This window comes from Diospyros lotus, chromosome 5, assembly GCF_014633365.1.
Source record: "Diospyros lotus cultivar Yz01 chromosome 5, ASM1463336v1, whole genome shotgun sequence".
NCBI classification, from domain to species: domain Eukaryota; kingdom Viridiplantae; phylum Streptophyta; class Magnoliopsida; order Ericales; family Ebenaceae; genus Diospyros; species Diospyros lotus.
Genome location: NC_068342.1, coordinates 42,642,904 through 42,767,125, shown reverse-complemented (window position 1 = coordinate 42,767,125; position 124,222 = coordinate 42,642,904). Strand labels below are relative to the sequence as shown.

The following is a 124,222-nucleotide window of genomic DNA, read 5'->3' as shown; positions in this document are numbered from 1 at the left end:
GAAGCAATACATAAATTTAGAAAATTACCTAACAAACTAGTCATTTTGCTCCGAAAGATTATCTCTGCAAAAAAGAGCGGTGGCAGATGTAATGGGCAGTGGTTGGGTGTAGTGGCTGGCCAGCGACGAGGTGACAAAAATCTAATAACACTATGTTGTTTTGGGCGCGAGAAAGGGAGAGAGGGGTGGTGGCCGACAGCGTTCGAAGAGGGAGAAGCAGGTGGGGGCGACTGTGTTTTGGGCGAGAGAGAGAGCGAGAGCGAGAGCAATCAGCATAACATAAAGAGACTGATATTGGAACTATAGCATAATTCAGTGAGACTGATGTTGGGTCGACAGTGATTAGCGGAACGTAAAAAGAGAGAATATGGTTTTGGGCGGTTAGCAGAGAGAGAGAATGGGTGGATACATTTCTTGGGTCAAGAAAAATAATTTAAAAATCATTTGACAGCCCATGCTGTAGCCTATGCTGGAACTTTAGCATAATCCTTGCCAAAATACTTAACTAAAAACCTTGACAGCTGAAAAGCTACAATAATAATTTATAAGCGGTCAAACCGCTACGCTGAGTGGTGCAGAAAAAAGCGTTGGCGCATATATATATATATATATATATTAATATTATTATCCGCTTCAACTTACGCATTTTGGCCGTACTGGTTGCCGGACTACTGGAAGATAGATAGGGGAGCTGGGGGAAGAGGGGGTTCCCATCCGATGGCGTGTGTCTGCGAACTAGTTTTGCAGCTTCCCAGTCCCAACCCGCTGCATTGTCGCTCGCTTCCGCTTATCCTGGGACCGTGCTTCAATAAATCATCAATATCTTCCTCCTCCTTGGGATGCTCGTCCCCTCTCCATTTTGGCGACCTTGTATATCGTGGATTTGGCAGGAAATTTTCCCGTCCCTCAAATTCTAGGCACGGGATCCGTCCTTCGTGTGACCTATCTGCTGAGCCTAGACGGCCTGAAAAAGTGCATCACAATGTTGAAGCGGAGGAGGAGGCCGCTGGTAAACAAGAAGAAGGACCAAATGGGGTTAAGAGGAGACTCGGTAGGAGTGGAGTGGCAGCTGTGATGGAAGAAGCTTTTCCCCAGGGTAATTCGGCTATAGTCTCCGCCTGCTTTATTGGTCTTCTCACCGGCATCGGTGTTGTACTCTTCAACAACGCGGTGAGTCCGGTTTATCATTTTTCAAATTTTATTTGCAACCCATGAATGAAATAGGCGTTGATAAATGATAACAAGTTTTTACCTTTCACGCTAGCTAAGCACGGTTGACCACTTCACTTCATGGAGAACTAGGGCCAAGTTAGGAATGTTCTGTGGGAGATTCTCTACGGTATGCATGTGGAGTGTTGTCCTCCCATGTGTCTGCCACAAGAGCAAGAAGGGGCACAACATGGTTCACTAGTCGGACACAAACCGAGCAGAAAAGTGACTAAGAAAAAAAAAGAAAAAAGAAAAACTAGTTATATAAAATCTACAACCGGAAAGGTTGGAAAGATTACAGGAGTTCCCATGAGCCAGAACGGAAAGCATAAAGCATGTCCAACTTTAAGTTCTTTTTTCTTTTACCTTTTTAAAAATGAAAAACCACTCCAGTTGAGCCAAAAGCAGCAGTTTTGGAACATATTCGAAGCCCAATGACTTTGGTAAACCCATGGTTTCTATTCACAAGTCTCATTGGCCGCATCAGTAAAACTAACTTCATCCCCAAAAGTACTCTGGCGATTGGAAAAATCCTTTGCACTGCTTTCTGCTTGCTTATGGCCATACCATCATTTAGAAGTCTCTCCAATTTATAGATTTATCTACGAAACGAATACAATTCAAGTCCTTTCTCTCTTTACCAGCTCTGATTTTACTTGCTATAGCTATAAAATGAATACTGAGGTACTTCTCAAATGATCCGAACCCATGAAAATGACAAATCATAGCCATAATTTCCTCCCTAACAGCATTCTAGCGTACTGAGGAAAAGCTGCTTTGAACTTTACATGGAAATCCTCTGGCAGTAAACAACATCTTCTATATAAATGCCTCTTAATCCCTCTCTATCCTCCCATGAAATAAAAGAAAATTCTAGTCTGGCAGGTTAGGTCTGCCCTGTATTGTCTTTAATGTAACACCTCATAGCACAAGTACTAAAATTGGGCCAGTCATTGAACTGGGTGGAGTATCAGTTTGTTGGTTCAATCAATGGTTTACTGGTCAAATCATTGGCTCAGAAATTTATTTAGAAAATAATAATGTCACTGTTTAGGTTATATGAATATATTATTGGCAATTATTAACATTTGGAAAATATTAAAATAAAATAAAAGCATGAATCACTAATTAAATGTTTAATTACTAAATAATTATAAACACAAAAAGCTAACTAAGTTGTTCAAATTTGATCATCATAATACATGCAAATAGAGTTCGATATAACTCAATGGTGATGGAGGCAAAGCTACGGCTGGATAGAGATGGCGTTTAGCAAGAAAGAGATAAGAGATTTGAAGCGCACCAAGTAGAGATTGGGGATTTTGAGAAAATGAAAGACTTGAGTTGTTTCAATTTTCACCTTTTGTTTTTTTAGTGTTCTAAAACGTAGCCTAGGTGGCTGCCAAGGCATTAGGTGGCCCCTAGTCGCCACGAATATAGGGAAGTCGGTCTCCTAGGCACTTGGCTCGATTAATTGGACCTAATCCGCACCTAGGCGGCCCAAACAACGTCTAGCCGCTTGGGTCGCCTAACTTTTTTGCAGGTGCAACACCAATCCCCACAAAAATCCCCCCCTTTCCCTACTTCACGTGATAGTTCAACCTTCTCCTCAAAGAAATCCCTAATCCTCCTCACTCTTCCCCCTTTGTCGTTGTCGCTACAACCTACATCCGTCGTCTCTTTCCCCTGTCACCACGCCACCGCCGCATCATTCTCTTCTCCCTTCACCGCTATGTAAGTCTCCTCCGACCTGTTGTCGTTCTCCTCTCCGAATTGGTCATGCCGTCGTTCTCTTCTTCGAACCCAAACCAACCCATCCTCGTCGCTATTCTGTTTGCACTTTGCAAGTACATATATTGTAAAACTTAGGAAAGAATCAATAATCTCATTCATGCAAACTATGAACACAATCAACTCTCTTATAGAGAGGGAATACAACAACAAAGGAAACATAATCAACAATAAGAAACATGAAAGATATATACAACCCTTTAAGAAAGATCCTAATTCTAGCTTAGGAATTAATCCTAACCAGATTCGAATATCCCTAGAAGGAAGGTTCTATATTAGACTAAATCTCCACCGCCTTAGTCTTGGATATCCTCATGATCCAACACTCCTCCTTAAGCTGGAGAGTATATGTCAATTATTCCCAACTTGCATATTAAATCCTCGAACCTCTTAACTGCAAGCCCTTTAGTTAATACATCATTCACTTGTTCCTTAGATGAAACATAGGGTATTTTGATCAGGTCTGCATCCAACTCCTCTTTAATGAAGTGTCAGTCTATTTCAACATGCTTTGTTCTATCACGTTAGACAGGATCATGGGCAATGCTAATAGCTAATTGGTTGTCACAGAACACCTTGATTCAGCCTTGAACCCTAATTTTCAAATCTTTTAGGATGATTCTTAGCCACAACACCTTACATAGGCCAAGTGCCATTGCTCTGAATTCAGCCTTCGCACTTGATCTTGCCACAACACTTTGCTTCTTGCTCCTCCATGACACAAGGTTTCCACCAAGAAATACACAATACCCACTAGTTGATCTTCTGCAATAAGAGATCCTGCATAGTCTGCATCTGTAAATCCCTTAATATCCAGTTCTTCCCCTGATTTAAACAAGATCCCCTTACCTGAGGTAGCCTTCAAATAGTTTAAGATCTTCCTTACTGCTTGCATATGTTCTTCTGTTGGGTTGTTCATGAATTAACTCACTAGGCTAACACCAAAGGCAATATCAGTCCTAGTGTGAGACAGGTATATTAAACGGCTTACCAGCCTTTGGTATCTGCTTTTATCTACTAGTTGACTATTAGGATTAACTCCCAACTTGCAGTTAGGCTCTACCGGCACATTAGATCCTCTTCCTCCTGATACCCCTGTTTCAGCTAACAAGTCTAGTACATATTTCCTTTGGAAGAGAAATATTCCAACCTTAGAATGGGCAACTTCAATCCCTAAAAAATACTTGAGGGGACCAAGGTCTTTAATCTCGAATTCCTTGGCTAACTTGTCCTTGAGAATCTTTTGTTCCTCTGCATCATTCCCTGTGACTATTATGTCATCTACATATACCAATAGAGCAGTAACCTTCTCTTTGTCTGAATGCTTGAAGAAGAGTGTATGATCACCCCTGCTTTGGTTAGATCCCATACCTGTCATGGCCCTGGAAAACCTACCAAACCATGCTCTTGGGGACTGTTTGAGCCCATAGAGTGCCTTCCTTAGTCTGCACACTTGCCCTGCTTCCCCTTCCTGAAATCTAGGGGGCAACTCCATAAAAACTTCTTCTTCCAAATCTCCATGTAGAAATGCATTTTTGACATCCAACTGTTGTAGGGTCCATCCAAAATAAATTGTTAAGGATAAAAGAACTCTCACAGTTGCCATCTTTGCCACGGGAGCAAATGTCTCGAGATAGTCTATGCCATATGATTGAGTGTAGCCCTTGGCAACCAATCTAGCTTTGTATCTCCCTAGGGTTCCATCAACATTGTATTTGATATTTAAAATCCACGTGTAGTCAACTGGTGTAACACCCCGTGGTTGAGACACTAAGTCCCATGTATGATTCTTCTCCAAAGCTTTCATCTCCTCCAACATGGCTTACCTCCACTTCAGATCTTTTAGAGCCTCATCAATTGACTTAGGGATTTCAATGGAGTCCAAGGATACTAAGAAAGCCCTGTGATTTTGGGAAAGACGATGGTAGGACAAGAAGTTGGTTAATGGGTGCTGAGTGCAGCTTCTTTTCCCTTTTTGAATGGCTATAGGTAGGTCTAGGTCATCAGATTGGACTAAGGGTGAAGGTTGAATGGGATTCATATCTTGACTAGGAGCTGATGATGGTGTATGCTGGGGTTGTCTACATTTGAATACATAAAGAGATCCCTTGTACCTGATAAAGGGTGACGGCTCTTGAGTATCTGATTGCCCCTGCTCCTGCTCAGTCATACCTTGATTGAGGTTTGATTCATGACTGCCTTTTGGAGATTGAGGAGAGATGATAGGATGGCTAGGGGGCTGAGAAGATGTAGGAGGCTGAGAAGCTGATGAAATAAGCTGAACAAAAGGAAAGAAGATGTCACTATCACTAGAAGGGTTGTCACTAGGGATGAGCCAAAAAAAGGTGTAGATTCCACAAATGTGACATCCTCCTTGGAGACATAAAATTTCTAAGTGAGAGGATGGTAACACTTGTATCTCTTTTGAGTGGGTTAGTACCCAAGAAAAACACATTTGATTACTCGAGAATCAAGTTTATCACGGTGTTGTTTGGGGATGTGAACAAAGGATACACAACCAAACACCCGAAGGGGAAGAGAGGAATGCAAGAACTGATCGGGAAAGGAAGAGGATAGACAGTGAAAAGTACTTTGATTTTGTAGTAACTTGGTAGGGACTCAGTTAATGAGATAGGGTGCTGTAAGGACTGCTTCCCTCTAGAAGGATTTAGGAACATTGTGGTGATGAAGAAGAGATTGAGCCACATTAAGGAGGTGCCTCATCTTCCTTTCAGTTACCCCATTTTGTTGGGGAGTATCAACACATGAAGATTCATGGATTATTCCTTCTTGCTGGAAGAATTGGTGCAAGAGATGATTAAAATAGTCCTTTGCATTATCAGTTCTTAATTTTTTGATAGGAGAACCAAACTGAGTTGCAATCATTTTATAGAAAGTAGGAAGAACTAAACTAATGGCGGCCTTATATTTTAATAGAAAAACCCAAGTCATACGAGTACAATCATCAATGAAAGAGATAAACCAACGGGGGCTAGAACAATTAGGGATTTTAGATGGTCCCCACACATCTGAGTGGATCAAAGTAAATGGTGTAGAAGAGATTTTATTGCTAGGAAGATAGGACACACGAAGATGCTTAAACAGAACACAAACATCACAATGAAAAAGACTAGGATTTAAAGATCCAAACATTGTAGGAAACATGGATTTTAATAGAGTGAAAGGAGGGTGACCAAATCGGTAGTGTTGCAGCTGTATATCCCTATAATTTGAGGTTGTATGAGATGAACAGGTAGCTGGAAGCTGTTCCTTTATAGGATAAGTGTCTTCCCTCATCAGGCAGTACAGCCCATTGCATTCTCTAGCAGCACCAATCATCTTCCATGTTGTCCTGGCCTGAAATTCACACAAATGAGAGGAAAAAATAGCCCAACAATTCAAATCTTTGGTTAGTTGGTGAATAGAGACAAGATTGGCTGATTAACTAGGTACATGAAGAACCTATTTGATGGAAAATTGAGGGTTTAGAGTGACTGTACCCTGGCCTTGAATTGGAACAGATGTTTGATTGGCTATTGTGATTTGTTTAGAGGTGGAAAGAGATTGGTAGGTGTCATAAACATGGGAATGGGGTGTCATGTGATCATTGGCCCCAGTATCTAGAATCCATACATCATGTTTAACAGTCTTAAAGGCTGAAAAAAATGCTGAATGAAGGTACCTGAGGAGTCTTGGTGTGCAAGAGAGCATGCACCGTTTTTTAGGGTCTTGAGGAACAACTTAAACTTATAGATCTCATCAGTGTTTAAAAAATCAGCACCTGGAACATACCCGATTTGGTTAGTTAATCCTTCTTCTTCTTGACACTTGCTACATACATATGCTTGATTCTTGGTTGCCAGACTTTTAAAACTTCCCAATCGATTCAAAACCACTTCCTTTCCATGGAGCTTGAAACAAGTCTCTCTAGTATGCTTCGGTTTATTACAAAAGGTGGACCATAGCGCCTCTCTATTTGCAGCCCAAGATTGAAATTCTCCCCTTCCTGCTTTCATCCTCAGTCCACCTCCTTTGTTAGACGCCATGGCTGATTTTTCTGGACCAATTTTAGTCACTACAACAGCCCTTCGATTGGAGATCATGGCTGATCTTTCTAATGAAGCATTGTTGTCCTTCGATTCTACTCACTTCTAACCATAGCAAAGACCTCATGGAGTGCTAGAAGCTTTTCTCTCCCTAAGATTTGCACCCAAACCTGATCAAACTCTGAGTTGAGGCTTGCTAGGAACTCAACCACTCTATCTCTTTCAAATATTTGACTAAGAGTTGCAGCTTCATCACTGCATACTGAAACAAGCTTGAGATAGCTGAAAAAGCTTGAATAATTATCCTATAGGCATGAATGAAATATATACACCCTAGCTGCTAATAATTCTCCGACAATTTAGGAGAAGATATAAACTATCTACTTCCTAGAAACTAGGAAATTTTATCTCCTAAAACTTAGGAAATAAATTCAAACTTATATAACAATATCTACAATTTAAAATACAATATTTAAACTCTTGGAATTATCTATTTTTAAACTGGAGTAGCTTCTAGATGATCTCTCGATTCTTCTTTTCACTTTTTCCGAGTTTCTCCAACACTCCCCCTCAAGCTGAGGAATAGATATAAGTCATTCCCAGCTTGCCAATTAATAACTCGAACCTTGGCCTTGCAACAGTTTTTGTGAAAATATCAGCTACTTGATTTGTAGTTGGAATATAGGATAAGCTGATTTCTCCTTCTTCAGTTTCCCTCTTTATAAAACTTTTGTCAATTCTTACATGTTTCATTCGGTCATGTTGAACCGAATTCTTCACAATACTGATAGCAAACTTGCTATCACTATAAACTTCTGTTGGTTGAGATAAGGATATCCCCAAGTCTTCCATCATCCTTTCCAGCCAAATTACTTCACATATCCCTTGAGCAATAGCATGAAATTCAGCCTCGACACTGCTTCGAGACGCTATGGATTGCTTTTTGCTTCTCCAAGTTATCACATTACCCCATAACTTGGTGCAATAACCTAAAGTTGACCTGTTATCCTCACATGAACCAGCCCAATTAGCATCCACAAAACATTCAATTTTTCTTTTAATAGTTTGCCTGAACATCAGCCCCTTTCCCAGCCATTCCCTTGAGATATCTTAGAACATGGAACACTGCATTCATATGCTTTTGAGTAGGGGAATGCATGTATTAACTTATGACACTTACTGCATAAGCTATGTCTAGTCTCGTAAGTGATAAATAAATTAGTCTACAAACTAACCTTTGGTACCTTTATTTTCCAACAAGAGTGTTTTCTTTTTCTTCAACATTCCAACCCTTTTCTAGAGGAGTACCAGTCAGTCTGCATGCTAACATCCCACTCCTAGGTTTTTCACTTCAAATTCAGTTTTTAATTGCTTCTTTAAATTTTTAATTTCCTGTAAGTCATCACCTGTCACAATAATGTCATCAATATAAACAATTAATATAGCCTGTTTACCTTCTACTGTAGACTTTATAAACAGGGTATGGTCAACTTGCCCTTGCTTATATCCCAAGCGATTGAGAGTCATGTTAAATTTCTTGAACCAAGCCCTTGGAGACTGCTTTAATCCATATAGGGATTTCTTTAACTTGCACACATTTTCACTGCCAATTTCCTGTTCAAATCTTGGGGGTATTCTCATATATATCTCGTCATCCAAGTCACCATTCAAAAAAGCATTTTTAATATCAAATTGAAGTAGAGGCCAATCAAGATTAACAGCAAGGGAAATTAATACCCGAATTGAGTTGAGTTTGGCCACAGGAGGAAAAGTTTCCTCATAGTTGATCCCATATGTTTGAGTAAACCCTTGTGCAACCAATCTTGCCTTGTATCTTTCATCACCTGTCACAATAATGTCATCAATATAAACAATTAATATGGCCTGTTTACCTTCTACTGTAGACTTTATAAACATAGTATGGTCAACTTGCCCTTGCTTATATCCCAAGCGATTGAGAGTCATGTTAAATTTCTTAAACCAAGCCCTTGGAGACTGCTTTAATCCATATAGGGATTTCTTTAACTTGCACACATTTCCACAGCCAATTTCCTGTTCAAATCCTAGGGGTATTCTCATATATATCTCCTCATCCAAGTCATTATTCAAAAAAGCATTTTTAATATCAAATTGAAGTAGAGGCCAATCAAGATTAACAGTAAGGGAAATTAATACCTGAATTGAGTTGAGTTTGGCCACAGAAGGAAAAGTTTCTTCATAGTCGATCCTATATGTTTGAGTAAACCCTTGTGCAACCAATCTTGCCTTGTATCTTTCAACACTTCCATCTGCATTATGCTTTACTGTGAAAACCCATCTACAACCAACCACCATTTTGTTTGAAGGTAGTTTAACAATCTCCCATGTGTTATTTTTCACCAAGGCACTCATCTCCTCCATAACTGCAGCTTTCCACTTAAGATCACTCATAGCCTCTTGATTATTCCTTGGAACGACAATACTTGTCAATACTTGCAACAAATCCCTTGTATTGAGGAGATAATTTAGCATAAGTCAAGTGATTAAACATAGGATACTTGACACAAGATCTTACCCCTTTCCTTAGAGCAATAGGCATAGCCCAATCCAAATTATCATTGCTAGTAGACTTATTTTCAGCGTTGTTTTCTGATAGACTAGCATCTGGAAGTGATGATTGGTTTTGTTGTCCCTCAGGATGGGCCTTTGAACGTCTAGAATACACTTGTAGAGAATGTTTAGCTGCTAAATATGGCGTTGGAACATGAGGTGTAGCTGCAGTTTCTAACTGAGAGGATGGTTGAGAAGATGGATTAGGAGAAATAGGAGAAGAGCCTGAAAGATTTGCCCTTATGCTATCAAAACTTGAAGGCCTAACAGGCGGAGAGACCAGAAATTCTCCCCCTTGAGAGCATAGGGGTAGAGGAGCATCAAGGGAAGGAAATTGGAGTAGGATCCGAGAGGGATGGAGATGTAGCAACTAGAATTGGTGAGGGGTAAAATGATTGGTCTTCATACAATGTGTCATCTGTGGAGACCAAGACTTGTCTTTTGAGAGGGTTATAGCATTTGTAACTGTTCCTTCCTGACCAAAGGAAGCGACCGGAGACGGAATCGCAACGGCAAGGAGCGGGCTCCGATGACGGGTCTGTCCGGGGGGCGGTTGGCACTTGCAAGCACTCCGACGCTTGAGTGAGGAAGAAAGTAAAGAAATGGTGGTGTATCAGTAGATCAGAGGGCAGAACATATCTTGGATCTAAAGAAAGCTGGCTCATATAGGAGGAGATGTCCTCTTGCATGCATGCATTGTGCATTTGTAGGTGATGGGACTGAGTATCTGGCGCCAGTGGAGGTTTCTAGGTGGTAGCATGGTGTCGACTGGACCCTCAATTAATGTGGATGGGATCCGGGGCGGGCACGCGGATACCCAGTAGAGGCTACAATGATGTTGCTGCAGACTGGCGCAGGGCCAGGATGGGGCCGAGATTGTGCCATGAGGGATGGGCCAGACTGGGCCGAGAGGGAGGGGCTAGATTGGGCCCGGACGGTCCACAGCCCCCTAGGTCAGATACTCGAGAAGTAAACGTTCGAGCTAGAAAAGGGAAGCCAGGATGATTTGTTGCATACGCTAGTTTTGGAGAGTTGGATTGTCATTAGGACCTAGCCGAGATGGATGGTTGAGTTGACACATAACCTCGTTCGAACAGATGCTAGTTCTAAAGGCATCTGGAATCCGCTTGGCTTTTTGCAGTGAAGCATTTTTCTTTAGGCTTTGATTTGTGGTGCGCGTGGCATGCGTGGTTTCGAGATTCGAGGCGTTATGCCCGAGCCCGAGGTGATATCTGGGTGTGGTGGCTGGCTTATCTTGAATGTGCACTGGTGGAGTTTTGAGCCGTTGTTGGGACGTACTCGAGGCATGGTCGAGCTCGTGCTCGATTTTTGCTACCCAAACTCTGCAGGCAGAGGAAAAGATCAAGCTACCCTCGTCAAGGATTGAATATGCTTCTGGGAGTGGGGCTCTAGTTATGGTCGGCCTCTTAACCCTCGCAAGATTGGGACCGGATCTGGTGGCGAGGGAAGTCCCCCTATGTTCAGACATACAATGCGTGGAATTTCAGGATATGGGGCATCATGCTTGGGAGATGCAATGCCATAGGTACGAGCGGCGGCTCACGATTTCCTTCGAGAGATTGAATGCGCGATAGGTGGCTACCCCTAACAGTTGCTAAGTGTCTGATGACGTTTTGCTTTCTTTTAGACGCGCAATATGAGAACAGTATAAAGGGTGCGTCCCCTCTGGGTTTTCCATCGCTACTTCTTCCTTCTTGCTTCCAGGGCGCGTTGCTTTCCTAAGTCTTTTCTTTTAATTGTTACTTGAGGCGAAATGGCTCCCCAGCTTAGCAAAGAAATGCTGAAGGTTGTCCTTGAGGGAAAGAGAGAGGCCTTTAGTGACTCCGGCGGGAGAGGCGCCTCTTCCCCAGCTGGGGATCCTACGTCTTCTGTTGTGTCTGTCCTCCCACCTACTTCTGGTGCCGCCTCGGTGTTGCATTCTGAGGGACCTGTTAATGATGAGAGGCAGTTGTCGGTTAGGAAACGCCCATGGGACGCCGGAGGGGTTGGGCCATCTGCTAGTACGCCTTCTGTGGGTGTGTCTGACCCTCCTACTTCTGAGGATCGACAGGAGGCGTATCATCGGGTGGAGGATTGGGCTTTGGGGGTGGTGGCAGAATGCCGTGCGCTGGAGTTCGGGTTCCAAACAGAGATGGCTGACCTCAAACGATTGCATCGAGAGGAGATAAGATGGGTCCAGGAGGCGGCAGAAGGCAAGTTGGGGGATGAAGTGGCTAGGGTGACGACCAACTTGAGCCAGCGGCTAGAGGAGGCGGCGACATTGCTGGTTTGCTACCATGAGGTCACAGGTCAAATTGGCCACCAGCGTGATGACGCTAGGACGGAGCTTCACCATTCAAGGGCAAAGGTTACCCATTTGCAAGTGGCACTCGGGGTCACTTAAATGGAGGCGGAGGTGGAGGTCGGCAGGGCTTAGATGGTGGAGGCTGCAGATGGGTATTTGGGGGGTTATGAGGAAGCCTTACTCCACGTTAGGGCTTTATTTCCAAGTTTGGACTTGTAGACTTGTAAGCCCTTTATGAGGGTCGAGGATGGCCGACTTGTTGATCCGACCGAAGAGGAGCGTACTGCTGGGGCTTCAAGGGGAATTCCGGGAGCCGAGGTGGACTGGGTTGAGGAAGGTGCTGCCGATGTCGTTGAGCCTCGGGCTGAGTCGGGTTGACTTTTTCTTTTTTCCTTCTATGTAGTAGTGTAGGCTTTCTAGTGCTTTTGGCGGCTAGGTTTTACTAGGTCTTGTAATATTATCGCCTGTTGACTTTGCCAATGAAATAAAAGGCTTTTTTTTGTTGTTCGGGATACTCTCCTTTACTCCGGCTTGGTTTATTATGCTTTTTCCTGGCTAGGTTAGGGCCCTTAAGGGCTACTGTGGCGATCCCAGCATTGGGGTCAGTGCCTAGTCTTAGGGCTTGGAGAAGAAGCATTTGTTGACTCAGCTCTATGGTTTTGCAGGAGTGGGAGGGAATTGTGCGCGTGGCACAGGATTTAAGGTTATAAATGAGGTAGCGTTTTGGTGGCAGCGTCGGGTTCGTTGCTTTTTGTGAGATGTTTCATCAGGGTTTCCTTTTTAGCGCATGGAGAAGGTTGATTGGCTATAGTGGGGGCGTCCTTTCAGTTTTCAAGGCGAGGGTATGATCGTATTAATGGCACGATTTTTTAAGTTTGATCATATTGATTTTTAGGAAACAATGAAGGCCTTTTGACTGTTTGGGTGACCATGCCTATAAAAGAAGGGAAGGAAGCCCTTGGTTTCTTCCAGCGTTATCACTCGTTTTGTGCCCTGGCCCTGGGAAGTTGGGGAAATAAGGATGATGGTCTATAGTGGGGGTTCTTTATTTAAAAGGGGCGCTTTCGTTGGTGACGTTACGGGTGGGGCTGAAATTGGCACAGCGGGGCCGAGAGGTCCGAAGTTGAGCGTGCTTGGGCGAGAGCAGTAATAGGATGGGTGAGGCACGGTGTGTCTAGAATGGGTGATGTGGCTTTCTTAGAGTTTGCCTCCAGGGGGGAGCACCGTACTCCTGCATTTGACTATTTCGATGTTTATCGCTGGCGTCGTCAAGATGGACATTGGGGGTCGCTCGACCGCTCCTAGGTTGAAAGTGGGAGATCTTCACCTCGCGCGGGTGCTAAGCCTCCTTGGATTTTCTTTGGGAACGACTGTCGGACCGATGGAATCCGACCTCTTTGTCGAGGACAGGATGTCTGGCAGTACAAAAAGAGTTTCTGCCCTTGCCAAGCGGCCTGTGGGGAAAGTTGTTACTGATGATTATAGGGAGAGCGCGTCCCGTAGCGACTGCTGCTTGGCCTTGCTTTTACTTCAGGTGCGCTTTTAGGAGTTTGTGCCTTGTAGTGGTTGTAGCGTGGTAGGCGAGTATAACATAAAATTACTACAGATATGAATCTTGTAATCAAATGTAAGTTTTGTAATGAAATGTAGGTGTCTTCTGGGTACCTTGTTTTTTGTCTTGTATGCTCTTTTTGGCGATAACGTCTCTTAGTATTCCTGACCCTATATCTGATATAAGGCACGACATGCCTATCTGATACAAGGCACGACTTTAATGTTAGACTGAGGCTAGCTTGAGGTCCTGTACGCCTGTCTGATACAAGGCGTGGCTCGATAGGGCCGAGGTAGGCTCAAGGCCCTAGAGCAAATGACGGAGCTAGCCCTGAGGTCCACGCGGGGCGGACTGACCATGTCGGTCTGGGTCCCGAGTACAGTTTAAAGGAGGACCGAGTTTGACTCAAGGTCCTAGAGCAACGACGGGGCTGGCCCGAGGTCCGAGCGGGGCGAACTGACCATGTCGGTCTAGGTCTCGAGCACGGTTTAAAGGAGGACCGAGTCTAGCTCGAGGTCCTGTGCGCTTGTCTGATACAAGGTGTGGCTCAATAGGGTCGAGGCAGGCTCGAGGCCCTAGAGCAATGACAGGGCTAGCCTGAGGTCCGCTTGGGGCGGACTGACCATGTCGGTCTGGGTCCCGAGCACGGTTTAAAGGAGAACCGAGTCTGGCTTAAGGTCCTGTGCGCCTGTCTGATACAAGGCATGGCTCGATAGGGTCGAGGTTGGCTCGAGGCCCTAGAGCAATGACAGGGTTGGCCCGAGGTCCGTGCGAGGCGGACTGACCATGTTGGTCTGGGTCCTGAGCACAGTTTAAAGAAGGACCAAGTCTGGCTCAAGGTCCTGTCTTGATGATACTCGCGTTGAATTTAACTAAGGGTAGTAAAAATGAGGGATTTCCGAGTACCTTGTGGCTTCTGCTAATTTTGCCAGTGTCACATTTGGATATTTATCCTCGTCGGTGTAAGTGCTAGGTGAGATGAGGTTACTGGGTCTGCCCATTCTGAGGCGCGGCTTTGGCTAGGCCGAGGTAGCTCTTGGTCTATTTAACACTGGGATAAGGTATTGAGTGATAAAATGAGGAATTCTTGGGTACCTTGTATTGAGTCAGTCGAGCGAGACTTAGGTGATCCAAGGTCTGTTTATGTTTTGTGCCTGTTTGATACAAGGCAAGTTGAAGTCAGGGCTATACCAAGGGAGTCTAAGGTCTGTCATGTGAGGACATAATAAGTGGAAACAAGTGTTTTGGTTAAATAAAGCGTATTTTTAATGGAATGATACAGGAAAGTAGTTGCTTAGCTACAGTATTTTTCGCAGGTTGTTCGCATTCTATGATCTGGGGTGGGGGTTCTTTCTGAAGGCTCGACCACGTGGTAAGCTTTGCCAACGAGGTTGCAAGTGGCTTGGTGAGATGGAGTCAGCACGGATGACCTATTCTGGGGGACTGCTATCTGACTATTTGCTTTGTGGGTCTATTTCCGCCATGTGTATGCTGGAGAGGGGAGCTTGGTTGCTGGTACCCGCTGCTTGGCTGCCGTCTCCATAGGCCTCATTTCCTTTGTCGTTTTTGCCAGGTTCGAGGCTTTGGGCCTTGAAGCTATCGTGGTAACACTGTCGAGTCTCCTTTTGGTCGACATGAACAACCCCAACCTTGGTGTCTGACACCAAGAACTTCATGGCCAGGTGGGGGTTGGATACTATTGCGCCCAAGATGTTGAGAGAGGGTCGGTCGAGAAGCGCGTTGTATGGTGTCTAGCAATCCACGACCAGGTACCGGATGGTGATTGCTTTGATAGGGGGAGAGTCCCAAACGAAGTTAGCAGGTCGATGTAACCCTTAATACCTATCTGCTCTCCAGAAAAGCCAATCAGGTTCCCATGGAATGGCCTCAACTGCTTTTCGAGGATATCCATCTTTCTTAAGAGTCGAGAGGTATAATAGGTCGGCCAAGCTGCCATGATCCATGGGGACTTTCTTTATAAGAAAGTTTACAGCAATGACTGAGATTACCATGAGGTCATCGAGGTTTTTATCAATGCCCTCGAAGTCCTCATCAGTGAAGGAGATCACGGGATGTTGGGCCATCCTTTTTGGCTTTTTCTCGACATTATCTATCGACATTATGGTCTAGAGGTGTCGTTTCCTTGCCGAGCTTGACTCACCTCCACCCGCAAAGCCTCAGAAGATGGTGTTAATGACCTCGACTATTTGATTGGTTGAGGGTGGAGCAGCGTTTTGCCTATCATCGACTCTTGGTCGTCTTTGAGGGTTGCGGCTCCTTCGCCTGTCTGGATCGCCTTGTGGGGACCATCTTCTGTCTATTTTGAAAACATACTGGCGAAGATAGCCTTCTCTGACCAGTCTCTCTATCTGGTCCTTCAGGGCGGCGCATTCTTCAGTCGTGTGTCCAAACATGCGGTGGTAATCGCACTGCCTGCTAATGTCGGTGTTATCGGGGGGTGGGGGGGGGTCATTGAAATCCGAGAGGGGGATAACCCTTGCGTTGTAGACTTCCCGAAAGATCTGATCTCGCCTGGCAGTAAGGGGGGTGTATGCGTTGTAGCGTAACTAAGGCGACTCAAGGGCCCGGGTCGGCTCCCTCCACCCTTTGTTGTGGTCTCAATTTTCCTGTCTTCGGCCAGAGTCCCTCTCAGGGTTGTGTTGTCGTTTGGAGGGAGGTTCTGGCTGGGGGACCGGTTGTGGCTGTACTTGTAGTTCGACTTCATTATGTCGGGCGGCTGATGCCTCCTCCATGTTTATGTATCCCGCCATGCGTGTCCTGAGATCGTCCAGGACGGCGGGAGGCTTTTGGGCCAACGAGTCGTCGAAGGGACTTGCTCTCAGCTCGGCCATGATAGCGTGTAAGGAGACTGCCGGGTTGAGGTCTCTAATCTGAAGGGCCTCCTGAAAAAACCTTTTCATGAATGCCCGAAGTGGTTCATGTTCTCCTTACTTCAACTTGATGAGACTGGCTGACGTCTTATGGTGAGCTCAGCTGGTGGAGAAATGAGTGAGAAAGTGAGTGGCTAGATCGGGGAAGTCATGGATGGAGTTCGACTCCAGGGATGAGAACCACAACATAGCCGATTTCCTCAACGTGCTAGGAAAGGACCAGCACATGATCGAGTCCGAGCTTCTGCTTAGTAGCATTGTGGCGTTGAATATGGTGAGATGCTCCTGAGGGTCGATGGTGCCGTCGTAAGGCTCCAAAGTGTTAGGGAGCCGGAAACCATCGAGTAAAGGGACGACCATGATGAACTCTGAGAAATGATGACTTTGGGAATACAAGGACGCGAAAGGCAGAGGAACAGGGGTGTGGGTGGCTTGATGGTGTTGGTGGCGACTACCTTCTGCATCGTAGTCAACCCGCTCATTGGGTTGGTCGCGCTGCTGGTTTCAGGTCAACTCAACAACTTGGTTTTGGAGTTGTTGGATAGTCTAGAGGAGGACTTCTATGACAGCTGGGTTTTGTGGGAGACGGCTGGTGTCGTTTGGCTCCTGGGCATGAGCGCTTCTAGTTCGCACCATGATAAGTTGATGGGGTTGGCTTGATGAGCGTTAGATGTTCCGTCTTGACCAAAGGGAGCGGCAAGAGACTGGATCGCAACGGTAGGGAGCGGGCTCCGACGACTGGTCCGTCCAGGGGGCAACTGGCACCTGCAAGCACTCCGACTCTTGAGTGCGTAAGAGAGTAAAGAAATGGCGATGTATCAGTAGGTCAGAGGGCAAAACATACATTGGCTCTGAAGAGAGTTAACTCATATAAGAGGAGAAAATGCCCTCCTACATGCATGCGTCTTGCGTTTGCAGGTGAAGGGACTGAGTATTTGGCGCTGATAGAGGTTCCCAGGTGGTAGCATGGTGTCGATGGGACCCTCATTAATGTGGATGAGATCCGTCATTAATGAGGATGGGATCTGGGATGGGCACGCAGATACCCAGTAGAGGCTGCAATGATGTTGCTGCAGGCTGGCGCAGGACTAGGATGGGGCCGAGATTGGGTTATGAGGGAGGAGCTAGATTGGGCCATGAGGGATGGGGCCAGGACGGTCCAGTAACCTTTTTGCGAGAGAGACTACCCAATAAAGATACATTTAAGGGCCTTGGGGTCCAACTTGGTACGGTTGAGTTGATTATTGTGAACATACACAGTGTAGCCAAAAATTTTTGGAGGAAGAGAATGTAAGTGGCTCAAAGTTGGGTAAAGAGAACAAAGAACAGCAAGAGGGGTCTGAAATTTTAGGGTCTTTAAGGAAAGTCTATTGATCAAATATGTGGCTGTAAGGACTGCTTCCCCCCCCCCAATAGAAATGTGGGACATGGGTGGTGAACATCATAGCTCGAGCCATTTCTAGAAGATGCTGGTTTTTTCTTTCTACGACACCATTTTACTGTGGTGTGTATGAACAAGAGTTTTGATGTAGAATGCCATGTTCGGATAGATAATTGGTAAGGTCGTGATAGAAATATTCTTGACCATTATCAATACGAAGAATTTGGATGGAAGTTTGAAACATATTTAAGATGAGTTTGTGAAATTTCTTTAAAATGTTGCAAGCTTCAGATTTTTCCCTCATAAGGTACACCCAACATGCCCTAGAATGATCATCAATAAAGGTTATAAATCACTTAGAACCAGAAATATTAGGGGTTTTAGATGGTCCCCAAATATTTCTATGAACTAAATGGAATGGTTTGAATGGCTTATAGGATTGAATTGGATGAGAAGAACGAGACTGTTTGGCAATGGTACACTGTTCACACGAGAAAATTTGATTTTTATTGATGAAAAAATGCGGATACAAGAATTTAAGATAAGGAAGACTTGGGTGACCTAAACGATTATGTCACAACAAAACCTTGGCATCAGTTGTGGCTGTCAAAACAACCTTATTTGTAGAAGAAAAAATCCTATCCTTTGTCAAATAATAAAGCCCATCCTTAGCTTTAGCATTGCCAATCATCCTCCCCGATACTTCGTCCTAAAATAAGCAATATGAAGGAAAGAAGGTCACACAGCAATTCATATCTTGAGTAATCTTATGGACTGACAATAAATTGTATCTTAAACCAGGAACATGTAAAACTGATTTAAGTGTTAAACCAGAAATACAAACTGTTCCATGTCCTTTGGTTGGAGAAGTGGTACTATCAGCCATTGAAATATTTATAGGGTTGTCACAAGGGGTGTATTCTGTCATTGAACAGGTTAAACATGCCATATGGTCGGAAGCACCTGTATCTACTATCCATGTATTCTTAGAGAGTTTGCTGGAATTTAGAGAGTAATGGGGATTACCTTGTAAAGCAGTAGCTTCCATAGGAGGACTTGGAGAGGATGTACCTTGATTCAACAACTTATACAAGGTCTAAATCTGCTCCTCTGATAGGTTAAGGCTGGTACTGTTTCCTTTTTCCTTTGGTGCATCAGCTATGTAGGCAGTCCTTCTACTCTCCATTTTTCCTCTTAGCTTCCAGTTAGTCGGTTTCCTATGAATTTTCCAACATGTTTCTTTGGTATGATATGGCCTTTTACAGTGGTCACACCACTGCTTCTCTCATCCTAGATTCCTTGATTGACTCTCTTCTTGTTTAAAACTTGCTAAAGCAGAATTTTTGTGAGTTAAAGAGGACTCACCTTGCTGATTTAGCATTACCTTTCTTCGGCTTTCCTCTCTCCGTACCTCAACAAAAACTTCTCGAAGTGAAGGCAGAGGTTTTGTACCCAAGATTCTACCTCTTACTTCATCCAAATCATGGTTAAGACCATGTAGGAAATCAAATACTCGATCTTTCTCAATCATCTTACTATACTTTGTACTATCCGCAGAACATTCCCAATTAATAGTGTAAAACAGATCCATCTCATGCCAAAGTTCAACCAAAACATTAAAGTAATCAATAACATTTAGATTACCTTGTCGTGTGATCCTAATGACAGATCTGATCTCAAAGCATTGAGATGAGTTCTCCAAATTTAAGTACATGTCTTGGACCGAATCTCATGTCTCCTTTGTGGTTTTATAGAATAGGTAAGTTCTTCCTATTCTAGGCTCCATCGAATTGATCAGCTAGGCCATTATGGTGGAATTCTCGGCTTCCCAGGTACCATATGTGGCTGTTGTGCTCGATGGAGGAGGAGTAGAGCTGGTTAAGTAACCAGCCTTGCCTTTTCCCTTGATTACCAGCATAATCGACTGAAATCATTCCCTAAAGTTACTTCCATTCAACTTATGGTGAGTAATCTATATAGGAAGATGATCAATTGAGTTGCTGGAAAGATTTGTTGCAAAACTTGAAGATGGAACAGGCAGATTTATCGGAGAACTTGTGACAGAAGCCTCGGTTAGAGTGGGATTAGGTTGAGTATCAGCCATTGACGAAACAGGGTGCAAACAGAAGAAACAAATAAAACTGCTTGATGAAGCAAGGTATGGATGAAAAAATATAATAGAGGCTGCTTTAGGATCGAAGAGTAGGCTCTAATACCATGAAACATGCTTGAGATAGCTGAAAAAGCTTGAATAATTATCCTATAGGCACGAATGAAATATATACACCCTAGCTGCTAATAATTCTCCTACAATTTAGGAGAAGATATAAACTATCTACTTCCTAGAAATTAGGAAATTTTATCTCCTAAAACTTAGGAAATAAATTCAAACTTATACAACAATATCTACAATTTCAAAATACAACATTTAAACTCTTGGAATTATCTATTTTTAAACTGGAGCAACTTCTAGATGATCTCCTGATTCTTCTTATCACTTTTTCCGAGTTTCTCCAACACATGCCATTTTAATATTCAGATAATGATCTAACTCTAGCCATAACCCATGCATCCTATTATATTATTCGGTAACACTCATGCCCCCTTGTTTAGTGCTACTAAGTTTTGTTTTAACCTCAAATATAACTAATGCATCATGGATTTTGGAGTAAGTTTGCCTTACGGTTTCCCAAATCTCTCTAGCCGAACCCAAAAACATGTAGTTTTTACTTACCTCGGATTGCATGGCATTCCAAAACCATGACATGATTTGAGCATCTTCTATCTCCCATGCTAGAAGTACAGGATCTTTCGGTTTTGGAGGAGCCGAAGTCAGATGGCTGATTTTTCCCTTACCCTTGAGGAATGTTTGTACTAGTTGGGCCCATTGTAAATAAATTCCTATCATCTAATCGGTAGGATTGGTGGATTCCGGGTGGCTCTCCAATCCCTGATCCAATTCCGGCTTCCATTGATTGAGCCATTGAAGTCGATTTTACAGTTTCCAGATCTGGAGTCACTACTAAATTTCCCAACATGATTGTTTCAGTTTGTGAGAAAGAGATCTAATGCAATGAAGGCACGTTGAACACAAGGATTTCGACACCAAGGATGGGCCAAAAAAATGTCGAAGGGCTAATATGGAGCAACTGGAGGCAAGAGGGTGGCGAACGAGCCAGCGAGTGGGGTCGGAGACGAACTGGACGGCAACGCGTGGGGGCACGTGAAGGCTCCGGCGGCGACGGGTCTCCGGTGGTCGACCGATCTGATGGCGGCGAACCGAATGGCTGTGGCGGTGCTGGTAGGTAGACAGTGCAATGAAGGCACTCAAACATACTAAAACGGCGGTGAAAGAACCCGATGAAAAAGGGGGCGGCTGGTGCAATGAAGGCACTAGGGGTTTAGTGTATCAGCCTATTAACGAGGTTCTGATACCATGTAAAACTTAGGAGAGAATCAATAATCTCATTCATGCAAACTATGTACACAATTAGCTCTTTTATAGAGAGGAAATACCACAACAAAGGAAACATAATCAACAACAAGAAAGGAAAGATATATACAGCCCTTTAAGAAAGATCCTAATTTTAGTTTAGGAATTAATCCTAACTAGAGTCGATATCCCTAGAAGGAAGGTTCTATATTATACTAAATCTCCACTGCCTTAGTCTCGGATATCCTCATGATCCAACATATATATATAGGTATTTGTTTATATATATTTAGGTATCCGTTTATATATATATATATATAAATAGAGGAAAATTTATATATATATATATAGATATCTGAATGTGCATTTGAGATAATATGAATTTTAATTTATAAAACAGTAATTTTCCGAGGCACCACCTAGGCACTAGGCCTCAATCTGGCGCCTGACTAGCGACTAGCGCGTTTTAGAATACTGGTTTTTTTTTTTTTTCCTTTTTTCTTATAAAAATTAATTGCCTTTTATTAAAGAAAACTCATATTTGAAATTTGTAAGCTATTCAGTACTTTGGAGTTTGAATAAAAGTTGACATCAGCTTGTTTATTTGGTTTTGCCAATTCACAAAAAACTGGCTGCTTTTGATTGATTTGTAAACATTTCCCGTCTTTTTCCCAAACTAGGCCAGCTTGCTGACTTGTCTGTTTCAGTTTTAATAACTATGCCTCATAAATAAAAACAAACACTAAACGAAACAAAACAGAGACACTAAGGACCAACTTAAACAAAAATGGTTTTAGGAACTGTTTAAAACAGAGACACTAAATGAAAGTTTAAATACTTTTGCCATTTAACTGTGCCCAAATCTCCAAAGCCTCTTTCTTCCTACTGCTATTGCACTGAATGCATTTTAGGAACCGTTTAAAAGAAAAGTGAGAGTAAGGGTGATTTGTTGTGGAGTTATCTAACAAAATTGGTTTGGGATGGAAAAGACTATTTGTTTAGAGTTATTTAAAAAGAAAGGGATTGTTTTAACATTTATGTGTAATATAGTAAGAAAGTTTATGTTTTTTTTTTTTGCACCTTTTTAAGAGAGTATAATATTCTATGTTGTATTTTAAAATTTTTTGGTGAATCTTCACTTTCTATGTCTTTGTTATCTGTGGAAATTTGTTTTTTTTTTGCATAAATTTATCTTTGGACTTTCGAAGTGATAATTATTCATACCAGGTTTTGATTTTGGTTTTAATTTTATTTCTATAAAATTGTGCTCCGATTTTAATTTTATCGTTTTAATGTGATTGTTAAAATACATATATTCTAAACATTGGGGGGGGGGGGGGGGGGTGAGACGACAATGGGGGGGGGAGGGGGCGACGGCGGATGGGGGTGAGGCATTGCGAGGGCTAGCAGGGGGGCCCTTGAAGCCCCCGACGGTCGAGAGCTCCAAGGGTCTTCGTCGGCGGCTGGTATGTATTGTTTGATATTTAATTTTTAATTTAATTAGTTCAGATTGTAGAGCATTTACTGATGTGTTTTATTATATAAATGTAGTATTTTTTTTTCTTTTTATTATAAAACGTTAAAAAGTATATAATAACTTTAATTTCTGTTTTTTGTTCAGTGTTTACCATTTTTGTTTTTGCAATATTAGGGAACATTATTGCATTTTAATCTTATATTATTTTCATTGTGCCTTTAGGCATGTTTATATTTATTTTTTGATAATTTTGTGTTTAAGAACTATATACATTGCCTTCAGATACATGATATAAACGAGTTTAGGCTTTCAGTTTAGTACGTGTCCAAGTTCAATGCTTCATTATTTCGCGTTCAAATTTAATGTTCAATTTTTTTTAGTTGTATCGTGCCTTCAGGCACAGGTTATCCCTAGTATATATATATATATATAAATAGAGGAAAATTTATATATATATAGATATATGTATGTGCATTTGGGATAATATGCATTTCAATTTATAAAACAGTAATTTGGTCTCAGTTTGGCGCCTGACTAGCGCCTAGCGCGTTTTAGAACACTGGTTTTTTTTCTTTTTTTTCTTATAAAAATTAATTGCCATTTATTAAAGAAACCTCATATTTGAAATTTGTAAGCTATTCAGTACTTTGGAGTTTGGATAAAAGTTGACATCAGCCTGTTTATTTGGTTTTCCAATTCACAAAATACTGGCTGCTTTTGATTGATTTGTAAACATTTCCCGTCTTTTTCCCAAACTGGGCCAGCTTGCTGACTTGTCTGTTTCAGTTTTAATAACTATGCCTCATAAATAAAAACAAACACTAAACGAAACAAAACAGAGACACTAAGGACCAACTTGAACAAAAATGGATTGAAACAAAATAATGACTAATACTGGAGATTGGTTTCGAACATAATCAGCCTTATGTTTGAGAAAACATGAGACTCACAGATCAACAAGGCTCTGATACCATGTTAAAGTAAGAGAATATTGTATTCTTGTTATTGTAATGTAGAAGTTATACAATGGGTATATATAGGTCTTTGACTAACTTAAAAGGGTAATAAACAATAATCTAAGATGGTAATACACAACTATGGAAATATTACAAAAAATATAAAGGTCTATAAAATATTCTAGCAATATTCTGAAGATATTATAACAATGACATTATGAAGATTTTAAGGCAAAACATTGGATTTGGGTTATGCATCAAGTAATGAGACTCGTTCTTCCTTATTCCTGATATGCTCAGCCAAACATGTCCAAGGAGATTTTATCATGGTTTAAATTGAGTTGAGTTGTTTGGTCAATAAAGAGATGGTATCTCTCTCTCCCCCCTAAATTTTGCAGAAGGATCCAAATTTAATTCTTTAAATTTGAAAAAATAGCGCCTACTTTCTGATAAAGATTGAATGTTTGTGGTGGAAACCTATCCTTTATAGTGTGATTGTGCCAAAGATTTAATGAATATCAATTTCAGATATTTTTAAGTTAAAGCAATTTCTTACTGTTGTATTTCCTCTCAAAGCTTTCAGGATGGTTCCAATTTTGTGTTTTAAAATAGTCCTCATAAAAGGGGTTTAGCCTACACACAGCAAAATTTTGAGAGGACCTGGAAAAGCTTACTTTTCCACCTTGGTGGTGAAATTTCCCTTCTTTTTTCACCATCTTCATTCTCTTTCATTTCTTACCTCCCATAATCGAGCAAGATTGGAAATCCTAAACTGCACCCTTAGTATTGGCAAGCTCTCTTTTTTTGTCCAATCTTTTTGTCTCTTTTCTTCTCCCCTTGTTATCTATAATTCTCTCTCGCGCGCCCCCCCCCCCCCCCCCCTTCCTTGAATTCTTACTATCTTTAGGTGTGTTTCCATTTCATTCAGGTTCCCTTTCCATTCTCCTCCATTTTGTTATATCTCAACATGGAATTATATTCAAATCTTCAAGACCTCGAGCGGTTGTAATGGACTTGAAGAGTCGCAGCAATTGGTGGCCGAGACTGGCCAAAGAATTGGAGATTCCTTTTAAAATTTCTTTAGCTTTGACCTTGACCCAAACGAATGAATTTCCTGACAAAGAAAAGGTACTGTCTATGAAACTAACCTTTATGGCCCTAGCATGAGAAACTTGATGTATAAGCTGCATACTTGAAGATAATCTATGTGAAAAAATAAGGTCTAAATCAGAATCTGGTCAAGCAGCTATGTTGGCTCTTGAAGACTGTTCTGTGTTGTATTTTTTAGATTTCTCATAAAATTAATTTGCATTTACTGGGATACTTTTTCACTCAAAAAAAAAAAAAAAATCAACAGTTAAATAGTAGTTTAATTTATATGCTGCATTAAGTTTATTCTCAAGAATTATTGATCTTGCTATGTTTTAGGTGCATGAAATACGGGATTTCTTTTGGGATGGGATCCCATATAGAGGTGCAACATGGTTAAGAGAACAGCCCATTCAAGTAGTATTGGAAAGAGTAATTGCAGTACCAGTTTGTGGGGGTTTCATTGTTGGCATTTTGAATGCTCTTCGTGGTAGCCTAGAGGGTCCTACAAAAAGTTTTACTTCTACTAATTTAAAGGCCGCTCTAGAACCAATCTTGAAGACAGTGGCTGCAAGTGTTACCCTTGGGACGGGGAATTCATTGGGACCAGAAGGTCCAAGTGTTGAGATAGGTGCATCCATTGCCAAGGGAGTTGGTTCCTTGTTTGATAGACATGCTCAACGGAAGCTTTCTCTTGTGGCTGCTGGCTCAGCTGCTGGAATATCTTCTGGTTGGAACTAGTACTACCATGATCAATGAATTATAAGAAATATATGCAACATTCATTTATTTTTTCTGAACTCATCATTATGCAGCATTCTCACAATGCCCACACAAACAATGATATGCTCATGCTTTAATGCATTAAAGCACAGAAAGCTTCCATAAAACAAGTTCATGCATAATGCTGACATAAATGATCCTTAACATGCACTTACTCAAATTCTTAGCTTCCTCAAGCTTTCAGCAGAGTCAAGTTACATTCTCAGCTTTTATTTACTTTTCCTTTCTTTTCTCCTCCTTCTTTCTCTCTGCCCTCCTCCTCTTTCTTTCCCTCGCATCAGCCTTTCCTTTCTTACTTCCTTCTCCTGAACATGAGATATTGAGGGCCTATTTATAGTTATTCCGGGATGCTGAAGCAGCTGGGTGTGTGGCAGCCGCAGTGGCTGCACCTATCTCTTGTATGATAGCATTTTCCTTGTGCAACACCTTACCTGCTTTGGCAAGAGAGGCTGAATAAGCAGTTGAAGCTGCTTCTAGGCAGATGCTCCTTGGCTGCTACATGCCGCCCTTGTGGTGGCAATTCCTTTGTTCAACACATCAATACTTGCTTCAGCAATTTTTGTGACAGAATAACTTGTTCTAGGTGGTCTTTCCAGCTTCCAGAGTGTTCGAGATTTTGGTTAAGTTGCTGAAGCTTCCACTAAGTAAATCTTAATTAGCCCTTTAATCTCCTTGTTTAGCCACTAATCCAATTCCCACATATTTTAGCCAAAAAATAATTTTTACACCGTTGCTATCCTTTCACAACACCTAGCAATATTATGTCCAGTATGTGCTTAGTTATCTTTTCATTCAAACCCTAAACTCTTTTTAAACCTTAAACAAGGTACAGGGTGTCGCACTGAGCATGTTTGTATATGTTGCAGCAATGCATATCTATGAAGCATGAACTGTATGATGTTTGTTTTACGAAAGAAGTGGCAGTATTGAGACCTATGCACCTCTGTTATGCCAGTGGGATTCTACTAGTCTAGTGAGCCTTCTCTTAGTCCTGTTATATATTTAGATATGGGCTATATGTCCATAGCTTGTGTGCCTGTGCAGCAGCCTGTGTTGGAATGGGCAGGGATACCTGCTATGTTTCCAAGTATCAGTTGTGTGCTTGCGCATTGTTGTGCATCATGGGATGTTTGAATGTGGCACGAGTATGAGTTTGTCCCTTACTGGGTATGTTTCATACTCATTCTATTCATTTAAAAATGTGTTTAGATATATCATTTCTTTGAAGGGAAAGGACACCAGGTTGATCTACAGACAGAGAAGAGCAACAATTAATTAACCTATGGAAAAGTTGTATCCTAATCTTACTACTAATTCTGGTATTATTGATTTTTATTTGTGCTCAGGATTCAATGCTGCTGTTGCTGGTTGCTTTTTCGCTGTAGAGTCAGTCTTATGGCCATCAACAGAAGAATCATCCTCATCACTTACAAATGCAACTTCTATGGTCATACTCAGTTCAGTGATAGCATCTGTGGTAACACAAATTGGTCTTGGATCTGAACCAGCCTTTATAGTGCCAGGATATGATTTTCGTTCTCCAATGGGTAAGTACCAAAATATTGATTTGTCTAATTCCATTATCAATCAAAGAGGGATCAAATACTTATCAACCCTCCAAAATAGATTGTTAATGATTTTATTTATTTCTTTATTTTGACAAGTCTGGTAAAAGATCCTCAATAAGGTAATCCAAATGGTAGCAAATTTAGATGTAAATATATATTATTTTATAACAAAAATTACGAAAGGTGTATTTTCTTCAAAGGTAGCCTGCACCAGATGTAACCCGATCTTCTTATTCAGGTACTATCTAAGAAGCATAGACACTTCAAAGGACCTATTCATGTTGCACATATGTGCCAAACACTTACTTTATGTGTATGGGAAGTGTGGCGTAATATTTTCTCAACATTTTAAGAGTTAACACTAAGTTTTCTTCAGTTTTTCTAATGGAGAATAATAATAAATTTCTTTCTTATCTGTTAATTAAGAGTCTAGATTTGTGTAGAATTTCAGTGCTTTAACCTATCCATAAAATCAGTCAATTAAAGAGTATTGAGAAAGTTAATTCCCGCAACTAGGGGTCTGTGCAGTCAAAAGTAGTAAAAAAGTTAGTCAAAAGTCATTTATTAAGTTTGTTAGAACTCCAGTCTGTTCTAGAACCTAAAGGAGTCAATAAATAGGGGTTTTCTATGTACCATCAGCAGAGTTTAATGAAGTTTATTCAGTCTTAATACCTTCTAGTATTTTACCTCATATTTAGGGTCAGATATCTGAAACTTTCAGGTTTCTGTCCAAGGAGCTGGACTCCTCCCACATATCACCCTTATCCCATTATTCCTGCTTCCTTAATCCCATAAAAATTCCTGGTCTACATAATTTTCTCTATAATTTTTGTTACAAACTTCTTCCACTCCATTGACTCTCTTCACGGGTGCACTTATTGATCTTTTTCTTGCATTTCCAAGCCATCTGAAATGTTTCACGCATTTATAACTTGGCTATTCTCATATTTGCACATATTAGCGTGTAGTTGCCCAACATTCTATGTCACACAATAGAGGTCATCCTATAACCATTTGATAAAACTTTTAGTTTTGAAGTAATTTTCCAATTGTATAAAATATTAGATCAATTTCTCTACTTTAACCACCCTGCCCTGAATTTGTGAGTGATATCCTCCATAGTCTTTTTTTCGTTTTGAACAATTAATTTGAGATATCTAAATTGATGTAATTTTTTAGAATAACTTCCTCTTCAAGTCATCTTAAAATCATTCACATTTCTATTTTCACTTAACTTACATATATTCGGTTTTTGACCTTTTCGACTCAAAATCTTTGGATTCTAAGGTGTCCCTTCAAAAGTTGAGCTTAGTATTCTTTTGTTATCTATAAATAACATAAAGTAAGGCTCCTCTTCTTGGACGTCCTTGGTTAATTCATCCTTTACTAGAGTAATGAGATGGGGGCTCAAGGCCCTTTTGGGACCTTATTATAGTCTTTTTCCGAGTCTGTAGACATCATATCCAAACCCTTTTGTTTACCTTTACACCGTTCTGTCAAATGCCTTTACAAGCCAATAGGTCTCATTGTTGACCTATTGGGCTTGGTAATAAATTAGTTTTTCTAGACTTTTGGTTTTTTTCTTAATCTCTACTCAATTTCCTTCTCCTAAAGTTTCATAGTACAGATTATCTATAAAAAAATGTTTCATAATATCGACCTTTAAGTTGATTTCTCTATAATCTTCCTAATTTTGAACATTTCCCTTGTTCTTATAAATGGGCACTAGAGTGAATTTTCTCCATTGGCAAAGTATCCTCTTTGATTTAAGGATCACATTTCTCCAACTTTAGAATGCCTTCTTCTTGCAAACATTTCCAGGCTTCTATGAGATACTATTCTTTTCAATCGCTATATCATTCTTCATTCTTTATGATGACTTACTTCACTTCATTTAGGTTAATTCATCCATAAAATGAGTGATTCCCATCTTCTTTATGTTTACCAAGTTGCCTTAGTGTAATCTTGGCATCTCCATATTCATTGAATAATATAGAGAAATAGTCATTTTATTTCTCCTTGATTGCTTCCTCATTTACCAACACCATTTGGTCTTTTAGGTAAATATTTTTTTCTTTTTCTTTTTTTTTCCCACCTTTCTCTTGCTATTGTAAGTTTGTATGTCTTTCCTCATCTTTTGGGTCAAGTTGATGGTGCATATTTTCATATGCTTTTAATTTTACTTTATTGACTGCCTTCTTTTCTTTCTATTATCCAAAATATACATATATAGTTTTTTTCTTATTAATGTATGTATGCAAAGTTCAGTGTTGCACTAAAATCATGAATTTATACTGATGAATCTATCTTCACTAAAAGATTTTTTAATTTCTGGAATTCTGAAACTCAAATATTTCTTCTCATTGTAAATAGAGCTTTCTATATGTTTCTGTCTGTATTTGCCTTCAGGGTCCATATTTGAGCTTCTTAGCATAAACACTTTCTTACTTAGTCATCAGTTAGGAGGTACAACTACATATTTTAAGTTTTTGTTTAGTGGATAAGGTTTGTGGAACTGAAACTTACTTAACTTATTTCAGAACTTCCACTGTATCTTTTGCTGGGTGTTCTCTGTGGCTTGGTATCATTGATGTTATCTAGGTGCACATCGTTTATGCTGGTGAATGTCAACAATGTTCAGAAACTCATTGGCATTCCAAAGGACATTTTCCCTGTATTAGGTGGATTAGCTGTTGGGCTGATAGCCTTGGCATATCCAGAAATCCTCTACTGGGGCTTTGAGAACGTTGACATTCTTCTAGAATCCCGACCATTTGCGAAAGGCCTATCTGCTGACCTCTTGCTTCAACTGGTTGCAGTCAAAATAGTTGCAACTTCTTTATGCAGGGCCTCTGGTTTAGTAGGAGGCTACTATGCTCCATCTCTCTTTATTGGTGCAGCTACGGGCATGGCATATGGAAAATTTGTTAGTTCCACAATTTCTCAATTTGATCCAGTCTTTCATCTCTCTTTCTTGGAAGTTGCGTCACCCCAAGCATATGGCCTGGTATAGATATCTGCCATTATCATAATTCGTACAAGCAAGATAATTTACTTCCAAAATTATATTTTCATACACACATGAGCACCTATTAAAAAAGGGTAATATGGACAAGTTTCATCATTTATTATTGTCTGTAGCTATAGGCCTTGCATTATATGCTATAATGTTTCACTTTTATATCTACTCAATTCCTGACATTTCTGTTGTTTGAAGATCTAGAACAATTAGAAGCATAATTTTAGGGCTGTTTAGGGCAATATATACTATGCATGTTTCAGCAGGTTTTGGGGATGTATTGTAATCAACTATGATATGGCATATATCTTGCAGTAGTTAGCATGAAGAACATACAGAACTAATTTTTTTTTTTTTTTCAGTTTTACTCTGTTAAAGCCCAAGGAGTATAGACATTTTCCTGAAGGTGCCATATCATGTCTAACAATGGCACTTGCCAAACATGTTCAAATGTATCCTATTACTTTTTAGTTTCCCAAAATTGATTCTTATTTTTTAGATATACTTTTATTAATTCCACTACACTATTCTATTGCAAGAATTTTGAACTTCACAAATTTTGTACTTGTTTATGACTACAGTTTTCTAAAATATATATTAATACTTTTCTTATCAAAATTATTTCTTGATATGTAAAAGGTGAGTTATATTTTTGCACATATATATATATATATATATTTGTGAGAAGTTAGAGGTAGAACTCCAACCTGAAAAGGTAGCTTAACAGGTGGAGGGATCCTCCTCTTTATATATAGCCTAGGTCTCCCTTGTGGAGGCAATGTGAGATTCTCAACACTGCCCCCCACGCTGAAGTTTCTCCAGTAATTGATACATGCCCAAGTGATCAGGCAGGGTACTGGTCCATGACCACGACAGCCAAGGGTTAGCTCTGATACTATGTGAAAAGTTAGAGGTAAAACTCCAACCTGAAAAGCTAGCTTAACAGGTGGAGGGATCCTCCTCCTTATATATAGCCTAGGTCTCCCTTGTGAAGGCGATGTGGGATTCTCAACAATTTTGTTTGGCATGTTCCTATCCTCTTGTATTGTAGAATTTTTTTTTATTATTGTTTGCTGAATTTTTGTCTAATATTTTTTTATTATGTGCCATACAACAAAGTTGGTCTTATAATTGTCTTATAAAATTTTTCTTTCAGCTTTAATGAAATCTAACTATCACATCAAACACCAAATGCACTTTTCCATTTTAACTATCATGCCTTAATTCTATGAGTAGCAACCTCATTAATGTTCCCATCATTTTAGATGGTTGATCCAAGATATTGAAAATGATCTTTCCTTGATATGATTTGATCTTTCAATTTTACCATAACATCATCTACCCTTATATCTTTGCTAAACTTTATTCCACATATTTGGTTCTCACTCTTCTTAATTTAAAACCTTTAGATTCTTAGTATTCATCCATATGTCAAGCTCAGTATTCATACATTATTTTGTCTCATTGTCGAGGGGTAAGTGTGTAATCCTATCCCATCTTCCTATCTTATCTTCGAGTAAAAAGTTGCGGTCAAATTGTCAAACTGACTCCTAGTTTAGTGGCTAGCTGCTAATCCATTAGTGAACTTATCCTCTTTATCCTCTTATCTCTAACTCTTAGGTTTCAGCTTAGGTGGTTAAGTTAGTGTCCTTTTTTTAGGGAAGTGGTTTGGAATAAATGGAATTAAGTTTTTGCTCAAATTGTGTCACTCATCAACCAACACAATGTCATCTGCAAGTAGCATACACCATGATACCTTTGCATAGGTATGTTTATTAAGTTAATCCATTGCTAGGGCAAATAGGTAAGGGCATATTGTGGATTAGGCCTGTCAACAGACCGAAGGATAGGCTTTTGTTCTTTGATATCGATCGTTCATGCCCTATGTGTGGCGTTGTTGATGAGTCTGTGGGTCATATTTTCTTTCAGTGTTAGGTTAGCTTGGACATTTGGAGCTCGATCAAGACTTGGCTTGGCCTTGCTCGTGCTATGTCTTCGCTGCCAAGGGCATTAAAGTGGTTGCAGCATCAAGCTAAAGGGTCTTCCTGACTGAGCAGGGTTAAAAGAATGGCTTTGGCAGCCACGGTCTTACCACATTTGGGAAGCTAGAAATCGTGCTGTTTTTGAGAATGTTAAACCTTGTTGTGAGAGCATTTCCTATAGGATTAAAATCTTTGTATACAAAGCTATGTTTTCTTTGTATCCCCATGTTTTAATCCAGTACGAGTCTCTTACTCAGGGGCTATAGTCTTGGTGTTTCTCTTTGTCTCGAGTACGCCCGGAGTATACTATACATTTTGATCATTATAATTATTTACATCTTGATCAAAAAAAAAAAAAAAGACCAAATTTTGATCAGATCCTGTCCAAATCCATTTATAATTTGACCAAATCTCATGGATCTGGATCTTAATGGATCTGGCTAGATCCACGAGATCCATTTTTTGAACTTTCCTTTGTATATATACGTATATGCATTTATTTATACATGAATACGAAAATACATATATTTATGTGTAAAAGCAATTAGGGCAATAGGAAACCGAGGGCACAAAATAACGAAATGAGAGAGAGAAGAAGAAATGATCTCGAGAACTTTCAATTGAAAGAATGAAAAATGAACTCAACCTTACAAGAGAGAGGCTCGCTGAGTTTATATACTGCCGAGCCTAAGCCACTAAGCTAATCACCGCCAAACTAATTAGCTATCAATACATGCAGCATATATATCAAGACACAACAGCTAACTAACAGCAACACAATAGATAATGAAAGCTAAAATGAACTCAAGCATGTTCTTCCACAATATGTACAAATATATACATACATATATGAACATAAGTACATTATATAATGCATACATGTAGATATACACGTACATACACATATATATTAATAATATCCAAATTGCATATCACTGCATATATATTCATATATATGTATACTTATATACATATATACACATTAATATGTACATACATATACATATATGCATATATGTATACAAGCATATGTGTTATACATGTATATACATACATATACATGCACATGCATACTTATATATATATATATGTATTATGTGTATATACACATATACATTTATGCATATGTATGCATACACATGTATACTTGTATATTTATATATGTATTATACATATGTAAATATATGTATCTAAATATATGGACGTATATATATAAATGCATAAATATTACTCATATACCTATATACACACATTAACATTTGTGGACATATTATATATACATATGTATGTTTTTATTTATGCATTTATATAAGTATATATATGTCTATAAATGCCTATATAGATGTATATATACGTCTAGATATACCTATGCACGTATGTGTATGTATATATGTGTGCGTATGTGTACATATATTTGTACATATACACACACATATATAAGTGTATGCATGTGCATATATGTATACATACAATGTACATATGTACATATACTATATATCTATTACATGCATTTATGTATGCTTACATATGAATATTTGTATGTATTTTAACAAATATACATGCTTATATACGTACTGTATCTAGATAAATCTGAACTGGATCTTGATGGATCTGGATGGATCCAGTCCATTGAGAGGCCTAGTACAAATCCTTGATGTAATCCCATTTTAATTGGAAAAGCCTTAATATCTCCTCCATATGTTTTGACACGTGTTTCGGCTCTCCATGGTATATGTCTTTAATAATAATAACTTGTATATTAGTAATTCATACTCTTTTCATCTCTATAACCCTCCATAAGACTTCTCTAGGAATATTTTCATAAGCTTTTTCTAAATCTATAATTACCATTTGTAAATCATTTTGTTTATCTCTATGCCTTTCCATTAAACAGCCCAGCAAATACTATAGCTTCAATTATTGTCCTATATGATGAAATCAAGTTGGTTTTTTGACACCTTGGTTTCTCTTCTTAATCTTTGCCCAATCACTCTCTCCAAAAGTTTCATAGTGACTCATTAGCTTGATTTCTCTATAATTTCCTCAACTTTGAACTTCTCTTTTATTCTTTTAAATAGGCACTAAAGTGCTCCTGCTCCCCTTGTTTGACATCATTTTTCATTTAAGGAACACACTAAATAATTTCATTAACCAAAAAATGCCCTCTTCTCCCATGCATTTCCATACTTCTATTGGTATATTATCTGGTCCAACTACTTTGCTACTCTTCATCTTTGTCAATCCTTGCTTTATTTCATTTGGACATATGCGTCTATAAAACATGTAATTTCTGTCTGCAACAAAGTTACGAAGATGCCCTAACATGATACTTGTTTCTTCATCTTCATTCTCCTTGATTACCTCTTCATTTACTAATACTTTTTGGTTTTCATCTTTCATGCATTTCATTTGGCTTAAATAAAATAAGACTCCTAATCACATAGACCTAATATCTTTATTTGTTATCTTGTGAGTCCCAATCATCTTGACTACATCAGAATCATTTAATATTTGCAGGTTGGAATGGCTGCCACTCTTGCAGGTGTATGCCAAGTTCCTCTTACGGCAGTTTTGCTTCTATTTGAGCTGACACAGGACTATCGAATAGTTCTACCACTTCTTGGAGCTGTGGGGTTGTCTTCATGGATTACCTCTGGGCATATAAGCAGAGGGGATAGGGATACTAAGAAATATGAAGAAGCAACTGCTCGTGCAACTGTAGAACCTGAAATATCTTCTTCAAACCTTAGGATACTTTCCTCTATTTACACTCTTGCTGTAGAAGTGTCTGATGCTAATAACCTTTGTAAAATTGACAATTCCCTCTGTCTAGATGATTCTAATAAGGATAATGAGGATTTAGAAAGGAAGATTCTTGTTTCACAAGCCATGAGAACCAGATTTGTGACAATCCCATTGGGCACTTTGCTAACACAAGCAGTAAATCTCATGTTTGCAGAGTTGCAGTCTTGTGCAGTAGTTGTTGATGATGATAACCTCTTGATTGGTTTGTTGACACTTAGAGATATTCAGGCATTCAGTGAATCATCAAAATCAAGAAGCAAAAGACCTGAGGTAAAATCCCTACTGTTAAAGCTTAGTAAATTTCAATTCACCATTTGCACAAGAAAAATACATTCCCTTCAGCAGAAAGAGAAAATGAAAGAACCAGATCAAAAGGTGGATAAAGCAAACCAATGAGAAGAAAACAAGTGATTTCAGTAATCCAATCAAATGAAGTGCAGAGAGAACATGTTTAATAACAAGTAGTTTCATTCTACCCACTTTATTGTTTTAAAATTAGGTTAAAAATAATTGAATGTAATAAAAAAAATCTTATTTTAGCAGTGAAGCTGAATTCATAATTAAACTTGAGGAGCCTTAATTCAAGTAAACACATCAAAAGAGTGCTTTGTCTTAACCAAAATCAATGAGTCCTCACATGGCGTATTTTTATTCAAGAAAAATAATGATGATGTTTGGTACTGTTTTGTGCATATTATTAAGAGCTTTTTTTTTCTAAATATATTATTTAGAGTATATTTGAAGTTAAGAATGTTGCCATTAAACTCTTAAAATTCCTGAAGTACTCAGCTATCTTTTTTCAGCCCTCTGGTTGAGCTCTATCCAAATTTCACTAGTTGGGTACTCTTCTTGCAGGAGCTTTTATTATCTGAAGTATGGTCCTCACATAGTGGGAAGTTGTGTACAATAACTCCGAGTATGAATCTCTTTTCTGCTAAAAATTTTATGAGCAGACATGGCATATCTCAAGTTCCAGTTATCAAGGAGCATGTTGAAGATCAAAAAGGCATGCCTGTTGGCCTGTTAGACAAAGAATGCATCAGTCTGGCTTGCAGGTTTTTCCACCAACTCTTTCTTTCCGTAAATATTGTATAGGACTTTACATTTGTAGAAAGGGAATTTGGACAAGTCCTTGTGCTTCATTTTTGTTCAGTTTGAAGGAATTTCAAAGACTGACCAGGGAAAAGTAACTTGTAATGTTGGGTTGTTAGTTATGCCATGGATTTGTGTTAGATTATCCATAAGATTTGACCATAATAAAGTCTCTGTCCCTGAAGTAATGATCTCCCCTATATGAAGCTTGGTTATGGGGTGAATTACACTGTTAGTCCAAGAACTTTGCATGTGATAACAAACTGGTTAGTAAACTTTAATTTTTGTTGCCACAACCACTTAACTTTGATTTCTATTAGAATCCAATCCCTCTTTTATTTTTCTGTCAAATTTTGTTAACAACTGATGTGACATACTGAACAAAGTAAAAACCTTAGAGATTTAGAGATTAACACTCTAAGGAAATTATGGTGAATCCGGAACAATTAAATCTCACACCCTCAAAGATACAAATTACAAACATAAAGAGAAGAAAAACTCCTAAATTCTAGGAATTTAAAATACAAATACAATAATAGATAAGTAGAGATAAATTTTCTAAACTTTCTCCTATTCCTTCGGATAAGAAGAGGCTTTATCTTCTTCTAATTTTTAGGAACTGATAGCTGCATCTTTATCAGCTCTTCTTTCTTCTTTTTCAGCCCTTTATCTTCTTTAATTTATGATTATATCCTTAACACTCTCCCTCAAGCTGGCGAATAGATATCTATCATTCTCAGTTTGCCTCTAATTAGCTCGAAACCTTGTTTATTCATGGTTTTAGTTAGAATATCAGCTTCTTGGATACCTGTAGGTATATATACCAGATTTATATCACCTTCTTCGATCATTTGCTTAATGAAATGTCTACCTATCCTCACATGTTTCATCCGGTCATGCTGAACTGGATTATTTACTATACTTATAGCAGACTTGCTATCACAGTATAGTGTTGTAGGAGTAGAATTTTCTATTTTCAGATCTTCCATCAATTTTTCCAGCCACATGATCTCACATATACCTTGTGCAAGGGCTCTATATTCAGCCTCAGTACTACTTCTAGCCACTACGCTTTGCTTCTTACTTCTCCATGTCACCAAGTTTCCCCATACCTTGGTACAAAAACCTGAAGTAGATTTACTATCTTCCAACGATCCTGCCCAATCAGCATCTACAAAGCATTGAATTCCCCGATCTTCATTCTTCTTGAACAAGATTCCCTTACTAGGGCTTCCTTTCAAATATCTTAGCATGTGATGGACAGCATTAAGGTGTTTATTAGTGGGTGCATGCATAAATTAACTCACTACACTTACCGCATAGGTGATATCCGGTCGTGTGAGAGTTAAGTGGATCAATTTTTCCACTAGCCTCTGATATCTCCCCTTATCCACAGTAGAGTTTGCTTTATTTTCCTTAGATTTTCAGTTAGGTTCCAAGGGAGTGCTAGCTAGTTTGCTGCCCAACTTACTTGTTTCCTTTAGTAAATCAAGTGTCTACTTCCTTTGTGAGATATAGATACCTTCCTTACTCCTTGCTATCTCTCCATCCCTAGGAAGTACTTCAGCTTTCCAAGATCTTTGACTTCGAATGACTGCTGTAATTGGCCCTTAAGAGTCTTTATTTCCTGCTGGTTGTCACCTGTGATAATGATATCATCAACCTACACAATTAGGATAGTTTTTAAGCCATTTGTAGCATGTTTAGTGAACGTGTGATTTGAATGCCCTTGCTTATATCTCGGTAGGTTTAAGGTTGAGCTAAACCTTCTAAACCATGCTCTAGGGAAATGTTTTAGCCCATACAATGATTTCTTCAACCTGCACACCTTTCCATTTTCTTCAAAACCAGGAGGTGCCTTCATGTATTTCTCCTCCTCAAGGTCTCCATTGAGGAATGCATTCTTTATGTCTAATTGATGCAATTCCCAATCTAAATTTGTTGCAATTGACAATAACACATAGATAGAATTAAGTTTTGCAACCAGTACGAAAGTTTCATCATAATCAATATTGTGAGTTTGGGTAAATCCTTGGGCCACTAACCTAGTCTTATGTTTAGCAATACTTCCATCAAAATTATATTTAATTGTAAAAACCCACTTGCTGCCTACCGCATTTTTATTCTGAAGTAAACTCACCAATTCCCATGTACCATTCTTTGCAAGAGCTTTCATCTCTTCCATCACAGCCTCTTTCCAAGGAGGGCTTTGAAGAGCTTCATTAATGTTCCTAGGAATCTGGACTTCATCAATTTTTGCTATAAACATCCTGTAACTTGGAGATAATTGTGAATAGACCAAGTGATTAGAGATTGGATGCTTAGTACATGATCTTACCCCGTCCCTCCAAGCAATAGGAAAGCCCAAATTTGGTAATTCTGGCTCCAAATTCTCTGTTTCATGTCCAACTTCTACTGTTACAGCATCTAGTAGTGACCTGTTATCCTATCTTGGTTCAATTTCGGAATCCTCCACCGGGGTTGATGACTAGTTTTGTTGTTGCAAGGTCTTCCCGCGTGAATACACCTGAAGAGGAGTCTTAGGCAGGTGCATTTGCAGGTTTGAGGATGGTTGTTCTCCCCCTTGATTAGGTACATGATTAAGAGTACTATTTGGGATTGTCTCAGGCAAGAAAAAACCAGCACCGGCACTACTACTCACACCTTGCTCTGCACTTGGTGGCTCCCCCTGCAGTGAAGGGTGAGAGTAGTAGAATTGATTCTCAAAAAATGAGACATCACATGACACAAAAAAATTCTTAGTGCTAGGACAATAGCACTTGTAACCCTTTTGTGTGGGAGAATAACCAACGAATACACATTTCAATGATTTTGGGTGTAATTTGGAGTGGTAATGATGTACAAAGACAGTGCAGCCAAATACTTGAGGGGGTAAGTGATTGAACATTCGAGTAAGGAGTGGATAGAAAGAAATTAGAGTACTCAATGGGGTTTTGAAGCCAAGTACCCGAGTGGGAAGTCAGTTAATTAGGTAGGAGGTAGTGAGGATGGCCTCTCCCCAATAGGAAAAGGGAACTTGGTTAGTGAGCATAAGGGTTCTAGCAGTCTCAAGCAAGTGACGATTCTTCCTCTCGACCACCCCATTTTGTTGAGGGCTATAAGAGCATGTACTTTGATGTATGATGCCATTCTCACTTAGATAATTATCAAATTCGGCTTAAAAATATTCCCTACCATTATCCGAACAAAGGATATGGATAGAAGTTTGAAAAATATTGAGAATCATATAATGGAACTGCTTGAAGACTGTGTAAACATCTGATTTTTCTTTTCACAAGAAAACCCAACACACTCGGGTATAGTCATCTGTAAAAAGTGACAAACCATCGAGTGTTAGTAAGATTTTGGATTTTGGTTGGTCCCCACACATCATTATGCACAAGATAGAATGGTTTTGTTGGTTTATAGGGATGTATAGGATGAGGGGTTCTTGTTTGTGTTTGATAAAATGCACTGCTCACACTGAAAAAAATTATCCGTCTTATTGACAAATAAATGGGGATACAAGAGTGTCATGTATTAACCTACTATAGGGGGAGTTTGTTATAATTAGTGATGGTTAAGGGGTAAAATAAAGTAGTATGGTAGTAGCTAGCTGTGAGAGTTGTACTTAATTAGTTGTTGCATTAGCAGCAGGTACATTCTCATGCGTGTGGGTGGTTACAGCACATGGGAGGTTAGGAATCCAGCAATATATAGTGCTGAATTCTCTCCCACGGATATATGAAAAATCTAAGAATCTTTTGATCTCTTCTCTCTCTCTTCCTGCATTCTTCTCCTCTCTTTCTCTCTATTTCTTTCATTCTATTCTACTGTTTGATCGAGAGTCGTTGTCCACTTTGGGAAGCTAACAAGCTTGGTATCAGAGCACGCTCTTGGGCGTCAAGCGATACTCACAAGAATTATAACCATAGCCGACAGAACGAGAATGAAACAAATGGAGTCTCAACTATAACAGGTGACGACGGCAATAACAGAGATGCAGAATAGAGTGGGAACGCTCGAACTCTCTATTGGAGTTGGAGTCGATTCCCGGATTGACCAAGCAATGGAACGTTGGAGAGTGGAGAGTCGCGAGCAGAGCACTTTGTTCCGGGAACAGATGATGGAGCAAATTCAATTGATTGCACGAATGTTCACCAATCAACAACCGATAAGGCTCTCTCTCGAGTTTCCCTCGAGAGAAAGAACGGAGCCCATTTTTCCTAGAGTGGGAGTAGAACCTCGACCGGTAGGAACGTCTGAGTTTGAGTTCGATACGGACACCGTGGGGGAGAATGTAAGAGAAAGGAGACAAGGAGCCTCGATTAATTAACACAACTCGAATTACCCCATGCCGAAGCTCGAAATTCCATTGTTTGAGGGGGAGAATCCGAGGTGGTGGATGCGAAGATGTGAGCGAGTCTTCTCCCTATATCAAATTCCGGAACAGCAGAAGATCACCTTGGCTTCTGCTTACTTGAATGATATGGGAGATGTTTGGTATCAGGCGTGGCTCGCGATTAAGAAGGGAAGCCCTTGGAGTGTGTTTGTAGAGGACCTCTGTGTGAGGTTCGAAGATAAAAGCATGAGGGATGTAATCGAAGAGTTTAATAAACTCAAACAAGAAGGAACGGTCCAGGTCTTTCAGCAAAAATTCGAGGAGCTGAGATTGATGATGATGGTGCACAACCCTCAGTTATCTAAGGAGTACTATATTTCGAGCTTCATCAGTGGCTTAGGGGATGAGGTGCGGCCTATGGTAAAGATGTTACAGTCCCATACAGTGAAGCAGGCCGTGGAAAGTGCAAGGTTACAGGAAATGATTATTGAGGCAATGATGAAAAAACAGAGGAATCAGACGAGAGGGGTGATAACAGGAGGGTGGCAAGTAGTAAATAGATTGGCACCAAGAGAAGGAGGGTCCCATAGTAGAGGTGTCCTGGCCTTACCTTCCACCAATCCTGTTCCTTCTACTAGAGGTAAGCTGATGGAGCAAAGGCGGGTAGCTGGCTTATGCCTCAAATGTGGGGATAGGTACTTCGTGGGTCACAAGTGTAAGAGGCAATTGTTACTATTGGAAGGGGAAGACGAGGATACTAAGGAAGGAGAAGAACTATCAGAAAACGAGAGGGAGGATCGAGGGGAGATCTCATTACATGCCTTGAAAAGGGTGAAGAATAGTAAGGTTATCAAGGTGGAAGGAAGAGTAAACAATCAGCCGATCATGGTTCTCATAGATAGTGGGAGTACCACAGCTTCTTGGATGAAGCTGTGGCAAGAAGGCTCGGGTGTGATGTAAGACTTTCCCATCCCCTATCAGTAACGGTTGCCAACGGCAACAAGGTGATGAGTCAGTCGTTTTGTAAGGGCTTTTGTTGGGAGATGAATGGAGAAAAATTTTCAACCGATCTGAGATTGCTCAAGTTAGGGGTTTGTGATGTAGTGTTGGGGGTGGATTGGATGAAGGGAGTTAGTCCAATCAGCTTCGATTTCAATAAAATGGAGGTGACTTTCGAAAAGGATGGCAGCAAAAAGGTCTTAACAGGTAATCCGAAGGTGGGAGTGTGTAAAGTCATCTCTGTTAAGCGGCTGCAAAGAATGTTCAGGAGTCGATTTCCAAAGGTGGCTCAACTCTTCTCCCTCCATGCAGTGGAAATTTCCAAAGAAACCACTAAACAAGAAGGAGAGATACACGTGGTGGTCAGTAGTAAGACATCCAGCCAAAGAAAGGTATAAGAACTAGACCCTCTTAATCTACTTTTGATTGAGTATAAGGACCTATTTGCTAAACCCCACTCCCTTCCACCCAAAAGAACTTTTGATCATTCGATTAACTTGAAACCTCAAGTCGAGCCTGTGAACCTAAGATCATATCGATACTCTCCTAAATAGAAAACTGAGATTGAGCTACTTATCAAAGATATGTTAAGCAAATCGATCATCCAACCTAGCAACAGTCCTTTTGCTTCGCCCGTTTTGCTTGTTAAAAAGAAAGATGGTTCATGGAAATTTTGTGTTGATTACCGTCAACTAAACTCCATAACCATCAAAGACAAGTTTCCAATACCTATAGTAGAAGACTTACTTGATGAACTTAAGTATGCCACTGTTTTTACCAAATTAGATCTTAGGTCGGGTTATCATCAAATTCGAATAAAATCGAAGATATTCACAAAACGGCCCTCAAGACTCATCAAGGGCATTATGAATTTCCTGTAATGCCTTTCAGTTTGACTAATGCCCCAGCTACTTTCCAGTCCTTGATGAACCAAATCTTTGAACCCTACCTCTGCAAATTCATTTTGGTGTTCTTCGATGATATTCTAATCTACAGCCCTTCCTTTGATCAACACATCTACCACCTAAAAATCACTTTTGAGGTCCTTAGGTTCAATCAATTGTATATTAAAGAGTCAAAATGTGCCTTTGCTCAAGAACAAGTGGAATACTTGGGCCACATCATATCTAAAATAGGGGTGAGCACGGATCCTAGCAAAGTGGCAGCCATGTTAGACTGGCCACTACCCACCAGTGTAAAGGGATTTCGGAGATTTCTGGGGCTAACTGGCTACTACTGTCGGTTTGTCAAAAACTATGGAATTATCAGCCGACCCTTGACTGAATTATTGAAGAAGGATGGGTTCCATTGGAGTCAGGAGGCAGAGAAGGCATTCGTCGATCTTAAGGAAGCTATCGGCAATGTTCCAACGTTAGGCTTGCCGGATTTCAGCAAACCCTTCATACTTGAAACGGATGAATGTGCTAGTGGAATCGAGGCTATTTTGGTTGAAGAGGGAAGACCCCTAGCCTTTCTAAGCCAAGCATTGGCACCTAAGCACCTAGGATTAAGTATATATGAGAAGGAATTGTTGGTTGTATTGATGGCTGTGGATAAATGGCGCTACTATTTGGAAGGAGGTATATTTTTTATTAAAACAGACCATGAATTTCTGAAATTTGTATTGCAACAATGGTTGAATACTCACTTACAGCAAAAGGGTATGACAAAACTAATGGGGCTCGACTATTCTATTCAATATAGAAAGGGGAAGGAGAACAAGCCAGCAGATGCCTTGTCGCGGTGTTTTGAAGGGGGCCAAGCAGCTGCCTTAACTGTGGTGATTCCAGATTGGTGCCAAGAAGTTAGTGCAAGCTATGAAGTAGACGGGGCAGCTAAAGAATTGTTGCAGCAGTTAGTAGTCAACCCAACAGCTAAACCAATGTATACTTTGGTAAATGGCATCATCAAGTATCAAGGAAGAATGGTTTTGGGGAATGACAAAAGGCTTAAACACAAGGTGATTGAAGCTTTGCATAATTCACCTATGGGAGGACATTCGGGAATTGTCAATACTTATCATAAAGTGAGACAACTCTTTCAATGGTCGGGATTAAAGAAGGATGTTATGGAATTTGTGATGGGGTGTGACACTTGCAAGAGGTGCAAAACAGAAAATGTGGCCAATCCGGGACTATTACAGCCATTGGACATACCAAGGGGGCCTTGGGAGAGCATCTCCATGGACTTCATTGAAGGACTTCCAAGGTCAGAAGGGGAGGATTGTATTATGGTAATAGTGGACCGATTCACCAAGTGCAACCACTTTGTGCGGCTGTCTCATCCTTATACTGCGAGAGAAATTGCTAAGATCTTCATGGATCATATAGTAGCATTGCATAGAGTACCCAAGGCTATAGTATCGGATAGGGATAAGATTTTTACTAGCCTACTTTGGAAGGAGTTAATGCGATTATTGGGGGTCAAGTTGAACATGTCAACTGCCTTTCGGCGGTTGGAGAGACATCTTTAGTGGCAGCCCTAGATACTTACCTCCAAAGGCAGCAAGCTCTACAAATGATCAAAGACCGAGTTGGCCAATTCTAAGAACCGAATGAAACAATTCGCGGATAGAAAGAGAAGTGACAAGGAGTTCCAAGAAGGGGAAAGTGTATATTTGAAGTTACACCTGAGGCATCTGAAATCCCTATCTCCAGGACCTATTTCAAAGTTGCAACCAAAATACTATGGTCCATTCCTCATAGCTGCCAAGGTGGGTAGTGTGGCTTACAAACTACAGCTTCCAGAAAATTCTAACATCCACTCGGTGTTTTATGTTTCGCTTCTCAAGAAATCAGTGTCTGAACAAGAAGTCAGCTCCACCCTGCCTAATCCTATACAAGGTGAGGACTAGCCTAAAGAACCTCGGGCCATTCTAGATAAAAGAGTGCTCTACAAGCATGGAGCCCCCATTACTCAGGTATTAGTCAACTGGTCGGGTCTACACTCCGACAATAATACCTGGGAATACCTCCCAGATCTACTCAATCAGTTTCCGCAAGCGGCAAGCCTTTTCAGTATTTCTTGAGGACAAGAAAATTTTGATGAGGGGGGTATTATCATGTATTAACCTGCTATAGGGGGAGTTTGCTGTAATTAGTGATAGTTAAGGGGTAAAATAGAGCAGTATGGTAGTAGTTAGCTGTGAGGGTTGTACTTAGTTGTTGCATTAGCAGCAGGTACATTCTCATGCATGTGGGTGGTTACAGCACATGGGAGGTTAGGAATCCAGCTATATATAGTGATGAATTCTCTCCCACGGATATATGAAAAATCTGAGAATCTTTTGATCTCTCTCTCTCTCTCTCTCTTCCTGCATTCTTCTCCTCTCTTTCTCTTTGTTTCTTTCATTCTATTCTACTGTTTGATCGAGAGTCGTTGTCCGCTTCGGGAAGCTGACAAAGAGTTTCAAACATCGAAAGCTTGGATGGCCTAATCATTATGCCATAACCTAATACTAGAATCTGAGACAGTAGATGAAAACAAGGAATTATGTAACCTAATCAAGGTAGAACTGCCAGCAGCCTCTTTCATGTAGTATAGACCCTCTTGTTCTTCAACATTGCCAATCATCTTCCTCGAGGTGAGATCCTAAAATATACAAGAAGCCGGAGTAAATATCACCTTATAGTTCTGACCCCTTGTAAGTTTACTGATTGATATGAGATTGCATCTCAAGTTGGGCACAAAATGTACTGATTTTAACCATAAACCATTTAGATAAACCGAGCCTTCTCCTTTAGCATGTGAAATTGTACCATCTGCCATTATCACCTTGACACCTTTATCACACTGTTTATAATCAATCAGTTTTTGTAATACTCTAGTCGTGATTTGAGGCCCTAGTATCCACAATCCAATCATCATCTATCAATTTAGATACAAAGCACTTGTGAAGACTACCTGGTTTAGAGATAGTGGTTGTTAGATTGGTCCTTTCTTCCAAATCTGAGGTTTTTGAAACCTTTATTTGGTAGAATAACTGTTGCAATATCTCCACTTGGTCCGGGGTCAAAACAAAGGACTTACCTTCTCCTTCTTCTGTATCTATAAGCAGTCTGTTGCTTCTTGAGTCTTTCCTCTCCAATTAGCAGGCTTGCCATGCAGGTTCCAACATGTTTCTCGAGTATGGTAGGGCCTTCGGCAATGATCGCACCTTTGCTTCTCCTTAAAAGGATCTCCACAATTTGCTCCTTGTTTTGGTTTGGTGACAACAAGGGTTGAACCCCCCTGGATAGGAGCATCAGATGATGCTGATAGCATCACCTTCTTCCTACTTTCCTCTCTCCTAACTTCTGCAAATGCATCCCTAATAGAGGGAAAAGGTTTTGAGCCTAAGAGTCTCCCCTTGACCTCATCTAAATCAGGATTTAGTCCATGGATGAAATCAAAGACCCGTTCTTTCTCTATCATCTTGGAGTAAGTTACACCATCCTTAGTGCATTCCCAACGAACCTCATAGAATAAATCCATCTCTTGCCACAAACCAGAAAGCAAATTATAGTATTCGATAACTGAAAGACTACCTTGGCAAGTTGTGCATATGGTCGATCTAACTTCAAAGCACTGGGTCATGTTTTCCATGTTCGAATAAAAGTTTTTTACTGCTTCCCAGACCTCATTGGTTGTCTTATAGAATAGATAGGTTCTTCCTACCTTTGGCTCCATTGAATTAATGAGCTAAGATATGGCAATGGAATTTTCCACATCCCATGCATTATAAGTAGCATCATTTGGATTTAGTTGTAGGACTTCTCCAGTAAGGTATCCCACCTTTCCTCTGCCCTTCATAACTAATAAAACTAATTGCGACAATTCCCGGTAATTCGTCCCATTGAGGCAATGTTAGGTGATTTGAAGGGTATGCTGATTAGAAGCCATCGGTGTAATGAATGACGGCATAATCTGAGAGGTTGTAGGACAACGGGATGAACTTTTGCTAGAGGTTGAAGAACCAACCATCGAGTTGCAGGTTTGTCGTGAAAGGAGAAAGGGAAAAAACGAAAAAATGAATCAGTCACCAGACTGGTGGCTCTAATACCATGAACAAAGTAAAAACCTTAGTGATTTAGAGATTAACACTCTTAAGGAAATTATGGTGAATCCGGAACAATTAAATCTCACACCCTCAAAGATACAAATTACAAACTTAAATAGAAGAAAAACTCCTAAAATCTAGGAATTTAAAATACAAATACAACAACAGATAAGTAGAGATAAATTTTCTAAACTTTCTCCTATTCTTTCGGATAAGAAGGGGCTTTATCTTCTTCTAATTTTTAGGAACTGATAGCTGCATCTTTATCAGCTCTTCTTTCTTCTTTTTCAGCCCGTTATCTTCTTTAATTTATGATTATATCCTCAACACATACATTAATATGAACCCCAAAATTACGTGATAGTGGAGTTTAGGTTAATTATATTATCAAGTAATTTTGGGGTTTATATTAATGTATGTCACATTAGCTTTCATTAATAGAGTTTAACGTAAAATCAAAAGAGGGTCAGAATTTTAGCATAAATCAAAGTTTAATGGCTATAGTGAAAAAATTGAAGTACAGTGACCAATTTGTTATGAAGTGCAAAGTTCAAAGAGTAGCGGTTTAATTTAGCCCTTGATTATAATATTCACTATTAGTTTTTCCATCCTATAGATATTTTTCCATGTCTAGTTTTAACCTTATTTATTAATCCTCATATCGTTTTTGGCATAATGTGTTGTGCTAGGGTGCTTCTTTAGCAAAGGTATTTCTGGAACTAGTCTTCATTAATAAGAATGCTTTGGCTTCATACTATTTAAGTTGCATGGTCAGGTATCTGAAGCCATTAGAGATGGCAACTGACCAGGGATGGCCTGTGACTCCTTCCTCATCTCATTCCCCAACTTAGCACAAAAAATAGTCCTTCCATCCTTATCCCAACTCCAACATTGCCCTACATGGTCCTTCAACCAATCTGGCACCATTGCCTTACCCCATTTAAGCTGACATTGCAGTTGTGTGGTTATAATACAAATCTATACATGTTTTATGTAAGTATTTTATTGAAGTAAAAAGGCAATCATCTACATGGAAGAATTTTTCTTCTTTTTTTTTTTTTGGCTTATCAAAGAAGGGCAATCATCTATCTGTATTCATCTATAAATAACATATAATTGCATGCCTCTGTTAATGTGGTTGCATTTGTGGCTTGCTGTGCTTCAATTACTCTGTTCTTTCTTTCACTTTTTATCTTCATTTGATTCTATAAGTAGAATTTTGTCATGAATTCTAGACAAATTAATAAATTGTTGGGGGGTGTAACAAGCTTAGCAATGTGTTGTATTGCCCAAGTATAGTGAAAAATAAGTTAGGGACCATTGTATCGACACCCAGATACAGTGTTAAATCTACGTGCATTCTTGCATTTTCCTGAACATATGTGAGTAAAGTTAGTCCAAGATCAGAGATTTAGGATTGGATCTTGGAATGTTATAGCTCTTAACAGGAAAATCTATGGAAGTGGTGGATGTAATAATCTCAAGAAGAATAAATATTCCTTGCTTCCAAGAGACCAGATATGTTAGTGAGAACGTCATAGTGTTGACTGAGTTTGAATATAAATCCATGGAAGATTGTACATGGAGCAAAGTGAGGATTATTATAGATAAGACTTTACAAGATGAGGTGGTAGATGCGAAGGGAGTAGGAGAAAAGATTATTGCAACTTATATTTAGTACATATGCACCTCAAGATGCTGAAGGGACTGCCAGCTAGAGTTCTTGTCATGACTAGCGAGGAAGCCAATCCAATCCATTGACTAAGATCATCCTTGGAAAAAAGAAATAGACAATTTTGCGAGGATGTAGAGGGGTTGGTGAAAGTATACCTAGAGAAGAGATCATTATAGGATGGCATTTAAATGACCGTGTGGGTAGAGAAGTCAATGGGTGTAAAGATGTTGGAGATTGTGGATTGAAGGAAGAAATAATGACGGTGAAGCTATTTAGGATTTTGCTACAGCATATGAGTTGATTATAGCTAATATTATGTTCAGGAAGTGGGATGAACAAATGTTCTATAATGATGGCTTGTCAACTAACGAAATAGACTATTTTCTTAAGAGACAAAAGGTGAAGGGGAATGCCAACTTTTGGAGTATCAATGCAAGGGTTTTACCAGTTTTCAAAACTCTTTCAAAAACATACAATAAACACAGCGGAAATAAAATAGAATCACCTTGCAAGACTCAGTATCGATGACCATATGCAATACAAAATGAAATCATTCCATAGGGCGTTTAGCAATATACCTTACAGAGAGTTTTGATTCTGATGAAGAGTCTAAATGTCCTCATGAGGCAGCAACTCTTGCTCCTAGCAGCTCCCGAACAGCTCTACCGGGCAGTCATCTACTGGCTTGAAATAGTCACTCGAATTACCAATCTATCCCTCGAAAATACAAGGACCTAGTTAGTCCACGCTCCAAGTAGAGGCTAAGACCAGCAAGAATGCCTATGTGCTAGCCAGACTTCTTGTTAGTGATTAAGCTGGAAATGGGCTCAATATCAAGAAGTACCAATCCAAAATAGTCTCACTGTTGGATTGGTATTTGTGCTACAATAGCAATGAGGAATTAGGAGCAAAATGGGAATGATGGGAGTTCAAGGCACTAGGAATGAGAAGAAGAAGAAGAAGAGCTTCTAGCCGAGAGAGTTGCAACAATTGCAACAGCCAACAAAACTAATTATATTCTTACATTCTTCTTCTTCATTTCCTTAAATATGAACACACACTCAAAACCCTAAACGCCCAATAGATGTGACAAACGACGAGGAGAGAGAGAGAGAGGACAAGGGGGAGATAACCAGGATGCAGGTTGTCCTCCCGTCATCCTCCTTCACCACGTAGCCCCAATTCCATTACAGAAATGACAAAATGGTCGTACAAATTGCAACCCTCTGCAGCAGATACCGTCGACCGTTCTAAAAGGAACTGTCGACCGTTTGGCATGGACCGGTCTACCGGTTCTCAACCTGTCATCCGGTTTGGCTCTGATCCGATCAACAACCTCCAATGCCGGTCAATCGGTTCTGGTCCTTTTGTCCAAGTTTTTAGAAATTACATCTAGGCCCGCCATTAACTCTTACCCTTTCAGTATCTCATAATGAAAACGAGATCCCCGTTAACTCTTAACGACATGCTTGTCAACTCTTAATAATTGCTCCTATTAATTTAATCATTGAACCCGATTCGTTAACTCTTAATAGTGACATCATTAACTATTAATGATGATTACAACTTTCGTCATTTAGTCAACCACTACACTCAGATATGCAGATGACCTTCTAGGTTCACCACTAAGTAGCAATCGAGACACGTCAAACTCTTTGACGCTGATCAAACACTTTGGTCTACAACGAGGATCTCTCCATCTCCCTGATGTACCTCGAAAGACCCCGAGTGACAACTAGTATTATGTTAGGGTGATCCTACTAGTAATGAAGCCATACTTCAATAGAAAACCTTTTTGGGCTTTTGATTCCCATGTACTATAATCCCTCCATTGACTAACATCCTGATCGAGTGAGAGTCATGGATTGATCAAACTCACTAACTCGATAGTTATGCCAAGATCTAATGTGGTGTGATTGAGATGACACATCGAAACTCTTTCTGACATCGGAAACACCTTTCAAGTTTGTACAATCAAAACCACCACTGATCGCATAGGATGTTCATCTCACGCCAGAGGTCAATAGATCCCATTAACAATCACCTATCTCCATACACTATTGCACATAGACCACATAGTGTATCTCCCACCCGGTAACCGGGCAGTTCTTAGCAAAGGCAAATCTCATACACCAACATACAAGACAATTGTATTGCCTCAGATCTGAGGACCAGTAACACATTTGAAACCAGTGACAGATCATAGATCCTTTCAGCCATGGGATCTATCACTTACATCACATTCAGTAGATGTTCCACTAACATTTACCCACATGTTTACTATATCTATCTTATGGATTATGCAGTGTTCTAAAAGGCGCTAGGCGTTAGTCGGGCGCCAGGCTGGGGCCTAGCGCCTAGGCGGGGCCTAGGCGGCGCTTAAGAAAACTGCTATTTTTTTTATTTTTTAAACTTTGTGATATAATTTGATGTTATTTTTAACTAAATCAAAGTTGAAAAATATTAATAATGCAACATAAACTAATAATATATAGAATTAAGCATGAGAAATAAATTATTGTAATGAATAAATAACATTTTAATTAGTCATACAATCAATACTATAAGCAAACAGCTAAGTGGATTTTTTGGAAATATTATAGAATATATATAATTAATAATAAAACTAAATATAAATCTATAATTATATATAAATATTAAATAGAAAAGAAAAATAAAATAAAATAAAAACAAAAAACAAAAACGGAGCAAATGCCCCAATAACCACACAGAGAGAGGGGGAGATGGGAGAGAGAGAGAGAGAGAGAGAGAGAGGTTACGACAGATGGAGCTTGCCGCAGCGGAGATGGAGCTCGACGGCGAGGACGGGGGCGGCGACGATGACGCTGAGGACGACGAGGACGCGATAGATAAGAGGCGGTGACGATGAAGCTTGGCGGCGAGGATCGAGCTGGACGCAGCGACAGCGGTGAGCTACTGGCGGGCCGATGAAGCTTGGCGGTGTTGAGGCGACAGCGTTGAGGCGGCGACAGCGTTCAGGTGAGAAGAGAGAAATAGGGAGATGTTGAGAGGTTCGATTTAATGATTTAGCAAAAAAAACCCAAAAAATGGCTGAGCCAACGAGTTGGGCGCCAAGGCGCGCAGGCCGATTAGGCGCCGCCTGGGCCGCCTAGGCACCCAAGCCAGCCGATTACTCGGGCCGACGCCTAGGAGGCCCGACTAGGGCAATTTCGGGGCGGCCAACGGCCGCCTAGGCCGATTTTTAGAATACTGGGATTATGGCATGCAACTCACCATCATTTATCATTAGTATCTCATAATAATCAAAGGTAGTAACCTATGTGCCAATCAGTAATTGATTAATCATGGCCCACTTCTGAGAAATCTAAGGACTGGAAATACCTTTAAAAAATCCTTAACCTGAAAGTTTTTGTCACATATGTTTAACACTTAAGAATAAGACTATAGTCAGGAAATCTAAGAGTTCATTCATATAATTAATTTGAAACATATGAATGAAGATATGCCCTTAAAATATGAAAACATATTTTATTATATTTGCAAGATATACATCATTTGCAATATATTTGTGCTAACTTATTTCAAAAAAAAAAAAAAAAATACATCATTAGTCCCATAATACAATAGCTAGATGTCATCTAAATCTAGCATTAGGGCAATAACACTAACAAAAGGATATCTTATGTTACAAGGATTGTAAAGCTATATTGAAAGGATATCTATGCACTCAACATAGGCTTATTGTCCTTCTCGTTCATATTAAAAAATGGAGGAGGAAGAATGATATGAAACAAAACCCAAGAATACATTGTGTGATTTAAAAGATTAAAAAAATATATATAGTTTCCAAAAAAAAGAGTGCCAATAGGGATTGGGTTGTAAAAAGAAGAGGTTAACCAAATATGGATTGAGGTGGCTTGCAAGACTTTACAATAAGTCCTAATGGGAAAAAAAAATAAAGAGGTTTTATTTTTGGCAAAAGAAATCAAAGAAGGCTGTTAGTGGAGCAATATATGGATGTATGTATGTATGTTAGTAAAGCAAGAGAAGAAATGCAAGGGATTTGAGCCAAGTGAAATGAACAAAAGACGAAAATCAAAATGTGAGAGTACATGATGAGGTGATAAAGGAGAGAGAGGAGTATTTCTCAAAATTATTCATTGGAGGTGGAGAAACAAATGTTGTCTTGGACATCTTAGTAATTTTGAAGATAATAGGAATTATATGCTTTATAGACATATTTCTCCAACAAGATAGAGCAAGCATTGATAAAGATGAATATTAAATCAGTTGGACTTGATAATATCCCACTGAAAGGCATGCAAAAGATGACATTTTTTTGTTTTATTATTTAATGTGATTCTAAAATCGAAAAGGATTTTGTACTAGTAGAGAAAGAGCACTTAATGCCTATGTATAAGAATAAAGGATATGTTCAAAGTTGTGAAATTATAGAAGGATCAAACTAATGATCCACGCTATGAAACTTTAGGAGGGGGGGGAATGGTTAGGGACAGGAACCAAGGTCTTTGAAGATCAATTTGGTTTTAAGCTTGCAAGGTTAATAATGGAAGTTCTTTATTTACTGAGATAGCTAATGAAAAGCTGCAGAGATAAACAAAAAGAATTGCATATGGTATTTATAGGCTTCAAAGAAGCTTGTGATAAAATCCCCAGATAAGTCTTATGGAAGGCGTTAAAGGAAAAAGAGTTTAGATTGCTTATATACATTCCATGGACAGGTGTCATCATGTAGAAACATGTGTTAGGATTTGTGTAGGAGAGGTCAAGACTTTTTCAATTACAAATGGATTACATCACGGATGCATTGAGCCCATATATCCTGGTTCTTGTGATAGATAAACTCAAAGTGCACATTCAAGAAGAAACACCTTGGTGTATGCTACATTGCAGATAATATTATAGTGGTGGATAAGACAAAGGAGGCATAAATAATAAACTTGAATTATGGAGAAACACCTAATTCAAATATTTTAAGTTGAGAAAAAACTGAATATATGGAATGTCTGTTTAGTAAAGTTAGAAATGTAGATGATGTCCTTCTGAGACCTGGAGATCAGGTTATCCTTAAAAAGGAATTAAATTAGATATCTATAATGGATTGTTCAAAAAGGATGTTACCCATAAGAATTAATGTAGGTTGTTAAAGTGAAAAGGTGTGCCCAGCATTTTATGTGATTATCAAATTCCTTTAAAGATAAAAGAGTTGTTTTATCTAATAGCAATAAAACCATTTTTGTCATATGGCTCAAGATGTTGGGCAACTGAGTACAAATATGTACACATGAGAATGTTATGGTGGATATGCAGCCATGCAAGAAAATGCAAAATAAGAAATGAGGTGGAATGTAAATGTAATAAGATTGAGCGAAACTTAATGGAGAAAATATGCGAGAGACAAGATGATTTAGAAATCTAGAAAAGACCGGTGCACCTTTGAGGTGAGGGAATGAAACGGAGGAAGTTTGGTAGAAAACTGATTTGGTAGCCTGGTCATGGTTCACCAGAAAGTCTTTGCTCAATCAGGATCAAGCGTCAATCATTTGGGTCAAGACACAACATAGGGTAACTGGTTTTTGTGCTGATCGAACCTCAGATACCATCAAAAGAAGGCTGTTTTTTCAAACCATTTTGAATATCTTCTGTCAATTTGGCCATCCCAGGGGATGTATTTGATTGTTTTACGATCCAACAAAAAGGTATCTGGACCTTGCCAAATTTCCTGTCATGCATGCTTACCTTTTTCTTGTCTTATTCTATATTTTCTTTTTTTCACCATCTATGTCACAGAGTTCTAGCGGCTCAGAACACCTCAGTGGGTTTTCCGCGCTAGCAAGAGCCAACCACTGAGTAAGAATGATTATGCTGCTTATCATTTTCACCAGGAGCTAAATACCTGGTCGCCACTCAAGATTGAAAATTGCCGCTTGGCAGTGTTGTCATGCAGAAAGTGAAGATGTTTCCCTCTAAGGATTTCTTCTCTGGATCATTAAGCAAAACATATGTTCATATTGGATCCTCAGCGAAGAACTATTTACACATTCCGGTTGAAGGTGGCATAGTGCAACAATGGGGGTAACAGGTTTCTGCATTCAACGCAATATTTGTTACGAAGAAGAAGTCACCAGGAAAACAAGTGAATTTGGTTCTCTGATAGAAAGAATGATGATTGTTTTGTCTTTGCATCTGGCTGTAGAGTGTGGAGAAAGCAGCAACCTTCAGTTAAATGATGAAAGTAAATAATGGCGTTACATTTCTTTCTAAGTAACCTGCGAAGAGAGGAATTCTCCAGAATAATATTCTTTGATGTAAAGGAGTTGGAATAGATTGTAGTGTAAGGTTACATGCTATCTGCAGCTCTGGGCTGCAATTTATTTTCCCTAAGTTGACATGTTTTGATTGGAATTTACTACTAGGTTTTGATGTGAGAGCAGCAGCCAGCTCCCACGCCGGGCAAAAAATTGCTTCTGGCCTTTGATTTTGGGGAGATCCAAAATTTGATGGATTACTAAAAGGGGTAGTTGAAAAAGAATGACCATTTTGAGAATATGTTCCTGTGTGTTGGTTATTTGAGAGGGCGCAGTCGTCCAAACGATGAATATTGGGAAATGAGTTGATTCACCAGAAGAAGGCACGGCGTGGGGAATTTTACCTGACCCAAAACAAAAAAGATTTAAAGAAAACACGGTGAAAATTAACCCAGTGATTGTTTCCTTTTTTATTTTTTTGTATTTTATTTCAAAATCAGATGAGAGAGGAGAGAAAAAAAAAATGAGAGGGAATTCCATTTATTTAATGGTAGAAGAGATCAATGCCATTTTTAAAATTGTAAAGAATAATTCTTACAATTACCCATCAGCAAATTTCAGGCATGATTATTATAATTTTCCAATTATTAGATGAAGCCTTAACTACTTGAAGGCTTTAATTTTCCAATATTCTTACCCATACTCATTTAATCCTCCATTTTTATACTTGTCAAGCAACACTAACATATGTTGTACCGTTCAATTTAATTAATATATATATATATATTATTTAATTTTACCTCAAATTTTCAGTCATAATTTAACATATATAATATGACCAGGAAATAAGATATATATATGTATAATTCTTATAACAATTTTAACTACATAAATAAATGCAACAAGAAATTAGGGTGGGTTTGTAACTTGTATTTTCAATTTTAATTCACTTTTGACTTTTGTAATTTGTTTCATGTCGTACATACATCGATGATTCTATTAGTTAGTATTAGTGGTGAGGCTGGCTTGGATTTAATTGAGAAATTCAAATAAAATTTCGAAGTCATTCCCATACCAAAGGAATTAGCTTTTCGGATATTCGCTAGATGTAGATTAGATAGAAAATTATCATTCCTACTATTGAGAAAAAAAAAAAAATACTGACTGATGGAATAATTAAATCTAATATAATAAATTGTCTTTCCCCTTTTTACTGTACTTTTAAATGTTTCATTTAAATCAATTACGGAAGAATTTAACTTAATTTAGTCTAATTTCTCACTTAATTACAAAAGAATGGAGCTACGTTGACATAATTATTAATATGAAAGAGTCAAATTCATGACAAATGCTCTTGAAATTTTAGGAGTCCTAAGCTAAATTTTTTATGGGGTCTTCTACGACTATATTTAAAAATAAAATTAATATAAATAAAAAAATTTATTATATAAAATTCATAATATTTATTTTAAATTTACTCTTTTAGCATTTTTAGATTAAAATTCAACAATTAAACTATTATAATTAATTTATTCCAACATATATTTTTCAATAGACATAATGGTCAATTCATTAATGTAGATTCACTAATAACAAAAGTATCACAAATATTGAAATATATATACAAAATTAATTGGTAATTTAAGGGCTAATAAAAAAAATCATAAGATATACCTGATAAAATCACACAACGGGATGATGAGGACGAAAATGAAATCAGTAAAGAGAATGCATAATTATGAAATCAGTTGGATTGAGGACGTACGTCTATGCAAATTGATGGCAGATGCAGTGACAATAGATGGATAAAAAATTGAGAAGGAGTGAAACTGAGAAAGATGGAGTCACGACCACTACTAGGTACATGGAAATAATTGTGATACAATCATACAATGGGAAGATTGAGATTAATTAAAAATATATAGAATAGTTGTAAGGGAATGGGGTGCTACTGCTAGACACATAAAAATGAGATTACATAGAAATGAGATTGAGTATTAATAAAGGAATGTGAGAGATTGAGATTAATTAAAAATTATATTGATACTTATGAAATTAATTATTAATAAAAGAAAGATGGAAGATTGAGATTAATTAAAAATTTACAATAGTTTAAAATAAGCATGGGCCCTAACATCTCTTTAATTTTTAAATTTATTATTTTTAATTAATTTAAAATCTAAAAATTAAAATAAGCATGGCCTCCTACTAGCTGAAAATGGGCATGGGCCTAGGCGACGGCCTATGCTTAGGGCCGGCTCTAACAAACAAACACTTCAATAACCACCACTATTTACATACCCCACGTTAAAAAAAAAAATAATAAAGTCATTGTGACCTTATTTATTTAAAAAATATATAATATTTAAACAGAACTAAACACCTAATTAATATAAAAGTGATCTTAAAATATGATGTATAATAACAAATGGGATGCTTTTAAATTTCTTTCTTACAATTATTATTGTACATATATAAAATAAAGAAATAGGAGTAAGAAAAAGAAAAAAAAAAAAAAACAAAACACATTTGTCAATTAGAAGTTTCCATGAGTTTCCTTTTCCCCATGATCTCCTGCTGCCGCTTTTTTTCTTTTTACTCCTACGCCTCCTGTAGTTATTGGTCCTCAAAAAGGACAAAGTAAGACACCCATTCATCCAAATTCAAAAATTATCTATCTTCAAATGCTGCCACCGCGGCATTTTTGCAGCCCCATAACCCATTTCTTACATGTCTTTCCTCCTGCTTTCATTCCCAATTCCAATTCTGACGTGGCGTTAGCTAAAATTACTAGAATACTCTTACGCGCTGATAGTCTCACCTGTCACGCGGATTACTTGAGAGACCGACACGTGGCAAGTCAACACTCCGGAGCGGAGCCCGGGAAATTCGGGCCGAACCGCAAGACCCGTTCCAACTTGACCGGGATTCTCGGGGGTCGTGCCCGCTCATCTCGGGTACCCCGAAACGGGTTCGCCTATAAAAGACAATGACTCTCGTCAGGTATATCCAAGCTCCACAGCTCTCTCATTTGCTACTACTTGCTTTACTCTACTGATTTGAGCGTCGGAGTCCACCCCAGGGGGATCCAAGCCCCGGCCCTCCATTGTATTGCAGGTCCTACACCCGAGGTCCGACATCTCCAAGTCCGAGGTTCCATTCCCGAGGTCCAGTCGCAGAGGTGGCTCGTGGTGGTCGGTCCGAAAAACCATCATCAAATTCTAATTCCGATTTTTTCTATTAGTTTGATGTAAATGCTCATTCACAAAATTATTATATTATCTATGTTGAATAATATCAGAATTTGAGTAATGACTTCGAGTAAGAATCTCATTCTCTCTACCTTTTGTATGTTTGGGTCAAACAAATTCAACATAAATAGAAGACCAATCTTCTATTATTCATTTTACTTTTTTTTTTACATTTTATAATTTAAATAAATAAAAATTTATGTCATCGTTGAAATATCCTCCCTGATAGCTCTTGTTGAGGAAAAAAATCTCTACAAAAATGTCCCAAGAAAAAGAAATATTAGGCAAAAGTCAAAATATCTTGTCGAGTCAATTGATATTTGCAATAATAAGACACAGAGGGTGGATATAATACAGCCACAGGTGCCAGGCGGCCTCAACCTGCCCGTACCAAACCCACTAGTCGTGTCGTGTCGTGTGTCCCAAGAGGCACCAACAGAATTGCGAAAAAAAAAAAACAGAAAAAGAAAAAATAAAAGGAAGCAACAGCTACACATGGCGCAGTTATAGTCCTATTAATTCTGCACGTTATCTATCCACATACACATTGGTTTTCTCTCTCCCTGGTACGTACATTTGCGTTTGCAGCGAAATGAAACACACGAATGCGCTGTGGCTGTGCTAGTTAACTGTACATTCCCCTGAATCAACGTACGTACCATCTAGATAGAAGAAGAACATAACCTTCTCTCACATCCACATGCTTTTGGTAAACCTGCTCTTCTTCCCAGTTCCTACCGTCCGGTCTGGTTTTTGTTTTTCTTGCTTAATTTGTTACACAATTAGCCATTGATAGATAGCTCTAACAAGTTCCCTCCGAACCCAGACTGCAGTTTGCTATAAATACAATTCCCTTTGGATGGATGGATGGATGGATGGAATCCCTTTTGGTTTCATCAATTTTTGTAATTAGCTAGCTAGATTGTATGGTAATATTTCTGTCTGTCCGCTCCTGTGTCGCCGATTATATAGCCATCATTTTTATCCTACACACACACAATACATAATTGAGGGCTACTTGGTCTTGCCCCCGGGTATAGGTTAAGTTGCAGGACAAGTGATATATCGGATTCGCACTGGTAAATTGTGAGTTTGATTCCCGTCTTATAAAATGAGACAAAGTTTTACACGCGAACGACCGACGAAAAGCCAAGGACAGTCATCCCAAGGGCGTCTTTAATTTCTTCTTCCCCCAACTGCTCGTCCTCGTTCCTCTATAACTTCTGATAGGACAGAATGGCGGCCATTTTTGTGTTCCTTCTGTTTTTTTAGTTTTGCTCTGATTTAGCAAAACCAAATGGGGTCGGGTCCATTAGTAATTAACTTGTGTTGGTGGGTGGTAGGACGCATCCTAATTCGCTGAAACTAGCTAGTGTTGAGAAGAATGATGGAGGAGGAGCGGTCAAGTACGAGGCCCGAAGAGCTGATTTCTTCATCTTCCGCGTCGAGCAGTACTAAAGCATCAGGGGCGGCATTGTCTGCAAACAATGATCAATTGTTGTCTAGTGATGGCGAACGTGTAATTCGATTGCAGCAGCAGCAGCAGCAAGGAGGGGACAAGTGGATGGCATTCGATCAGCCCAGTATCAACACTAGTGCTTCCAACAGGCAATTGGCTTCTCATGATGCCGATGATGATGCTGATGCTCTGATGAGGACGCAGCAAACGGCAGCATTAAGCATACTGGACCATCGAAGAAGAAGTAGCAAGAGCCTGTCTGAGAGGTACGGCGGTGTGGAATCAAGTAGGACGTCGGAGGAATCGGAACCATCATCAGCCGGGGGCTTTCCCAGAGTTTCTCAGGAGTTGAAGGAGGCTCTGGCCACTCTGCAGCAAACATTCGTTGTATCAGATGCCACCAAGCCTGATTGTCCCATTGTCTACGCCAGCAGTGGGTTTTTCAGCATGACCGGCTATTCCTCCAAGGAGATCATTGGAAGGAATTGGTGAGTACTAGTGCTAGTAGTGGAAGTTTTCACTTACGCATCATTTCTTTTCGAGCTATATTTTTAATCGCAAGTAGTAGGCGTTGTCATAATTTTAATTATCCTGACTTGTGTGAATTATTCTTATAATTATTATGAACACAATGATAAATCATTTTGTTTCTAAATTAGAGATCTTACTCATGTTTGATGCATTTCTTTTCAAGTCATATTTCTAATCCCAAGTAGTAGGCATTGCCATCATTTTCATTACCCTGTTTTGTGTGGATTAATTGTCATTAACACAATAATAAATTATTTTATTTCTAAATTAGAGATCTCGTTGACATAAAAATAAAATTTATTTAAATAAATAATAAAATATATGATTTCTCCATTAATAAAAGCAATATCATTTTTTTTTCACTTCCAAGTTCCAATCTACGTTATAATGAGAATCTTTACCTTATTGTTTTCGCAAGTTTATTTATAAGTTTACAAATTAAATTAACGAAACAGTTTATGTTCTTTTTTTTTAATAATTCTATTAAACAAAAGTTAAAATGTCCTAACAACTCCATTCTTAAAAAAAAAAAAAAAATAGTAAGAAGAAGAAATCTTAAATTCTAATCATATGTTATAAAAGATGTAACTTTTAAAATTTAACCTTAAAATGATAAAAGAATCATAAAACAAAAATATTATATTTAGTATTTTACGGCATATAAAAATATAAAAAGAAGAAAAGAAAATAGAGAAGAACATTTTTAATGGTGGCATATATATCACATCTAAAGTTGGAAACTTGAAAAGGGTGTCTAAGCGGCATTCTGAATAGTATCCCCAATTGGTATTAATTGTAACGTTAATGAAAGAAAGAATGGCAATGGTTTGTTCTTGTTTCTTTCTTCCTTTGGAGTGTTTTGGGGGAATGAATGATGTGGATTTGGGTTTGGAAGTCGAGAGGGAGAAAGGTTCAAGGCTGTCTTCCTTTTTCTTGGATGCAGCCGCTTCCTTCAAGGCCCCGAGACGGATCAGAAAGAAGTTGCCAAGATACGGGATGCGGTGAAAACCGGGAAAAGCTACTGTGGCAGGCTCTTGAACTACAAGAAAGACGGCACTCTTTTCTGGAATCTTCTTACGGTCACCCCTATTAAAGACGACAATGGCAAGGTCATCAAGTTTATTGGGTAAATGTTCTCTCTTTACTTGTCTTTTGTCGAGAGTAGTAGTGTTTCATTTTTTTTTTTTTTTTACGCCTCATTATAGACGTCCTAAGTCACTCTATCCTTAGAACTATACTGAGGTAAATTGAGAGATATGACCAAATGATCAGGGTGATAGGCCTTACCACCACTAATATCACTTTTAATGTCCTCACAGAGATAAACATTCTGTTTCTCTCAAAAGTTGAATTCACGCTAGAAACCTTCAGATAAGCTTTAGCTTTCAGCCTACGCCTTTTATCACTTGGTGGGGGCTAGTAGTGCTTCATCTTACAAGTTTGATGACATGCAAACCGGGGCTGTAAGAAACACCAGTATCTATTTACCGCCTTTTCTTTTCTCTCACACCACACTCGATGCGTGCCATTCTATATATGCGTGTTAGATACAAAAGACTGGAAACAATGTTAAAATGGTGAAATTCCATTAGTACTGGCATCTCAGGAGTTTCGAACACAGGGGGAGAGGATAAAGGATCATTAAACAGCATAAAATAACTTTCTCTCAACTCAAATTAATCCCAAAACTCTGTTGATATCTTCTTCTTTCATTTTCCTTTTCCTTTTTCTTTTGCATCTTCTTCATGACTTCTACATCCATTTCAAAACCTCCGATAACATATGAGCACTCGAAAAGGTGTTTTATTTGGGTCCATTCTACCATGAAGACTGATTGTAGATTGCCAAATCCCAAATGCAGCATTCCTCGACCAATATGGGCCTTAGTGAAGAAAGGACAAAAGAAGAATTCGTGCCTGCCATCCAGCCTGCCTACCAGGCTGGCTTTTCTCAAACTATGTAACCCTAGTTGGAAAAGAGGGGCAAAAATAAGAATAATTTGCAACAGTGCAATGGTGAAAATATCGCATCGTAATAATTTTTTTTGATAAGTCAAGTTAATTTATTATAATAATAAGCATTATATGAAATTTCTTCTGTATATTGCATTATGATCTCTCCTGCAGTATGCAGGTTGAAGTCAGCAAGTACACTGAAGGTATAAATGACAAGGCATTGCGACCCAACGGACTGCCGAAGTCATTGATCCGTTATGATGGTAAGCTAAGCTATCTGATTTTGTTTTTCTTTTTTTCTAAAAAATAAACTGCTACATTATTCTTCATTACTGTTTATGTACCAGCTCGTCAAAAGGAGGAGGCTTTAGGCTCAATCACGGAAGTGGTTCAGACTGTGAAGGGTCCACGGTCACTTGTGCAGTCCATAAAGCACGAGACTTTAGGAAAGCAAGAAGTGGAGGAATTCAACCTTGATTACATTCTGCCTAAACCTGGTGAAACTGAAAATATGGGTGCACCTGGTAGATGGACCCCTCAATTATATTCTAGGACTGATGTAACTCGTGCAAGTTCTTCCGAGGAGTTTGGGAAAAAATTCAGAAAATCATTACGGATTTCCTTAATGGGGTCAGTACCTTTTATTCTCTGCTGCTTTCTGGAAGTGGTTATGCATGAATTTTTCTCCATTTCATCTCCTAAGTCCGAGCATGCCGGCAAGTGATGGGCATGCTAGATGTCTTCTAGAATCATTGTTAGTCTTCTTTTCTTCTTGAAATTGTGAGCTGGTAATTTCTTGGCCAACGCTCAAATCTCTACTAAAGTAGTGCATTTCAGAGCTTTGAGCCTTTGACCAATATGTCGGCTAGGCTTAATGCTCCTTTATGTGTGCATACATATATGTGTGTGCGTGTATTGAGAAGTGAGCATATAACTTTCTAAGTCGCACTTTCTAAATATTTAGGCTGAAATTCAGTGTGAGCTGCTCAAGAATCTATGAATTGGTCTCTTTTGAGAATCAGTTTCACCATTCTACTGCACACGATTGATGAGTCCCTCCTCCCCCCAAATAAATTAATAAATAAATCTGTTTGTACACCTCCATTTTATGTGATAGAATACCACAGAAAGTTCCCAAATCTTAGTACCTAGCTTGAAGCCATGGCTTATAAACTGTGATCTCCAGTTCGAGCTGAACTTGTGGTAACTTGTGATTTGAAACCACAGGCCTTTAATTTAATTGAGCTTGTAGTTTCAAACTACAAGTTGAAGTTCCCAAACCAAGATCATGCTTCCATACGGTGATCAGCTTGCACTCATGATTTTGAACCACGAGTTCAACTTAAACTCAAAAATCAGGACAAACCCCCTTCGTAATCCCCCTAGGTGGCAGACAGAGTTGCCCTTGAACTTCAAGTTGCTGAAACCCTTGGCATTCAATTAGGAAAATCAGTCCTTGTTTGTTTTGCCTTTAGTTTTGCTTGTCAGATATTTTGACACAAATTGCTGGATTCATGTCCTAACAGATAAGCTTTTTGTATTATAGTTATCCAATATGGTACCCAAGATTTGGTTCTAGGAGGTTTTATAGTTTCTCTCTGTTCCCTCCTGATATTTGTTGTTCTACACTTGTTTGTTGGTTCATATTGTTGGTTTAATCTGTTAGATACCTTGATCTGTGGTTGGACAGGTTTCCTACTAGCTTAAACTTTTGGGTAATTGTGAAGAATTGAAACAATGGCAAGCTTTTCATAACTTAAAACATTTTCTCATTGTTCATTATCCTTTTAAATTACTTGGTATATTACTTTTCTAATGATGGCATAACTTACATTTTTTCCATTTGAGGTCAAGCCTTTAATGACTTGGTATTATCCTTTCTACACGTTTCTTTTATTTTGATAAATAATAATATCGTCGAAAGGAAAGTATCATAGAGGCAATGTTCAATAAATGGATAGAAAACACATCAAGTACTACTGTTAAGAACAAAAATCTCTCGTATAAATAGGACCAAATAAGAAAGACACAAAGAAGCATCCTATTTGAGCCACCAAATGTTTCTTTAATGTGTCAGGGGTATTTTGCTCCCTCAAAGGCTATTTTGTTTCTTTCATGCCAAATAATTCAAATCACGTGCATGAGTGATGTGAAAATAACGCATTTGGCTAATCATATAATATGGCCCTAAATGTACCCAAATTGAGGCTGATATCAAATATCTAACTGTAAAGATACAGGGTATCACAATTGAAGAGCTTCATGATAATGTAAGAGAAAATGATCCATGAACTCCAGGCTTTCCTTACACATGAAACACCAATATCACTGCACACATTTCCTTAGGTGGAACATGGTGTATTTGCAGGAGAAAATCTTGCTGTTATTATGTATAGGGAAAAAAATTGCTGTTGGATAGCTGATTACATGCTTTCTGCCCATTATTAATAGCCAATGCTTCTCATGGTGTAGAAAGTTTGTCACAGTTTTCTCTTTCTTGTCTTTCTTCTCTTCTGTATAGGGCTTGTCTGCCTTGTGCTTTCTCAATGATATATTATCAGTAATCATGATCATAATAATAATAATAATAATAATAATAACCTAAAGTTCTTGCGGTTGCTGTCCTAATATGGTGTTAGAGCTCTTATTCAATGAGATCTTGCACTGGTTTGTGTTTCATGACCTCTTCAGTTTAGTTTATTGCTCTTGCTTTGCCTCCATGTCTCTCACATTCTAGTTCTCTTTTTTTGGGAAGAGGGAGAAGGGAGTTGTTGGTTAGCCTACTTCTTAACTCCTTAACTGCTTAAGCTTGCGGGACAAGTGCTGATTTCCCAATTGAAAAATAATCTCAAAAATTGGCCTAACCCATTTTGCTGGTCAAAGAAATTAAAGTTTATCTGGTCTTCATTTTGAGACAGTTGTTTCATGGTTAACACAATTAGTCCACCACTCAAATTTGATGCATACTCCAGTGGCTTGGAAATTAGTCGGTTTGTTGACTTAAACAGCACCATAAACAAACAGTGTGCAAGTATTTGACCCTATTCATGTGATGTTGGTTATATTTGGTTTTGTTATGATTTTCCATATATCTCTCTAATGCCAAAACTACAGCAGGTGTGATTGTTCAGTATTAATATATCTCTGGATTTTTCTTTGCCCTCCCTACACGCATGGAAGTGCCCTGATTGTCATCCCCAGAAAGAAAGAATGTCCCAAAAGGTCTAACTGACTGCTGGATTCTTAGGTTTCTTATTCAATGTGAAACTCTTACAGGTTCAAAGGAAGATCTTTAAGCTATGCTGGACAGCATGAATGTGAACCAAGTATTGAGCCAGAGGTTTTGATGACAAAAGATATAGAGCGCTCTGACAGTTGGGGTCGTGCTGAACGAGAAAGGGATGTACGTCAAGGAATTGACCTGGCAACCACATTGGAACGTATAGAAAAGAATTTTGTGATAACAGATCCTAGACTTCCCGATAACCCAATTGTAAGATAACTATTCCTATGGTTAAGGTTTATTACAATGAAATTTTGCATGTCAAGTTATATTGCAGGCACAGAGTAACCAGAAATACTTTCTTTGCCACTGACACTTTGTGCCCACAATATACGTTGACACAACCCAAGGAAAATATTCCAATAACAAATCAAGGAAAATATTATATGTGACAATTAAGTGTCTGAGTTATAAAAAGTTTTAACTAAGATACATGCATGTCTATTACTAGTATTCATATTATGTAGTTATGAAACAAGCATGCAATACAACAACGATAAGGTAAAAGGCCAAATAGATGTCTAATATATTAAAAGTAGGCTGGTAAACTTCGTAAAAAATGGGATTCTAAAAGTATATATGCTTTTGGTGGCCACACTAAGAATTTATTTGTTTCTTTCCCTTTTTTTTTTTTTTTTTTTTTTTGGGGGGGGGGGGGGGGGGGGATTATATAATATTACATCATTTCTTTGTACTTGGCTGAGCCGAGCTTACCCAATGGGATTAAGGCTTGATATTTGTTGTATTTCTTTGTACGAATTTAAACATTCACGGAATTTTTCATGCACTAAGGGGTGGCCCTTACAGACTCACTTAGTGTTGCCATAGGTACACAAGATCCTAGTTAGAACAGTCGAATGTCCTTGTGAGTAGTTTCTTACTGAATGTGTTTCAGAAATAAGCAGCCTCTTGGCACAACTATATATGTTAAATTCCTATCCTGCTATTCAGAATCTTATCATGCTGGTAGTTAACAGAAAACAATTTCTGTTTAAATTCTTGCTATAATTTAAAAGTTCACCTTCTTGCCTGTCTTTCCATGATTATTCATCTTAACTCTAAATTCTTAATCTAAGTTGTTTGTCAATGCATGCATGGTGTAGGAGCTACATTTCTTTTTGTCTTGCATCTATTTATTAAGTGACAAGACTACACCCTATTTATATGGAACTGAAATGTAGATTGTGTGTGGAAGTGACATTTGCTTCTTTTTCTAGTTTCTGTTGCTGGGTAACAGTTTGTTCTCAATATGCAGATATTTGCTTCTGATAGCTTTCTGGAATTAACAGAGTATACACGTGAAGAAATTATAGGCAGAAACTGTCGGTATGAGTCCAATTTTTGCATAATTACTTGTTTACCTGTATGTGAAGTGGGTATTCTCATGCTACTATATCATATGGCCCTTACCACCATTCATTTGAAAGGCTAGTGTTGCACCTGTGAATTATCTTGTCATATTTGATATTTTTTCCTTCCCCCCACATGATGTTGAAATCAGATTGAAAAAAATTCTGGGATTTCTGAATCAGCTAAAATCACAGAAACAATGAGGGAGAGAAAAACTAATAATATGCATAGAAGCAAATAATCATCATTTTTCAAATGATACTATAGAGTGACTCTACCTTCTGGGATTAAGCTTTGGTATGTTATTGTTGTTTAATATACTACAGGTAAAAAGTAGTTTGCCATTTATTAGTATGGGATTGACCTCCTCTAGCCATCAAGACTGGGTCTCTCTTTATCTGTACATATGGAGTATTAATGGATATGACATAAAAATTCCAGTATTGGGGTACTAATGTTGATCAGTTTGAAGAATGAAACATTGGTTTCTTATTTATCTGCCACTTTTGTGGCAATATAAAAAGGCCAGTATTGGGGTACTAATGTTGATCGGGTTGAAGAATCAAATGTTGGTTTATTGTTTATCTGCCACTTTTTGTGGCAATGATTGTTGTCTGTTTCATGCTTTAGCCATATCCTTTCTCAGTAGTGATTTTTCTTTTTTATTTTTTTCTAGACTAGTGATTTTTCTTATATTATACTGGTATGGCACTTTATCATATAAATTTTGTAATTATATGCCTATTGTTATATTTTCACTAAATTTATTGTTAACTCATGCTGGCAATTCTAGCAGTAAGTTATATCTAATTCTGCAGATTTCTTCAAGGTCCTGAAACAGATCAAGGAACTGTATCAAAAATAAGAGATGCTATCAGAGAACAAAGGGAAATCACAGTTCAGTTGATTAATTACACTAAAAGTGGTGAGTTATTTTGTAGTCCTGGCTAAAGATGTCCTAGAAATTGGGCATTACTTTATTAACTCAATCATCATTAATGAGCTCATTTTGGTGTCTGATTGGTGCATTGTGAAACTTAAGGGAAGAAATTCTGGAATTTATTCCACTTGCAGCCAATGCGTGATCAAAAGGTGGCTACAAAATCTTGATTATTGGTTCTTGTAAAATTCAAATGCAAAGTCAATCTAGATAAGAGAATTTCCCTCTTATAGTTCTAATATCCTTGTGATGTTTTTAGGGTGAACTTCAATACTTCATTGGTGTTCAACTAGATGGAAGTGATCACGTGGAACCCCTAAGAAATCGCCTTTCAGAAAAAACAGAGCAGCAAAGTGCTAAAATGGTATAATTTTTGTTTCATGGACTAGATGTACTGAGAGTAAGCATCCACTTAACTATTCTTGAGCGCTTAAAATAGCTTTCAATCTTCTTGAGATTATAGCCACTTTCAGGTCTGGTTCTGGATTTTTCCTTCATCATGTTACCAAAATGCAGATTCCTAAAATACATCAACCTAGAACTCCTGTCCCCTACTACTAAACTTTCCAATTTCCTTCCATTTGGAAGTAAGTTGAGCTTAACCTACCTGTGTGACACTCTCGATAACCCCACTCTCAAGTGCAACTGGAAGCCTCCACTAACAATCACGGATTCAGTTCCTGACCACGTTCCATCCTAAAGAAAAAAGTTATTTCCTCACCTCCAATGTTCATGAGGCCAAATGCTTTCCAACTGACTCGGGAATCATCTTTGTTGCCCCTTTTTTTTCATAGCCTCTTAACAACCTATTTGAAAGATGTACTATGTTACATGCATTTATAGGTTTCAGGAAAAAAAATGTGTAATTTTTTTTATGGTACTGTCCATACTTATTTGCTCTAGTAATGGATGAACTCACTAAAGATATTCAGACAGAGGTGCCATGGTGTATGCTATTTGTAGATGACATAGTGTTGGTGGATGAAACAAAAGAAAAAGTGAACACTAAGCTTGAGTTGTGGAGAAACAATTTAGAATGTAAGGGATTTAAATTAAGTAGAAAGAAAACATAATATATGGAATGTAAATTTAGTAAGAATGCAAGAGTGGAGAATGTTATAATAAAATTGGAAGACCAAATCTTACAAAGAAAAGACCATTTTCGATATTTGGGATCAATTATTCAAAAAGATGGAGAAATTCACGAGAATATCACACATAGAATTAAGACAGGTTGGCTAAAATGGAGAAATGCATCGGGGGTGTTATGTGATGGTAAAATCCCATTAAAACTGAAAGGAAAATTCTATAGGATAGCTATAAGACCAGTCTTGTTGTATGGCTCAGAATGTTGGGCAGTCAAATACCAGCATGAGCAAAAGACGAGCGTAGCGGAGATGAGGATGTTAAGATGGATGTGCGGCCATACAAGAAAAGATAAAATAAAAAATGAAGTTATTCGTAATAAGGTAGGAGTAGTGCCAATCGAGGAGAAGATGAGAGAGACTAGACTAAGATGGTTTGGTCATGTGAGAAGGAGACAAAGAGATGCTCATGTGAGGAGAGTTGATGAAATAGAACAATTAGTCAAAAAAAGAGGTAGAGGTAGACCTAAGAAGACTTTGGGAGAGACATTAAAGTTTGATATGAAGTGTATGAACCTAAATGAAGATATGACAAAAGACAAAAATACATAGAAGTCTAAAATTCATGTAGCCGACTCCACATAGTGGGATAAAGGCTGGATATGTTGTTGTTGTTGTTGTTTTCTCATATCTTAAAATAGAACTTTGTGTTATTAGATCTCTCCCTCATTGACATTTATGACCACAAGTATAAAGCATAAACTTCAGTTATGCAAGGCCCCTTCCCATCAATGCATGCACAATTTTCTGAGAAGATAATTAAAGGAGCAATAGCACTGACCTTATTAGGAGTTGTGTGAAGGAAAATATTTAGCTTATCTCCTCTTCAATAGTCAATAGTCTCATCCTGAATGTCCTTAGCAATGTTTACATCCAGGTAATTGTTGCCAAGAATGAATTTTCCATCTTGTTTGTGAATCAACCATGTTTTGCAGGTTCTTTTATTTTGGACAGAATCCTTTAAAATTGAATTGGAAAGAATTTTACAATTTTTATTGGTACTTTATCGTGCTTCACTTTTTCCAGGTGAAAGCTACTGCAGAAAATGTTGATGAGGCTGTCAGGGAACTTCCTGATGCTAACTTGGTAAGATACCCCTTTGGTCTGTCTGGATTGGTAGAAAGTTGACAGCTTTGTTCTGAAACCATGGCTGCCTGTTTCTGGCAGTGGGTTTCCACATTATATATAGTTTAGACTGGTAGATTGTTGAAGTCTACAATATCTGTTACATAAAGCAGGAGCCCTGGATGTACTGTTTCCTCTTCATATATGTACATCATTATCTCATCAGTTCAACAATGATGTTGATTTAAGTATGCAACAATCCCTAAATAAGCAGAATGGGTTTCTTGCAAGTGAGTGTGTGAGGATAAGAATTTCTTAATTATTTTATTGCTGGGTACAATTATAAATAGTTAGTATATGCCTTTTTGAGGTTTGATGCCCATATTAAATGGCACGTTAACAATTCTTAATAATTGACACATTTTGTAGTTTATGTCCTGCTACGTTAACAATTCTTTGATTGTTAGTGCTTATGCTTCCGTCCAACTAATAGTCTCATGAGGTATCATGTCATGAAGCATGAACAGTGCCACTACTTTAGCAATTAAATTGTGGTTGATATGGCCTTCATCTTGTGCCACTTCCAGAGGCCAGAAGATTTGTGGGCTATCCATTCCAAACCTACCTACCCCAAACCTCACAAAAAGGACAGTACTTCATGGGCAGCCATACAAAAGGTATAATTTGAAGTTATCATCTACAAAATGATATTTTGATCCATCTCCAATATACTAGCTTCAGGAATAATATGATATGGAAATTATTTTTAATGTCTTTGGTTTGCTTTTTGTTTTTTGTTTTTTCCTTTTTCTGTACATGTGGTAGAAGGCAATTGTAAAGATTTTAAATCAGAGTGTGAGCTGTGAACATATTTATATTTCACATAAGTGCTTTCATGCCAGAATTTCCAGCTGCTCAGATTTTTCTTTCACTGTATATCTAGAACTCAATATTTTGTATCCCAACTTTTCTGCACGTATAAAAATGTATTCGCATTCAAAGGTCTAGTTTTCCATCTCGCTGTAATCTCCATGTGTTCAACATGTTTCTATTTGGATCATAGATCGTATACCTTCCTATGTCTTTTGCTATAATTGGTTCTGTTGAGAATTCATTTTAGTTTGATTGTATGCGGTGTTGTATATATTAGTTTTACCTTGTACCTAGCTTAGGTAACTTGTACATAGCAGTTACAGTATTTTAGTACAACTACTTGTAACCCTAGCTCAATAGAGTTGAATCAGTTTGTCCCTCCAATCTCTCTTTTCCCCCTCTTCTTTTCTCTCTGTTCTGTATATCATTTCACAGGTTCATTGAGCCTCCACTAGTCCTTTGGTGAGTCTTACCTCTATGCTCACTCTATTCAGCAGCCCTCTGTCCTTCATAAACTTTCCCTTGACCATTGACAAATTGAAAGGAAAAAGGGATTTGTGAAAAGGTTTGAGCACAATTATATGCCTGATAAAAAGAGTAATTTGAAGAGTTGTGGATGCCCAAACTTGTCTCATTCACTTATCAAGAGATGCATAATCTTGCTATTTACAATTCTCTCCTCATCTAATATTCTTTCTTTCATATATGCATTTGTAGATCACTTCAAATGGTGAAAAAATTGGACTAAATCATTTCAGGCCTATAAGACCTCTGGGATGTGGAGATACTGGCAGGTAGTTACCTCATACTTTTGATAGATGTATTTTATACTATGTATAAGTGTATATGACAATGATGCTTGCTGTTATGGTTCATGAGCAACAAAGATCAATGACATAAGGAATGATTTGTGGAGTTTTGTTGTAAATACTGGGCTTTCTATTTGTTTCCCTTATAAGTTCTACTCTGGCTTTGATTACTTTCTTTCAATTTACACATCTGTTGCACCTACAAATAAACAGAGTTTTCTTCCTGGTGTGATATCCTCTTTTTAGTGTCCAATCATGATAGAGAATGTCAAACCCTCTCTGCACACCTGTATGTGTATATGCATAACCCTTGCAGCTGTTTTCATGTTTGCTTTAGCAAAACCAATTAGGATCTTCCATTTAGCACTAACCCTCCAGCTGGTAGCTGGAACATGCCCAAGGCACCCTGTATCACCTTTAAATTTGAGCCCAGGGCCGATGATCCCTTTCAGCTTTTTCCTAAAGCTGAAAGCTCCCTCAGCTTTTCAGCAAAAGTTGATTTTTGCCTTTTCACCTTTTCTCTCTTCTTACTTTCTTGTCCCCTGAGCTTTTTTATCGCTTGCTCATTGTCCACATATAGTCACATCTCCTATATATAAAGACTCCAAACAAGTCCCTGTGGAAGGAATAAGCAGCTGGTAGTAGGCTTGGTGATGTGCTTGCTGTTGTAGTGGATTAGTGTTACATTATTACTCTGTTGTATAATTTGTATTGTTATAAACTTTGTTAGGTTGTTAGGCGGTTAAGGCTAAGTATATAAACTTAGCCTCATTTCAGTTCTTTGTAATTGTGTTTTCATTTTCTAATCAATAAGATCAGCGAGGTACTTTTTCTTCTCTCACGTTTTTCTTCTCCATTGTGAAGCTTTTGCTTCATGGTATTAGAGCCCTAGACTAGCGTTAATGGCCTCTAATCTCGAGTTTAGTTCTTCTTCTCTTCCTCATTCATCTTACACTCTGTCTTCGGCCACACAATCTGATTTCTCAGCAATGGCGAAGGCATTCAATTTTATACCAATTAAATTGGATTCTGGAAATTATTTGTTTTGGAAGGCACAGATCTTGGCCACAATTAGGGCGTTCGATCTGCTGCCTTTCATCAACAAATCTCCTCCTCCATCGAAGTATGTCTCTGAGGCCACCTCCAATCACAATGCTCTAGTTGTCAATCCTGAGTATCTCAATTGGATTAGATCAGATCAGCTGTTGCTAGGTTGGTTGTTTTCTACAATAGAGAAAGACATTCTTGCACAGGTGATTCATTGTGAATCATTTGTCGAGGCATGGACAATTCTTGAGAACTCTTATTCATAACAAACTGACGCTCAATCATTTCAATTAAATCAATAGTTAAGGTCTATAAAGAAGAATGATCTGCCTGTTAATGATTATATTTTGAAAATCAATACCATAGGACATGCCCTAGCTGCTATTGGAGAACCTTTAAATGATAAAGATTTGTTGATGGCAATTCTCGATGGATTAGATAATGACTATGAAACTGTTGCGAGTCTTATTACCTATCAGATGGATGAGATTAATATGGAAAAAGTTCAATATTTGTTACTGATGCATGAGCAGAGGCTTGCTGCCAAAAATACATCTAGTTCGTTTGGTCTTGATTTTAGTGTGTTGCCATCTGTGCATGTGAATCTTGCATCTCAATGGTTTAGAAATGGGAATGGTTCTAATAGAGGAGGTTTTCTCAATAGAGGAGATTCTATTCCAAGTAGAGGTGGTTTTAGAGGAGGAAGAGGTCGTGGTAGGTCTTTTGGTAGAAGGATCTATTGTCAATTGTGTGGGAAGCCTGGTTATTTTGTGGACAGATGCTATCATAGGTTTGATTGAAACTTTCAACATACTTCAAGTCCAAATTTTGGTCCACAATTTGGTAGAGGTGGTGGTGTATTGCAGTCTGACCCGCAAGCCTTTATAGCTACTCCCACTGGATCTAATATAGCTTCCTTGACTGAGTTAGGGTCTGCACCTGGGACTCACTATGGTTATTTGTCCCAATCCTCTTCATTTTCATCCTATCATGGCGAACCTTCTTGGTTTGTAGACTTCGGAGCTACAAACCACATTACTTCCAACCTTAACAACCTTTCACTTCATTCTCCATACAATGGCAATGACAAAGTTGCAATGGGTAATGGTAAGAAGCTCTCTATTTCTAACATTGGACTTAGTCAAAACACTTATATCATTTCTTTACCTAATGTGCTTCATGTTCCTAATATGAAGAAGGACCTCATTAGTGTGTCTCAACTTACTAAGGATCATAATGTGATTGTTGAGTTTCATTCTGATTCCTATTTGATTAAGGACAAGGATTCAAGGCTGGTGCTACTTCAAGGGATCCTTAAAGATGGATTCTACCAGCTTGCTCCAGCATTTGCTCATGCTGAATCCAAGGCTGTGTCTTCTGTCAAGTCCAAAAATCTGGCTGCTAATGTGTTTGCTAGTGTGTCTTCTTTGAATAAATGTAAAGGATAGAGTCCGTCCTCTTTGTTTCCTTCTAATGTGTCTTCTAGCATAAAAGTAGCTCATGTTAACAAGATATGTTAGTAATGGCATGCCAAATTAGGGCATCCTTCCTTTCATGTACTTTAGTATGTTTTGAATAAAATCAATATTCCTTGCTCTAGTTCTGATATTTCATTATGTGATTCTTGCAAATTGGGCAAAATACATCAGGTTCCCTTTGCTAGTTGTCAAATTAATGCAAAGAAACCTTCAGAGTTGGTTTATTCGGATTTGTGGGGTCCTTCTCTTATTCTTTCTACTAAGGGGTACCGTTATTATATCATCTTTGTTGATACTTACACTAGGTATACATGGCTATATCCCTTGAAACTAAAGCCTGATGCCTGACCATTTTCAAAACTTTCCACAAATTTGCTGAGTTGCAATATCAATCTAAACTTAAAGCCTGACCACATTGATAATAATGGTGAGTTTAAAGCCTTTTTACCTTATCTTCATGCTTGTAGCATTCAATCTCGGTTTACTTTCCCTTATACACACCAAAAAATGGTGCAACTGAAAGAAAATATCGACACATAGCTGAGATGGGTCTTACATTGTTAGCCAATGCTCACATGACCTAAAATTTTGGGTAGAGGCATTTCAAACTGTTGTCTACACTATAAACTTGTTACCAGCCTCGCCTCTAAATTTTAAATCTCCCTTTGAAATCCTTTACCATGAACAACCTAACTATATGCAACTGCAGCCTTTTGGGTGTGCTTGCTTTCTTTTTCTTCGACCCTATAACAAGCACAAATTCAATTTTCATTTTACCAAGTGTGTGTTTCTTGGTTATAGTCATGTTCAAGCAAAGTATAAGTGTATGCATCATTCGAGGAAAGTCTATGTGTCAAGACACGTGCAGTTTAATCCAGAGGAATATCCCTTTCCTCTTTTGTGTTCTACTTCTCTTCCTTCTTGCTCCCCTTAGCTAGTGTCTAATGGTCTTTCCACTACGTTTCTTCAATGTCTTCCTCCCTTCTCTTCTAGTTCTTCTACTCCTCAAGTAGCACAACCCTCTATCTTTACCTTATCTCCTTCTGTTTTTGTTGATTCTTCTTTTAATCATGCCTTACCCCCTACCACTTATCGGCCTCCTGTTCCATTCAAACTACCCAAACACAAAGCTGCTCCACAACACCTTTTGTTCACCCTATGGTCACCAGATCCAAGTCCAAGCAACTTGTTATCACCTTTTCTCATGCCTTAGTGAGTTCCTTAGAACCCAATTCTGTTCATGAAGCTCTCTTAGACTCTAGTTGGGTTAAAGCTATGGAAGAAGAGTACTTTGCCCTTCAATGTAATTAGACATGGGATCTGGTTCCATTTTCTCTTGATATGAACCTGATTGACTGCAAGTGGGTGTTTAGAATTAAATACAATCCTAATGGGTCTATTTTTAAGCATAAGGCTCAGCTCGTAGCTAAGGGTTTTCTCCAAAATCATGGAATTGACTATGCTGAAACGTTTAATCCTATTGTCAAGGCTCCTACTATCCGGGTTTTGTTTTCCTTGGCTGTTACTTTTGGATGGGATATTCAATAAGTTGATGTGAATAATACATTTCTTAATAGAGATCTAAATGAAGAGGTGTTTACGTCACATCCTGAAGGTTTTGTGGGTTCTCAATTTCCTTCTCCTGTGTGTCTATTGAAAAAGTCTCTTTATGGGCTCAAACAAGCCCTTAGAGCTTGGTACACGAAATTAAGATCTGCCTTGCAAGATTGGGGTTTTAAAAGAGTTGTTTCTAATGTTTTCCTATTTATTAAAAGAACCTCTGAGTTTGTGCCATTTGTTTTGGTGTATGTGGATGATATTCTTGTCATAGGTTCTAATTCTATATCTCTTCAAGACTACGTTCGAGATTTAGACACTCATTTTGCTCTTAAGACTCTAGGATCTATTAACTACTTCCTAGGGTTTGAAGCTCATAGAGACCCCACTAGTATATATCTTACTCAATCCAAATACACTTTGGACTTATTGAAAAAGGCAACAATGCAAGATTGCAAGCCCTGTGCTACTCTAATGAGTTCGAACATTTCCTTGACTAGTGAGGGTGATTTGTTTTCTAAACCATCTCTCTATAGAACTATCATTGGTTCCCTTTAGTATTTAACTCATACTCGGCCAGACATTGCATTTGTAGTGAATAAATTGAGTCAATTCTTGTCCTCACCTAAGCTGCAACACTGGTTAGCTTGCAAACGGTTGCTTTGGTACCTTAAAGGGATAGTATATACGGATGTTGATCATGCGAGGTGTAAGGTTACTAGACGATCTACCAATGGGTTATGTGTCTTTCTTGGTAAGAACTTATTGGTTTGGGGCTCATGGAAACAATCTGTAGTGGTCAGATTTGTTAGTGAAGCTGAGTATAGGGTTATAGCATAGGGAGTAACTAAGGTCTTGTGGCTCAAATCTCTATTTTTAGAGTTAGGTTATCCATGTGTTAATACTCCAATTCTTTGGTGTGATAACCTAGCAGCCAAAAGTATTGTTGAAAATCTATTGTTTCACTACCAAGCACATTGAGATTGATGTGCATTTTGTAAGAGAAAAGGTGGAAAATGGTGATATTGAAATCCAGTATGTTCCCACTCTTCACTAGATGGCTGATATTTTTACTAAAGGATTGTCAAAGGACAGGTTTTTTGTTCCTGTGTAAGAAGCTTAGTCTCAAGCTGTCACCTATGTATCATAGCCATGTTGCTCCAGACAGTCTATAGCCTATAGATAGTCTACAAACTAGTTCTTTGTCATCTGCTATAGAGTCTGATTTGAGGGGGAATGTGGAAGGAATAAACAGTTGGTAGTAGGCTTGGTGATGTGCTTGATGTTGTAGTGGATTAGTTTACATTATTACTCTGTTGTATTGTTATCATCTTTGTTAGGCTGCTAGGCGATTAAGGCTAAACTTAGCTTCATTTCAATTCTCTGTAATTGTGTTTTCATTTTCTACTCAATAAGATTAGCGAGGTACTTTTTCTTCTCTTGCATTTTTCTTCTTCTCCATTGTGAAGCTCTTGCGTCAATCCCAAAATACCCTACAAAAAAGGCCTTCTAAATCTCCACACTTGGGTGAAATTCAGGATCACAATGAACCTCTTTGTCAGTCTTCAAAGTCTTAATTTGATATATAATCCATCAAAATAAATGTTGATCAAAATAACTGGAGCTAGGTGGTTTATATCATTTATTGATGATTGCACCCGAACCACTTGGATCTATCTATTAAAGAATAAATCTGAAGTGGGTTTTGTTTTTCCAAATTTTTATAACATGATAAAAACTCAATTCAATGGGAAAATCAAAAGAATTCGATTAGATAATGCTAAGGACTATTTCAATCAGTTCCTTACTTCCTATTTCCAAGCAAAAGGCATAATTCACGAGTCCTCTTGTGTGAATACTTCACAACAAAATAGGGTGGCCGAAAGGAAGAATGGGCTTCTCCTAAATATCACTAGAGCTCTTTTATTCCAAAAGAATGTGCTAAACAGTATTGGGGGGAAGCTATACTTACTACAACTTATCTTATGAACAGGCTACCATCAAAGAGTTTGAATTCTCAAAGCCTTCTCCAATTGTTGTCTCAATTCTTTCCTCAAGTTTCAACCTCTAGTGGACTTATACCTAGAATATTTGGGTGTGTAGCATTTGTTCATTTACACTCCCAACAAAGGGTAAAACTTGATCCTAGAGCCCTTAGGTGTATTTCTGTGGGATATTCACCTACTCAAAAGGGGTATAAGTGTTTTCATCCACCAACTAAAAGATTCTTTGTATCTATGGATATTACATTTGTTGAACAAAATCAATATTTTGTTTAGAATTCTCTTCAGGGGGAAACCTCAATAACTGATGAAGCAAATAAGGATTTATTCCTTCTTGAGTTTCCATCCTTATCACCTTCATCTATTCAACACTCTCAACCTAATGTTGTATCTCTACAACCTACATTTAAGACTCAGTCTAAACCTCAAGAGCAGATAGAAGAAGTGCTTGTTCAAAAACTTGAAACTCGTCCACTTCAAGTATACTCAAGGAGGAAGAGACCAACTGCTCATTCAGCACCTGATCCTGGACATGAATCAGTATCTAATGAAGTAACTACTTCTACCTACATTTCTCCTAATGAATCTGAACATATTGCTGACCTATCTAACTCCTGTGACCTACCTATTGCTACCCGTAAAGGAACTAGAACCTGTACAAAACATCCTATGCATTTGTTCATGTCCTATGAAAATTTGTCTCCTAGTCACAAAGCATTTTCACTACCATTAACTCAATTCCCACACCAAAAACAGTATTTGAGGCATTAAGCAATGAGAATTAGAGAGATGTTATGAGGGTAGAGATGTAGGCACTTGAAAAGAATAAGACATGGGATCTAGTAAAGTTGCCTAAAGGGAAGAATACAGTGGGGTGTAGGTGGATATTTACAGTTAAGTACAATTCAGATGAGTCTTTAGAAAGATACAAGGCAAGAGTAGTTGCTAAGGGTTATGCCCAAACTTATGGTAAGGATTATATTGAAACCTTTGCCTCGGTTGCAAAAATGAATACCATAATGATTTTACTATCCCTAGCAACTCACTTTGGTTGGAAACTACAACAATTTGATGTGAAAAATGCATTTCTACATGGAGATCTAAAGTAGGAAATTTATATGGAGGTTCCACCAAGAATGAGTTCAGTAATAGATAAAGATGTGGTATGTAGGTTAAACAAAGCCCTATATGGATTGAAACAATCACCTAAAGCTTGGTTTGGGAGACTTACCAAAGCCATGTTGAAATTGGGATACAAACAAAGCCAAGGAGATCATACCCTATTTATAAGACAGTCTATGGTTGGAAAGATTTCTATTTTGTTAGTTTATGTAGATGATATTGTAATGACAGGAGATGACTTGGAAGGAATGGAAAGTTTAAAACAGTGCTTAACTAAGGAATTTGAAATTAAAGGGTTAGGCAAGCTGAAGTACTTCTTGGGTATTGAAGTAGCTCACCCACAACAAGGTATTTTCATATCTCAACATAAATATATTGTTGATTTGTTAACCGAGACAAGTATGCTAGGGTGCAGGCCAACTGAAACCCCTATTGAATCTAATCATAAACTAAGTAGCAGTCCAGAAGATGTTGCAACAGATAAAGGTCTCTACCAAAGATTAGTTGGGAGACTCATTTATCGATCACATACTCGACTGGACATAGCATATATAGTGGGAGTGGTTAGTCAATTTATACACAATCCTAAGGAGATACACCTGAAAGTAGTGCATAGAATCTTGCATTATTTGAAAGGCACACCAGGCAAAAGAATTCTATTCAAAAGAGGACAAGAACTAACTCTTGAAGCCTACACGGATGCTGATTATGCAGGATCAATAGATGATAGGAGATTAACATCTGAATATTGCACCTTCCTAGGAGGAAATATTGTGACTTGGAGGAGTAAGAAGCAGAATGTTGTGTCAAGATCAAGTGCAGAGACAGAGTTTAGGTCAATGGCCCTTGGGATTTGTGAGCTACTATGGATTAAAATAATCTTAGAAGATTTGAAAGTCAAATGGAAGGATCCTATGAAGTTATATTGTGATAACAAGTCAGCAATCAATATTGCATACAATCCGATGCAACATGATCATACTAAACATGTGAAAGTTGACCGGCATTTTATAAAAGAAAAATTAGAGAGTGGTCTAATCTGCACTCCATTTATGCCTAAGGAAGTCAACTTGCAGACCTTCTCACTAAAAGCCTTCCAAGGGCAGCATTTCAAAGGCTAACAAGCAAGCTGGGAATGGAAGACATCCATTCACCAGCTTGAGGGAGAGTGTCAAGAATAATAGGCAAATTTTATAGATTTATCTGATGTGTAAATTATTGTTATTTGTTTCATGTAATTGCCGATGATGTTTTTTTCAGTTATATTTACTTAGTAGTGGGCTAAGTTATGGACCTAGTGAATGATCTAGATGGTTAGCTAAGTGCTTCCTTATTTTAAGGAAGTGGGGTAGTAGAGTAGTGCTCCTCCTAACTGTATATATATGAGGCAGTGAATCAGAAATAATCATCAGATTTTCCTTGCTAAAATCCGTGACAATATTAAAATTGTGAGTTTAATCCATTTGCAAAGTCCTTCAAATGGGCCTCAAATTTCAACTCAGTTAATTTTTTGCAGAACTGATTGACAGTGACTGTAGGCATAGTCAACTATGACCTCCATAGTCAATTGGACTCATATTCTATCTTGCTATAGTTGACGCAATTGACTAAGGTTTGCCAATACATCATGCTAGCCTAGTCAATTCCCTATAGTTGATCCCTAATCAACTACTCACTCAATGGTCAACTCTCAAGGCTTTTGGCTCCTGTAGTGACCTTATAGTTGCCTGCAACTCAACTATCAACTACTTCAAGCTATAGTTGACCATAAGCTCAACTATTCAACCTCTAACCCTCAATACACTTCCCAAGCCCTTTTCTAGAAATTTGTTGGTCATTTGTCACTAGATATTTCACAGATAATATAAGGAATGTTCAACATCTCTCCTATCGTAATAGTTAAATTGTTGATACTTTCTATTGCATTTGAGATAACAATTAGTTAACTCTTCCAAGTTGAAGGTTAACTATTTTGTGCTTCTTTTTCTATAAGTCTATGTTTACTCTCCCTCCCTCCCTCTCTCTCTCTCTATATATATAATAACTGTATTGTTGGTGTTGGTTGCAGTGTTCATTTGGTGGAACTGAAAGGTACTGGTGAACTCTATGCTATGAAAGCAATGGACAAGTCTGTAATGTTGACGCGCAACAAGGTCTGAATATTTTAGAGAACCGTAATTCAAGCATTACCAAATTTATATAGTTTCCATTACATAAGATCATTTGTGTTTTATGTGATATTATTTGACATGTAACTAGTAAATGCCTAAAAGAAACTAAACAAAGGTCTCTACCAATTTTTATGAGGTTGTTGAAGTTTTATTATCCAGTTATTTCTGACCTCACTGGTCCTCATTCAAAGTCCTAGCTGAAGTTAGTTTTGGGCTCTGGGACCAAGTATTATACCCAAGACCTTCCCCACTACAATACAATTATGACATTGGGTTGTGACTGAACCAAATAATATATACCCTCAGCTTCCCCAGTATGTTACAAGTGTGATATTGGGTTGTGAAAAACACCCTTCTTTGAGCCTTCGCATCGCATCCTACCTAACTACAAACCCCTTGTTGGATTCCCATACCATGCATGACAATGGACTTAGGTCAGCTATAATACCAGTCGAAATACCATTGGTTCTTGCCCAAATTAGCTCTGGGGTTTATTTAAGACATGCCCGCTCCACTGCCAAATGTGGGACTTGTGGTGTTATATCTTGATTCTGCACTTGTCATCTAGCCAGACAAAAACATTAATAATAGAAAAAGATTAAAAAATGCTTAGTATGATTAAGTAGGGGAATTATGCCCAGTTTGTCCTCCAATTCTTTTAGATTTTATTTGATATTGCCTTTAAAATATTATTTATTTTTGGAAAATAGTGTATTTTCTAGGTGTCTTTAATTTGGGGCTGTTGTAGCATATTGATACTTGGACTACTCTTCATAAGTGCTGACTAAACCAGTAGAGATTTCTTGTTTTGCTCTTTACTTTTTATGAGTTTTGTCTTTTGTTGAGTGCAGCTATGCTCTCTCTCTCTCTCTCTCTCTCTCTCTCTCTCTCTCTCTCTCTCTCTAACAGTGAGTTCCAGCCACTTTCCTCCTTTTAGTAGTTGGCTATTCTTTGTTGCTTTATTGCATTTAGTTTCTAATTGTTGGATTGATCTCTACTCTTGTGATTATTCCTTGAGATTTTTCTCAAGTTGTGAGATTTTGAACTAGCTTCTTATTATTGGCACATGCTGGTACTTTTTTGGACAAATTGGCAGGGTATTAAAGGGTGATATTGATGTTGAGGGGAGTATTTTAAATCATATTAGGATTCGCTGAGTTGGGTTCCCTCTTCATATTGCCCTTGTTATGTTAGTCAATCAACTATTTGATTTGGTTATACCCATAGTTTGACTATTATGGTATGCGACTTTATTGGTTGTGTCGTATGAGATCTTTTGTTGAGTAGGTTGTGGAAATAGTATGAAATTGTCAGTTTCAAGATGCAGTAGCCAGTATAGGATGTTCTTTATGGCATGAGAAGGATATTAGGGATAATTTCAAATGCTATCTTCCTAGCTGGGACAAAGTCTGTCTTCCTCACTTGGTATAGGAAAGTTAATCTCTTCAAGGTAAGCTGCAGACTTTTACTTTTGAGAAGAAATAATTTTGGAAGAGGCCAATGTATAGGAAGCACGATCCCATTGGATCTCCTTTATCTGTAATTGGGCTTTTTAGAGGCAATAATTTGTGTTTGGAATGAGTTTCACAAGCTCATTCTGTTTTCGGGGTCTAATAGGTTCAAGGTGACATCTGTTGAATTTGGGGCGGCCATGGGTCCCTGTGTGAGGTGCTCTTATATCTTCTCTAGCAGCTTAAGATAAGATAGTCTTATTGGAATCATGCTTCACTTTCCCATTGGAAGATAGTGTTCTTCCTGTTGTTTAGGTGAAATTTCTTAGACTGGAAGACTGGCTTGTTGGCTACTTTCTACATTTCGCTTCAAGATCACCAATGACTAGACAAGGGGCAAGGATTGTGAAAGGTCCATTAGGAGGAGTGCTATTTTTAGCTTGTTTGTTCCATGGTTCCGGTACCTTTGTAATAAAGCAAGCTTAAGCTCCCCTTGGAACGGAAGGATTTCTGCAGATTGTGGGCTCCTTTCTACATGGCCTGTTTTGTCTGGACAACTACTTTAGGTGCCATTCTGGTTAAGGTAACCTATGGAATTAGAGACTATTTTGGAGGATTCATGTGTAAGAAGAGCAACTAGTTGGTAGATCACCTCTTTCATTGCAATGTCATGTGGAGCCATCAGTGGAAGATTTGTCGGGTAATTTTCTTTTATCTCCTTGTACTCAATTTTTAATCTAAATCTTTAAGCACTAATTCTCAATTACATAGTACTTAAGTTCTTTTCCAAGAAAAACAACTTTCCAATTTAATCACCTGATAGTACTGAAAACTCCACATGATATAGTGGAAGCATAATTACACATATAATATAGCTGATTAAATTTTTAACTATAATTCCTCAATGATATGACCAAAAATATCCCCTTTTGGCATAACATCCAATTCTGCAAATCCTTAAAATCCCATATCCAAAAACTTTTCTGGGATCAGACAAATTTATTTCTGTTACAAAATTTTACTGGAACAGTCCTGAGATTCTTAGGCATCTCTTATAATTTTTAGAGAATTTTATGAACTCATTTACACCCTAAAACAATTCATAATTTTTAGTGTTCACAGTACACCCTTTCGGATTTGACCTCCTATCACCAACTAAATGATTTTCAAATGGTACCAAAATTTCCAAATAGACTTACTGACAATTTTGGACATCCATCCTATTTTTACAGAATTTTTCAAAATTGTTTTGAGCCCTTTTTAACTACATCTTTCTCTGATGTCAGCATCCGGAAACCTTTCTGGGTAGACTATAAATTCCGAATTTATTCACATAGCAAATGTACTCTTTTTACACCCAAATTTAAATGAGGTCAGGATAAAATATCAAAGTATCTCTGATGTATCTGGAATTTTATCTCGCCCCTAAGATGGGTTTTCCCATTTTTCTTTGAAGATTTCCAAATCTGTCAATGTGTTAAAGTACCTAGTTCATCTTCTTCTTTTTTTTCTTTATTTTCGGTTCTTTTTGTTGAATTTGCTCCAACCAAATAATCAAATCACCATATAAATTCTTCAACAGACATTTAAGACTAAAACCTCAAAGTAACCAATCATATGATCATTCAAAATCTAAGACTATAACCTGAACAAGACATTCAATCATATAATCATTCAATCTTTCATCTAAACACTTAGTGAAAACCTACATAAACATAAGTTTTTGATAACTCTTAATTTCCAAAATTCCATCAGATGTTCATATCAAACTCAAAGCTCCAAAATAAAGTAGGCAACAACACACCAAGCCTTTATCCCATTATGTGCGGTTAGCTACCTGAATTCTAGCTTTCCATTCATTTTAGGCCGTATAATCTGTAAGGTCCATATAATTAATATCAAACCTAAGTGTCTCCTACCAAGTTTTTCTTGGTCTTCCTCTACCTCTTTTGTTAAATACTTGTTCCATTCCATCCACTCTCCTCACAAGAGCCTTTATTGGCCTCCTCCAAAATAAAATAAATATTTCAAAAATATTATTCATTACAATTTCTAAATTAGCTTAGGTAGGAAATAAGAGAGACAATCAAACAAGGGAGAGAGTGCTAAAAGGCCTGCCGTTTGTTCTCTTCTTGCCTTTGGCAAATCTTCAACCTGAAAAATGTTAATAAAGAGCTACACACAGTAAATCCTCGATGCACATACAAGCATTCAAATTCAAGCATCATACAACATGTTCATGACTTATATAAATTCATGCACTTTAACATCAGTTAGCAAATCGTGAATCAAACATCTTCTCTAGCATATTTAGATCCAACTCAACTATGCTTGTGAAGCACCTCTATAGGCCTCAAGATAGGCGTAGCCTATATGTACTAGGTCAAACAAAGCTTAAAAGCATACATAACATACTTTGCAATAATTTAATGCATTAAAACAACTCATTGTGCCTGCCATATGAAATGAAAAACATAGAGAATTTACATTTCTAGGTGTAGAAAAGATTGCCAAAGTGTAATGCAACTCCTCTCTATTTTCTTCCAAACAATGAAAGCTTTTTGTTATTTTTTGCCTACATTCCACTCGATTTTCTAGTCACTGGAGTGTCATTGGCCTACCAAATCACCTCTACCTTGTAGCCCACTCTTCATGGAATAGGAACCACCTTTTTCCACCAATGGAAGGTAGCTGGAGTCATCAGAAATTGTTGACTGAAGATCAAGGAGAAAAGGAAAGCAGCGTTCAAGACGAAAAGGAAAGCAGCCTTATACGTCTGCTTCTAGAATGCTATGCCTTTTAGGAAGTTTCTAAATTTTATAAATCTTGTGTAGCGGAGATGAGGATGTTAAGATGGATGTGCGGACATACAAGAAAGGATAAAATTAGAAATGAAGTTATTCGTAATAAGGTAGAAGTAGTGCCAATCGAGGAGAAGATGAGAGAGACTAGACTAAGATGGTTTGGTCATGTGAGAAGGAGACTAAGAGACGCTCATGTGAGGAGAGTTGATGAAATGGAACAATTAGTCACAAAAAGAGGTAGAGGTAGACCCAAGAAGACTTTGGGAAAGACATTAAAATTTGATATGAAATATATGGATCTAAATGAGGATATGACAAAAGACAGAAATACATGAAAGTCTAGAATTCATGTAGCCGACCCCACATAGTGGGATAAAGGCTGGATATGTTGTTGTTCTTTTGGACAGTTTCCTAATTTCAAATTAGGATACTTTCCTAATGTGTTTTATTGTAATCTTCCTTCTTGTAATCTTTCCTAAGCTGTAAATATTCAACCCTATAACTAGGGCTCTATGTGAATAAGACTTTTAAGTTTTTCCGTCCAATTTCACAGAAATGTCTCTAGAAATTGCTCTGACGACCAACTTCATTCTCTGGCAGTGTTGACAAAGCAACTTTTTGCTAGTTTTTCACTGTTCTCTGACCACTTTTTGGCGTGAATTAACTAGGAAATTCGAAGTCCTAAATGTCTTCTAACTCAAATTCATGTCTCCCTCAATAGACTCTTTGTAGAGCTCGAGAGTAGCCACCTGGATAAAGAAACTTTCGAATTTTAAAATAGATTTTTCCCTTTCCTCTCAACCAAATCAGCCCAATTTGTTGATAAAACATCTTATCTCTTGAACAGATATGTCACTATAAATTTATTAAGTCCAAGGATATATCTTTTGATTTTTTTCCTAAGTATCCTTGTTTATCAAAGAAGCAGTTTTGAAGTTTATCCCATATCCCTAAGACATTCTTGACATGTATCAGCTTTAAAATTCCCTTATCCTCTCGTATATTTTTCAGGAACTTTTCAGAAAATTTCCTCATTTTTAAACATTATCTTTCCTATTGTGAGCATCTTTCCTAATTGCTAAAAATATTTGAAGATTCCAAAATTCCCCAATTATCATAGTTCAGTAATTTCCACCCCAAAAACCCTTTATGGAATTTTTCCATAATTTTCAAAAATTATCTACTGTTTTTCATATTTAATTTGGATTTTTAAGCTATTTTCCCATTTTTCCTACAAATTCATATTTTAGCCAACATTCCACGGATTTTCAAGCTTAAACATCATTATGGATAACTAGACTTCAAAGTAAAAGGTTTGACCACTTTCCCCCCTTTTTCCAAAGTTTGCGTTCAAAATTACCAAAATGCCCTCATGGGTCCAAATGACAAAATGCCGCTATCATTAAAAAATCTGAATATTACAGGCATCCCTGTTAGACCTCTTATATTATCTCGATTGGGGTGCTTGAGACAAGGTTGGAGTGTATTTAGATGATCAGTTATTTTTACTTCATGTGGTGCATTTAGCGTGTATTTAGGGAAGAGCATTTAGAGATTTTTCAGATTTTGATTTGTTGCTTGAAGGCTCGTTTTCTTATTTTTGTGGTTAAGAAGGAATTTAACTTTTTTTTCTTTTGTTATTTTTTTCTTAGTTTATTATGGATGATTTATTTTTGCCCTTGGATAGATAGTTCCTAAAATGTTCTTGTCTATTATATTTATGATAGTAATTGACCAATTTATGGCACCTTCCATCTGTCTTATTTTATTTATCAACCAAGAACGTGATTTTCTTTCTCAGCTCAACATAAACTGTTATAATCCATTTATTTCTTCTTGTGTTCCTATTTGGGATTCCCTCACAGGAACTTGATGCGAAGAATGCATTTCTTTGTGGTGATTTGGAGGAAGAAGTATGTAAAGATATCCAACCATAGTTCTCTTATTATCCTACTGTGGGCAATGCTTGTCAGTTAAATGAAAAGCACTTCAGGATTAAAAACCAGTCTCCTAAAGATTGGTTTACCAGTAGCTACGTTACTTTGGTACAGCCATTACCCTAACATACTTTATTCATTAAATGAAGCAGTTGTAAGATCACTGCTGTATCATATTTGTGGATTAGGAAAAAGGTTCTGGAATATTAGATGCATGCAACTGAAATTTTAGACTACAAACTTGGATCCACTAAGATATTTTCTTGGGATTAAAGTAACTATATAAAGACATCTTTATATCTTAGAGAAAAAAAAAAGAAGGATTTTTATGTACCTAAACAAACTAGCATGTGAGTTCTACACCAACAAATTCACTTATTGAGGTTAATCACAGACTCTGCTGCGCATCCAGATGTTTACTGAATTTTAAGGTATATTAAATCTGTCCTACAAATGGGCCATATTCTCCATTCCGGTCACTATGTGTTAGAGGTTCTTCTTGATGTAGATTGTGCATGTAAAGTTGATGGTAGACAAGTTACTGTATCTTGTTACTTGGTGAAGCAAGAGACATGTAGCATTGTAAAGTTGATAGAAGTACCAATACCCAAATTTTTATCTTGTGTCCCATATGCAGTCTACTTTTTCACTTGTTTTGCGCATAGGGCCATGACTTGTTTAACTTGCCAGGATCAGTACTTATCATACAATGTCTTATTACAGGTTTACAGCACTATTTTAGTCACTCTATGATGTATTTTAAACACAATAATTTGAATTGTGTAGATTTAAATGGACTTCTCCTCTAGGAAATTTGCAGTTTCTGGCATTGCTAGACATTCCTTGATGATGTACCATATATAATCACTTCATATCATTGCTTTCTTATGAAATAAGGCATGTAGAGCCATTTTTCAGGTGCACAGAGCATGCATTGAGAGGGAAATCATTTCACTGCTGGATCATCCGTTCCTTCCAACACTCTACACTTCTTTTCAGGTTTTACATGTTCTCTCTTTGTTTTATCCTTCGGCAGTTTTCAGTATCATGGATACCAACAATATCACTATGTGCATGGAGACACGTATTCTATTCATCTCTAAAAGAGGCTCTAGCTCACTGGTCACTGTACATTTGCACGTCCTTAGTTGATGCATGAGGTGCAGCACTGGTAGTAAACAATATAATTAATAGAGTCCCATTTATGACAAAGCTGCAACTATTGTTCTTTCAGAGATTCACATTAGTACTTTCCAACACACTGACAATAATTGTTTTAAAGGGAATATTTTACATCCCAGGACATATTAGGAACTATGAGGCCAGAAAGCATAAGCTGTTAATAAATGGCTCAACAATGTATGTCTAGCTTTCTAATACTCTCCCTCACTCACAACCACATGGGTGCATGTGGATTCACTAAACTTAAGGTGCATTGCCACACACAGAACAAGGGTGCACAAAAAAAAATCAATTATTATGGGAGGGACACAAGCATGCATAACAAGACTGGAATATAAGCCCTCTTGGAACTACAACTCTGATACAATTTTTCTAACTACTTTTCTCAAAAGCTTTAGCTTTTTCAGAAGGTAACCAAGAATGTACATCAAACTTTCTAACCAATATAATTTGTGAATGCGTATGGGCACTTCCAATTCCATAACTTTACTTCTGATGTTTGCATTGTTTTTGCATGCTATCCCTTTGGTGACCACATGCATGCTTTACACAAGGACGAGCCTTGGTAGCAACTTTAAACTTTCTAACCAATTTAGCATTTTTGGGGCCCTAAGGTTGTGTCGGCATATTGCCATGTGCTTATTCAAATTGAGGGATTATATTGGACAAAAAATTTAAGTCAGTCACGTGATCCTGTATTTAGTCCCATTATCTGTCCATAAAATCCTTTTAAGTATTGTTGTGATGATAAAATTGTTTATGCTTTTCTTTCTTTATTTTTGTTTTTAAGGAATGTCACAAAAATTTGAGGCCTAATCATAGAAGCCAGGGTCATGGTATCACCCCTGGTACTGCAACTTGGGTCAAACGTCCCAATTCGCCAGTCGAAAGCGACCCAGGTCGCTCTAGGTAGCGAACTGGATTGCCAAAAATGGGCAAACCAGATTTTCATCTTGGTTTCCAAAAGGTTTTTGGGCTTTTAGCAATTTGTCATTGAAGGTCTTTTTTTGTCAATATGGAAGCATACCCACATAGATCGAAGAGAGGCGAGCTTGCCAGTGGTGGTCGGAAGTTCGTTGGACATGTCATGCGCTGGAAACATTACATGCGTGACTCACTCGCCGGTAAACAGGTCACGTGTGTGCATGTGGACTTGATCTCCAACAACTTGCTTTCACCGATAATGTCGCCGGAGGCAGGCGACCCACCTCCGACAACTATTTTATTATTCTTACAATCATTTGTTTGGCTTCTTTCTATGAACGGATTGTGCAAGGGGTTATATATTCCTTTTTGTTTTAGGTAAGTATGGGCTCAGTGTATTCTGCAAGTGAGAAGGGTGCTTTCCAATGCTCTTTAATGTTTTGTTGTTTCTCAATGCTCTTAAATGTTTTGTTTTTGTTGTTTTCCTGACTTTCTTTTACAATTTATTTAGTTTTTCTTTTAAAATTCTTGCTATTTCTATTGCTATTTTTTAATTACTAAAGTTATATTTAGTTAATATTAATTAATATATTGAAGAACTCAATGCTCACAGCATTGACAAAGAGGATAAATATCAGTAAGATTATTTTAAAATATTAATAAAAGTATTAATTTTTATTGAAAAAATTATAAGATATATTACTTTAGTTAGTATAAATTTACTATCAACCCTAATTAATATTCAAAATGTTCCACAACCCCAAATGGCATACTAACTAAGTGTACCCCTCAGATACCCTTGCTATACTAAGTCACTTACTCCGACCCCTAGTTACATTCAAAAATGTACCACGACCCCAAATAGCATACCAACTAAGCCTACCCCCCACATACCCTTGTTATACTAAGTCACATACCCCACCCCATGACCTTTGGCTGCTTTGATATTATGTTAAACTATTAATCACCATCTCATCTAAAAGTTTAAGTTATTAGAGATAAAGAAAACTTTTAAGTTTTAATTACTCTTTGTACTGTCAACAAATCCCTTCACATGTGATCGCCTTAATGACTAGGCCAAACATGTGCCATTACTTAAGTAATGGATTGGCAATGAGCATTGAACAGGACTTCTTTTTTTTTTTTTTTCCTTTCTAATAAGCTTCCTTACACCCTTGCAATGGTTTTGCATGACTTGTTCAATTAAATTTTAGTGCATTTATTTGGATCCAGTTATACTTTGTATTCATTTCAAAGTGATAAGTGAAGATTGGTCAAATCAAGAAAAGCCGTAAAGATGCTTTTTAGAAAGTATTGAACTTCTTTCCTCTCTATAATCATTAGATGAACTGAGTGCAAATGTTATGCTTGGCACAAAAGATGATGTCTACACCGTATGCAAATAGACACAAAAAAAGGTTACTATCTTAGTGTTTGAGACATCATATGAGCATGAGTTCTGTAATAATTGCACTTCTAATATATTTAAAAGGGCATCCTCATAACTAAACTTTCACTGTTAATGAGATTTTAAATTCCTATTGATGCTTCTAGAGAAGGTACTCTCTTTTTCAAGTATTGTACTACCTTTTGAAGGAAGGTTTACTAATGCCCATTTCGGCCTCAGACGTCTACACATGTTTGCTTGATAACGGACTTTTGTCCTGGAGGAGAGTTATTTGCCTTACTTGACAAGCAACCCATGAAAATTTTTAAAGAGGACTCTGCAAGGTACTTTTAGTGTATTCTTTTATTGTTAATGTTGACAAAACCATTCTTAGCCTAAAAACCACCGTTAATAGAAATATTGCTGGTTATTGCTAGTTGTTCCTGCTCGCTCTTGAATTTTGTATGAAGTACACATTGAATTGTCGACAACCAACTAACCTAAAAATCTGAACTTTTTGGGAGGAGAAACATTCATTTATTTATTTTCTTTTAATATTGTCCCCTAACCTGCCCACATTCTCATGCATAAGATGGCCAAACATGTGAAAGTATTTATCTTGTTCTTTCAGTGAGGTTTAGATAGGACCTCTTGCTTGCTCTGAATGCCTTTTTGATTTCATGAAATCAACTCATCAGAAAACTTTTAACTAATGGGATGGGCAGAGAGCTTATGTTATTATTTGTGTGTATTACTCAACAGTGCATCACAGAAAATGTTCCCTTTGTTGGAACCCTCAAGAGAGTGATTGCAAGCATAGGATGTATGAAACTTTTCATACCTTACAAAGTTGTTACATATTTATATAGAATGATGTTCATATATTTGAGTTGTGCAAGGAAGTGATTGACTCATTAGGGGGATTTCTTTTTATTATTTAGAGAATCATCACAATAAATTATAATTATATCCATTCGATATGCACACACTTATTTTTGTCCCCGCGCACAATACTTGTTTAATGTTGACTGCCATGCATCTACAGGTTCTATGCAGCAGAAGTCGTGATTGGCTTGGAATATCTTCACTGTTTAGGTATTTTGTCAACTGAGAACTGATAACTTTTTCTCCAACTATTTCTTTCCTTTCATACATTAAAACGTTTTGACTCTCGATGTGTGAATGGTGAGGAGGCTGAGAATGAACCATGTACTTTGAGGTTTTGTGGGGGCAATTATATAATATGCACTGATTTATGTGCTTTTACATTTGACGCCCATGTGTAGGGAGAATAGTGCATATCTGATGTATACAAATAAAGTAATTGAATGAATATACCAAAAGAAAGACTAAAGGACCCCAAGTGACCCTAATGTGTTAAAAAGGGGCCTAATATGATACACGTGGATAAAGGAAGTGCTTCTACACAGGGTTTAATGGATGGGGGCCATTAAAAGAGTCAAAGGGAATGAAATGTAAGTGTGCAAGTCTCAAAACCACAGAGCGGTTGACAGTTCAAGGTGAACTGTTGACAGGTAGTAAGTAGTCAATGGCCAGAAATGAGAATTTTTTAACCAAATTGAGAAAGCCCTGGAAGGTCTAGACTGTCTACTGTCTTGAGGAAGCGGCCAACAGGCAGCAGGCATGGTCTCAAGACAGATGGGTAGAGGCGACTTCCTGTCAAAAAAGTTGCCAGTCTAATAAGAGAAGCTAAATGGTTAATTATAGGTTGGAGGACAGTGTAGATGCAAGGAGGGTGTAGATTAGTCTGCTTCTAGGTCTGTACAGATTACTGACTAACTTGCATCCCTATCTTTAGTTCACTTTTTCTTTACAGGGTGAAGATAATTTTGAACATCCCAGTGAAAAAATGATACTGACTGTTCTGAGAACTTGAAGATGTTGAATGCAATACCAGAAGAACTCTTAAGATAGTGCAAGAAATTTTAAGATGGCCATGCACTTTGAAAACATGAACCAAAGTGGTGAAGTAATTGCACTAAACAAAAAGGCAAAGGCAAATGGAAAAACAAAGATTTATGGCTCAAAAGGGTGAGAGATAGCTGAGGATTTAAAGAGGTGTGGTTTGGAATAGAGTGCTTAACGTTTCAAACGATTTGTATAGCCATACAATGCAAGTTAAAATCAACAGATCAAGGGATTCAGGATTCACTCCAACAGAAGAAAGGCCAGATATCGAATCTGAATTGAGGACTCGTACTTTGATACCTTTCTCTGAGCAATTAAGAAGATTCACTGATCGCATCTGCTAGAGATGCTTTACCTAACAATGACTTCCAAGTGGGAGTAAACGAAAGTCGATATAGAAATCCTATGCTCAAAAGGCACATTTTTCGATCCTTCAGGCCATAGTCACCCAATTGAAGAGGGCCAAGGGAGGATGGAGGGTGTTGTCAAGATTGGATGGAGTTGACATGCACTGACAGGATCTCTGGCAAGTGAGCATCACAACCAGCAGACAGACGACACATGAGGGCACGTGAAGAAGTTCAGTGATGAGATTTAACTGGTAGCCTCACCAATGGCAGGCAAACCCTTTTGTAACTTTTTCGTCATTCTCCCTCAGTCGTATCTTTTTCTCTCTGGGAAATTTTTTTTATTCATTATTTTGGGGTGGCAAAGAGGAGTGTGGTTCACTGCATTGTTGAAAAATGCTTTCTGAAGTCTCTCCAAATTTTGGTGTCCCAACCTGTGGTGCATGATTTTAATCAACCAGTGAAATATCTCTATTATTAAACCTGTAGTTTCCTGTAGGTGTTGATCCACTACTTGAACCAATGAGTAGCATATCATATGTGATTGAATATAAGTAGAGCTTTGGCTTTTATTTCTTTGGCCGTAAGCATGTTCTTGAATGAAGTAAAAAGTAACTAACCTATGCATTAGTTGCTTGTGTGTAAATAAACATGCCTTATTAATACTTTCTTGCATTTGCATGGTACAGGAATAATTTACCGGGACCTGAAGCCAGAAAATTTGCTGCTTCAAAAGGATGGCCATGTTGTATTAACTGACTTTGATCTGTCATTTATGACATCCTGTAAACCTCAAGTAATATACCATCTCTACAGGAAGTTATTTGCTTTCACGTGTTTAATTGGCTGGATGATTGTACCATTTCTTTTATCAGAATCATACGCATGCAATGAGCTATGCATTTTTTGACTTAGGTCCTTAATTCACAGTATTTTCCTTTTCATTTCTGTTTCTTTTCCCCCTTTCTTTTTTGGTTTTTTTTTTTTTTTTTGGTTAGAAACTACCGAGATCCCTTGTTTATATTTTGGACTTGATATGCTTCTGTGCTACATTTCCTAGAAGATTATGTCTTGATTATATGTTTCAGTTGTATCCTAGATTGTATATATTTCCAAATCCAGATTAGGAAACTGCCTAATCTAGATTTGGAAGCTGCCTATTGTGGTAGAACATCTTGTATATATATTCATCCGACCCTACAAGGGGAATAAGATTGAATATTTGGCCACTTTTGATATTTTTAATTATTTTGATTCCATGAAGATACCAGCAACAGACTGCATATTACCTGCCTCCCTGCCCAGGGGTTTTGTAGTGGGTTTCTTCCATTCCTTTTTGGGATTTTTTGCCCTTCTTCCAACCAATCATAAACCTTTTCCCTCGTATCTCCATAAAAGTCAATTTGTAAATAACTCAACCAAACTGAATGAAGCTTTGTCATTAGTGTTCATGGCCTATCTCGGTTCTGTTTTTCCATGTCATTTCTGAAGAAAAAAGAAGAATTTCCATCCCATTGTTCCGGGTAACATTTGAGTTAAACTTTTTTCTGTTCTTTCCTCATACTCAACTTCGCCCTGCATTCTCTTTGATATGTAGCATACAATGCAGTCAAAGAAAAGATTAGAGTATAGAATCATGGGAACTACCGGTTTCTTTCCTTGGATCCATGTCCACCATCTGCTTGGGTGGAGTCTTACCCAGTGCATGTGGAGAGGGCAGTTTGAATGGACCCATGGGAATTAGTCTGACCAAAGGTTCAGACACCCCATGTTACCAAAAAAAAAAAGGCATTTTCTTTTTTTATCAATGTCTTGTTTATTACCTCCTCAGCTTTGTGTCGTGCAAAGCATGGTGAAGCTTATGCTTTATTTCTTGTCACTGTAATGTAAGATGTGTCAATAACAGTGCTGAGTTGGTTAAATTGTATTGCCCAGTTATTTTGAATTCATTTTGAATAATATCATCTGTAATATCTATATTACAATTCAGGGTAGGTGAAAAAAATATTCACTCTTTCATTCAATTGTTGTTTCATTTTGAATTCATTTTCTGCTACTCCTTGGCTCTTTTGGATATTGCGAATTGTGTCCTGTGTCTTTTTAGCCATGCAATACATCTGTCATGCTAATCAAAATATAATAAGTCTTCTTTGGATATCTACTGGATCCTAGAATAGTTCTTTTGAATATTTCAGTGTCATTTGCAGATTATAAAGCATTATCTTCCTAAGAAGAGAAGGTCTAGGAGTCAACCACCACCAACTTTTGTTGCAGAACCAATTACACAATCAAACTCATTCGTTGGAACTGAAGAATACATTGCTCCGGTATTATGAATCTTCATTTGCTTGTTTTTTGGAGCTGCTCCTTCCAATACTTTAATCAGTGAACTAGATTGAGTTGATTTACTTGTTGCATTTCTTTGGTTGATGATGTTCTTAAGGTTAATGAAGAACTACTTAAAACTGTTTTCCTTCTTTTTTGTGGAAATTTGTTGGTTGTAACTGCCATAACTGAAAAGTATAGTACTTGATTACCAAGCACTACAGGGTTATAACTTTCAAGCTCTGAATTTATTGACATGGGTTTTCAGAATCAAAATATAATCAAATTGTTTTGCAATAATAGGATGCTAGTAACTTAACCTAATGTATAAATTAAATCAAGTTTTTCAATAGAATAGGCATCAAAAAATCTGGAAATTCTAAAAGAAATAAAGCAAGTTTGATGAGGTTTACAGGGACATTTTTCTTTGTTTCCATTTTGTATTTCTATTGGTGATTACTTTGGATTTTTCACTTCGTAGCATATGAAAGTATCCATACTTTATGGTCACATGTTAAAATGGTTATCTAGGTGCCCTGAAATGTGACCTAAAACGATTGTAGCACATACACATAAGCCACACAGCATGCTTTCCTGCCAACTCAATAATATGTTTCAAGTGAAGCCACATATTCAAATCTTAACAGGAACCTCCCCCTCCTTAAAAGACTTGTTACATTTCTGAATAATCATTTATCTTTAGAATGTTAGGCAGTACACCTAACAAACAAAAAAAGAAAAAAGAATGTTATGCATTACACATTAATATTAATTGTTCACTACATGTCCATGTTCCCTCATGTAACATTCCTATACACACCTAAGCATACTGTGATTAAAGTTTTTCTAAGGTCTGATGCTTGGAGACCCCCATACCAAACACTAGTGGCCTTGTCCACGACATAGGTTAAGCCCTATAACTTAAAACGGTAGTACTAATTGACTTGTCCAGGAGCTGGTTCTTGAGAAAATATAACTCAAAACTAATTTTTATGCAAATGAATTTCACACAATGACCGATTGGAGACAGCATCTCTCCAAAATGTATTTAAAGTACTGTGAGGAAATAAGACATGCTTAGTGAATTCTCAGAAAATAGGGTCCCACAATTGCCTCCGTAGAAGCTTGAGTCATCCATTCTTGTGGGTTAACTTTTAGCTTTTGTAATGTAGTGAATTTCAGCAATTAGTGAAAATATTCTGTAGTGAATTTTTACTGTTCGATGAAGCATTCAACTGTCCTTTGACATATTGACCCAAGAATAAACATTTCAAGTAGACATCAGTTTTTTGTCCATAAATTTCTTCAAAATGCTTATGGATGACTTGAATACAGGAGATCATCACAGGCGCAGGCCACAGTAGTGCTATTGATTGGTGGGCTCTTGGTAAGCACATGTTGCATGCATGATTACAGAACCCATGTGACTCCGGTACTTCTGTATGTTACTGTGGTGTGTCCTTGTAATTCTTCTATTAATGTATTTTGGGCAGAAAGCAGCCGTTTTTTCTCAGATCAGTTGGTGATGGTAATTAAAGGATACTTGACGACATGTGTCTAATTTAGGTTACTTTAGTCAATAATAATTGTTCATGACAAAATGTTTACAAGATTGCCAATAGGCCCTACTACAAACAAGGTATTAGAACCATTTTCAAGATTAACCATGTAATGATAGTTGCCACAATGTACAGGCTACAAATGCAGTTAAAACAGGGCTTGACTGCTTATGTGGCCTCTGAATCTTAACTATGGTCAGAATGTGTTGCAGTTCTTAAAGCCATTCATGTTAGTTAACACATGGGCCTGACTGCCTGTGTAATTTCTTAGATGACAAACTGATGATGTTTCCAAATGTGACGAGGTGTTGGAACTCGTACTGTTAACTACAATAATACAATCCCAAGACTTAATCACACAAGGTGGAAACAGCAACATGAATTCTAGCTTTTCAATCATTTCTATACATCTTCATCACACCCCATATCATGTTTACGTGTTTCTACCAAGTTTTGCCCACTTGTGAATTTATGTGATTATCTGCAAAGAATATGTTGGACGAGCAATTCCTCGCGACTCTGTTATCCTAAATTTGAGCGTGTTATTCACATGATTTGCATCAAAATAAAAGTCTTCTGCTCTTGCATTGGGTCAGATGGCTTTTACCGCTCTGAATTTATCTCATTTATGTCTGGAATTTAGGTATTTTGCTGTATGAGATGCTCTATGGCCGAACACCTTTCAGGGGGAGAAATAGGCAGAAGACATTTGCCAACATCTTGCGCAAAGACCTCACTTTTCCAAGTAGCATTCCTGTAAAGTTTTCCCAACTTTTCATTTCAGTTTGAGTTAAATAATGTCACTCTGAATTGCTGCTAATCTCCATTCCATGGGTGGGTAACATGGAATAGAAACATCAACTGGTCTAAACTCAAAATGACAATGGGTAGCAATCCTAAGCATTGTCAGTTTTAAAGTACATGTGATTCTGTTCTTATCTGTAAATGAGCTTTTGTGATGTTGCAGGTAAGTCTTGCAGCCAGGCAATTGATTCATGCACTGTTAAATAGAGATCCTGCAAACCGTTTAGGATCAACCAGTGGAGCCAATGAAATAAAACAGCACCCTTTTTTCCGTGGAATCAACTGGCCCCTGATCCGCTGCATGGTAATAACTCATCAATCTCGGTTACATATAAATGTGTGCGCGCGCGCGCAAGGGATAAAAAAATCCTTTTATTAACCTCGATTTTGAAAAGAGGGGGGGCTTATCACTTAATCAATCAATCAGTAACAAATTAAAGAGGCTAAGATGTGCAAAGCAAGTCACGTTCTTGTTTTCTACATATGCATGCAGAGCCCACCACCCCTGGATGTACCTCTTCAATTAGTAGGGAAAGACCCAACGGCAGAAGATTTACAGTGGGAGGACAAGGGAGTGCTAGTTTATTCCATGGAAGTTTTCTAGAGGTTTGCACGCACAATGATATCAACATAGCTCACAGTTATAGCGTCAATTAGCCAGTAATTCGCCAGAGCAATTGTCCTTTTATTATTTATATAGTTCCCTAGTAGCATCGTTTAAATGGCGGCGCGAAGCCGTTGTGTACGTATTTGGGTTATCCCATCCCATCGGAGGCTATGATAAGCAGCAGCAAGGAACTCACTCAAAAAGTGTCATAGAACCAATGAGGTTTTGATTATTGATTTGTGGCGGTATCAATCTATTACCCATCCATGTTGTACATCTATTATATGGTTTGGAATTTGAGATTGATTTATAACGCGCGGTTAGACTCTGATTGATGAAGCTTCAACATGATCGATCGATCATGAGGGATGGGATTCCACTGGACCCAGCCTGCCAACCAACCACCAAAACGAAATACAGTGCTGTGACACGATGATGAGCTAGCCATGGGACGGCACCGGCAAGTGATGAGCGGGAGCGGCGGTTGAAGGGGACTGATGGCGGTGCAAGAAGAATAAGGAGGTCCTGCAGAGTGGGCAAGTGAAGTGATGGGGGCGGCAGCATAGGCGTATCCAACTCTGAATACACCTCGTATGGAACACGTGGCCGCATCTCCGCAGTCGGCTCACCACTTCTTCTTCCCCCTTCATTTTCACCAAGCAAACCCAGCACGTCATCAAGGTTTCCTCATCTTCTGCTGCTGCTGATGATGATCTGCTGCCATCCAAAGCCAAATCCAAACCTTGAAACCTGGCCACTGGAAGATCAGCATCAGCACCAGCACCAGCATTGGCATCGGCAGCATCATCTGCTGCCCACCACCACTTTCCTTCGGCCTCAGAGTGAAGAACCAATCCTTTAATGTTCAGAAGTAGCTTCTTTATTTCAAGAAACGGAATCCATATACAAGTGTAGAAAATAATGGTAGCAGCGCACACGCCGCTAGACTGACCAAATACCAGGCAAGCCATAACAATTCCTTAAATTCTTTGCAGCTCTCCTCTCCTCTCACCAATTTCTTCTCAACCGAGAAAGACACAGAGAGAATCATTCATTCATTCGTCCCTCCCTCCCTTTATATCGACTATTAGTTTATGTTGTAGCAGAGTCAACTGTTACATCTATAGCTTTGTTTTGTTGCCGGGGGGGGGGGGGGGGGGGGGGGCGCGAGCAAGCAAAGAAGAGATGGCGAGACAAAGGAATCTAATTGAGCCATTTTTAAATGTTTGGTCATTTTATTATTACTTTAATGAATACACGCAAGGACGGCGCCGACCCCATTTCCATTTCCGCTCTCCCCTCCCCTCCCTTTTCATATTATTATTACATATTAGTATTACCATACAATAACTAACACATAACTGCCTTCCAAAAATAAAATGATATTCAATGCAATGACCATGTTCTTTACTTATATTTTAAGATAAATCGCAGAGTCGGACGGGGGTGAAGATTGAAAAATTGAATTAAATTTATTATCTCATCTCTATTTCTTTCCCTTTCTCTAAATTATTTGTTTTTAATGGTGGGTTGACTTCTCATTAATGTAATATTTGTTAACGGGGATTTAGGGTTCAGAGTAATTAGTAGTAGTAGTAGTGACGGAGAGACTAGTCAACTATATATGAATTATCACAGCATGTTCATTTCTATTCCCTTCACAAATTCTCCTTCCAAGTTGCTCTCTCCATTAGACGCAAATAGAAGGATAATTCACTCAAGTCTCAATCAACTAGCGCCTCCCCGGCCCGGCCGGCCCCAGGAGCTGCCAAAATTAATAAAATACGAAACCGCCAGCCAGCCCGCCCGCCCGCCCACCACGTGATGATTCATTCATTCATTCATAGGCAGATAGATACATCTGCACTTGCGAGGCTGCCCACCGTCCCCACCTTGTTAATGTAGTAGAGTAGGTCAAACCAAAAACACCCCACACAAAAAATAAATAAATAAATAAATAAAATAACTAATAATAATAATAACAACAAATTATATAAAGGACAAAAGATCTAACACCTAATCCTCATCTCACCACCATTATTCCCAATTCCCGGATGCAAGCATCATTATTTCCAATGCCTTGTTTATCTAACTACACACATTCATTCATGGATCATGGTGGATGCCCTTCTCCTCGGCCTCGGCCATGGCCATGTCATTTCATAACCAACCATAAACAAGCGGGTTTCTGTCTTCATTTATCCTGAAAACAAAGACACCCTTCAGATTTAAAGCCCAGATTCTGTCATTTTGCTAAGCCAGGGGGTACGGGCAAGATGAACTGGTCTGCCAAAATTAGCAGACTGCAGCCAGAGATACAAACTGAATTCGTTGCTAACATCATGCAGTCTTAGGGTGCGTTTGATAGGGAGAAAAATGAGGGTGGAATTTATTTTTCATTCAAATTCTAAAAAATTCCATCAAATAATTTTTTTTTTCATGGAATTCAAATTCTATCTTAGTTCAAAAAGTGAAGATTTTCCTTGAAATCAAGGAATTGAAATTCCTAAGGGGTGGGGGTGAGGTGAGAATTGAAATTCTATGAAATTAGAATTCCGCCCCACTTTCCATCCCCCAATCAAACACACCCTTACTGGCTTTCATTGCCTTCAACCTGCCATAACCAGTGAACGTCAGTCACAATAAGAGCTAGTTGTGGGGGCTGGTATGCCCCGTTAAAGAGAGTATTGTTGTTGCATAAATAAATTTGCCCCAAAATTGATCGTCATGTTAGCAATGTTTATCTCAAGCATTCTGACACATCCCATATGGATCAAGAAGAAGTATCATACAAGTATAAAAGGTCTTCAGTCAAACGTACCTAACAGCAATTGCTTTTGAGATATAATCCCGCAACAAAATGATATCAAAACAAGACCTTGTTGCGTTATTATTCTTCTATTATCATTGTGAGCCCTATTATAAGTACAAAAAATTGAGGTAGACTCAAGCCACCTTCAACTCCTACGGAAAGTGGAAGCAACTTGTCAAGGACATCCCGTGATTGAGTGGGAGAGAATGTCATGTCTCAAATTGATTAGTTTTGGCATGCAAGACAGTCCCAATTTACTTTCAACCATATGATACATGACGTAACAAGTTCTGGTCTAAAAAAAAAACATTATGGTCCTCTCCCTTGAAGTCACTCCAATGGCTTAAACTACATTCCCCTACTAAAAAAGAGACTTGTCATGAAGACTCAGAGGGAAAACCAACACCGAGAAAGAAGGAACAAAAGAAATTCCAAGCCCCCATAACATGATATAATCATGCTTGTGATAGTGACCATTCCAGTAAGTCTTAGTGCAGGCATGTGCTTACATTTAGATCCACCCATGCTCCAGACCTTGGGTGAGAATGCCTCATACAGAAGCTAACAATGTGGCTAAATCAGAATTAGTAACAAACTAACAAAGATAATCCATAAATCCAGTAAACTAAGACCCATAATGCCTCTTATAGATTAACAATGATACAACACATGGTCCTTGTCAAGAAGTGCAGCTAAGAGCAAGCAAAGAATCAAAGATGGCCTGGCGATTTGCATAAAGGAAAAATGGTTGAATTGTGCAAGACATAATAATTTTTGTTTCTGCTTTTATTTCTTTAAACAGATGATTAAGGTAGATTGTTAATCTAGAATTCCTTACATCTTTTAGCTGTGATTTGCACATAGAGTCAGCTAGTTAAATGGCTTTTGATTCTGAGTTTATATCACAATTCTAGGATGGCATCTTAAACATTTTAAAATAAGTTATCCCCAACTTTTTTACCTTAAAGATTGAATTGCCATATGGGGATTATCTGCTTAAGAGGCTGTTTGGCTTACTGTTTTTTAGTAGAGCTTTAAGTGGGGCAGTTGTTAGTATAAAAATTGTGTAGTGTTTAAGTTGATAATGTGTCAACTTAGCAGCTTTTTTTGCCAAAGCTGGGGGGTACCAACTTCTCCAAAACACTGTTATAACAGCGTTTCAGCCATATAGCGTTTAAGCAATTATTCAAGCCAAACGTTTAACCGTCAGAAGCTGCATCGCTTATACACTGCTTGTATAGCTTATAAGCGGTCAAACCGCTCAGCCAAACAGCCTCTAAATTTTTTATTAAAATAAAACTTTTCATTAAAAAAAATTCCAAGCTAAAATTCTAACCTATTTCCCAAAATAAAACTCTATTGCCATGTCAGGTTGACAATTAGAAGAGAAAAAAATAAAACTCAGGGAGAACCGCTAACACACAGCAGAAACCACAAGACACATTACCGTCAAAAGGCAAAAACTGCATTTGTGATTTCCACTTTTGGCTAGATAGAAACCACATCTGTTTCTGCCCCTGTGATAAAAAGGCAAAAACTGCAAAAGGCTAGAAACTGAAGATGCAGTTTCAGTTTCTAGCCAAAAAGGCTACAAACCCAGATGTGGTAAGATTCTCTTCACGACTAGTGAAATTTTAAACAAATGCTAACTTCACAACTAAGATGATCTTGGAACATCAAATTGAATGTTATCTGTGGAAAGCAAGTTAGAGCAAAAGACATGACGATTGGAAGATCTTACCAAACAAACAATAAATCAGACGGATATCTACGAGCTCTTTTTAAATATAGCCTCCCAAACCAGTGGTGTGAATGGCCCTTTCTTGTCCAGATATTCTCTAACAGTTTTCTCATCAAAATAGAACCCTTTCTGCATCAACGTTCCAATTGCGCTGCGGGCTTCTTCTACGCTCCTCTCCTGGCAAAACCCATCAACCAAACCCACAAAGGTAGCCAAATTTGGCAAATGCCCAGCCTCCAGCATTTCCACACAGAAGTTGAGTGCATCATCCAATCTCCTACATTTATAGAGCCCTTGAATCAATACAGTATAACTGAAAGCATTGGGAGAGATCCCGTTGTTCTGCATTTTCCTGAAAATCCTCTTGGCGTCGTCTAGTTTGTGGGCCTTGCAAAAACCTTCAACCACAGCAGTATATATCACAACCTCGGGGATGGTAGCCTTCTCGCGCATCATGGCAAAAAGCTTCATGGCTTCTTGGACTAGGCCATCCTTGCAGAGGCCATCAAGCATTGCCACAGCATTAGGAATGAGGCCAGTTTCCTTCATTTTCTTGAAGATCTCTTCCACGTCTTGGGCCGGAGGTGGGCTTTCAGCGACCGCTTTCATCTCTTCGTCATGTCTCGAGGCAGCAGTTTCTGAGAGATGCTTGTCCCTTTTATCAAACCCCAGCCTGAACTTTTCTAGAAAATCGAGGCCCTGCTGCTGCTGATTCTCTCCTCCGATGGGAGAATGTTGAGGACCAGAATATTCAGAGTGTTGCTTCTTTGTATCTTCTTCCTCCTCCTCCTCCTTGAATAAGAAAATGTCGCTGCTAGTACTGGGAGATTGACCAGAGGTTCTGTTGACTGCCACTCCCAGTCCTCCAACAGGTTTGTTCTTCAGGTTGCTGGGGCTGACGGCGGCTGTTGATTTCCCATATCTCTTATCACCGCCTTGGCCATGGTTTCGGCGAGAGAGATGTTCTGGTTGATGGATCGGTTGCTTCTCTCCCCGCAAGGGCCTGTTGGGTATGGGATCCGGAGGATTTTGGCGCACCGTATTGTAGGTTGTGCGTTTACCCACTCCGTATGGGTCGTTGTAGTTATAATAATCAATATCGTGGCTATCATTGTTATTGACACCGGCAGGCTGGTCTCTATCGCCGGGAAAAGAATTGTCCTGGGCTCTGCTTGTGAATCGTTCTCCTCTAGCAGGTTGCTGTGGACGACGACGATCAGTAGCGGCGTCGGAGTCGATGGAGTTGAAGGAGTATAACCTCGCCAAAAGGGGCGGCGATGTCGAATGATAACCCCACGGCGATCCGTACAATATGGATACAAGCTTGGAATCCCGACAGCGACACCTTAAAGCTGGAATCATTATGATTTTATCGCAAATTGGGCTGTGCTGACTCCCCTCTCCTCCGGCGATAGGAGTTACCAGTAATTTAGGGTTTAGGGTTTTAGCAGCGAACACCAACGGAAGGAGCGGCTGGCAAGGGGATGGAAAGATGTGATTTTTATTTTTTGAAAAATGTTAGAAAGCCCGATAAAGTTACCGACAAGCTTATCGAAATGGGTCAAAAAGAGCCAAGTGCCCTCGCCCACCTTCACCTCTCTCCTCTCTCCCTTTTCTCATGACTGTTTTGCAGAGCCCTCGGCTCCCTCCTCTTTGTCTTCTCCAGGGGACCGTCACGCCTCGCCTCGTTCATCAGCAAGGCGACGATGCTAGCGATGAGGTGAGGTGCGGCGGTCGGCAGTTGCCCAGAAAGGAGAGAGCGAGGGCTTTGCACGCAGCCATGGGAGGGAGAGAGGCGAGGGCTTGGCTATGCAATGAAAGGTATTTTGGTCTTTTTAAACCTATTCTGTAAACTTATCTGTGAGATTGTCTGGCCCTCTAGTAGAATTCTTATTTTTTATTTATTTACTTACTGTTGAATAAGGGTAAATCCCTCAAGTTAGGTGAAATTGTAAATAACACCCCTTTGTTTCGAGAAATTACAGTATTCTCCCTGTCATTTAAAACTATAAAATAAAAATTTTACCCCTTTCTCTTTCTTCAATTTCTCTTTTCTTCTCACTGTTTCTCTCTCCTTCCCCAACAGGGACGCCAACATCTCTAGGTTTCAATTACAAAACCCATGCTATGGTGATTAATACACTTAGTGATATATGTTACTGATAATAATTTATTAAATTTTTTTAATTTATAAAAATAGACAAAAAAAATAAAAATAAAAAATCATCTTAAAGTTAAGTTTCTCGCACCTTAAGAGTATAAAAAGAAATCAAAGAAAACTAATATTTCTGTTGTGAACACTACATAATTGATCTCAAAAAAATGTAAATTAGTTATTAGCTTATTCTAATCGAATGTATAAATAACTCTTTAAAATCACGAATCAGGTTTTTGGTAATGATAATGAAAAAATAAGAAGAAAAAGAAATTGATTATCCTTATTTATTCATACATGATTTTCAATAAGCAAAAGTTTTTTAAACAAAAAATATATGTTTTAACTTTAGTAAAATGCTAGATTATAATCAGTTCCTTTTGAAGTTTGATATAACTGAACATTTTGCTTAAGAGCTCTACTCCTTTTTCCAATGCTTAGTCAAGTTTATGATTTGACTTGGCATCTCAAGTTTATGATTCAACTTGGTATGAGTGGGTGAGAATGTGTCCCAATTGAACATATGTACCTCCACAGCTCTATTGTTTTTTTCTTATACTTAATCACGTTTATGATTCGAACTTTCATGAGTGGACAGGAATGTGCCCCAATCAAGACATATATGCCTACTCAACTCTTATTCTTTTTTCTATGCTTAATCAAGTTTATGGTTCAACCTTGCATAGGTGGGTAAAGATGTACCTCAATCAAACATTAGTGTCTACTCAACTCTATCTTCTTTTCACTCCATCTCCTTTTTCTATGTTTAATCAAGTTTATGCTTTGACCTTGCATGGGTGGGCGGGAATGTGCCCCAATTAGACATGAGTTTTGAGTAAACAGATGTGCATTCATGACCAATCAGAGATATCCAGCCCATAGGGTTGACATATGAGGGGCGAGAAAGAAAAACCATATTCATGTGGGTATGCCACAGAGAAATAACTAAATAAATAAATAAAAAATATAGTCCAGAATCCGGATATATATAAACATTTTTTAAATATATATATATATATCATTGGAAATAAGCACAAGAAGCATGATTTCCTGAAACTATGTACAATTGCAAACTCTGCTTGAGGTTCTTCAATTCAGAGAATTGGCTTTGGCTGTGGTTGACATCTCACCGAAGCCTTGTCTAGGTTAACTCTAATTAGAAGTGGTCCTCAGCCTGCTGCTGGGCAAGCAAATCAAATAGAAACAAAAGCAACTAGCCATTGCCAAGAACATAAAAACACAAGACAAGACAACAGGAGCTCCAGCACCATTTACAACGTTTCTTTCTTACCAGAATTATTTCTCTAACCACAATATGAATCATTTCACGTAATATCATACCAAATCTGCAAATCTGACCTCAACTAAAGAAAGATATGGGCAAAATGTATTATATATTACTGCTACAAGGAATAACCAGAATTTGATTGGTGTCCAACCTCATTTACACCTCAGTTGACAGCCATTCGGGGTGTTGCTAGCTTCTACTTTTTGGAGATTACCTGGGTCCTTAACCCACATGATACTTCGCCTGAAACTTGGAACTATGATTTGATGGGACAGAATCAACCTTACGAGAATTAACCCACAAGAGCAGCACACTACATCATCATCCTCATTGCAGCTTCAATTTCACATCCACCACCACGCTAACCCAACTGATAGCCGAACATTAGGATATGCTCTCCCTGCAAGGTCAAAATTATCGAGTTAGAGATTACGATCAAATAAAAAGTGCATCCTCACTAAACAAGATTCCCTGCTTTGCAATAATCGAGGAAGAGTCGTATTTGTATGCAGCCTTCCCATTGCTTTCTTTCTTTCTCTATTTCTTTTTTTTTTTTTCCCAAAAAGGCTGTTTCACAACTCTTTAACTCATGACCTTTCAGTCTCAAAGGTGCAACCTTATCATTGCTAACAAGGCTCGTCCTCTAACTCATAGCCATATAGATCAGTAGAAAATCATCTACATGGATGGAAGGAGATGATGCAAAGATGCCAAATCACCAAGAAAGTGTACATCTTAGTTATCTTCTCATCAGCCAAAATGCAGCCTACACCTACCTGCATGGTTCCATGCCCTAGCTTGCTGTACACACAAACCTTTGCATGCCATAATTATGGATTAATAGGACAATAACCATGCTCCATCAAAGGCTAAGTGAAAAGTCTTTCACTGCCCACAACTGAAAAGTAATAGAACAGCTATGATTTTTTTTGGCACAAATACAAGAACAAATAAAAAACAAAAGACAATTTAAGACTATGTCACACCTTCAGAAGCCATCCCTCATGCTAAGCTTTACATTTTGTACTTTAACTGATAGCTGTTGTTTATGATCTTCAATATCCTTCAAAACTGAAAGCAGATTGGCCCTGTAAACTTCATATTTTTTATTAGCACAGTCCAGCTCAAGGGTGAGATCTTGGATCTTCTTGTCCATGTCATCCTGCATAATATATGGCATATAACTCATTTACAAAGAGCATTGATCATGAAATATGATAAAATTGTCTGCTGCAGCAGTTCAGTTTGACCTTCGAATGCAAATAAAAAATCAAGACAATGGTACAGAGTCTACAGACTGAAAGTTCTTCCATCCCAGAAGCTAGATTCTTAATATAGTTTTGAGAAACAATTTAAGAATGAGTCCATAATTATAAGATATTGAACTCATACACAAAATCTAATCCAAATGCAATCAATTAATTGAGAAATATTACCCACCTATTCCAAATCACAACCCTTAAAGAAAAAAAAAAAAGGAAAATAGTTAACAGTTGTGAATCCAAGGGCAAGCCTTAGTCACAATGATAAAGTTACTCACTTATGATTGAAATATTGTGGATTCAAGTTATAGAGACAACTGTTTTGTAAAGCATGGGTAAGGCAACATACAAAAATGACCCTCCCCCACCCCCCTTGCACATCAGCGAGCCCCCATGCACTAGGGAAGCCTTGCTTTTTTAAGTCACCTCAGCCTCCTTGTTTGGCCCATTCCTTATCATCTCATCCTAATAATTTTTTTTTTCATTTTTTTTGTTTTCTATAAGTATTACTAGAAATACTAAAGCATGTAAAAAAGGTTATCACCTTATTTAAAGTGGAAATACCAAAATGATTCAAAAGCACTCAGGCAAAACCACAAAGTCATAGATATAACAAGTGGAAAGTGTTTACAATGAGTCGGTTTTCCCAGCACAACAGTCAGACTCTCATTTTCATCAGCTCAACAGTAATTTATTGCATACCTTCCAGAATGGCTAAGTATGCTTTACTACAGCGTATTAGGCTTCACAAGGTTGCCACTAGCCACCTCAGATACAAATAAAAAAACAAACAGGAGTGCATTTAAAAGCTTCATCTTTAACAGCACACCAATAGCTTATCATTGCATGCCACCAGTAGTTGTTAAGGCTGCCAAAATAATGGTGCATCTTCCAATACCTGACCCCCATACAATGAGGCCCCCAATCATTTTTGCATCTGAAATATTATAGATAAGTACTTAGTAACAGCTTTCTTCTTCCTTTTTTTTTTTAATAAGTGTGTCATGAAAAAGAAAAACCCAGGGGATGAACCCTTTACAAAAAGGACAGCCTATGAGAAGAATACCTAAAAAGAGATATTATCTAATAAATAAAATAAAAGACGCTGGTGAGACCGTATATCCTTTCTCACTTGCAAGAAAAGGAAAACAAGAATGGCTTCATTTATATGATTTAAAAAAAAAAAAAAAACTCTGCCTCCCTATACATCCGTATTCTCAACTTTCCTCTTGCACCAAATGTCCCACGTCTCAACAAGAAAGACTAGTCCTCCAAACATGATGCCATAGTCAAAATGGGACGAGCCCACCCCATGAGCACAAAAACTTCATCATAGATGCTGGATTGGCAAATACAGAGAGGGCATCTGGGCAAGACTGGTCCTCCCTCCTTAAGACAAATACTGCCTCTCCCAAGAAGTAAATGTGGTTTTGCACCTCTCAAGAACCCCATCCTGAACCACCTTGGCATTAAAAGTCGAGCTGATAAAATTTCTAGATACTTGGTCAACAAAGAAACAAACGCTGCCATCTAACTGGTCAGCAAACTATGGATGCTACTCGCCTCACAAACCAAGATGATCTAACTATTTATAGGCATCTGTCCAAGCACAAAATGTGTTGTCCTTGTTTAACCTCACAAAACAAAGACAAGGATACACAGGATTCTTTGCCAACACATCACCCATGCACAATGTTGAGCTCCACCAGATCGAAAGTGCACCTTTTGAAAGTCATCCAGGTTGCCTTTTAAAAGGCATCCATCAATGGATTATTCTACGTTGGTTCCCCCTACAGAAGGTTACTGGGAATATTAATGCCTGTATACAGTAATCAGTATACTTCAGCCCAAGTTGAGATGGCATTTTTGTTCACATTGTGGCCCCATTTAAGATGGACTGCTTATTCAAGCTGTTGCCTCGTGTGAGCTAGAAACTTCGTGTGTTCTGTGGTCACAGTTTTGATATTGATAATTAAAGAATTAAATAAATTTAAGACACAATATTGATTCATGTGCAGAGGTACGGAAGGTGTTAATCTAGGACCTCGCAGGACCTCCATTACAAAAAAATGCTAATACCCTAGCCAATTACAAAGTGGTAGATTTGGCCAGAAAGGCTTATTTTTGTTCTAAATCATTGAATTTTTTGGCTCAAGCAATCCCAATGCTTTTTCATATTTATTATCTTAAATGTTTTCTTAGGAGAGAAAAAAAAACATATCTAATAAATAAAAATATAGATATTTAAATATTCACTAAAAAATTTTGTTAAAAAAATATTGATCATCATGCCCCAAAACATATACAACAACATGCCAAGCCTTAATCCCTGTATGTGAATATGTTCCAAGAAATATGTCATATAATTAATTTGAAAAGACAATAGACTAAATCGTGTCATTCCATTGGATTTTTAGTTGTTAAATTAAAATAGTTTCAAAACTAACTTGAATTCTAACAAACAAAAATTTAACCTAGTACCACATTATGGAACATGTAGAATACTGCGTTCTCGTTACTGCTTCACACACTAGAATGATCCACAGTCTAGGCAACATAGTGGGCCTGTTCTTCTCAATGCATTGGAATCTAGGGTGACAACAAATGCTAGCAAGCGATTCTAATTCTGTAGTGTAGGTACTACTCAAGGGAGAAGGCAAGGTATCCTTTTGGTCTATGTGGTAGTCAAGGGTAGAGAACTAGGAAGACTTCAATGAGGAAGAGATATGAGACAAAGATACTTTCCATAGTTTTGGATGAGCAAGTCACTCCATGTTTCTTGTTTATGTGACAACCCTTTTGTACAAAATCATCAATACTTTTTTTTTTTCTCATTTTTCTTTTTGGGTCAGGCCATGCACTAGACACCTCAGCAGCCCCTTGTTTTAGGATCTTGGGTCTTTTCAAGGACCCCCCTTTCTTCCCATTTACTTCTTATTGGAATTTGGGACATCCTCTCTTTTTTTTAAGACTAAAAATTATGGCTTTATGCCGGGCCTCATTTTACCACTCTTTTGGATGTGAATGAAAGTAAGACAATGCCCGTATACCTTTTGATTTCAATGGCATACTTTTACTCATAAAACCACCATATATGAGTCAGATTTTCGCCTAAATCACATGAGGCTTGCCAACCTAGATACAAGAGGCTATTACAATCTTAAAACAAATGCTGCACATGGCCTAATACAAGAAGCACAACAGATCTTCCCATTAGGGTTTTCATACATACTCTTTTTGCAAAGCATTTCCCTTTCATGCTACAACATGAGTGCAATGCATCGAAGCAAAACCATTTCATGACCAAAGAAATAATATATATATATATATATCACAAGGAGCAAACTCTCGGCCAATCATGAAGGAGAAGAAAACAATGCATTTTTGAGAAATTTTTAGGAGAATATTGTTTGTGGCTGATTTTTGTAACCCCCAAACCAGCCACAGAGGAGAAGCGCATGGTTTTGGCCAATTAATTATCCCAATAAATTCTTGAATTTGGCATTTGACAATAAATGATTAGGGTTTTAGGCCTCTGAAACTTGCAAGTTGGTCATTCAGTAATGTCTGGAGCTAAAATGACCAACTTGCACACACATTTAGCTCTTTAAGCCAGCCATATGCCTAAAAGTTTTAGTACAAAATTTAACTAGGCAAAAGCAACTGCAGAGAGGCTGTTCTCAGTTAGTGGGTTACAGTGAGCCACCTTTGGTAACTAAACCATAACTCCTCCTAACAAGCTCTAAATTACAAACCATTTGCAACATTTGAAACTCAGATTTCTCAGGCTCTTGAATAATATATTTATAATATTTGAACTTATAGATCGTCATCATCCTAGATTTCCACTCAAAGTTGACAGATCTGACTACCACCCTACCAGGGCACTAGTTTAAATCAACCACTTCAGGCCCTGTCACGCTACGAGACATACCTTAGGAATAGATTTTGATTTCTTGCATTCTGTTAGTGTTATCTATGTTCGTGTTATTTGAGAAATTTCAATTTCTGTAATGCTGTGATTCTTAGTTTGTTAGAGGTTGTTAGCTTAAAAAAATCCACGTGCAAGTGGAGTGAGCTGGCAGAGGCGGTTACAACAGCCAAGCTATAAGGAATCTTTCTTACCTGGTTGTATAAATCACCCTCTACCCATTCCCTAGAATTTTTATGAAAAAGAATATCATATCATCTATTCCTCTCACTGTCTCTCTTACTTCTCTCTATCTACGTCATTTCTCCCTCAGCTCACTACTTAGTCTCTTAGAGGATATCTTCCCATTCATATCAAATAGGAAGAAGGAAGACTTGTCAGGATCAAACCGTGGCAAATTGGTATCAGAGCACTAGTCCCCGACATCTCTAGCTGAAACCATGGCAGAAGGTACTCGCACGAAGGCGCTGGAGTCACAACTGCAACAATTCAGCTCAGCTATGGCTGATACCCAAAATCGGATTGAGCAATTGGAGTTAGGAGCTACTCGGAATCATGAAGCGATCGTGGCAATGGATCGCAAGGTAGAGAGCTCCATAGAAGGTCTGGAGCGGAGATTGGAAGGTTCCATAACAAGGGTGAAAGAGGACCTTGAGTGCCCAGATGCAGCAATTTATGATGATGTTTGCTCACCAAAATAGGGTAAGTTTATCTCCCGACTTTCCCCCTAGAGAGAGAACAGAGCCAATCCTACAGGGAAATAGGAGAGATAGGGGACAAGGCACCTCAGAGATTGAGGCTGACCAAGAAGAAGAATTGGAAGGATTACTGGATAGGGCAAGGGATGGTCTAGTTAATCCCCACCAACCGGGGTTTCCCTTGCCTCGGATGGACATTCCCACATTCGATGGCGTCAACCCCCGTTGGTGGCTGAGAAAATGTGAAATGATGTTTGATTGGTATAACATTCTCGAGGGGCAAAGGGTGTTGTTGGCGTCAGCTTACTTCAATGAAGTTGTGGATGCTTGGTTTCAAGGGTGTCTTAAACTAAGGAGGAATGGTACGTGGGAAGAGCTTTCGGAGAAATTTTGTGAAAGGTTTGGGGAGAGGAGCATGGTGGATATAATAGAAGAGTTTAATAAACTCAAACAGACCGAGAGTGTGGAGGCATACTAGATGCGTTTTGAGGAGTTGCGATCGCTCATGATCTAGCATAACCCCCATCTATCAGAAACCTATTTCGTATCTAGCTATTTGAGTGGACTTAATGATGAGCTTAGGCCCATGGTAAAGGTGCTAAGGCCTTAGACCGTAGAACAAGCCGCTGAAAATGCCTGGCTACAAGAATTGGTGGTGGAGGCTTTATTAAAAAAACAGAGGCAGCAGACAAAAGGGATGGTGGCAGGAGCCTCTAACTTAGGGGGAAGAGGATATGGCCGGGAACCAACAAAGGTGAACGGTGGTGGTAAAGGTGGATCAGGCCAGAGTTCAATGCCTTTTGGGGAGCAACTAAGGGAACAAAGGAGGCTAGCTAGACTTTGTTTCTGTTGTGGGGACAAATACCACATAGGCCATCAGTGCAAGAGGCAAATTTTGTTGTTGGAAGGAAGTGAAGAGAAGGAACTAAGGGGGGTGGAAGAAGGAGACGATGAGGAGGTCAAGAAAGAAGATAACGGGGAAATATCCCTTCATGCTTTGAAGGGAGTTGCCAACAACAAGATTATTAAGGTAGAAGGGCAGACCAAGGGGGGCAACCTCATGATTCTGATAGATAGTGGGAGTACCCATAGCTTTCTTGATGAAGGTACAGCCTGGAGGTTGAAGTGTCCACTCGCGGGGACACCCCCCTTGAGTATAACAGTAGCCAACGGTCAAAGAGTATTAAGTAAATCAACCTGAAATGGCTTTTGCTGGGAAATGCGAGGAGAAGAGTTCGAGGCAAATCTGAGGTTCTTACAATTGGGAGGTTGTGATGTGGTTTTGGGGGTGAATTGGATGAAAGGAGTTAGCCCCATCAATTTTGACTTCAACAAAATGGAGGTGTCGTTTGAAAGGGAAGGACGGAAGCTGACTCTAACCGGGGGAAGGGAGGCAGGAACTTGCCAATTGATTACCGGTAAGAGGTTGGAAAAGGTGCTCAAAAGCAGGTGGGACCATCTAACCCAATTATTTTCTATTGTGGTGATGGAGGAGGACTTGAGTAGTAAGGGGAACCAATGAGAAATTCACTTCCAAGTCAGCACACCAGAGGGCATGCTTGACCAGGTACATGATTAAGTTCTCCTTGATAAATTGTTGATTGAATTTGAGAATCTATTCATGGACCCGAAAGCCCTTCCTCCTACCCGCGAATTTGACCATGCCATTAACCTCAAACCTAATTCAGAACCCATCAACATTCGATCCTACCATTATCCACTTGTCCAGAAATTAGTGATAGAAAAAAATGGTGAGAGAAAAAATGTCCAGAAATCAGCCACTTCAGACCCTGTCATGATACGAGACATACCTTAGGAATAGATTTTGATTTCTTGCATTCTGTTAGTTTTATTTCTGTTGGTGTTATTTTAGTAATTTCAATTTCTATAATGTTGTGATTCTTAGTTTGTTAGAGGTTGTTAGCTCAAAGGAATCCACGTGCAAGTGGAATGAGCTGACAGGGGCAATTACAACAGCTAGGCTGTAAGGAATCTTCCTTGGCTGGTTGTATAAATCACCCTCTACCCATTCCCTAGAATTTTTATGAAAAAGAATATCAGATCTATTCCTCTCACTGTCTCTCCCTCAATTCTCTCTTACTTCTCTCTATCTACGTCATTTCTCCCTCAGCTCACTACTTAATCTCTTAGAGGATATCTTCCCATTCATATCGAATAAGAAGAAGGAAGACTTGACAGGATCAAACCGTGACAGGCCCCTAGTAGCTCCTTGTCAATGTCCAATTGACAACAAGATAAAGCAGTTCATAAGGTTATCAAGTCTATGTATTCTGCATACCATTTTATGTCAAAATGTGATTATTCGTTGGAAAAAGAGCAGTCTACTTCCATTGTTTTGGGCCAGTGGCTGAGCCTAGTTTGGCCCACTTTTTTGCCCATTTCAGTCTAGAAATTTTCTTTTATCTTTGCCCCCCAATGCCTAGTACAAGCCTGTGACCCATGGTCCTGCCTTTTGAATTTCAAGTAATAAGCCAAAACCGGTCCATATTTCTTTTGCTGAAACCTACTGAACATGCAAGGTGTTCACGGGAAGGGAAAAAGGGGAACCACAAGTGAGGCATGAACCACACACAGCAGAGAAGGAGGGACTCACCTAACCACCATATATCAATTGCACACACTTGAGACCCAATTGACTTGATTTTTCCTTAGTCCCATTCTACACACTTTCCAAATGACCTTTCATATTCTTGGCTCAAGTTTGGCCCAATATACATCCCGTAAAATTTTTTTATCCAAATACACATTCCTTAAAATATTTTTAGGCCCAATTCACACTATTCATTATTTTGGGCCCTTGTAAACTCAATGTGCACCACTGCACCTCTTTGTATTGTAGGTCATTATAGGCACAATGGACTGTATTTAATCACCTTGGGCATATGCAAGCCCAATGCACTACTCTTAATGCTCTCAACCCCATTTAGGCCTATTATACTTCTCTAAGTCTCTATGCCATGTAGGTCTAGGCCTTCACTCGAGATTCTTACACCCATATCATTCCTTGCTTGGCATAATCGCCTTATATTCTTCAAGTTAACAATGTCTTTCGTAATTCATTGCAACAGGGAAAAGATAATTAAGCATAAGAATACGCTAAAATCTATCCTTAATCATACTTGCATTCCTCAACGAGACCATATGCCACATTAAGCGTGTGGGTTTACTTCCTAATAATATAATTCTCTCTTTTATTTTTTGTAACTAAAAGCATTAGAATGATCTTAAGATTTTGCAACCCCCCTTGGCATAACACTTTTAATTTGATTTAGTAAACATATTTATTTTTGATAAGTTTCACTTAACTTAAACATAGATTATCCAGAGAGAAGGTGCTGACTTCTATAAGAAGAAACCATAAGATAAGTTAATTCTTACATAAAAAAAAAAAAAAGAAAATGCCACTAACTTCATAAAAAAATGTTTGATTGTAATCTAGAAACTATAGTTGTTTCAACGTCCTCATGTAAACAAATGTGGTATAGACCCTAGTGTTTATGAATCTAAGTGCATTGTCAGACAATTAATGTTTACTGAAATAACAAGGGTCCTCAAACTCCATAAGCAATCTTACACTAAAGCAAAACTATTGACCCACCTTTAAAATAATCACCAGCTTCCATCTCAAAGGGGGGAACACATGGAATAGACTGGTGCTATTAACCTAAAATAGCAAGCAAACCCTCTTTTTAAAGTATCAGAACTTTCAACACATGTTCTTAACCCAATAACCAAACAAGTTGTAAGATCCAGCTGACTAGAGCTCAATTTATAATTCACACAAGTATGGGAAACTTACATTAGAGAAATTTTATTAAGAACCAAGCCCAGTAGTTAAAAGATAACAGAAGAATAGCATTCAATAACCAATAGAGTGAGTGAAATAATAGGCAGACTAAAAGAAAGTAAAACTGTAAGCAAATTCCTGTGAAAAAGTTAACAAGACAATCAAAGTGAGCCAGAATTTTCACCAGAAAATATTGGAAAGCGGGGCATTAGAAGCCATTAGAAGAAAATCAAACCTCAGACAATTGCTGAGAGATACCCCTTGGGTGATCCCCAGAACCATAATTTGCCCGAGTTCCCTCACTGGTTGAGTCCTCCCTGGTACGCCCATTGACCATAGGTGTTTTCCCCTCATTCTTTGAAGCAAGGGCAACCCTTTCAGCAGCAACTTGCAGAGAAACCATGGCCACATTGTAAGACTCAACAGACTCTGCCCCTTCCTCAATAAATTTGAATGCCTCATGACGTAAGGTATTGTATCGGACAATATGAGACTCCAGATAACTGCTTAATACATCACTGGACCGTTCTTCTAGTATAATTGTGCTTTTGGCATTTCTCGTCCATCGCTTCAAAATGTAATGAGTAGGAAGAGTAAGGACATTTGTCACTCTAAAGACAGCCAACACATGTCTGCAAAGAAGGCCTGAGAACTCAAACATCTGGCAGCTACAAGTTGCCCTCATCTCCAATGCATTAAACTTAACATAGTAAGCTTTATGATCCTCCCCAAACTTTGATACTTGATAGGTTGTCACATCTCCATCATCTTCCACTTTGGAAGCCATAAATGTAAGTGTCCCAACCAGCTCCTCCTGAAATCTCACAAATAACTTTCTAGTGTACATCTCAGATGCTTGTTTCTCCATTGGTGAAGGGGTCTTGAGAATAGGAGATGTGTTCATTGTATCATAATCTGCTTTCACTTCTTTCTCGTTGCGACTCTCCAATGCTTTCTCATACAGTTTAAAGAACTGATTTAGATTGGTTGATGCATTCACATACCCATCAAAATATGAGTTCATACTATCACTTCGTTGTGTTATAGACATTTCTGCAAAAAATGTATCCCGTAAATACACTGGTACCCATTGCCTACGAGCAGAGTATATCGTTTGAAGCCACTCATGATCCCTGAGATCATACTTATCAACAAGTGATAACCAGCAAGATTCAAACTCTTCAATGGAATCAGTCAAGTTAACACATTTATGGAAGTCTGCTTCAAAATTTGGATGCTTAAGAAACACATGGGATAGCTTCTCTTGGCATTTCTTAAAGATGTGCCACTTGCAGAAACGATGGCGTGTCTCTGGGAAAACCTGCACAATGGCTGACTGTATCACTGTATCATGATCAGTGGTGATTGATACAGGAGGGCGACCAGACATTGCTGTAAGCCACGTCCTAAATAGCCAGACAAATGATGCTTCTGATTCATTTATTAGAAAAGCACATCCAAACAAAACAGGTTGTCCATGATGGTTTACACCAGTGAAGGGAGCAAACGGCAAACGGTACCTATTCGACCTATATGTTGTGTCAAAGGTTACGGTATCACCAAAGTAGGTGTAGTTTATCCTTGCTTTTGGATCAGCCCAGAAGACATTACCTGTGCACTGATCCTCGTCACCCTGCAAAGCATAAAAGAATGAGGAATTCTCAGCATGCATTTGCCTCAAATAATCCACAAGAAGTTGAATGTCTCCCTCTAAGCTCCTCTGGCGATTATTTCTCATGTAATTCCTACAGTCTACTTCAGTAAATCCAACTTTACTGATACCACCATATTCTTTGATTAAGGCTGACATTATCCTCCTAGGGCCCATTCCAGCCGCTTGCAAGGTATCTATCAAGGTCTTGGCGGGCCCAGAGATTTGGCGGTGTGAGCGGAGGCAATGCACCTGGTCTGGAGCAACCAGTTCGTGATTGTGCTCCTTGATAAAGCCGGAGACAACCCATTTCCCAGAATCCTGTATCTTAACGGACAGGGATGCTTTGCATCCCACTCGGGTAATAGTTCTTGGCCGCTTGATCTCTCTATCTTTGGTGCGTTTCTCGTTTAAGTTCCGAAACCCTTCTTTAGCGCAAACAAAAGACCTCTGTATGATTGCTCCATCCTTTCTGGAACGGCGAGAGGAACTAACACGGGTGCTGAACCCAACACGCCGGGCGTAGGAGTTGTAAAAAGCCTTGGCAGCCTCTTCAGATTCAAATTCCATCCCCTCGTAAGGCTCAAGATCCGGGTCCCCTTGAGGAATGTAGATTTCTCCACAAACGCCGCTGCTACCACCACCGGAGGCGGCGGCGGCGGCGGCGGCGGCGGACGCGGTGGTGGGAGAACTATCTGCCATCTCTTCATCAAGGAGAGGGTGCTCACAGTCGATGGCATCGTCTCCGCTGACAGCGCCAGCGCCTCCTAGACCTATATCGAATTCGATGACCTCATTTTCCATGTTCAGCTTTCAAGGGCCAGAAACTGCGTGTCGGCGACTTAAATAATCATAATCGCGGCTTTATTAGCGAAAAGCAAAACGCATAACACGTTTCTTGTAAAGAATTATGATAAACTCACCGTCATATGCGCGTGCCCGCGGTGGTGGCGGTGCATAAGAAGGATAACCGCTCTCTCAATATCCAGCAGCAGCAGAGGCCAGGGAGAGCGAAAAGCCGAGTGGAGAGAGCTGTGATAGATCTTCAAACCTGCAAACTAATAAACCCATAACAGCCCTGCCCTGCCCTGCCCCGCCCCGCTCAGCTCCGCTGAATAAAACAAAAACGAAGAGAAGTGATCTTTTGAATTTTAAGTGTCGTTTTGTATTGGCGGACGGCTGTAGGAAGGAAGGGATTGGCACGAGGAGGATTGTACTCTTTCTAGGGTTTATAGGCAGACGATTCAAGCACCGGAAAGGAGAAGGGGAAAAAATAATAGCTTGCTCGCTTGCTTGCGCGATGTATCCTTTATTCACGAGGAGAGGTGGTCTGGTCGGGTGCCGAGCCCTTTCCGGTAGGTTTCAGAGGGGGGGGGGGGGAAGAAAGAGGATTTGGTTAGGGGTTGCGGCCGGGCCTCGTCGGGAGACCGACAGACGAACGGACACGAGCTTGTGCGATGATATGCAGACTGCTAGTGCTCCTGCTGCGGCGGGAAAGGCCAAAGGGGCTCGCAGAGGCAAAGACAGAGGCAGGCATCGACTTCGCTGGAAACAAAATAGGCTAGGCTAGGCTAGGCGTAGGCGTAGGCGTAGGCCGCAGGACGACTTCATCATTATTTCACTATTAGCCAAACTTATTTTTGCCACACTAGTTTAATCAAATAACAAAAATTTTGAATTATCATATAAAAAAATATCAAAGTATATAAAATAAATTAACTCAAAAATTAAATTTTAAGATATAATAAAAAAAATTAAATAAACATATATAAAAAACATAAAATATAAATATAGAGTTTCCTTACTAATATGGTATGCAAAAATAAATGAATAAAGTGGATTATCAAAAATAAATAAAAGAATCAAAAAAATGATATCGCGCCATGTGGCTAGGTGAAAGTACCCGCGTGCATGGCTGCAACCTGGCATGCAGTCGTTATGGCAACCCTACGCAGCCCAGCGCTCGCACCCCTAAATGACCCTTATTCGAGGGTGCTAGACACCCCCACATGACTTCACCCAAGAATGCCCCTTGCTACCCTGCATAGCCCTAGGTAGCCACACGTCTGCCTGTGCCCACGCCTTCGGGCAACCCTTACTCAGGGGTCCTTCATACCTACACCCCTGCTCAACATCACCTGAAAGTGTCTTGCACACCACACCCACGCTTGTGATCTACGTGTCATTACCCCACAAGACCCAATCAAAACTATATCTGACTTACTTGCCAAGAAAATTAGGTCACCCAACACCTGGTAGCCTCTTTCATTGATACAAATAAAAGGGTCATCCTTCCCCACCCCCTCTCACTTGATATGGAACCTCTCACACTTATATATCTTTCTTGTATTCGACTACTCTAAACTTTCGAGAACCTAACTTAGGCATTAGAGGGTCTGCGCGGGAATCCTTACCGACGCCTTTAACCAATCTTGTTTTTGGATAAATCATCCATCGCTCTCAACCTAGTCGAGAGACTCATCAATTATTGTTGCTACATTCAGGAGAGTCATCCATCACTGTCATTCTTCTCGAGAGACTCATCTATCGTTGTCGCTCTACCCTTAGAGAGTCATCAATCTCCTGAGTGAATCACCCATCGCTCAAACAAACCACATGCGAGTCATCCATTAACAATTTCCCATCTAAAAATTTATTATTGTAACCAAGCAACAAAACTTACATTTGTCAAAAATATTAGTATTAGGACTTTGACTTTACCATTTTGTAAATTAATCAACCTTTTACTAATTATAAAATTCTCCTTGAGATTATGATTAAGGGAAATTTGCAAAAAATAGGACTCTTAAAAAATCTTTGCAAAACTATGACTTTTGAGAGTTGAATGTATAAAAATGCCCCTGCTTTAAATTGACCCTAGGATCCATTCATTTTCCTCTCACACACACATCCCCAATTGCCCACCGGCCATAACATCTCTCTCGCTTGTCCTCTGTTCTCTGCATCTAGGGTTGCTGCTTCTTCGTCAGTTATCGCCTTCAAAGCCATTGCAGGCATGTATTCATTTTCTTATCTTTGAAATTTTTTGGCCAAAGACAATTGGTATTCCCTTTGGGTGATTTTAGAGTCTTTTACCTTATTCTATGCAATTTTTTGAATGACTACGTAATGGGTATACAAATGAATGTCGCTCTAGTTCTGCATTCTAAAGCTCGATTGAGTGAAGGGTATGCATTTTATTGGTTTGAACATATATCAGTTGATGTACCGGTTAGATATTGATATATGTCAACCAATATAGGTTCAAACTATAAGCATCCCCAAAAATGTTTTATATCGATTCGATTCATATATCGGTTGTGAAAATATATATAAGGATATGTATGTATGTATCAACATCTTATATCGATATATAGTAACCGACATATATCCTATAACAAATGTTATATCGATATACTTGTATCAGTTTTAATTTTATGTAAATCGATATGTAGTAACCAACATATCCTTGCGCGACTGATCTTATGAAATCGAACTCTGCTACAGGAGTGCAGATAAGGTAGGCTTCTACTTCAGTGTCCTCTTAATGCCTTCAACAGTGTGACGTGGTAAAACTTATTAATCTCCATGTTATCATCTAATATCTGTGGCAAATAGAGAAATATTAGGTAAACAAACAATACATAACATATAGATAAATATTAGATAAACAAAACAATCGTTGCGGATAAATATGTTGGTTATAGAGCATTGGTCAAGTACCCATATCATAACCGATGTTGGTTACCCTAATAATGTTTTATATCGGTTACCGCATTAATGTTTTATATCGGTTTATATATTGATTATGTATATATGTTTGAAAAGGATATCTATTTACCGACATCCTATCTCAATTGATATATCGATAACATTTTCCTAGCTTCTATTTCAGTCTCTCATCCTAATGCCTTCAACAGTGTCTTCAAGGTTGATCTCCAATTTATTTGTCGTCTTCGCCATCCGCTTGTGTTCTTCTCAAATGACACATAAATTCAGCAAACAATTAGTGAGTTGTATCCAAAGGACAAATATTTAATTTTTCGCTCATTAAATATTTCAATATCGGTGCAGACATATCAGTTATATTAACCGATACATATGCACCATACATATGCATCGATATTAACATGTCGGTTTATATCCAATACAGAGGAACCTATATTATCTTGAATATATTATGTATTGGGAAGTGTGCAATGGACATCATTCACATATCTGTGAAGTATCCTGAATATTAGAAGGCATTTAATTCCAGTCGCCAACGTGTCCTACCGGTGTAGACATTGGAAAGTGAACCATTTTAATATTAAATTTTCAATATTGGTTAAACCATACTGGTTGGTAATCGATACATATTGATGACAACACTCGCATTTGTCATATCAGTGTACATACTTCGTTTATATAACCGATATGTATACACCGATATTGAAATATGTATGCACCGATGCGTGATGTTGGCAAACCAAATCAGTTTATTACCGATTCAACATAACTGATATCCTAATAGCCACATTGGTTGACTTAAAGAAGTACAACTTATCCAAATAATATCGGTAAATACATATCGGTTTGTTATCGATACGTTTGACCAATATCATTCGCCTATGTTATATCAATGTACATATTTTAATAAAAATTTGAATTTTTCCTGTCTGCATTGCCTAATGTCTGCACCAATATGACTGTTTTTTTACTAAACACAAATGCCTTTCCCACTAAAACTTGACTCATGATCTTGCTTCCTATTTCCTTGATTGTGATTGCTCCATACGGTTACATCTCGACGTCACTCTTACTTCATATTTCCGTTGATTGCGTATGCTCTTGAACTTCTCATTTGGTTACATCATCTCATACGGTTACATCTCATTGCTCGTGTTTTTAATTGCTTCTAATGGCTAGTTCATGTCGTGTGTCATTCGAGAAGAACACAAGCAAGAAGATGGATACAACGATGAATAACAAGAACGAGAAGAAGACGACAAAGATAATAGATAATAACTTGGAGGTCAATAAGTTTTTCATCGCCAGAATCATGAGACTTAATCATTTTGAAGGCATTCAGATGACGCTAAATCAGAAGCCTCACCTAGATGAACTGTTTAAGACATCTACTTTTGCCCAACTTGTCTATGGAGTAGAGGGACTAAAATAAAGCATTTAGTTAGTCCACATACTATTGTTAAGGTTGTTGAAACAAACAGACGATGAAGGATACTTGTGCTTCAGACTCAGATGTCAGGATATAAAATTTGGGAGGGAGAAGTTTGCTCTGATAATAGAGTTGAAGTTTGGCGATAACAAAGCAATAAAAAGGAAAATCATGTTGAAGGGGCCTCCAAAATTGTTTGTCAGGTTTTTCCCCGAATGCAACCTAAAGATGGGGGTTCCAGCGTCTAGGTTAGTTCAGGTGTTTCAGCAGGATATTGTCAACGAAAATGTGGAATGTTCTGATAACGAACTCCTATCTATGTCATATCTAATGATGATGTAGGAAATCAATTCCAAGTCTCCTCGTACAAGGGTGGATATTAGATATTTTCACCTGCCCTCTCATTGGGATGAGTTGAACCAGTTCTTTTGGATAAACGACTCATTTATCACTACCACAGAGAGTGCCAGAAAAGACATATTGAATGGATTCAATCAACAACACGACAAGAAGAAGACATATTCCATTGGAGGCTTCCCACTTACCTTACAGGTATAATTTTATATATATATATATGATTTTATATGTTAATATATAGAGATTTAGCATCGTTGTGGACTTACCGATACGAATATGGATGTTGGTATTACTATATCGGGTTAATAATCGATTATGTGAACCAATATGTCTGTTATTAATCGATATGTATAACCAATATGTCTACTTTAAAACATTATGTTTAATATATTAGATGGACCATCGATGTGGACTAACCGATACGAAAGTGGATATCGGTTATATCATATTAGTAATTAGCCGATTCTTTTAATCGACTTATCTTTTATTAACCGATATGTCTAATTTAAAACATTATGTTTAATATATATCGGTGGAGCACCGATGTGGATTAACCAATACGAAAGTGGATATCACTTATACCATATCGATAATTGGCCGATTATTTTAACCGACATGTATTTTATTAACTGATATTTATAACCGATATGTCTAATGTATATCTATTCGCTTACTCAAATGTAGATATTTTTGTTTGAGGTCATGTCACATCTAGTTAACCACCGAATTATTCAAAGAATAGGAGAAAAATGCCCTCAAGCTCCAAGAATAAAGAAATAGAGACTTTTTCATCCTTAGATCTCCCAATAACAAATTACAGAGAAGGAAATTTTTAATAAGGATATTATCCCTATTGTGCCAACAAAAGAGGATAGGAGTGCATATTATTTTTACAAGGCACATAGTGTGGTGGTTGAAGAAAAAGACGAAGAAGAATAAAATGTGGTTGAAAGAGAAGGAAGGGGTGAAAATGTAATAGAGGTTTAGTCAAATAATTAAGTGGAAACAAAGAGTGTGAAGTTAAAGAAAATAACAACATTAAAGAACTATTTACAAGGTGTAAATACTGAAATTGAAAAAGTTAGTAGGAAAGTTCAAGAGTTGAAGATAGAGCTTGAATTGGTGAAGATAGAGATGAAGATGGATCTCGATAACATGATGAACTTGTTGAAATTAATTTTGCAGAAGGTGGAGAAGATGGGGGAGAGAAATGACGGGGAGGGGAATGGGGAAGATGCGGAGGAGAGGACGAACGAGAAGGGGGAGGAATGATGGGGAAGGCGGAGGAGGGAAATGATGTAGCTTTGGAAAAGACAGAGGATATGAAGGATGGGGAGGGAGAGAAGGTGGAAGGGAGGAATGATGGGGAGGGGGAGAAGGTGAAGGATGAGAAGATGGAGGATAGGAAGGATGAAGATGAGGAGAGGGAGAATGTAGAGGAGAATATGGAGGAGATGAAGGATGGGGAGATAAAGGAAGCTAACTCAATAATAGATGTGTCGTTAGAAGTAATAAGTGTCACAGGTCTTGTTAGGGAGGCATATAAAAGGAGATGTACGCACAAGGGGCAGAAAAGAAAAAAGGTCATTAAATCAATATTAAAGCCCCTGTTGAAACTGAGGACAAAAGACCATGCACATATGTAACACCTCGCCTCGCCAGGCGTGCCACTATAAGGGAATTTTCAGGAATCTTTTTTTTTTTTTCCAAGTTCATCACGCGCGGTGATTTCAAGAATAATCTTCACATGCAGATAAAAATCCCAAGAACCCCAGTCTTGCTCGTTTAACTAA

General features: G+C 38.5%; 5 protein-coding genes across 15 annotated transcripts; 2 read left to right on the top strand and 3 right to left on the bottom strand.

The window, feature by feature from the left end:
- The first annotated feature begins 624 nt into the window (after positions 1 to 624).
- LOC127801476 (chloride channel protein CLC-e) lies at positions 625 to 54,409 on the top strand. Of its 3 annotated transcripts, XM_052336678.1 has the most exons (8): positions 625 to 1,170; positions 25,059 to 25,449; positions 26,849 to 27,049; positions 29,611 to 30,077; positions 34,589 to 35,146; positions 35,732 to 35,931; positions 53,816 to 53,875; positions 53,960 to 54,409. In XM_052336678.1, the coding sequence occupies exons 1-7, from the start codon at positions 718 to 720 to the stop codon at positions 53,856 to 53,858; spliced, it is 2,313 nt and encodes a 770-aa protein (XP_052192638.1). In that variant the 5' UTR covers positions 625 to 717; the 3' UTR covers positions 53,859 to 53,875; positions 53,960 to 54,409. The 3 variants fall into 3 exon arrangements, with proteins under 3 accessions (XP_052192638.1, XP_052192639.1, XP_052192637.1); XM_052336679.1 differs by lacking the exon at positions 53,816 to 53,875 and having other exon boundaries at positions 53,911 to 54,409; XM_052336677.1 differs by having other exon boundaries at positions 626 to 1,170; positions 53,816 to 54,409.
- Positions 54,410 to 57,973: 3,564 nt separating this feature from the next.
- Positions 57,974 to 97,846, top strand: LOC127801335 (phototropin-2). Of its 6 annotated transcripts, none has more exons than XM_052336344.1 (24): positions 57,974 to 58,090; positions 58,868 to 59,471; positions 60,458 to 60,640; positions 61,641 to 61,732; positions 61,817 to 62,099; positions 64,746 to 64,962; positions 66,008 to 66,078; positions 66,921 to 67,027; positions 67,145 to 67,194; positions 67,302 to 67,406; positions 69,214 to 69,273; positions 69,840 to 69,929; positions 70,843 to 70,919; positions 80,210 to 80,294; positions 86,433 to 86,480; positions 87,423 to 87,503; positions 90,238 to 90,341; positions 91,043 to 91,092; positions 92,963 to 93,069; positions 94,481 to 94,600; positions 95,934 to 95,985; positions 96,801 to 96,913; positions 97,125 to 97,265; positions 97,455 to 97,846. In XM_052336344.1, the coding sequence occupies exons 2-24, from the start codon at positions 58,909 to 58,911 to the stop codon at positions 97,563 to 97,565; spliced, it is 2,910 nt and encodes a 969-aa protein (XP_052192304.1). In that variant the 5' UTR covers positions 57,974 to 58,090; positions 58,868 to 58,908; the 3' UTR covers positions 97,566 to 97,846. The 6 variants fall into 6 exon arrangements, with proteins under 6 accessions (XP_052192304.1, XP_052192302.1, XP_052192301.1 ...); XM_052336342.1 differs by having other exon boundaries at positions 58,039 to 58,175; XM_052336341.1 differs by having other exon boundaries at positions 58,086 to 58,233.
- A 135-nt stretch (positions 97,847 to 97,981) lies between these two features.
- On the bottom strand, positions 97,982 to 98,695 carry LOC127801337 (RING-H2 finger protein ATL18). The gene has a single exon (XM_052336347.1). The coding sequence runs from the start codon at positions 98,537 to 98,539 to the stop codon at positions 98,009 to 98,011; it is 531 nt and encodes a 176-aa protein (XP_052192307.1). The 5' UTR covers positions 98,540 to 98,695; the 3' UTR covers positions 97,982 to 98,008.
- An 810-nt stretch (positions 98,696 to 99,505) lies between these two features.
- Positions 99,506 to 103,711, bottom strand: LOC127802793 (pentatricopeptide repeat-containing protein At4g38150). Of its 2 annotated transcripts, none has more exons than XM_052338817.1 (2): positions 102,122 to 103,711; positions 99,506 to 100,182 (listed from the first exon to the last, which is right to left on the bottom strand). In XM_052338817.1, the coding sequence occupies exon 1, from the start codon at positions 103,481 to 103,483 to the stop codon at positions 102,149 to 102,151; it is 1,335 nt and encodes a 444-aa protein (XP_052194777.1). In that variant the 5' UTR covers positions 103,484 to 103,711; the 3' UTR covers positions 99,506 to 100,182; positions 102,122 to 102,148. The 2 variants fall into 2 exon arrangements, with proteins under 2 accessions (XP_052194777.1, XP_052194778.1); XM_052338818.1 differs by having other exon boundaries at positions 99,506 to 99,771.
- A 1,825-nt stretch (positions 103,712 to 105,536) lies between these two features.
- Positions 105,537 to 118,494, bottom strand: LOC127802004 (protein FAR1-RELATED SEQUENCE 5). Of its 3 annotated transcripts, none has more exons than XM_052337609.1 (4): positions 117,838 to 118,492; positions 115,499 to 117,755; positions 106,551 to 106,726; positions 105,537 to 105,964 (listed from the first exon to the last, which is right to left on the bottom strand). In XM_052337609.1, exons 2-3 carry the CDS (start codon positions 117,716 to 117,718, stop codon positions 106,553 to 106,555), a joined length of 2,394 nt encoding a protein of 797 aa, XP_052193569.1. In that variant the 5' UTR covers positions 117,719 to 117,755; positions 117,838 to 118,492; the 3' UTR covers positions 105,537 to 105,964; positions 106,551 to 106,552. The 3 variants fall into 3 exon arrangements, with proteins under 3 accessions (XP_052193569.1, XP_052193568.1, XP_052193570.1); XM_052337608.1 differs by having other exon boundaries at positions 115,499 to 117,741; XM_052337610.1 differs by lacking the exon at positions 105,537 to 105,964 and having other exon boundaries at positions 106,586 to 106,726; positions 115,448 to 117,741; positions 117,838 to 118,494.
- Between the last annotated feature and the right edge of the window lie 5,728 nt (positions 118,495 to 124,222).

Bases quoted from the DNA above. Each gene is read 5' to 3' on its own strand.
- LOC127801476 (XM_052336678.1), top strand. From the start codon at position 718: ATGGCGTGTGTCTGCGAACTAGTTTTGCAGCTTCCCAGTCCCAACCCG. The intron at 1,171-25,058 runs GTGAGTCCGGTT...GCTATGTTTTAG, and splicing joins TTGTACTCTTCAACAACGCG to GTGCATGAAATACGGGATTT. The intron at 30,078-34,588 runs GTATAGATATCT...TAATATTTGCAG, and splicing joins CACCCCAAGCATATGGCCTG to GTTGGAATGGCTGCCACTCT.
- LOC127801335 (XM_052336344.1), top strand. From the start codon at position 58,909: ATGATGGAGGAGGAGCGGTCAAGTACGAGGCCCGAAGAGCTGATTTCT. The intron at 67,028-67,144 runs GTGAGTTATTTT...GTGAAACTTAAG, and splicing joins GATTAATTACACTAAAAGTG to GGAAGAAATTCTGGAATTTA. The intron at 67,407-69,213 runs GTATAATTTTTG...CACTTTTTCCAG, and splicing joins AGCAGCAAAGTGCTAAAATG to GTGAAAGCTACTGCAGAAAA.
- LOC127801337 (XM_052336347.1), bottom strand. From the start codon at position 98,539: ATGGCTTGCCTGGTATTTGGTCAGTCTAGCGGCGTGTGCGCTGCTACC.
- LOC127802793 (XM_052338817.1), bottom strand. From the start codon at position 103,483: ATGATTCCAGCTTTAAGGTGTCGCTGTCGGGATTCCAAGCTTGTATCC.
- LOC127802004 (XM_052337609.1), bottom strand. From the start codon at position 117,718: ATGGAAAATGAGGTCATCGAATTCGATATAGGTCTAGGAGGCGCTGGC. The intron at 106,727-115,498 runs GTTTGATTTTCT...TATATTATGCAG, and splicing joins TCTCTCAGCAATTGTCTGAG to GATGACATGGACAAGAAGAT.